Source organism: Micropterus salmoides, unplaced genomic scaffold (genome assembly GCF_014851395.1).
Source record: "Micropterus salmoides isolate LMB-PRFRI ecotype aquatic unplaced genomic scaffold, ASM1485139v1 Ms_hic_scaffold_7, whole genome shotgun sequence".
Classification (NCBI taxonomy): Eukaryota; Metazoa; Chordata; class Actinopteri; order Centrarchiformes; family Centrarchidae; genus Micropterus; species Micropterus salmoides.
In genome coordinates, this window is record NW_024044459.1 from 33,201,750 (window position 1) to 33,345,928 (window position 144,179).

General features: G+C 40.5%; 3 protein-coding genes across 3 annotated transcripts; 1 reads left to right on the forward strand and 2 right to left on the reverse strand.

Moving 5' to 3' along the window:
* Positions 1-297: 297 nt before the first annotated feature.
* On the reverse strand, positions 298-39,196 carry piwil2 (piwi-like RNA-mediated gene silencing 2). Its single transcript, XM_038703948.1, has 24 exons — positions 39,099-39,196; positions 24,854-25,296; positions 24,640-24,745; positions 23,786-23,897; positions 19,894-20,060; positions 18,717-18,789; positions 17,123-17,233; positions 16,807-16,924; positions 15,803-15,927; positions 15,477-15,557; positions 15,276-15,389; positions 14,247-14,435; positions 13,963-14,047; positions 13,248-13,340; positions 12,781-12,921; positions 12,142-12,255; positions 11,673-11,861; positions 8,809-8,910; positions 6,650-6,766; positions 5,970-6,058; positions 5,687-5,792; positions 4,779-5,032; positions 2,080-2,187; positions 298-1,130 (listed from the first exon to the last, which is right to left on the reverse strand). Exons 2-24 carry the CDS (start codon positions 25,250-25,252, stop codon positions 974-976), a joined length of 3,150 nt encoding a protein of 1,049 aa, XP_038559876.1. The 5' UTR covers positions 25,253-25,296; positions 39,099-39,196; the 3' UTR covers positions 298-973.
* A 5,899-nt stretch (positions 39,197-45,095) lies between these two features.
* On the forward strand, positions 45,096-70,459 carry htr7c (5-hydroxytryptamine (serotonin) receptor 7c). Its single transcript, XM_038704718.1, has 2 exons — positions 45,096-46,079; positions 68,293-70,459. The coding sequence occupies exons 1-2, from the start codon at positions 45,613-45,615 to the stop codon at positions 69,029-69,031; spliced, it is 1,206 nt and encodes a 401-aa protein (XP_038560646.1). The 5' UTR covers positions 45,096-45,612; the 3' UTR covers positions 69,032-70,459.
* Positions 70,460-116,638: 46,179 nt separating this feature from the next.
* atad1a (ATPase family AAA domain containing 1a) lies at positions 116,639-125,815 on the reverse strand. Its single transcript, XM_038704173.1, has 10 exons — positions 125,734-125,815; positions 124,811-125,011; positions 124,568-124,666; positions 124,345-124,465; positions 122,747-122,947; positions 122,014-122,120; positions 121,703-121,792; positions 120,961-121,011; positions 120,574-120,746; positions 116,639-119,555 (listed from the first exon to the last, which is right to left on the reverse strand). Exons 2-10 carry the CDS (start codon positions 124,982-124,984, stop codon positions 119,426-119,428), a joined length of 1,146 nt encoding a protein of 381 aa, XP_038560101.1. The 5' UTR covers positions 124,985-125,011; positions 125,734-125,815; the 3' UTR covers positions 116,639-119,425.
* Positions 125,816-144,179: the final 18,364 nt, after the last annotated feature.

Consider the following 144,179-nt stretch of genomic DNA (forward strand, 5'->3'; position numbering starts at 1 on the left):
AAAAAGTGGTCTATATGCCCCTTGGTTAAATTTTTTTTTTTGTGTTAATGTTATAAAGACCTCCATGTATAATAGCCTTTTGTAATAACCATTTCATTTATTTCAAGTAAAATATTTAGAGGCCAGGAATGTTTTCCAAAATAATTCATGGTTTTGAAATGAGATGTCACAAATGGGTGTTTTGTCCACATCATAAACATGTATGAAAGGTTGAGTGTTGTATGCCTTATGAGATTACAGGCTGTTTATAAATGGAAACATTGGTCCATGCTATTAATTCCAACAGACGACAACAAGCTGCATCACCTTCCTTTATTAGAAATCTTCACTTTGCTGTAGTTCAGTTTACATCACTCTGGCCTCAAATAGGCCTTTGTCGCAGAAGACATATTTCTGAAGTCACAAGTAGGAAGTGGTGTACATAATACAATGAATGATGGCTAAATTCAATTAAACTGCTGTAAAATAAGGCATTTGGACTGGTGTCAACAAAAAACGGCTTCAAACAGAAAAAGTGGGCCCACACAGATGATGAGTGCGCCGAACATACTGAAACTCAGTACAGCACAACAAAGCTGGGCAGGATTGATGAGATACTTGTGTATGGAAATCTCCTCTCTCAATCTCTTTCACTGTGGTCTAACTTTGCATCTTTGAACAACAAACAAACCAAACCCAACCTAAGCAGAAATGTATAGTGCATATTATTAGTTCTGAAATAAATGTCAAGACAGTGTCTGAACTTTAAACCAACACTTGACCGATAATTATGCCACAGACACAAGGTCTAAAGAGAAGAACTTTGCAAACATTCATTTTAAACTGAACTTTTCTCTATATGGGAATCCTAGGTGGAAGTCGACAGTGTTTTTCAGTATTCCAGTATACTTTAAAGTCTGAAGTGGGAAGCTGTCAGCATTTCAAATGAGTTTTGTCTTTTTGCACAGTTGCTCGTGGTAGTAACTGGCGCAGCTCAAAGGAAGAAGAGCTTGTCCCATAGTTGGACGGCCGGCTCTAAGTGCAGGTACTGGCCCGACAGGAAAGCCAGTTTGTGGGCATACTTGCATGGTGCTGGAACACGAATAGTGCCCGGCCAGTTCCAGTACAAATGGCACATCTTGAAAGTTAGCCTGGTGAGGAACCAAAGCAACATTGTTAAATATTGGATCTGAACTGAAAACATACCACAATAGCAACACGTGACCAAACAGCAAGGTCGAGCTCAGAAATGTATACTTAGATTTCTTTGCAAATCACGATCGAATGAGCAGAAAAGACATTTTCCTCTGTGTTTAATACAGTGCAACCCAATCTTTTCATTCAGAAGCTGCAACCTGACTTTAAAATCCACAAGACAAGCTGGTGAGGCAAATTAAACTTGCTCGAAGGCAGAGGGTCTTTGTGAACAATCATTTCTCAGACCCTCTACGTCTGCAGGCTAACCACAGGGATGTCTTCTCTCTCCCCTCCTTTTCATTATGTATACTGACAGATGAGACAGAACATTTACAGTACTTTTTCTGTCAATCATTTTATCATCATTTCAGCAACCTCTGCCCGTACACAGATTGCGCATGGAAATGTGTTTGGTGGGTGGGGCTTTGGTAAGACCCTTTGAAATCAGTTTATTTTTGTCCAGATTCTGTGTTTTCTGTTTTCAGAAACAACAACACAAAGCTAAGGACAGAGGCAGTGTACCTGTATATGACATCTAAACAGAGCAGCAGTTTTTTTCCCTGTTAATTTGGCTAAGTGCGGGGGAGGGGCAATGTATTGCGTGATATTGTCCAGAAATCATAGGGCCCTACTTTAGAGGGACGCCTGAAGGGAGGAGGTGGGATTTTATTATTGGATACTTTCAAAATGTCTCACTAGTTCTCCAACGTTGCCTACCCTAGCTTTAATATCGTCTTTGTGTTACAGTTGCCACTAATAATGCTTTTCTTTAATAAACGTCAATGACGACTGGCCTAGAGAATATTTTTGCCAGCTGGCTAAAAAAGGTTGCTCTCCCATTACGACAGCATATAAACAGAATGCTGATTAATGTAAAAGAAATAAAAAAGGGGTTATCAATACCTTTGCAAATGGTCTGGTGTGAGGTTTGCCGTGTTGTACAAGCAGATGTAGTGTGTAGGAAGTCCACAGCCCTGGCGTATGTGATGTGCCATCAGATAGAAATCCACCCTGAATGAGAAAACAGGCAAGAAAAATAATAAAATAAACTGACAGAAACTTTAAAAAGCCTTCTGCCGACACATTGAAGTTTCACAAAGAATGGATTGCGGCCGCTGATACAACCATAAATCAACCGCTTTCTGCCCCGTCTCAAGGTCCGAATCGCAACAAGTATTGGCCGTTCATAAGGTTCTCCAGAGTGCAATGTGTTCCGGGTTCACCAAGTCTGACCAGCGTGTTATTGAAGATGACGGATCACCTATTCAAAAACTTGCCGTTAAAAGGATCCTGCTAAAGGAGCGAATAACTACATTAAACTTGATGCAGCACCTGCGGGATCACCACCCAGCTTACGCGTAAAGGTAGGCCTAATACATTATATTAAATAACGTAGCAAGTTGGTACGGAATTATACATATAACCGTATCACTTACAATCGATGCCGTATCGGTGAGAGTCGAGCTTTCAGTGTAACGTAAACAAGCAAAGCAGGTGTAAACGTTCAGACATACCGCAACAAGAGTGGTTTGTTGCTGCGTCAAGCAACGTGCCCCGCACGGCGAGCTAGCGCGCATGCCGCGGTCAAAGCAGTAGTACTTTTGCGCTGAGCAGCTTCCACGCAGTGCAAATCGCTTCTTTTCTTAAAAGGGCCTTACAGGGTAGTCCTCTCAAGACCTTCAGTCACTTTACCTTTAACGTTACATCCTGTTGCCTTCTCCTGTCTGTGGTGAGAAAATGTTGCCAGGTGTAAAACACTAACACAACATCAGGAGCTTGTAGACTTTCAGGACTACAGGCTACCAATTCACTGCATTTCAGTTAACACTGCACTCAATTTCTCGCTCTCATTTTCACAAAAACATGTATGGATGAGTGTTGATGACTGTAACAGTACCAGTTCAGTTTATTCCCCTCCTTTAAAACAATTTCCCCTGGGGGATAAAAGTTAATATTCCTCTTATATTAATAATACTTACATATTATAGAAATATAATTGTTAATGTAATTAAATATTAAAAATCACCTTAAGTCATTACTAGTGTTGTGAAATTAAATGAATAATAATCATGAAACCGTGATTATTTCTCTGACAATAATCGTACCAACAAAATCTGTTATCGCTGCATCTCTAGTAATCTCTGTTCTTAAGATGTACTGAGGTAGAACATCACACAATATGGTTAAGCATTGTTGAGTCAAAAAAATGTAAGTTATGAAGTTTGTTGGGACCACAGGAACTCCACAGGTGAATTTGTTCATTTGTGTGATTTAAACTGTGTGATTTTAAAGGTCCAGTGTGTAATATTTAGGAGGATCTATTGACAGAAATGCCATATCAATAACTACGTTTTCAGTGGTGTACAAGGCCTTAGATAATGAACTATGTTTTTATTACCATTTCTATCTACATAACAGCAGGTCTTCTTCCATGGAAGTTGCCATGTTGGTTGCAATTGGCGAGCGTGACCTACGACCCATGACGTCGCCTTGTTTTAGATGGCTAAAATACATTTTGCTGATACTTCTCTAGAGTGGGATGCACAGACTAACATCTGCTGCAGGTAATACACCAACTCAGTAAGTACCTCATATAATAATGGACAAGCCCACACATGAAAGGCACATGCTAGGTAGAGTAAAGCTGTGTTCACACCGAAAGCGAATTTCATATTTGCCTCGCTTTACTCGCGCAAGTTTGACCGCTGGACATTTTGAGTGTTCACACACACACGCACACACACACACACACTATATACAATAAATGGATCAAACTGATGCCAAAATAACTACAATATGATGCCGTTTTGTTAGACATATGAATTCATGCTTTGTCAGGTCTGTCAGCAAGTCAGCAGGACGACAACTTTTAAAATGTTTGTTTTCTGAATGGAGTTTGGATTGATCAGAGCTATGCTATGCTAACCTGTTCACAGTAAAGTACAACGATAGCGGGAATAAAGTTACAGACACATTTCCTGAACTCACCAGGTAGTTCAACTTCCTCGCTTTCTTTTTTCCAAGTAATGTCCAGTTTTTATATAAATATGAAGTAGTAGTCCAGCAGACCTCTGGTGCCATCCGACGCCAACAACAGCAGTGGAACCGGATGTGCACGGAAGCTAGCTGCCGAGAAACGCGAGGGAAGATAAATCAAGTTGTAATCCCAAAAACTAAAGTAAAAAGCTAATTAATTTAATAAAAGCAGTTAACTCTGATCTCCTCACGCAGGTATACGGCGTAGTTGTCAGAGCAGAATCCAGACAGACTATGGGGGTTTATTTCTCCGAAAGTTGCAGCGCTGCTCTCTGTACACTTCCCCATTCTTTGGCAGCTCCCTGTCGGCCTGCAGAGTGAATTTGCGTCTTTCCATCGACTTTGTATGTAATCAAGCCGCCCAAAATTGCTGGATTCGCTTTTGGTGAGAACGCACCTTAACTCGCACCCTCTTTTTTCCTAACTAAGGGAGGCTGCTACTACTGTGATCATTTTCAAAAACATCAGAGTAACATCTTGACATCTGTAAGGCTTCAAATTGGAAATAAAATTAAGAGCTTAAAAGAGGCTTTAACAACAACTCATTCACTTAGACTAAAACTGACCAGTCTCGCTGAGTGAGCGTGTGATCCAGAATGGTTCCAGGTGGAGGTGTGCCAAAGTTGTTTGACGCCGAGGAGTAGAGGGTGGTGCTGATGCGCTTTTGGACCACAATGAAGACCAGCTTGGGCTCATAGTTGGGGAAAGTCTCAAAGGATTTGATCAACTGAGGGATCTCGTACTGCTCCACCATCTTCAGCTGACCATCTGACACGCCGTCCCGATATACCACAATCTTGTCTGGCAAGTTGTGGTTCACCTGTACAAATAAATAGACACGAGTGTTATGTCAGGCGTGCGTTATCCAAAAATTGTAGTTTCGCTCCCACTGCAATGCATTCTGAGTGCGTTTACACATTTTTATTATCCAAAGAACATCCACACAGAGATCACCTCTGTAAAATCCACTGTAAATAGGGCACCAATATCAGAAGGTCTATATTGATCAGTAACTCTGGTTAGAAGTTTTTTTTAAAAAGGGCCTTGCACTTGATATTCTACTGAGACACCTTGAGAGGAAAAGAGACGACAGGTCATCGACAACAACAGTTACCTCATAGCACTTTTCATAAAAGAGCAGGTCCAGACTGTACTCTGTGATGCTATTTACAGAAACCCAAAAATTCCCACCAAGAGCAGCACTAGGCGACCATAAATTGGTCCTTTTAAGAGGCAGAAATCTTGAGCAGAACCACGGCTCAAGGTGGGCGGCCATCTGCCTCGACGGGTTGGGGTGAGAGAGAGGGAGAAAGAGAAAGAATATACACAGACGTACAGACAGTAAATGTAATGTTGCTATGACTGAATAATTGTACAGATCTGTGACTCTTGGCTGAAAAAAAGATTGTGTGGTTCAGAGAGGAGGGGAGCTGAATGTCAAGACATGTATGTAAAGCATGTTGGCAATATTTACCTCAAAATATTTCTGCAGTGCGGCCAGTAAGCAAACTCTGAAGCCATTGATCAGCTCCTCAGTGGGTGTCTGGAAAGTTACTCTGGAGTACCAGCGGGTCATTGAGCTGGAGAAGAAAAAGACAAATGCATTTCTATTGAGACATTACAATTTTAACCAATGTTTCAAGAGAAGAAGTCTCTTAAACACAAGAAGTTTTAGCACTAATCTGCAGATTGAACATGTTTAGTTTACGGATGTTCCAATAGACTGTAAGAAATGGGGTGGCGGGTGGGGAGGTTACCTGTTCACACTTGCAACAAAGCCCATGACTGACCGATGCGACTTGCTGGTGTCATGGTGGACATCCACTCCAACCACCATCAAGTTTTTCTATTCAAATGAGACAGAGGTTCACTATTTCTCCACTGACAGCGGTAATTTTTATTATTTTAATGCTGTTCCAATGATAGTGTGTGTGTGTGTGGAGGTGGGCTTGGTTTGCATTCAGCTGCAGTGGGAGGTGGCTCAGGTGAGCAGAGCCAGGGAGAGCAAACTGCTGCTGTTCATTGACTAATTATGCTCTCCCTCTAAATGCAGTAGTGTGCTGGACCTCAGATGTCTACTGCCAACCTACACAACACACAGAGACACAGTAGAGACGGCCGTGTTGGGAGCTTTTGTTAGTTTGAGTTGAACCTCGTCAGCTGGATCAGAGGGACCAGCAGGAGCGGGTCGGGTCGGGAGGACTTTGAAGAATCATGTTGAGTGAATGTCTGAATGTAAAGTGTATAACAATTTCTCCGTGTCAGCGTTTGTGCTGGGGCATCCTCAAGCAGTTGCTTGCTACAGTGTAGTACAAATTTTCTCCTGCCAATATGATGCATCGTTTTCACAAGTAGCATTATGCATATTTAACAGCGGCTACCACTTTACTGGTCAAAAGCCACTCATCTTCTTGCTCTTGTGAGACCCGATACTCACCAAAGGAACACTGACAGTCCACAGCTCTCCTCCTAACTTGCTGTTTATCTGCAGGAGTATCTTTTGGGCAACACCCCTCAACTTCTGCTGCTGGGAAATTGTCCGGACATTGATGGCCTGATAACAAATAAGTGGTAAAATAGTTTCAAAAGAAACAAACAATTTTATTAACAGATTAGGGCTGGATAATAGAGGGTATGCGCATGATGTCACAGAACGCAGTTACGCTCACTGAGTGGCAGAAAGACGAGCAGCAGTGTTAGCTTGAATCAGCTAAAACAAACACATCTAAAATGGGAAAGAGCTGGAAATTCAATAAATGTTTCATTTTATTCACTTGAATCATACATGAAATAGGACTTAATTATTATTATTTTTTATTAAAAGGAGACCTATTATGCTTCCATATTTTGACTTATCTACAATGTTCATGATATTCATGTTAAACATGGTCAAATAATTCAAATAATGAAGTAAAAGTATTTAAAAGAAATCCCTGTGTGCAAAAACCTCAGATTTCCTCCTGTTCTGAACGCTCTGTTTTGAATTGCTTTTTCTACCAACGCCTCAGTTTGATGACATACGGCGCAGGTATTCCATATACGGTCATTTGCTCTGCACAGCAACGCTCAGTCTGTCTGTACCGCTCAGCAACGACAGCCTGGTAACATGGTTCAGGTCTTGGCCAATCAGAAGACAGTGGGCTTTGAGAGGGGGGGCTTAAAGAGAAGGAAGCATCTACAGCTTGTTTCAGACAGAGGCTGAAATGAAGTCCTACATGAAGGGCCAGTATAAGACAGATATTTATTTTTTTTTTACTTTGAATCATGCAAAGCTGCCATACAGGAGTCACAGAACAATAATAAAGGACTGGAAATGCAGTATAATAGGTCTCCTTTAAGATGTTGATTTTGTTGAGGAAAAAGGACCAGAAAAAGGTAAGTTCTTGTATTTTCGCATTCTGTTACCACAACTCGGAACGGCACAAACGCGAACCATTTCTTCTTCACTTGTGAGCAACTCCGCTCTTCACTCTTCACACACTACACTCCTCCCACCTGCACACTGCTATTTACCTTTTCCCGGCAACAACTGAGTTCCCACGGGCCGTCTAAAACACTAATTAGGTGAATTTAAACAATGGCTAAGTTGCTACACGCATCATGTTGTCATGTAAGGGCCCTGTTCATGTTGGACAGACATATTAATTGCATTTTGTGTCTGTTAAGAGGCACAAAGACACTATGTATATGCCCCCATAACTGCCGTTTTAGCTGAGTGGGAGCTCTGGGCATTAGCTGTAGCAGCTCCATGCAGGCACCAATCAGGTTTGTTTTTTTTCTATAGACAGTACTCACCAAAAGGTATAACGATCAAGATCAACTTAAAAATTGCCAGGAGTTCTCCTCTAATTTTACTCACGCATATTTGCTGACAAAGATTTTATGATTGTTTTGAATAATGATTTGATACTTATCGTGATGATTATTGATATTGAAAGATATGAAATGTTTTATCGTTATTGACCTAACTGGTTTACTTCAAATCTTATGAGTCATCTTCATACCTCCAAAAAGTGCATGATGTAAACGGAAGCTGTCAGTGTTACCTTCTCTTGTACAAACACTGCATGCTGTTCTGTGTTCAATGTGTTGTGTCTACAGACTATTCGCTCACTGCACATGATAACAAGTTACCGTAGTTTTATAACCCAACAAACATATTTTGTGCCTTTAAAATCCGGCAGTTGTCAAACTGGATGTAAAAGTGTTTCAACAGGAGAAATGTTGTAGACTCCCGCAAGACTCATTGAAGTTACCATCACTGTCTTGTTAGAACTCATTTGTATTCATGTACATTGTGCATGGGGTCATAGTTTATACTTTTTAATGTTTAATGCAAACGCACATTTGATTTAGTTTTCATATGTTTACATTAGCTATTGGCTGTTATTTTATTGTTGCATGACAAATTGATGCTAATTTTATTTGTAGTTTTCAATATAAAACTAGCTGAAATGGTTTCAGTGCGTGTATCAGTACCTTTTGAACATTTAACACATTTTAACAATACTGTGATAATACTGATAGCCGCGATCATTCTGGTCTATTTAATCGTGATGTGAAATTTTCATACCGTTTCATCTCTCAATTACAAACCTGAGACGGGATGGGACTGTTGATGCAGCAGAGCTTCTTGATGGCGCTGTAGAGGTCGTCTCTGTTGCCGACCATGATGCACACTACGAGCTGCATATTGGGCTGTAAACAGACATGAAAACTCACAATGGACTTTCATTGCATTGCAGGCTTAGTTCAGCTGTACCAGATACTCTAAAATGTGTCATTATGGTCAAACTTGAATTTCTTATTTGCTAAACATCACAGCTTTCAAAAGTAATAAAGAAAGATGGATCATGCAAAACAGATACTGGGAATTTAGTTATATTGTGCATGGTTTTCCAGGGAGCTGCCTGGAATTATAAGTTATAATTTACTAGTGTTAATGTCTTTGCAGTTGGTAGCTAATGGGATAAAACATGCAACATTTTTAAAAAGGGCTTTACAATAACACTCATGTTTCCCAAGGCAACCAGACTTGAACCACTTCCCCTGCTTTTACTGATCTACAAAGAGACAGAACTTTTTTAGATGGCCTAAAATTAACTAATTGAACATTTTACTTTGATTACGATTAATGAATGATTATTTTTCTTTTGGTATTCTTGTTTTTTTTTTTTTTCCCCACTGACAAGTTATATACTGTAAATATGCTCAACATTTGTTTTTAGTGTCTTTTATGTATTCATTTATGTTTTACTGTAGAGCACTTTGTGTCCGCATGGATTATAAAGTGCTCTATAAATAAATTTTGATTGAACAATTAAAGGTGGGATATTTTTTTCAATTTATAAATGTCAAAAATTGATCTAAATCTTAATTGAGAACATAACGCAAAAGGCAGACCTCGGAAGTGCAGTGCCAGGCAGTCTATGGCGTGCACATAATAGATGTGTGCATGAAGAGTGCTGCTACTAAAATTTCACACATAATATTAATACAGCTACTTGCAGATATATCCGCTTCGGCGTTTATAACAGCCGATATGACTATTAGAAAATAAGCACTCTGATCCTTCCCTCATGTCATAAGTGTTGCGTAGTTTTCCCACCGGAAGGCGCTCAGCAGCTCCTCTGTTCAAAATACTGCACGCCAGAGAACAAAACATCAGCTGACCAAAGTCTGCCGGAGCTATGGTGAGTAGCTCCTGGTGGCTCTCACACTTCGTGTTCCCGGTGTGTTGGTCTTTTGTCAATAACATGGACTTAAATAATAAAAATAGCCCTCGTCACTTCTCTTCCACGGAGACCAGACTTGCTAACCCTCGCGTTTTTCAGGTTCAGCAGTGTGTTTAATGTTACTGTAGTAGATTTATTTCTGAAACCGTGTGGCAGTTCTAGCAACAAAGCTAACGCCATGTTTATCAGTGGAGGAGCGCCAACATTCACGAGCGATTTAAATTATAATGTTTGACGTATTCTAAATATATCTGCGAGTTTCTTGTCTCTAGTTACAGTCAGTGTGCCAGAAATGATTAAATCAGAGCAGACTTGTGAATAAACATGAGCTGAATAAGTATCCAACACGGCTTCCTGCCTAACAAAGTTCTAGTAGTATTAGATTAATTCAACAGCAGTTTCCTCTGCGTCACTGTGACATCATAGACGGCATTTTTAGAGCCAGATGGTGGTTAGGAAATGGTTTCTGTAGCACTGGATAGAATTAACAGAGTGCTGGTGATAAACTAGATGTAGAAATTTACGTTCATTAGCAGTAATACTGTATAATTTATAACATTAGATTTTTGAAAAATGTTATTTGTAGTTTTATACATTTGACTAATATATTTTGCTGCACTTTTGTTCAAAGTACCATTTCTCACAGTAACGGTTTATTTTTAAACTGCATTATGTGGTGTACCATGGTATCTTGGTATAGTCTCAGCATAAATGTCAGGGATTGTTTTTGTTTATGTTATGCGTTTCTTAAAGGGGCGGCTGTGGCTCAGGAGATAGAGCGGGTTGCCCGTTAATTGGAAGGTCTGTTCAATCCCCGGCTCCTCCAGGCTGCATGTCGACGTGTCCTTGGGCAAGATACTGAACCCCCGAATGGCCCCTGGTGTATGAATGTGTGTGAATGTTAGTTTCTGTTTGAGCACTTAGGCTCAGTGAATGAATGTGCGTGACTGGTGAATGCAGATGTAGTGTAAAAGCGCTTTGAGTGGTCAAAAAGACTAGAAAGGCGCTATACAAATATGGAGCATTTACATTTAAAATAAAGGGGGAAAAAAGAATATCGGTCAATATATCGGCATGTCTGTTTTAAAATTGGCATTGGACTTAAAAATCTCATTCTCGTAATTATACATGTTTTTTCTGTCAGTGTACACAGATTCTGTGATTCTGAATGAGCAGAAAACCTGCAGAAACACAGAAGCTAGTAAAGACTATGAGTTTAGTAACGGAATTAAAATGAGATTACTGAGGTTAAAAGGTTCCACGTGCACATTTAAAAAGAGGTTACTTAATATTAAATGAGATAAGTTGATCTACAGGAGAAATATATCTGAAAACAATTCAGAATGCCCGAGAGCTGCACTCACTTATATTCTGTTATATTTTGAACCTGCCACCTGAATTTTATTTCCCTTCCATAAATTAAAACATTTCTCCACCATAAATTGGTGCAGACAAATTCACCAAAATGCATTAAATTAATGGTTTAATACTCAACATTTTCATATAATTTAGCGTTGAAGATTTCTTTAAAGAATCCTGGGTCTTGTCTCGTGAGCCAAGTGTCTCCTCACACCCTTAATATTTAGTCAATATGCCTTAATGTGGCTCAGAGTAGCTTGTCTTTAAATATGTTGGCATGTACTGAAGTCAACATCAAATAGCAGAAACACGGATGCTCATTAAAAGTGTTAACCTACTATTTAATCTGTTTGTTTTATGTCATACCTCACTGGAAATCTGAGTGTGGATACTCTTGACGTAAGTCTCAGTGCGATCGTCCCTCAGCTCCACACTAATGGGTCGATGCAGTCGCATCCCAATGGGCCCGGCCACTTTGTTAAAGGTGGAAACCAGCTCTTCAGCCTGCTCTGCACAGCGGCGAGGGTAGAAGATTGACCAGGTGGTCAATGGGATCTAAGAGTAAGATGGGTCAATTGGTTAAGAAACAAAGTAAATATAGCAGCCATTCCTGAGGCCGAGACAAAATTACACACTGATGCTTAAGGAGGGCAGGTAGAAAGTGTGGCCACCGTCACTGCAGACAGTTTGGGAATTTGAGCTACACAGATGATCAGCACAGCACATCAAAGATGGAAAAATACCACCCTCTGAAGGTTTTGGTTGTTGTGTTACAGCTAAAACTATATTGATCAAAATGAGGGGGCATCAAAAGAGATTTCTCTTCAACACTCACAGAGCTGATCGAAGCATCCCTGCAAATCTCTCTGGACCAGGATGCATCAGCACCAGTGCCAAAGGATGTGGACTGCAGACTGATGGTTTCAACAGGCAGAGTTCTAGCTTTAAGCTGCAAGACGGGACACAATACACAGCCAAAATAAAAAGGAAGTGTGGTAACAAGGCCACCACAGACAAGGAACACAAAGTATAAAAGCTAGAGCAAAACAATACCAAAGTACATTAGATTTTACTGTCCTACCAACCTGCTTCACCACTGCGCACCTGTCGGACAGTCAACCAGCATTTAAAATATTTTATTCAGATATGGTTGTACTTCATGCTTTTAAACGGTGTTCCTCAGGACCAGACTTTCTTTGAGTCAGTCCCCAGTTCACATTTTAATGGGCTCTGGGACCCTGATTGTTAAACACGGCAATCCTCATTTTACAGTAGACCGATATGAAAAAGTGGAATGTGGCTTAACAATACAGTTATTAATACAAATATTGCATTTATCAGTATTATACAAAAAAGCCCACAGACGCGCTGTATCACTGTCTTCACATGTTTCATTCTTTGCATTTATATGGACATAAAATGAGTTTCTTTTAATAACAAGAATATATGTACAGTATTAACAGCTGAACCTCACCACCAGGATTTCTGAGCAAATCTCGAGTCCCCATCGGCTGAGCTCCTTCTGACTCTCAGCGTTGGTGCTGATGTTCTTCAGAAGCTGTTTTATTGATTGGGTGTGCTGCTCACTGCTCACATTGATGTGCATGGTCATGTCCTGCAATATGTGAAAGAGTTGGTCTCCACAACTTCCTTCACTACCAATTTTATGCAAATTCTTTTAGGCCTTTATCTCCTGAGATGATGGATATCATTGATTTACACTTTCTAATCTTAGGCACTACTTACACTTTGTATTTAAATTCATGAGTTTGTGTGTCTGCTGCGTTTTTAGAGTAGAGTATTACTTACTTACAATAGATATCATCTTCCACGTTATAAGAACGTCTCGTCTTTACAGCTACTTCATTCAGGTGTTATGCCTAAAGTTTGAGAAGACCAGCCTCTGTGAGGAAGGACATTGTGCTGATCCATGACATTTACCTTCATCGCTCTGAAGTCCTTCCTCATTTTCTCAGGTATTCCTGTCATAAAGGACAACTCCGGCACCAAAAGGATCTCTCCAGTAATGATTTGCTGCAATAAAGCAATATTATAACATTATCTACACAGTAAAGTGTGTTATACTCACATAGACAATTTCCTATGCTTTTTCATGCTTCTGATGGACTAATGAACCTTAAGTATTCATTTGTATAACAAATGTTAATGTACTGATGCCTGTGACATGGGGAAATTGGGACAGTTTACATGACAAGCCAAATTTTTAGTTGTACAGCAAATTTGTGATGTTTTTTTTTTGTTTTTTTTTAGGTGCGTTCAATGTTCTTGTCTTAAAAATTCTGCAGACTGCAAGACTTATTGCAGCCACAAGGTGGCAGTCTGATTAAAGAATTCAGTTCATGTCAGCTGTGTGGTCTACTACTGTAAAGAGATTTATAGCTGATATCATGTCTTGAGAAATGATATGATAATTAATCCATCTCATATTTTGTTTTTTTACATTCATTAATTGTATTTCTTTTACTACTATTATAATCATTGTTTTATTTCTGTTTTATTATTAAGACTGTTAATAAGGCAGAGGGGAAAACTTCCCCAGTCCTGATGCAAGTCTTGTAATATATACTGCGTTACCAAAATAAAGAATTACAAAAACAAAATAAATAAATAAACTGATCCCGAAGAGAGGTTTTACCTTCCCTCCTGGTTTGGACCTCTCCTTCGGCCGATGCAAGAGCAGAGGTTGGTCCATCTCTTTGATTGTAATCCCGTAGTTCTTGCTGTTAAAATGTGGAAGTGTAAGCAAGTTTTTAAATGAAAGAAAAACACCAAAAAAAAAAACACCAACAGGGAGATAAATTTAAGATTTTCACCACTCTCACCATTTTACTATCACCACTTTCCATGCAAGATTACACAAAAACGCCCGCTTTGCTCCCCTGCTCAGATTTGATCAATTCACGGACAGAGCCGTCTCACCTGTAATATTCCACAAAGGTGGTTTTTGTGCCATTCATCAAAGTGAAGGTGTCTTTGGGTGACTTGTCCCACTCAACGGCATCAATGCGGTAGGTGCAGTTGTTGTAGCGGGTGATGACGATGCTGCCGATGAGTTCTTTGGCACACTCGTCTCGGAAGTTCTCTCTGCTCTGTTGGTACAACGTGTTCCTGGCAGACACCAAGAGCCAAAGGTCAGATCTATTGTTGTGTTTTAATCTACAGACTCAACAACCCTGTTGCATTAGTGTAGTTGCTGCCCTTCAACTTACCTCTTAATACAACCACATTCCCAGAGTGGTGGGTTGTAGTGGTTGGGGGTATTCATAGTTCTGTCTCAGAGGACAGATGCACTAAGAACGTCACAAACTGGTACTGAAATATGTATGACTATATCACAGAATATAGTATTTATATAGCTCTCTGTGGCTTGGTCATGGCATACTCCATGTATGAGCACTTAAAGTTGTATGAGCATGTTACAGTACCCATACAGAAGACACGCACAAGAAAGAATAAATGAAAGATGCACTCTTGATTTTATTAGTGTCCAAAAGCCCCACCCAAAACCGACAGATTTCCTCCCAGCTCATTGTTTTTGGAGCACAATTGAGCCCTAGAGCTGAAATGATTCATCGATTAATTTGATTACTAAAAGGCACCGCGATGAATGTATGAAATAATCTGTAGAATACTCTATTACTAAAATCATCGTTAGCTGCAGCCCAATTGGGCCCTATTACAAAATCAGGAAGTGTAAAAAAGAAAAAAACGATTACTTCCAAGAAAAAGACAAGAGACAAGAAAAAGCGATTCCTTCCCTGTAGCATTGACAACTGAGTGAGTACTTATGCAAATAAAGTATGTGGTCCCAAATAAGTTACAATGAAAAATGCTCCAGTTTTTACAGAAAATATAGTTTACCAAAACTAAACGCTTGCCTTATCAATCCTAACTTATCTGTGAAGGTGCTCCTGTTTGTATGCTACTGCTGATTCGCTGTGAACTCACATGACATCCAGCACAGAGTCATTCCGCAAGACTTTGTGAGATATATCCACACACAGGAACAGGCCTCCATCTGTGCGCTTGATACTGGTCGAATATCCTGGCCACACTTGCAGCCTATAAAAACAGACAAAAAGGACGACGAATGGACTGGAGTTGCTATGTTAGATCGCATCCGATGTCAAAATACGACACAGTACTAACCGATGTTTTCCAAGTATGACTGCGCTTTCTGGATCGTAATGATTTCGACCCACCAGCTTCAGTCCAATCGTTTTCATCACCCTTGACAAACAAGAACACTAAGAAAAACATCCTCAAACTTGGCCAAAATTTCTAAACCTGAATTGAATTTTGTTTTTAATTACATAAATACTTTTCATGTTAAATGTTTTACCTGCCGTAGAAGATTATTGCCATCTGTCTCCATACTAACAACTAAAAAGTTTCAATTTGATCATTTATGTGTAATCTAAAAGTAACGTGGTTCATCTCTGATGAAACAGTGTAGGCGCTTTTATTAAAAATACCTCCTGAGCACCACATTGTAGAAGGGGATGCATAGGTCTGAGCTGGGTGGCAAAATCTTTGTCATTTGGATTTTGATCTGTATTTCCTCATTATCAGTCCGTCTCAAACTCTTGAGAAGCACCACCTGCAGGTCATAAAGATATAAAAAAAAAAAAAAAAAACGAAGATGGAATCAGTGTTAAGTTCAGCAAAGTGACAGATTTGCACTATATCGTTCTGCACAATAAAAATGCAATACATTTAAACTGTCCCCCATCCACACTACTCCGTTTTAGTTTACAAACGGAGAATTAAAACAAATACGATCTCCGTCCACACCAGTGTTTTAGCTGCGTATCAGAGTTGATCTCCATCTACATGAAAACGACTGAAAACGCACATCTATTGGCAGTTCAGGTACACTGGGCATGCGCGTGCCGGTGTAAACATGTAGCAGATGGTCTATTCCGTAGTTACAGAAGATTTGGCGAAAGAATAAAGAAATGCAGATAAAGAATTTTTTTTTCTTCATGCCCCAATAACGAGCTGGGACTGGTGCGGCGGAAAACAGACTGGGAGTCGTTGCAAAGTGTCATTTGCACGTACAGAATATTTTAATAAAAATACCAACTCAAAAACTGTCAGTAGCATCGTGTTTCTGCTTTGCATGACTTTTAAGACACTAAAGATTTTTAAGACACTCTTCACTAAAACGCCCTCTGGAGTTTCAAAACGCAAAATGGAGACGGCAGCGTCTCCAAACTTCTCCGTTTTCACCGTTTTAGTTTGGACGGGAGGTGCAAACGTAGCAAATGGTCTCCGTTTTAATTCGAAAACGCAGTAGTGTGGATGGGGCCTAAAAACTCCTTTTGTAGGAACTCATTGACATACACAAGTTATTAAAAACTCTCAAAGATTTACCTGTAAGACAACAATGCAGTTGCTTTCCAAGCTAAGCTTCAACCAGGAACTGTCCTTCTACAATAAGACAATTAGCTACACAACTAATAAGGGTGATACTTACATCATTCATTTTCACAGGCAAGTAGAGTATGGAGCCATCAAAAGCTACTACTTCCCCTGTGGTCGGGCGGTGATCTTTCATCATGCCAAAACGCATTCCCATCGATTCAACATTTGGACTGAAAGATGATAATGAAAATACACTTCCAAGATCACGTACAGTGTTTAGTAGCTTAGGAATAGCCTTGTGGCACAAAGCATGGAAAGGGTGGCTAAAACTTCACACATTCAATTTTATTTATTTGCACCAGTATATTTTTTTTGTTGAATGGTTGCTAAATACAAGAAGCACAGATTAAAAATGACATGATACTTACGTGAACGTTACATGGTACTGATAAACTGCTTCATTCTTGCAATGAATCGGGATGTGATTTGAGCCGATCGTTATAGGAGGTCCTTTTGTTCCAGCCTTATTAGTTGGCTCACTGACCAGGAGAAGATACACGCACAAAGATCATTTCAGCACCAAGTCACAGAAACAGTCACCTACTTTGTGTTAATTAAAAGCGAATAGTGGTTCTGACACAGCGAGCCAAAGAACTAGCACTAATAAAAGGCTGACTGATCAAATGTATTGTGCCGCCTCGCATCTGTAAAATGTTACATACACCACAAAGACTACAGTCAAAGGCCTGCTGACAGCCAATGTGCACATACTGTTCGCCCTGTGCATCTGTATATTTATGATCAATAAAATAATGCATCATATGCTCACAATAGAAATGGTCTACTTTATCATGTATGAAGAATAGGAGGATGAGTTAAGCATCTGATATGCTAGAATTTACATTTCATTTATTTAGCTGATGCTTTTTTTTTTTTTTTTCCTCTCCTCATCAAATCAAAAGTGACAGCTATGTGAATACAACCCAAGAGATGCAAGAATCTAGGGCTGGCCCCAATGTCACTGAGCTTCGAAGCTTTGACAGCAATTTACAGCGAGTAATCCAAGCTTCGACGGCTGCTACTGGCGGTTACGTTACGCCAGCTGTAAGTGGGCTGTAATTTTTGACGAGATACAGCTATGCATTTCATAGATTAAAGCAGAACACAAGGATGAATGCCCAAAAGGTTCTGGCAATGACATGAGTGAGGGAGAAACTTGACGGGGGAGAATTAATGAACGGCGGTCACTGACTGCTTGTGAGAGAGAGCACATTGTTTCTTTATTTACCTGTAGGCTATATAATAACAGCACATTATTACCAAAAGGTTGTGTTAAATAACTTCTCTCGTGGCTAGGCTAGTAGACCCAAGTGCAGGACTAAGAGGGAGGAGACTGGAGTTAGATGAAAAGAGGAATATTTATTGGATTGTTGGAAGTGATCAGAAATTGAGCCACGGAAGAGCGAGACTGACTGAAAGACTCGATGCTGTAGAACCAGTTTGGAGGCTGTTGTGCAGAGCAGGTCCAGAACAGATCACAGGAATATATTATTCCTGGCGGGGGTCCAGGGAGAGCAGACGGGATGAGCATCGTTTCCGGTAGAGGAAAGTAACAACGCCTTATATAAAGTTTGTAACTTATCTTTATAGCCTACTAAATGTTCCTGAACTCCATAACTGCCATTTTTACCACTCAGTTTAAAGTGCTCCCACAGAACTGAGGGCTTCGTTTTGTTTTCCTTTGATGTGAACTGGAGCATGTGAAGAGGTCAATCAATATTCGAATCCCAAAAATGAAAATCGAATGTGTACGCAGGGATCGAATATTTGGGTCCAACCCTACAAGAATCATGTAACTTCACAAATAACAAATATCCTGAACTGCTTCAAGAGCCACATTTAGAAACAATATGCGTTAACAATAGACTCACAGCCAGTTACAGTAACGGGGAGCTGGGGTACAGCTTGGTGATGTCAAGGCCCTAAGAGGTAAATGCAAAGTAGATAGTAGAGTATGCTTACCGCACTGCCTCCATTTTCAGCTCCATCTTTCCTGGAGCAGCGGGAAGCTCCAGCAACTCTTCAGTGGCGGGCACTGGAAACAAAGGTCCTTCAAATTATTTACATTTTAAAATCTTGTATTTTTTCAGAAGTCCTTGTCATATTATAAATATGACTACAATTTATAATAAACTGGGTTTACATATACTGTAAAACTTCAATTAATAGCCGAGTCCCAAATAGCAGACAAGCCGTTTACTGGCCTGTTGTGGGAACATAGGTCTCAATCAGACGCCCGGTCTGGTTTTTATAAAACGTTTTTTTGATGTATAAAACCTCTTACAGCCCACCGGGTCACAGCTAGTTCTAAGCTGCTTGGATCATGAATACAAATATAAATGTTTAAACTTTTGTCAGGACAGACATGCAACACATTGTTAGCCAGCTAATTTTGGGGAAACAACAACCCCCAAAGTCTAATTCACTCAGATTTACCAGCATGGTAAACACGAGTGACGAATAAGTTGACCAAACCTCTGAAGCGCTTGTAAACCCCGAACATGTCCATTCCTCGACTATTTACATTCCTTTAGTCTGTAAGGTCCACCAATCAAAACGGCTTTACATAAAAAATGAATTTATGCTTTGAATACGGTTATGTGAGGTCGATTGCTCACCGTCTGCTAACTTCTGCCACACTTTTCTCTGCTACCTGCACCGTGTTGTTTGGTACGTTTGTTTTCATTGCCGGCCTTGTTGCTACCTTGCTGCCTGCAAAATAAAAGTGCCTAAGCGGTCTGTCGGAGCTCGATCAAATGAATGATTGGTAATTTATGTTATTTGATATCACCCCCCCCCCCAACATTCATACTGGTGGAAACAAACAGTTTGATGGCTTATTTTACATCTTTGCTAAGCAAGAGTTTTGTGCGAAAGGAATTAAAAACCCAAATATAGGCAGGGTTCGTTCAGTGATTTTAGTAAATAAAACCCTAGGATATTAACTGAAGTTTTACAGTAAGCACCTTTATGTAAAATCATGTACTGCATTAGAAAGGCTGAACAAAAAAAGCACACTGCATTGAAACATTTGTCATACATTTATTTGGTTAACATTGCATTCATGAAGGCTAAATATTCACTTGAACGAGGCTGAAGGAAACATTTTATGTTTGGCAAATTGTCAGTCGTTCCCTACCTGTACAGGAAGTCTGAGATGGTCGGGCCGCTTGCTGCTCAGAGGCAGGAGAAACAGGCTTGATATGACCCGGAGGAAATGGAGGTAGAGGGTGTCTTCCATGCTCCGGCATCGCTGCTCTTGTAAGTCCCACCATCGTCAGAGGGGCCAAACCACGGCTATGGAAACTGTAACAGGTCAGAGCTGAACGTCAGCTTTCCCAGTATTGATAATGGTTGCAATAGGTGCTGACCCCGAATAGTCGAAGATTCGATAGAATGAGCCTGATTCAACTACCTCAACTATAATCTCACAGTTGAATCGTTGCAAAGGTGTTATGAAACAAGGATCATACCATTTCGGTTGTATGGGGGTGTTCAACGTCTGATTTTACTTTCCTTTTTTTCAAATACTTTAATGTACAGCCTGTTATGATATAACATAGATTTTACAACTAACTTATCCCATATCTGTCTATCCTGAATCAATTATAGTTAAGGCAATCGGGTCGGTGCTTATATTGCACAGGCTACATGCCTTTGAAGACGGATCACGTTTTATTGATTTTATTGCAAATATTTCCAACAACAAACCTATGCTACCCTCAAATGGAAGTTACAAATGTTTCAGTGTTTCCGACAGGATTGTGTGAGACTTTGATGGGTGGACATTGAACCTCTAGGGGGGTCTGGGGAAATGTTTCAATGGTTACAGGGATGAAGAAGGGGGTGAATAATCACCGAGTGTTTTTGGGACTAGTAATTATCTTCAGTTTCATTGTGTTGTTATTACTTTAATTTTTTCTGAGCTGCTGAAAATTGTAATTTATTCTTTCCTATTCTTTTTTTAAATTTAATTGTGATGATTAGAACTGACAACTAATGAAAACCCCAAATTCAGTATTTCCGAAAATTAGAATATTAGTTGGGGCTCCTTTTGCCTGAATTACTGCAGCAATGTGGCGTGGCATGGAGTCGATCAGTCTGTGGCACTGCTCAGGTGTTATGAGAGCCCAGGTTGCTCTGATAGTGGCCTTCAGCTCTTCTGCATTGTTGGGTCTGGCGTATCGCATCTTCCTCTTCACAATACCCCATAGATTTTCTATAGGGTTAAGGTCAGGCGAGTTTGCTGGCCAATTAAGAACAGGGATACCATGGTCCTTAAACCAGGTACCGATAGCTTTGGCACTGTGTGCAGGTGCCAAGTCCTGTTGGAAAATGAAAGGTGCATCTCCATAAAGTCGGTCACCAGCAGGAAGCATGAAGCGCTCAATTCAAAACCCACAGTTCAACCACCAATTAATGAGCCCTTATCTCAGTTCAAATCTTTCTATTTCCCGGTAAGCAAAGAAAAAATACTCAGTTTGAGGTTCAATACAAAAGTTGGCCAATGAAAATAAAACGAAGTGACGCCTCTCGTGTTTAATAGACAGGCTTAGTAATTCTCTGACAATACCGGAGTCCCCCTCCTCCCCCACAGCCTCCGATGCTGGTAAGCAGCGCACTGGCTGTAACTCGGGACAGACTTGGCCTCTATCGGACTTGTGCGTTTGGTATGAAACGCCGTTTCACAGATATTTCCTGAGCTGACTGATGGCTGTGTGTGAGACACTGGCGCTGATCGGCACAATACGCTTAACTTACTACACGTGTCTTTCTGTTGTGCATTTTTCCTGTCCGTCAAAGTGAAGGATGGCCCGACGATTTCAACCACCAATCTACCTGCGGGTCATTCCGTCTGTGACACTTCTGTAGTGTCAGCTTCTGTCAAGCTTAAGGCCATTATACAACAGCGTAGTGTAATCGCAGTCTTTGCAATTAGAAAATCTAGTTTTATCATATCGCGATAATATTGCAAAAGCTGTTAATTACTTATTCGATTAGTCAACTAATCACGATTATTTTTGTCACCCCCTAACCCTAATAAAACCACTTAATTAAATATCTTTCAAGTGAGTAACTGGTCTCCAACAAACTAGCTAACGTTAACCATTAAGTGAAGTTTACTACCAGGGAAGACGACAAGACAGCGTAGGCTACTCCTATAAGTCATGATTTACTACTGCACTTAACGTGTTTGCTAACTAAAAGAGCATTCCCTTAGGCAGCATAATCTATGAGACATCAAAACCAAGAAAACAGATAACTATGGAGACGTTGCTCCAAGATAACCCAGGCTTTATCCCTCAAAACAATAAGCTCATAATCTGATTTATTGCCAAGCAGGTTTTAACTTTAAAACTTAACTTTTTAAGAGAGATTTTTGCTTTGGAACTATATAAAAGTAAATTAAAAGCAGGTACAACTGTACACTAACAACGTAATGTCTATTTATTATAATAAAGCAACCGTCCCTTTTCATACTACTTCTGTAGTCTATTTTTTCCTTTAGTGCTTCTAAGTTTTATAAGGGGAGAACGTTCTGTAGGCTACATCATGAACATTTAAACTATCTTACATTTGTGGCCTTCCCTTCTTGCTCTGTTGTTGCTGCTACTGCAGTGGTCTGAGTAACTGGGACCAGAAGGCTCTGTGGATGAGACTGGCTGGCCGGCTGGCACCGCTAACCTCGCGGGCGCTTGTGGAGCTTCAACCTCGAAAACGTTTGAGCACATTATTTTATTCAAGTTCCACACAGTTGATTTCTTGGCTCAAAACTTCTCAAAAGTGTTTTTAGTGATGAAATAGCGTACAAAACTTGTAAAAACAAAAAAAGTTTCCGTTACTTTCCAGTACTTCTCTTACTTTCTGCTTCTCGCATGAATGCTGCTTCTTCAGGAGTTGTCTTACAGTCAAGCAGTCATGGCAGACAGTGGAAGCGATACTGCCCCCAGCATTCCATGTAGTGCATTGCAGTTAGAAATGAACAACCAATGAAATCTCACGTCGACGGATTTTCATAATTGATGTCGTCGATTATGTCGACTAATCGTTGCAGCCCTACCGTGTAGTGCGTGTAGTGGCATGTCTGTTCATCTTCTGTTCTGTGCTTCACGGAGACGTGGCTGTGTGAGCTGATACCGGACTCCGCGCTGCAGCTGGCAGGCTTCCAACTGTACAGAGCGGACCGCGACACAGAACTCTCCGGCAAAACAAAAGGTGGAGGTGTCTGTTTTTATATTAACAATGGCTGGTGTATAGACTTTAACAGGGGAAATCTCAACCAAGAACTCCCCAAATACAGACAGTTTATAAAGTGTCCAACCCGAGAGGGGGACACTTTGGATCACTGCTACACCACAGTTAGCAGTGCTCATCACGGTGTCACACGCGCTCCACTGGGACTCGGATCACGTGATGTTCCATCTGATTCCTGCTTACAGGCAAAACTAAAAGCTCTGTAAACCTGTAGTGAGGACATCAAAGAAGTGGACTAGTGAAGCTGTTGAGGACCTCCAGGCTGTACTGACTGGGATGTTTTCAAGAAGGCTACCAACAACCTGGATGAGTTTACAGAGGCTGTGACGTCCTACATCATCTTCTGTGAGGACAGCTGCATTCCAACACGGACCAGGGTGAGTTATAACAATGACAAACCCTGGTTCACAGCTAAACTCAGACAGCTAAGATTGAAAAAGGAGGAGGCATTTAGGAGTGGTGACAGGGCCGGGTGCAGGGCGTTAAAGTACAGGTTTGTTCTTCAATTCCATGTTTATAAATTTCCACATTTATTTATGTTGACTGTATGTTTGTCTACGTGTAGCACCTTATCACCGCAGCAAATTCCTTGTATGTGTAAAACACTACTTGGCAATAAAGCCTAAAAACCTTCTGATTCTGATTCAGAGGTGTTCAATGAAGTTTATTTATATATTATCATTTTTGGGGGGATATTCCATCATATTGACAGATGTTTCTGATATTTAGTGTATGTTAGTCAAGCCACTGGATCTTTCTACTCCTCCCCCACCTACCTGCTGCCTCTGCCCATAACCTCTTCAGGTTGGCTGATGCTTTCTGGGCTGCCGATGACACCTGTTGGACCCTGCGGCTTCATGTCTCCCATTTCTCCAGCTGCTCCTCTTCCTGCAACAACAACAACAACAAAATAAAAATAACTCCGTTCTTATGGATGGTGTTTGAGTTTTGCCAATATCCTCCTTACCTTGGTTAAACAGGGGTTGCTAACTACCTGCCTTTGTAAACAAATTTCTATTTTTGGGAGAAACTTAATTTAATGATATTGATTTTTAACGTATTTTCAGCAACTCCCCAAACAGAGAGAGGAAAGGAGGAAACAAAGAATAAATGTTGACGAGCAAGGGGTCAAAGAACGATTTGAAGATTGGCTTTGCAATGTTAAAAGCAACTAGGACCATCTTATTCTCTTTAAATTTATATTTTTCCCTTTATTTTTCTATAAAAAAAAACAACACCACCACACAAATTGTTTTTACTGGAGCAAAATTGTACTTCTTATTTTCACTCTGTTAATAAGTCATTTTCAGAAATACAGATGCTGTTTTACAGCAGTGAAAATAGTATAATCAATGAGTATAACAATATATAATTATAGGAATTAATGTTTTCTGTGTTTTAGGTCAATTTCACCCCATGCAGTTTCTTTCTGCCACGAGAGGGTGCCAAAGCTTTATGCACTGCACCTAAAGCTCCCCTCCATTTAAGGAAGATACTGATTACTAAGGAAAATCATCACAACTCATTATAGTTAGACAGAGTTCAGCAACTAACTGTAACTATAAAACCAATAACTGGTCCCAGTCCCATTTAATTGTTTCCATTAAAATCTAAATCTTTTAATACAGACCCATTGGTTGTGTTCCTCTTCCCCATGAAGTCAATGAGGGCTCAATGCCCATTCCTCTAAACATTGAGACCAATGCTGATGTTTGCCCAAAGGTAGGCATGTCACCCTGTAAGCAGACAAAAACCACAGCAGCTCTTAAAGTCGGGCAAAACAATATTTAGAAAATGAAAACATGCCAATTGTATCTGCGTATAGACACATTTCTGGTTCAGACCTCTTTTGGTAGGTCTCGTGGCGTGGTTTCACACAGGGGTGTCTGTCTGTTCTGTGGCTCCAGACTAGGCAGGACTGCACCTCTTGCCGCCTCTACCTTTGGTTCAGCCGCTGGGAAGACCAGCCCTCTGGCTCGGCCAACTCCTCCATCAGGCTGTACCAGCAGCCATCTAGCTCGTCCAAACACAGGTTCAGTTCCGGGCAGAGTTACTCCTCGTCCTTGTGGGGTATCGCCAGGAGTAGGAAAATCTCTGGCTCGTCTTCTACCAGACTCTTCTGTAGAGAGTGGCAGCCCTCTACTACGTCCTGCAGATGGCGCCTCTGGCTGTAGTCCTCTTCCACGTCCCAGCCAAGAAACGCCCGTCATACTACTGTGGTCAGGAGGCTTGTTTGGATCCATTTGATGAACTTCTGGTATTGCCAGTTGACACAACAATGGGATAACTGCAGGGAGCAACCCACAGAAGGAAAGTTAGCAGTAAGTCTCATTTATCATATACAGTAGCTACTACTAGGCCTGTCATGAAAATGACATTACTGACTTATCATACGATACATGGACCGCGATCATTTTTGCAGACCTCGATATTGCCCATTGCGTTTACACACGTTTGTTTACACAAAAAAGAAGATCGCAACATTTCAGGCTGTCCCGCTGTCCTCTCATCTGCTCACTGTGTTAGAGGCAGGGCTCAGGCAGCTCCTCCATATTCACAGAGCAGACAGCGGCAGGCGAAGATGACGTGAGGCTATTAGGGGTTTTATTTTTTTCCCATAAGACTGTTAACTCCAGCCACACAGTTTCCACAGGGCGCGGCTGCAGGAGCTGATTGTGGCCATTCTAGACAATGCTTGCGATTCCACCAGATGCGCCGCAGCACATTTCAGAAGCATAGAAGCGGTTCTCTGCTCCGTGGAGAATACACACAGGAAGTCAAGCAGGATAATTATAATTAGCAGGATTGTATATCAACAAAAAACTGAACAAGTCCACTACATCAGACAGGTAAATCTCTCCAGACGGTTCCAGTGGGATTTGAAGCTGCACAGAGGTGCAGGTTCTTTTGGATGTTTTTTGACATTTCAATTCTAATGTCTAGATTAATCTAATTCCCAAGAATAAAAAAATCAGTTACTCTTTGAAAGGGTGTACTTTCTCTATTATGCTATTATGTTATCATTAGAAATAGAAGTGGTTTTAAAATAACTATCATATTGCACTGGGCTTCTCATTAGGAAAGCCAAGGTCTCCACCAGAGGTCCAGGACCCCCTATTACACTGATGTAGGGCTGCAACTAGGGCTGAGCGATTAATCGTTTTCAAATCAAAATTACAATTTGAAAGAACGGACAATGAAACATCGGGATGGACAATGTCATCGTGTTGTCTTATGTGCATGTGTTGTGGCACAGAAAAAAAATTGGTAGATTATTAAGTTACGTTACAAGTCGCGGTGGATATTTTACACACGGGCCAGGTAAAGCAACGGTGAACACACAGTGCAGATGTTGGTTTCAGTTGTTTGATAGGCTACGTCATTAATAAGCTGACGTGTGGCTCACCTGCTGCCATGATAATAGATCGCGGGTGCAAATATACAGAAAAAAAGACATTCTCAGGCTTTTAGGCGACTTTATAAAATACACTGCTGGTGGAGAAAACGGAGCAGACGGGTGGAGAGAGACAGAGAGAGGCGGGGCAAGCCTAAGGTAAAGGTGTGTGTGGGTGTGGGGAGAAGAGAATTCTGAGGCACGTGCAAAGCATACTTACAATCAGCATGGACGATGGCATTGTCTATCTGCCCAACCCTACAGGACGTGTAACGAAACTGGAGGAAAACGTCGGATAATGGCGGCAGCCGAACAGACACAGGCAGTATTGTCCGGCGTCAACTCACACTGAAGTGTTTCAGCAGCAGGGCGTTTAGCTTACACGTTGTTAATTTGTCATTTTGTGTACTTCAACTATGGATAAGAGCTCTCTGTTAGCCTATTCCTCTCTGTCCAGGCTATCGTTACATATCCACATGAAGCATTTTAGAATAAGAGTCTGATTTTGCTTATTTGTGCTTCTACTATGATTAAATAGGCTACGTAGTTAAATTGTTTCTTTTTTTGGTCTGTTTTAATTGTTGATGTACGGTCAGGAGTCTGCAAACTGTTTTATTTAGAAAATTGCCTCTATGCCATTCTGTGTCTGACTTCCTGCTCGATTCATCTGCTCAGTCCTGCTTTACACAGCTTCGATTAAAATCGATTCGTTCATGACGTCATTGGGCCGTAACGACACTGTCAGCTTAACGGACTAAAGTGATGTGAACAATAAAGTTACTAAAACAACATCAGCGCTGAAACCTAAAACCTCCAGAGTGTGGCAGCACTTCACTCTTCACTCAGCCAAAAAGATTGTTAACTGCAGTGTCTGCAAAGCTGAGCTTTCCTGGAAACACCGGAGCATCTGAAGAGGAGGCGCGTAACGTTGTTGCTCTGTGGATGATGGAGACTCGTCTCGGTAAGCTAGTTAGCGAGCTAGCTTCCCATTAAAGCCGTGTTACTTCACGAGATGAGCTGTAACGTTTTCTATAGTTTGCTTTGGACAATTTGATAGAATTTTAAATGGCGCTGAGAATAGCGCATTTATGACACACAACGGCCGCGTTCACATTCCAGATGTGCCCTGAATTTACAATCATAAACGATGCATCGCTCTTGGCGACGTTCCCAGCTGGAGAACGTGTTGCTGCCGAGTGCACGAGATTAGACAACACCGGACTATTTCATACTTTCTAAAGAGAAGACGGTTCTCCTGTCAATGCGTGAGGCGGTGGGTAATCCGCCCCAAACTCCCTTAAAAAAATCTGTGTTTTGTGAGATGTTGAGTTAGGGGAAAATATATAAACGTTGTGAAACGCTGGACTACTATAAAATAGTTAATTAATAATTATAATAATGATTGAGGCCCCTGTAAATTTGGCAAATGTAATGCATGACGTTATTCCTTTCTTTGTATATGGTGTCAGTTTGTCCCGGTGTGTTGCAGTACTGGTGTGCAAACTGCTCAGTCACTAAACAGCAGATCAGCTGCTGAGATCAGGACTTGATTTCAGAGGAACTTTCTGTTGCTGCAGCAGAAACTTCATTAAAAGATGCATTTTTGAAAGCAGTATTTATTTTATTGTTGTTAGTTAGAGCCCGGTGAATAGAGAGAAACGGGTCATTAATAAGGCTTGTTCAGCAGTAAATGTACAGTAGAAGTTACAGAGGCTCAGGACTAAAGAGGAGCTCCCATGTGTTGCTGCCAACTGTTGAATAAAGTGAAGGTTGGCCCCAAAGTTACCACTGACTTCGGCCCTGGAGATAAACTGTCGCTCCTGTGCTTCCTAAATCTTGTCATTGTATTTTTGTAAAAACTATTTCAAATAACAAAAGAAGTTTTTTACACTTGTGTTTTAGATGCTGCGTTTTTGTGCTTACATGTCGTTTGTTTGATGATGTTTGTTCAGTAATTATAACTATTGAAGTTCCTCTTGATAATCCTACCGATAAATAAACTAGACTCCGTAGGGCTGAATGATTAATTGCATTTGCGATATTATCACGATGTAATAAAACAAGATTTTCTATTCGCAAAGGCTGCACTTACACTCTGGTCACATGACACCCAAGAGGAAAGCAGATGCACGTTACGCTGTACCTTGCCTTCTTGTTGTACAACAGCCTTAAACTTGACAGAAACTGACACTACATAAACTTTAGTGTCACACAGGGAATCAAAGTAGCACCCGCGGATGACTTGGTGGTGGTGGGTGAAATCATTGGGCCACCCGCGGCTTTGATGGACAGGAAAAATGCACAACAGAAAGACACATGCAGTAAGGTAAGTGTAGTGGCTATTTGTCCATAAACTTAAACAAAAACAAATAATAACAAACTTCTCAAATGGCCACTTGAGGCTACGTCATGGTTAGGCTTTACGCAGGTTCAGAGGTACCAAAGCAAGGTAATGTCCATAACAAGACTGAGTTTGAGGAGGTTTATTCACACACATAAGCAAGCTTACAGACATTTCTGCTGCCTCTCTCACGCTGGTAAAAAACCATATGCCCTCGTGCCTGCGGCACCTCTCACCTTGACCTACTTATGCAAATGAACATAACACCATGTGACCAACAAACGACAATGCAAGTAAAGCATAACTACAAAATAAACCAAATTAACTTTAACAAGAAAAGAAAAGAAATAAATTGGGCTATAAATTAACTTAAGCCAAAAATAAACACAAATAAGAATATAGCTCCAACAACCCAGCCCCTAATTGTAACGGTACTTTACCCACAATTAACCTTAGCTTTAACACAAAGGAGCTATTTTCTAATTGTAGCTTAAACATTAAACTGGAATCTTCACATCTTCAGATTCTCCATATCTGAAAGAAACAAACAGATGGAAGACAGAGATAGGAGAAAGAATGAGTCGTCTAGTCAATTATTAGCCTCCAAGAGAAGACAGAGCTTGGTTATTGGTCTGTCCAGGATGCTGATCTTCGTTTGGACCTTCACAGAGCGAACCAGTCCTCTAGAGTCAGCTGTGGTGCTTAGAACTCTGCCCATCATCCATGAGCCTCTTGGAGCTGCGGCATCAGCGATTACGACAATATCTCCTGGAATAAAGTTTCTCTTTTGCTTCGTCCATTTTTGCCTTTCTTGCATTACAAGCAAATACTCTGCTGTCCACCTTTTCCAGAAAAGCTCCGCAACGTACTGCACTTGCCTCCATCTCCTCTTAATGTACAGATCAGATTTCTCGAACAGACCTAATGGCAGAATGGGCTTGCCTTTTAACAGGAGAATGTGATTTGGAGTAAGCGCTTCTAAATCATTTGGATCTTCTGAAGCCTTAGTTATTGGCCGGTCATTGAGTATCGCTTCCACCTCGCAAAACAGCGTTTGCAGACCTTCCTCGTCCAGCAGTTGATGTCCAACAACAGAGGTAAGTACACTGCGCACAGAGCGAATCAGACGCTCCCAAACGCCACCTTGGTGAGATGCAGCTGGGGTGTTAAAACTCCATCTCATTCCTTCCTGCACAAAAGTCCTTTCAATTTTAGAGTGATTTAAAGCGGCCAATGCTTGCCTCAGTTCCTTCTTCGCACCAACAAAATTTGTGCCGTTATCTGACCTTACACTTGTCACAGGTCCTCTTCTGCAGATAAATCTTCGCACAGCATTGATGCAGGAGTCCGTGTCGAGGGAATGCGCCACCTCAAGGTGTACTGCGCGGCTACTCATACAGGTAAATATCACTCCATATCGCTTCAGCACAGTTCTACCTCTCCTCACCTCCAATGGTCCAAAATAGTCCACTCCCGCATTTGTAAAGGGTGCGTTATCAGGCACAACTCTTTCCTCCGGTAAGTTGGACATCTTCTGTTCTCCAAGCTTTCCTCTGTACCTTCTGCACACTGTACATTGTGAGAGAATCTTCCTGGCCGCAGAGTTGGCATTTATGATCCAATACTTCTGTCTCAATCTGTGCAGCATGTGATTGCGTCCAGCATGTCCAAGTTGGCAATGGATGTAACGCAATATGAGCTGGGAAACATGCAAATCCTTTGACAGAATCACAGGATGCTTTACCTCCCACGGCAGTGCAGATTTAAACAGACGTCCACCAACTCTGAGGATGCCATCTTCGATGAAGGGGTCGAGGCGATACAGAGGACTGTCTTTAAAAACAGTCTTTGGGTCATGTTCTAGTGAGGAAATTTCAGTACTGAATCTTTGATTTTGTGCAAACTGAATTATTGCCTTTTCAGCTTCCTCCAAGCGCTCTGGTGTCAAGCTGGATTTTCCAAGTGCGGCTTTGAATTTTTTAATCTCCTTTTCCACATTCTCATTCTGGTTGACCACATATTCTTTTCTCTTTCGGCTCAAAAGTAAAAGTCTTACTTTCAGCTCCAACATGTTGTTAAGGAAATCAACGTATTGAGCCTTGAATGAAATGTCTCTATTAAATCTCCTCTTCAGGCCTTGGAGTCTTTGTAGTGCAATGCAGCGATTATTTGGCAAAACAGGATCATCAACTCTGAAAGGTAAGTCAATGTGATAATGTTCATTGTTAAGCACTGTCGTACTCAATTTTCATGAATTTAATGTCTTCTCTTGACATCTCAAGTTGTTCATCACTTGTTCTTTCAGTAAAGTCATGATTATACTGTTGTATCAACATACTTTCCAAGTGTTCCACAGATATGTGATTAGCAGTTACAACAATGCATCCTGATTTGACACCAGTACCTTCAGAGTCTCCAGCACGAAGAGGCCCATTTATGACCCAGCCAACTCTGGTCCTCACTGCATACGGTCCACCACATTGACTGTTTATCAGTTCCCATGGCTCCAAAACTTTAGGAGAGTCGGTTCCAATGAGCAAGTCTACATCTGCATCTACTTCATGTAGCCTAATGCTGCTCAAATACGCCCATTTGGCAACATCATCCTGACATGGCACATTGACTTTAGATACAGGCATTTTTGTTTGTGTTAGAACAGACGGTAGCTCAATAAAGTCATCGGTGTCAAATCCAGACACCTCCAGACCGGTTACTACAGTAGTGTTGATGGTTTTAGTCTGCCCCATTGTCCTTAACACTACATTACAGTTTTTTCCTGATACTCCCAGCCTTTCAGCCATACTTGTAGTACAGAAGGTACCAGAGCTCCCAGGATCCAGGAAAGCATAAGTATGCACAACTTTATTACTTTTCTGACTTTTCACCTGCACAGCCACAATGGAAAAAACAGCAGTATCCTCTTCACCAGCCCCAATATGACCACACGTCTGCTGCTTCCCGGATACAGTGCTCACAGTTTCTTTGGAGGTTATCCTTGTAGTATCCTCCTTCTCCACATGCAGGACAGATGGGTGCTTCCTGTGACACACTTCACAATCCAAACGACTCCTGCAGTCTTTGCTTGTGTGTCCATGTTTCAAGCACCCAAAACAAACGCCTTTCTCCTTTAGAAACTGAATCTTGTCCTGTTGTGTCTTTCTTCTAAACTGAAAGCATTTTTCCAGAGTGTGATTGGTAAGATAGCAGAATATACATTTGAGCTGGTTACTGTGAGCTGTCATGTTTTCCATTTCTTTATGTCCATCCTTTGGTGCATTAATGCTGGTGGCAAATGTACCACTTTTCCTTTTCTGCTTAACTTGCATGGATAGCTTTGTATAGCTGGCTGGAGAAACATCATTAATATTTCCAAACAGAGGATCTGAAACAATTTTGACTTGTTTTTCAATGAAATTCACAAAATCAACAAACACTGCTCTGCTTCCAGTTTGTTCCAGTATGTCACATGCCACATTTCTCCACTTTTCCCTCAGCTTGTATGGGAGTTTCATTAAGATCGTCCTGAGGTTAGCTGGCATGTCCAACTCCTTCATATACTTTACATGATGTACTATATTGGAGCAACCTCGAAGGAACAAAGCAAATGACTGCAAAGCATTAACATCCTCAGGTTTTATTGAGGGCCAGTTGTTGATTTTGTCCATGTAAGCCGAAGAGATTTTATGTTCACTGCCAAAATGTTCAATCAAAAGCGTTTTTGCTCTTTGATAACCTGGTTCAGAGGGCATATGCTGACAACTTCTCACAATGTCTCTTGGTTGCCCTCTAGTGTACTGTTCTAGGAAGTACAGACAATCACTGAAATTTTGAGTTTTATCCTCAATGCAATTTTCAAAGGCTCTGAGAAAAGATTTGAAATACAGGGGATCTCCATCAAATACAGGTATATTTCTCATAGGCAGAGCAGAGGCTGTGTTTTGTTGGACCAACAGCGCGGTTATTTCATTTTGACGCTGCATGATGTTCAAAATGTCCGGAGAATTGATGGATGGATTATCGTCACAAACATCTTGCAAACCCGGTGATTGTGTATCTTGCCTTTGAAACACAGGAATGACATTAGGTATGGGTAGTTGTTTTACAACATGTTTGGGTTGAACACCAACAGGGACAGAATTTAACAAGCGACTGGAGGTAGGTTCAGAGCTTTTATTGGTGGGCACATAGCGTTCAGCATTCGGATTTAGTTCATATGTCCTTTGAGTTTCTGACCTTTTCAAGTAAGAATTCATGCCATCTGATGTTTGAGATGCACATCTTGACACTTTAGAGCCACAGTTTGAGCTTACTTCCAGAACCTCCAATTTCGCATTTGTCACCTTTAATTCTGCCTCCAGAGCAAGTTGTTCCTTTTCTCTCCTTAAATGTTCCCGTTTCTTCCGTAAGTCCTCTTGTTCAAGTCGTATTTGTTCCTCCTGATCCTCCAAAATATGCCTTTGTTTTAGAGCAGCCATGCGTTCCTGTAACGCTGCTCTTTCTGCTTGCACTAATATTTTTGCAGATGCACTGGATGAAGTCTTTGACAGTTTAGAACCAGCCTTTGAACGCGTTTCAGAACCTTTATTGGATACACTGTCCTCAGGCCCAATATCAGTTGGATTATCAGGTGGTTTAATTGGAAGTTCATATGAATGGCCTGTGTTTGATAACCAACCTTTGACGTCATCAATAAAGCTTGAAAAACACTTTTCCTTTTGTTCAAAATATTTATCTTGTCTCTCCTTCTCGTCCTGAGGTATGTCCAGTGACACAAATGACAAATGATGTTGTTTTGCCTCATCAACACATATTATTATTTGATCCAAAAGAGACTTGACTGCATCAATATTGTCTGCAGAATGCATCAACTTATCCATCTGATTCATGTACGATTTGGCTCGTCTGCATTGCACCGATCTCTTTTCCTGACACGTTTGCATAAAAAACATCATTCCTTTAGCAGTAAAACTTGCGCGTCTTCTTGTAGGAAGCGCCGTGTCGCTTGTGGCTTTAGATGCAACGTCAGACATTTTACCCTTTGTTGATGTTGGTCATGTACACACAGTTGCTTGCAAAGAGTGTGTAAAGCACATACCTTGTGGAACTTCATTTGTTGCGGTGGTTGCCTTTGTGCACGGAATTGAATGAACGCAGTAGCTGTTGTTGCGCGCGGCTGTGCGCATCACCTGTGAAGGCTTTGGGCCTTTGCGAATTCAAATTGCAGCAAATAATATCCTCCACTCCGTAGTGCAGCTCCAGCGCTCCAGTAGCTTCACCGTTATCCAGTACGGTGTCCAGGGAAATTTTACACTGTCGGATGGGTCGTATTATTCGATGTTTGCACTGCATCCAGCCCCCTGGCTCCGTCACTCCTAGGCCCTTTCCTTTGTCTCCCACATCCAGGTGAATAATCCACTTTCGAAACGGCAATTCAGCAAACGACAAGTCCAGTATCCACGCAAACCAACAATATATCCAGGGCAGGTTTTTTACTTAATGTAGTGGCTATTTGTCCATAAACTTAAACAAAAACAAATAATAACAAACTTCTCAAATGGCCACTTGAGGCTACGTCATGGTTAGGCTTTACGCAGGTTCAGAGGTACCAAAGCAAGGTAATGTCCATAACAAGACTGAGTTTGAGGAGGTTTATTCACACACATAAGCAAGCTTACAGACATTTCTGCTGCCTCTCTCACGCTGGTAAAAAACCATATGCCCTCGTGCCTGCGGCACCTCTCACCTTGACCTACTTATGCAAATGAACATAACACCATGTGACCAACAAACGACAATGCAAGTAAAGCATAACTACAAAATAAACCAAATTAACTTTAACAAGAAAAGAAAAGAAATAAATTGGGCTATAAATTAACTTAAGCCAAAAATAAACACAAATAAGAATATAGCTCCAACAGTAAGCATATTGCGGCGATCGACACAGCCACCAGTCAGCTCAGGAAATATCTGTGAAAGGGCGTTTCAAACCAAACTCACAAGTCCGAAAGAGGCCAAGTCTGTCCCGAGTTACAGCCAGTGCGCTGCTTACCAGCATCGCAGGCTGCGGGGGAGGAGGGGGACTCGGTATTGTCAGAGAATTACTGTCTATTAAACACAAGAGGTGTCACTTGGTTTTATTTTCGTTGCCAAACTTTTGAATAGAACCTCAAACTGAGTATTTTTTCTTTGCTTACTGGGAAATATTTGATTTGAACTGAGATAAGGACTCATTAATTGGCGGTTGAACTGTGGGTTTTGTATTGTATTGTGCGCTTCCTGTATAATACACTGTGGTGAGTTAGTTTTTCTTGTAGTCTGTAGGAAGGCCGACCTGATGATATATTTTTAATGCCATGGCTTGACTCTCAAATTATCTTTCTCATATAATTTGATATATCCAGTGTTTCCACTATATGCATTCAGGAGCGGCGGGCGGTGCGCCACTGCTCAATCACGACCGCTGCTACTAAAATTTCCCACGATCATTAAACTATGCGCTACAAATGTTTTCACTCGCACACTGAGAGAACGGCAGCACTCAATGCTCGGCTCGCTTCCTCTCCTCGTTCTATGCAGAACATAGTTGACAGATGATGCTATAAGAGCAGCGTAACTCTGAATCAGGGGGTGCGTTGCGAGTGTTTGATTGTCTAAGTGGCAGAAAGTGACTATGTAACTTAACATTAGCTCAATTTATAGAAAGTAACTGGAAGCTGTATTTTATTACTGCCTACTTGTCCAATGTTGAGAACATCAGGTACAAACTGAGACTAAACTGACGTAGCCTGCAGCTCTGTCCTGTATAGATTAAATAATTTTTCAGTTTTCAGTCTGAAAAAGTGGTTTTGGAAAAGAAAGGACTGTGGTGACTGGAGGAGCTGAGGTTAGTAAAGCTAAATAGTGATGCAAACTAGTCCTTTTAAGCTAATGAGAAGACGTTTCTTTTTGGATTTTAACGTGCAAATAAAATGCACCTCAAAAGGGAGGAGGTTTATATTAATGTCTACAGATAAATGTCAGAAGCTGTAAGATGAAGACACAAAAGGCAAACATGACAAACAGTCGTATCTATAATGATTCTGAGGTCGCAGAAGAAGAGGAAAAACAGAGTTTTCCTGCCATTAAGGCCTTGGGGTGATGCCCAAAACATGCTGTGCAACTGTAAAAATCACTGTGGAGCAACAGAACCAACCAAATTAGTTTCTCCAGATCTAAAGGTTGTAGTTCCTCCCCAGTAGACTGATCTTTGGGTGTTGCTCTAGCTTTTCCAACTATTTGTTCAGTGATATGGTGAAAGAAATGTCCCAATATGACGTAAAATTACATATTTTTCATTGGAAAACACACCAAAACATTCATCTAAAGCTCACATTAAACTGGGAAAACACTGCAGTTTTAAGCTATTCTAAAAAAGGTGCATTGCATGCTCATGGACACAAGAACAATGTTGCTGAGACGTGTTGTGTTGGGGATTTATATTCAGACAAAAATGTAGCTTCTATCTAATATTGTGTTGGTCATACGAAACACTTATTTATTGCTTGTCCATTTTTAATAATACAGAAGGTAAAGAGCTTAAAAATTAATTGCATATTAAATCGCAATATTGGTAAAAAAACAAACAAACAAAAAATTTGATTATTTTCCAAAATCATTCAGCTGTAAGACTCAGTGTCTTAGATTTAGGCCTAGAAAAGTATTTTGCTTCACTACATATTTAAATTTTGTCAGGCTTGTTGTCACACCTTCTACAGTAGGCTACTGCTAAAACTTGCCCTCTTATAACGTGCTAACGTGCTCTCGGACAGCAGACGCTGTGGATTCTACTATATTTCAGCAGAATAGGACTGGTGACCATGGCAAAGACGCGTTCATGAGTTTGTTTATCAACAAACTCTCTGCAGAATGGCATAGTATCCCTTTAAGGATCAACACTTTTCCTGTGAACCTGGGTAGGCATCATTAGAAAGCAGAACAGCAGGGCTTTATCACGTTACATACAGTAGGAAGTTAGCTAGCGTTAGCTAACTAACATTAGGAATAATCCACAGCCGACATTTTTCTGGATTTATTTTAGGTTTTGTTAAGAGAATAAATTGTACTTCTATCAACCTCTCTGGGTAGCGACTGTAACTATTACAAGTGCCCCAGGAACAGCGTTTGACCAGATCTTAGAAATCTACAGCCAAAAAAAAAAAAAAAAAAAAAAAAAAAAAAAAAAAAAAAAAGGTAGAAAAGGACTCTTTTTGTATTAGTCAATGGAGCGCAGCCATGAAAGTGTCGCACCTCAGAGCGAGTCCTATATTGCGCTCTGATTGGCCAGCTGAGTTTTCAGGGCGTGGCTTAGCGAAGGGTCAATTCACAGAGTGCTCATGGAGCAGCATGTCTGTCAAAAATACTCCCAGACGGTCACAGCTGCAGTCTTGTAGCTGGAGCTTGTCAATCCCTGCTAACCATAGACCGTATATAAGAAATGGACGTAGTCATCGTGACGTCACCCGTTGGTTTGTGGACTGCCGTTTTGAAGCCTCGAGTTTGGCCAATAGGGCGCCGCCATGTCGAGTTTTTGCAAGCAGGAAGTGCCCGGAAGTGACGATACGCCGGAGCTAACTAGCTTGCTAAGCTAGGTGCAACTGTAAGTCTCGTTAACTGTCATTTTAACAGGGCTGATAATTTTGTCTAGCGAACAGTCTTAAAACTGAATGTACTCACCAGAGAAAGTGAACAGCCAACTCCTAATAAGCTTTTTCAACGGCACTGATTAAATTTACACAGTGCCGAGGGTACGAGTCGGCTCTAGCCTGATTGACAGGTCGTTACCATGGTGACCTGTCAATCAGAGATAATCCCGCCTTGAAACATACTCTGCTTTGTGGTCCATTTTAAAATAAATGAGACCATAATTTACTAGATTAAACAACATTTTGTATTGAAGAAGACTTGAAACTAGCGACTGAGACCATAAACTCCTCAGGAAAGTGTTTACTGGGTTAATTATTCAGCTGAGAAGGATCATTTTCACATTACTTCTAATGGAGCCGGACTTTTTGCAACCAGAAGAATCGCCCCCTGCTGGATTTTTAATAGAATGCAGGTTTCAGGGACTTCCACATCGGCTTCATATTGTAGACCGGAAGCTTCCCGCTTGCTGCTACCACCAGATGCAGCCACCCTTCAATGCGAGCTGATGTATTTATGTAATCGATTACGGCGAGGAATCGCCCCAGCCCTAGTGTATAGTATGACCAACACAATATCAGATAGATATAACATACACCGTTCTTTCCTGTAGGCAAGGGCTGTGCTAAGATGAAATTAGGTGATGCATGAATTATTATTTTGAGCAATGGTGGAGAAGTAATATCAAGTTATAACGTTAATCATATATTTAATCATAGAAAGATAATTTTAGAGTCAAGTCATGGCATTAAATAATATGATATCATCATCAGCAGGTAGACCTACCTACAGACAAGAAAAACTAAGTTCACCACAGTGTGTTATACAGTAAGCTCAATACAAAACCCACAGTTCAACCACCAATTAATGAGTCCTCAGTTCAAATCTCCTAGGAGTCCATCTCTCATCAAAACCTCCGTTTCTATATCCCAGTAAGCAAAAAAACTCAGTTTGAGGTTCAATTCAAAAGTTTGTCAACAAAAATAAAAGTGAGGCCTCTTGTGTAACAACAAGCTTAATTCTCCGACATCACAGGAGCTCTCCCCCTCTGCAATATCGCCAATGCAATTAATCATTCAGCCCTATGTGCCAAAACTAATTAACCCCACGTGAGAACTTTATGTAGAGATAAGTTACATAACTCAAGTCTACCTAATATAAAATACACAGACTGTGTTAAAGGTAATTTTTAATCAAGAGGTTGCACAGTAATTTTTGTCTTAATGGTTAATATTAACAATATTAACTTTGACTAAGATGTTTGACAGTTTGACAAATGTTTAACTACGGTATTAAAAGCGTTGATGAGACCACGTGGCAATAAGCTAGCTACTTTATGAGGTAACCTTAACTTTAGGCATTTAATTATCGGCCACTTTAACGATAATTAACGTTTGATATACACAACGTCGTTTTCCCCTCAACAGCTTCCCTTCATAAAGTTAATTTAAGTTAATTATGTATCAATTAATAAACCAACTAGCTGACTTAGCCAGTTTACACTAGACATAAAACTTTATTAGCAGTGTCAGTTAAGCTAGTTAACAGAAACACGTGTTGAGGAAAATTTTCAGTGACAACTGCTAGAAACGAAATACTTCCAAACAATTCAGCAATGCTTTTCAAGTTTCAAGAGCACACTATTAGTTATTAACATTTCAGCATTATAACTCACATAATATCCGACGAGATGCCTCCAACCTGGCGCAAAGTGCCCAATCAGTAGCTGCCTGTGGCGTCAATATCCAAGGTAGGAATTCAAAGGGCTGATGGATGGTATCTTCCCTCCGACACCCTTATTGGATAATCAGTAGATTCTGCGGCAAGGCATTGGTTTACTCTACCTGTCAATCGTTTATTGTAAATTTATGATACTGGGGAATATGTTTCGTCGCCCTCTGGTGGGAGCACAGGTGGTGTGACACCTGATCAATCTGCTTCACCAGTTGTATCACGTGGGCAATGTTGGGAAAATCACTGTCACTTCATGACTACAGCATCAGTCTATTAATTAATGTCAGTGACCTGCATGTCCTGTAATTGACTTTTAATGCAGACTCATGACGTGGAGTCCGGGTGAATTTATATAGCTAATTTCTTTTAGATGGAATTAACGTTAAAATAGCATTTGGCCTTTTTTTCTTTAAACAAGGGAGTTTTTCTGGGACCCAACATGGCCTCCTGAAGCTGCCAGCTAAACACTGCAACAGTATGTTAGTGGCCAACTGCAGCCCTTTAAATGTGGTGTCAATGTGGTTCATAAATATTGTTGTGCAGCTTGTTGGTGGTGAGTAATTTGTTTGACAAGCTTAACCATATCATGGTTATTCACAAATCATAAATTTATCGTCACACATTAAGCCAACGATCCACAGTATTTGGGATAAAACTCCTAAATGTTTACCTTCACCACACTGACTAATCAGATTATATGAGTGCGCAAAACTTACACAGCTTTTCCAGTCAATGCGCTTGACCAAGTAACTGGTCCTCGAGTGCTGCACACTGGCTGCCCACAACTTTTGCATACATATTCTGCCAGTATATGTGACAATAAAGTTAATTTCATTTAACATATTTAAAATGCTTGAGACAAAGCTAAAAATGGTTACTGTGATTAAACACGGGGTCTCTGTTGTCTTTTGGGAAATTACCAAAATTCTGTAGTTGCTGTGCATATATCACAGCCATTTATGGCGTTCAAGAGGAATTTTGTTTTACAGATCTTGGCTTTCACTAATTGTCTCACTTCACAACAAAGAACATTTATTTTGGATATAAAAAGGCACAACTAAAAAAGCCAATCGCGATGAAAAGACACTTCACCTCCTACTCAAGGTCAGCTGCTGACAAGTGCGTAGATAGGTGGTGGACTGACATTCTTAAAAGTCCAAAGTCCCACAGAGCTTTGGTTTTTGGGTCACCGGTCAGGCATAGTGGCAATTAGTCTTAGACTCTTTTGAAATAATCACCAACATGCTCCCAGAGGTATTGAGGTGATGACTTTGTGCACACACCTGGTCTCTGCAGGAATACATTAATCACTGTTCTAGAAAGTAACCATTGCTTTGGTCCTTTTCTTTTTTTTTTGGGAGTGACCAGATGGTATAGTGTGTTTCACTGCTGTCAAGTCTCCTCTCTCCTCAAGTCAACTTTTAATGGAACTTTTAACAGTTATAGTTATTTTTAGATTGATGAACATGCCAAGGCAGTCCTCGACAGAATCCATTTCATCATTAGTGCTTACAAGACAACATCACATAAATAGCAACAACTAAAAGGGAGCCTGGTGAGGCTTGTAAATGATTTTTATCATCAACAGATAGAGGTGACTGCCACAGATAAGAGAATCAAACTGACCTTCGATAATGAATCTGCTCCGAAAAACCTTCTCTATCAGACCAAACAACATCAGAATCTGTCACATGTATGTGTATATTTAAATTATGCGTCATATTACAGTAATTGCAACATGTATGTTGTTGGTGACTCACTACTCACTGTATGTGTCTCTGAATAAGTGCCTCAGCAAAATGTAAATGTAAAACAGTGCAGCTAATAGCTTGTCAGTGTGAAGGATTTATTTTAATTCTAATTAGAGCGAGCCTTGTTTCAGATTCGTGGGTGGCAATCAAGCAATCAGTAATTGTTTACCTGTTGAGAAAAAACAGAGGAGCCTAAAACGTTTGTGACCTTGCATTTAGACTCCCTGCAGCAGGAACGAAGTTCCTTTGAGCAAGGCACTTTCATCCTTACTGTTTCAGCGCAGCAGCTCTGCAGCGGTTTGTAGGTATGAGGTGAAGCTCGCAAACCCAACTCCATTGAAAGAATTAAGCTTGAGAATGTGTTACATCTCTTTTTTTTGTCACAGTTTCTCTTTCTTTGCTGCATTTTTCTGACAAGACTGAAATCACATTTAGTACACACTTTTGTCCAAAAGCAACTTAAATTGACCCAAAAGCACTGGGAGCAATTTCAGTTCAGCGTCTGTCCACATTAAGGGCCTTTTGATATGTGGACAAGAAACGCTGGGGATCGAATAACAAACCTTAATTATAAATGGCAAATTTCCACCCACAGATGCTACTAACTTTGCCTAAATCTGTTAAAAAGAAACTTAAAATGAAAACGATAAATCATATATGCATTAAGAGCTCATCCAGTTAATAATTGTTTATCTCTCCACTAATTGCATCAGCAATTAAATCACCCAAGAGGTCAGTTAAACAATTATGAATGCTTAGGGATGCATTTACAAGCCCATATAATTTAATTTGGATTTTACTGTTTAATTAACAGGGACGATGCCTAATACATTTATTGCCCCAGATAAAACTAAAAGCTGAAGCGTCCGTGGCAGAGGCCTCCATGGCCAACATGGGGAGGAGAACTTTGAGACCTGTAAGACGACACTGGAGACCTTTCATGTCAAAATGAAGCCAAAACATTTAAAGCTTTAGGTAAATCATTAAAGTTTTTGTTTTCATCTGCCAGCATATGACCAATAGACTCATAACAACATTGGCAGTTACGCTACAGTGATGAGTAACATGTGACTGGCTCTGACTCAATTTTAAAAGCTCAGGGCAGAAGATCAGGGCACGACCATTGCTGTGACTATTTTTAAAAAAATCAATCACAGTGGAAGCTGCCAATAGCAGCTGAGAGTAATGCCTGTGTTAAGATGTTAAGAGAAACATTTATACTGTAGATACAAAATCTAAAGCCCTTTAGTTTCTGTGGCTGTGACTTAGCAAATAGGGTTTTAACTTTTGTTCGTCCACATGAATATGTGTTACCTGATGTGTTTGCTAATGGACTTATTAGGATGTTTTTGTTTGTTTACAAAATGACACGACTTCTGTCTTTGTTGCACTACAACATGTGTTTTAAATACTAAATCTTACTTTTTAAGACAGGACCTCTTTTCAAATGAGTTTTTCTATACTTAAAAAATAAAACATGCAAGCTGTGAGTGGACGTGTTTACTTTTAGACTCTCAGATAATTGTTTTCCTCAAGATCACTGACAATTGGCTTCAATACTTCAGCTACATTTGATGCAGATGAGCTCGACCATGTCACAAAAGTGTTTACCTAGTTATCATGTGATCAATTCTCTATGATTCGATACGGAAATGATTCATCTGTGGCTCTGAGTAAACAAATCTTGATACATATATGCTTTGAGATAATGTGTTATTGAGATAGAGGGGTTTAAGACAACATGAACAACTGCTTGGCTTCTGTAATGAGCTAGCAAAAAGCTCAAACTCATTTAAGTTACATGAATGCAGTGTAAGAAAGCATTGATGTTATTGTTTGTTAGTCATTTGAAAGTGATTGTCCCTTTGAGTTCAGCGCAGACAAACACTCTTCTGTGTTGTTCATCTGTCATTTCTCTGGTCAGGTACTTCTAAAACAAATGTGTTTCTCTAGTACGCCTCTCCAACATTTTGTTGTCATGATGGAATTACCTGTTCGTTGCCCAGCTCCTGCTCTGTGCCTGATTGTGTCCCTTTATTAAGGCCACGTTTGCAAATACTCAATTTGCTGCCAAGAAAACCAGATAAACAATGTTTATCTCCCCCCCTGGCCTATGAAGAGGTACAATCTCCACCTGTCTGCCTTCAGCTGTAATCTACATCTAAAGAACAGACATTTCACTTCAACTGACTGACTGATAACATTATGCCAGTTCATGTCAGAGGCACAGATGGGCTCCAGACTGACATAGTCAGTAGCAATGCTTGTCATGTCAAATGCAGGATGTTTGGATAAGACCTGCGGGCTTGCTTTTGGCTGCATGCTCTGACATTTAAACATCAGAAAATGACTGACATGTTGGAATTACAGGTCAAAATGTAAAACTTGATGTTTACTTAATATTTTCGTTTCTTTAAGGCCAAATAAAGCCAAATTAGAAGGGATCCAGGGCTTGTGAACAAATGTCACATGGACTCACATGGGGCTTGTTTATTGGACAGAGTCTTTGGAGCCTGACGTTCAAAGAGGCCACCTGGGATTGTGGCAGGCACCAAGGGGGATCAAAGGTTTTGCATTTTGAGGTCATTTCCTGTAATTGGTTCAAATTATGCTTCCACTTCTAACAAACTACACCAAACTATGTAAAGGATGTGCATTTTCGGCTGTCTCAGCGCGGTAGCCTGGTTGCACCAAAGTTCAACTGTCAACAAACGAAATGCTCAAGAGTTAGAACAGACGTGATGCCTGGGAGCTCCACATGAATATATGGATGGAGTACTGAACAGAGGTTATGAACAGGCCTTCTGAGCACTGGCGCGGGGCCCCACCTACCTCTTGGACCTCTGGGCCACTGCTCAGTAGGCAGCTGTTCAGACACAAAACTAACAGACAGAGATGAAAAACAATGAATGAACACAAAGAGAGACAAAAAACTATTGAAAGAGACACACACAAACCACTACAAACACCACAAACTGAACATGACTGAATGTTTATGTTGTTGCTTCCACAAAGACACAGCACCATTAATTGTTAACAATTTGCAGCAGTTTAATTTGAATTTCTCTTGTCATGCTTTCTCCTAACCATCTGTAATTATTGCTCCCACAGAAGGTATAATCCATACATGTTTAACCCCTTTCATTACAAGACCCTCAGAGGGGCTGAAAGAGACACTGTCATGCTGACATGTTGCTTTGCATAAGCTCCGAGAACTCACCTCAGGAGCTCTCCACCCTGGAAACGTGACCCATCTACTCTGACATCCACACGTGTAATATCCTCAACATAAACGGCCCAAATTTTCCTGACAGCAGGAGGACTAGCAGAAACTGCCAATGGTCACTTGCATTAATCTGATGTGACAATCATTACTGACTGTGTGTCAGACCGAGTGGTAGCTAATGGTGAGTAAAAGGCCGTGGCTGTGGTGGCTTGCATCTAAGGGGGTTGGGAGCAGTGATGCCACGCTATACGGGAACTGTGGGAAACAGAATTTGCTCCTCCAGAGCCAAAGGGGGAAAACACACCAGCTGTTGCTGTCTGGACAACGATGCAAGTAGCTGAAGTCCTGGGAAGCTTTCCCATATGTCCTCACTGTCTTCCAGCATCATCATCAGCGCTGGTCTTTCTCTTTTGATTTATCTTCAGTGCTTAAATATGAAGAGCCAAGGCCACCAAGAAAATCATCAGTAGAAAAGAAAAGCACATACAAGAGAAACTTCACTTTTTGTTGAATGATTTTTACTTTTGAGGGTTATCTTGAGATGTTCTATTTATAAAACATATGATTTATGCTTGTTGGGAGGCAGTGGAAAAATGCCATGAGGTTCATTTTCAGTCTCTTCATCAATTCAAGAGGCATGCGAGGAAAGCAGAATTGTTTTAAAAACCAAAATTTGCTGCATTATTCCCACAAACTCAACCCCTACCACAACTCACCCAAAAAAAGGGTCAGCTGTGTTTGAGGCGCCAGCCAGCTCCTCCTGACCATTATAACAACGCATGCAGAGTGTACTGAGGAGGAGATATTATATGTGACATCAAATGGGATTTTTTTTATATTAACTCACAGGCAGTCATAAAATAGGCAAACATTAAGTTCTATTAATAAAACTGAATCTTTATTTTATGACCAGTAACTAGGCCTACATACTCTGTTAACTCTCAGTGTGGTAAGAGCTGTAAGGGGAGGGAACCCCGTGCCCAAATGCACAAATAGCAACAAAAGTAATTATGGTTTTGCACGCAGAATGAATCCACTTTGAAACCGCTACCGTGTTCGTCATGCCCCGTATTCAGTTGGTTGTCTGCGGGTCCTAAGTGATACGTCACGTGAAGGTGCGGTTTACGTAGCGCAACTCCCCAAATAGCCCATATTTGTCAGGTTAGTGCACTGAAACACAAATATTTCGGGAGCAGCTATGTTTAGATACTGTAACTTTTTTAATTTGTTTTTCATAGTTTTGGAGTAGAAGTCATTTTTCCACCTAGAGATGGAGCACGCACTTCTTCAGGCGGATCATTCTGCGGTCAAAAACCCTAGTGAGTTGTTGGCAGCTCTGATGTGGTGCAGCTGCAACAGCCTCGATCTAAAACCGCTGGACAGGAGCCGAGAGCAGGTTACACATATCCAAATATGCGCGTAATTGGAGTGCAGTGGCGAGGCGTCCCTTGCATCCCTGCCGAGATAACGTTGTCGTGATGTTCAATACTTCGGGAATTGAGCTCACTTTTAATAAGAAAGAGGATATTTCCGAAGTTAGCAATGGCACTCTGCAGCTTATGTACAACGTCCTCGTCACCATCAGCCCCACAACCATGTGGAACGAGTCGTGCGGAGAGCAGCTGCTGGATTTCGGGCGCCCGGAGAAGATCATCATCGGGGTGATGTTGGCGATCATCACGGCGGTTACCGTTATGGGAAACACGCTGGTGGTGATCGCAGTGTGTGTGGTGAAGAAACTAAGGCAACCTTCAAACTACCTTCTTGTATCCCTAGCAGTGGCGGACCTGTCAGTGGCCATAGTAGTGATGCCTTTTGTAATAGTGACAGACCTCACCGGGGGCAAGTGGCTTTTTGGGGAAGTGTTCTGCAACATCTTCATCGGCATGGATGTCATGTGCTGCACCGCCTCCATCATGACCCTGTGTGTTATCAGCGTCGATAGGTAAGTTTCCAAAGTTAGAAACTGAAGCTGCTTTGATATGGAAGAATTTGTAGTGGCACCAAAATTACGCATACAGTGCGTCCATGCGTTTAAAATGACACGGAGAAGACAAATATACAGACTCCTATAAGCTGCTCTGAATCACTTAAGCGCACTGAAGGCAGGCAATAGTTCAAGTGCCAAGTAATGAGACGCATGAAATAACTGGGCGTTTTTGCGCAACAGAATGGCATTTAAATGAAATGATTATCTGTACGGTTGAAACAACTGAACCAGAAAATTAATACGCTGACTATAATTAATTTACAGCCCGCTAAATTAATTTGCTTGACCGGACCATGGGCAGCGTTTCCTGTAATTATGTATTTAGGATCAGCGACCATTGACATCACAGCTGCTGTGACTCTGACACATGATTTACATCGTCCTTCCTTTCTGTTAAGGGCGCACAGGTTGCGCCTGTTCTCTGAACAGTGCATTGGGTAAAGTTCCCCTCTGAAATACATACACTACAATAGCCTATGAGGTTTACCACCCCGGTGTTTTGCGTCAACACATTGTTCATAAATTATTCATGAAAGTTGGATCCCAAATGTGAGTTGCTTTAAATTCCACATTAAATTTGAGTAAAGTGAAGCCTGAGCACCCATCTGCGTCTCAGGTAAGCTACAGGTCTTTGGAGTCGCTGCACATCATGCCAAGGCTGAGCCTCATAGCTTGTGACAAATGAGAGGTGTCCATTGCTCCCACTATAATCTGCAATGAAATAAAAATCAACTGATCGGTGTCACTGTTCTGCCTCAGTAACCATAATGAAGATGTAACCCACATCTGGTAAATTCACCTCTACATAAGCTAATTGTAGTATTGATGATCAGATTATTCCCTCCTGCTTGCCTATCAGACGTTATTACCTCAGTGCATTTCACCCAGAATCATACACATTATTCATGTGGATGCCACTGAGCACAGGGGACTTAAGGATACCTGAAGAGCTAGCGATATCACGGGAGAAACTGGATCACAGATATCATGCTGTGATACAGCTGACAGATGTGTGAATGCGTTTTGGGCTGGTTGCATAGAGGGTGACAAGATTAGTTGGGTAATGGTTGACAAGCCATTCAGGGGCTTAGTTTAGAGGTCACAGAGGTCACAATGATTACTGAAGATGGAAGGACAGTTTTTGATTATTAGGTCATCTGTGGCCACTCACTCCCCAGTCAGGTCATGAGCTGGCCTCTTCAGTCAGTATGTGACCAATTACACATCGTTCGGCTACATTCTCCTATTGCAACTCTACAAGGAGGAAATCATCTACATTTAATAGATCTTACCTGAGTAGAAATAAACAATGTCAATGTGTTAAAACCAGGCTTCTCTCAGTGGCTCAGTGGAGTAGAAGTGGGAGGGTGAAAAAACCTGCACTGTCGGTTCTCATGGCCATTGTCTGTGATTAGAGAGGGGAATTGCTCACAGTATATACTCAGAAAGGACACCCACCTGTGAGCGAGGATGTCTGAAAAGGCAGAGTAGGTGATAGAATCTGTTACTGTGAAATCAAAGCGTGCACACCCACCAAACCACACCATTCTAGAGGATCTTTTCCATGTCTTCCTGCGTTTTATCGACCACAAGACTAACTAAGAATATAAAAGAATGGGATGTTAGTTTGGGATTATTTTCATCCCCACACAGGCTGTATGGCGTTTCTGTAAACTGTTTGTGCTGATCTCCATGAAAACAGTTTTAATGAAACAATGCAGAATGTGATTGGCATGTCATTCACAATGGGAATCAAATTCATTAGGATGGGAATTGCCAATTAGACACACGATTAGCTGTAATTAGGGTTCACTCACTTGCATTTAGGATTTCCAAGGACGTGTAGGGAGTGGTGCAAGAAAGGATCAGGATAAAACAGGTTTGTTTATGCAGGTTCAGTGCTACAGCACAAGGGGATATTGATTGTCTCTCAGAGCCTCTTTAGGTTTACAGGTGGGATGCTACACTGTATATGCCAGTATGCACAATGTGCTGCCAGAGGAGTGGTCCCTAGTGTATGGGGCCAGTGAATTTACGATCCTGCAAGGACGTGACAGACTTAAATGGATGCTCTCAGAGAGAAAACTGTCGTCCTTGTGGAATACAGTATCAGATATTCACCATCTGCTCAACACGAGTCTAATCAACCACATAGGGTTCAAGAGGGAAAATTAGTTGGTGACCTCCACTATATAAAATAAAATAGAGATTTAAAAAACTCCTGATTCAAATTGATGCAGAAAAGCGTGAGAGATCGTTAGGTCCGATAGCTTGCTATTGAGCAAAATAAGCCTTTTTTCTAAGACTAAGTAAGTAAGTCCTCACTGTGACAAGTAAACTGAACATGATGTGTGAGAGTAGTGCGCCTTGAATATTGCAGAACCTGCTTAAAGGCATTTGTCATTTTGATTTTTGTTGATATTCCAATTTAGTGGTGCATGTTTATAGAGACATGTGAAATTAACCAAATTACTACAAATCATACTCATAGGTCTGGTCACTTGGCCCACTTGATAATCCAGCTTTGGTCTAATTCTACAGTCTCATTGCGTTGTGCCTGGATTTGCACATACATTCATTTTGAGGTAAAATTGTGCCTTTTATAGACATTTTAAATCTAGTTTAGGTAACACAGGAACTAGCAAGAGACAGCAAGTATCCATCTGAAAAAATCCCTCCCCTCACTTCAGGCCTCCCTCCAAAACACATTTTCATTAACAATGAGTGCACACAAGTAGGCAGGTAATTTTTTTCATGTTTTTGAATCAGAGCATTTGATGTATTGATGGCTGTCGGGATGTTAAGGCAATTTCACCAAATATAATAATAAATGCTTCTGAAATAAAATGCCTATACCCTACCTTTAAATATTTAAACAAATGTTTAAAGACATTTTAAAAGACTGTTAATACTTTCTGAACGGTAAGTCTAAACAGGTGACGGAGGTTCAGCAAGAAATTATGTGTTTCCTGTCTTGGCAAACTATGTGGGAAAATAATAAATCACTGTGGTTAAGGGGCTTGAAGCAGTTTTAATCTTCTCACACTGGCATACAGTATCATCTGGATTAGGGGAGGGAAAACAATCTGCAATGGCCCAATACACCCCAAAGTATTAAAGAGAAAGATATCATGGCAAAATCTCCCTTGGTTGACAAATGCAGATCGTCTTTGCACCCAGCCCTACTTAATATGTATTAAGTTTGTATTATTAATTATGTATTATCCATTACTCTTAATAATAAACCAAATAATGTCCAACTATTGCCTCTTTCTTCCCCCCTGCTTAAAAAATCATCTTCTCTAGCAATAACCTCCCGTATAAAATTTTGTTTAGTAACTGTTGTCACCCAATAACAGCAAGACTTGAAGAAAAGGTCACTTGTCCTGCAGTCTGTGTCACATCAAAATAACTGCAGAATACTCTTCAGTGATATTGATTTTCTACTGTATGTGCAAATACTGATATATGGCTGTGAAGGCCATGCTTATGGATGAGTACCCATTCATCCAGCTTCTTTAAGTGGCAGTTCAACTCTGTTAGGTTCATTGAACGTAGCATACACAGCAGAAGAGTCCAGTCTGAGTGTTGGGAAGTGAATAAAGGAGAAGTTATAAACCCAAGGCCATCTGTCTAAATGAATAGAGGTCCGCTCTTTATGGGATAAGATATCCCAGCATGCACTTTCAGCAGAGGCTTAGCTGCTTTCATGCACATTTCCCTAAAAAGTTAGTATCTCTTTTGGCTACAGTCAGTTTTTACCTTCACTGAGAGTAATATGTTGTATGTTCAATAATTCAAACGTGAAATATGAATGATTTATTCACAACAGTGGGTGGAGAGGGTAGTCCTTTTCTGGAGTTCCTCAGACATCTAAGAAAAGACAGTGCTAAAGAAAAGGAGGAGGAATCATATAGCAAGAGACAGACGCTAGTTAAATTTGCAGCAAATCAAACATTGCCTGGCTTAACTATCGGTGAACTTGTGGAAGATGTGTTGGGATGTAGGTCAAGAAAAAATCTCACATAACTGCAGTTAAGTAAACTTTTCCACCAAGGTTCAGACTAAAGAAAATACAGTGTGGGTGTCATCACAGCCGTAAGCGTCTGCAGGGGATTTGAGGGTGGAAATCATGCTAGCTAGGCCCTTAGATGGCAGCAGGATTAGCTACAGTCTTCACATCCTTTCTGCCAACTCGTGTGTCAATGACGAGCCGAGTTAACACACAGCTCCCACATCGACCCGCCCTCCATATCTGATAATGTTTCTGTGAGGCTGGCACGTAAATTTGTCCCAGGAGAGACAGCGCTTGCTTAGTGCAAACATCAACCTGCAGCAGCAGACACAGATGACTTGACCTAGCTGACGCATCCTCAGGTAATGTGATGTGACGCCTAAGCTCCACTCTCTCAGGCGCTATTCACTTCCCACTTGTCGGCCACCTCGCCGAAATGTGGAGGATTGGACATCTCCTGCTAGGCCAGTGCGATCAGATCAAAGGCTGTTCATGCTTATAAAGGAATGCTAAATCGGGACAGAAAGTGTGTTGCGGTACTAAATAGGATGTTACGCCGAATTTTAAAATCCTGTGATCACATCCAGTTTACAGAGGGTGCTACATTTCTGAGGTTTCAAAAGACGCATTTAATATTACAAGCTACTACAGCTGTTTCATACAGAGAAGACAAACCACTCATCTTTAAAGAGGAAACATTATTTAAATTTAAAACCCATCACTGCCCCATATCCTGTAAACAAGCACTTCTCCTAAAGCAAAACTGCTGTCAATGAAAATATTTCAGAACACCATTAAATAAAAATGCTGGGAGAAGGCATTTGGCAAGTTAATCATTGATAAGTGCTGCTTGTACTATCAACTGCAGCTCAGCTTCCGTACTGTTAGGTTGTCTGTTTGACTTTTATTACAGGAGCACATGGAGTGAGAGAGGAATTATTTGCTGATCATGTGATGAAATGGAGGGGGGGGGGGGGGGTGTTAGAGTTGCCACAGAGAGTCATGAGTTGCAAAGATTTTTAAATTTGAGATTTGGAGCAATTTATCTTGTATAACATAAGCAACCGTTATTTGATGACTTCTCGTTGCTTCATTAGAAAAACAACTATATTTAGCTCTGGCTTGTTGACAAATCTACAGCAGGTCCAGCAGGTCCAGCATGGGCTCAGCGTGGTATGCTGCATTGGAGCCATATGGAAATTACCATATTTAGCGGATTTCATCTTGTTTAGGTTTCAAGATTGTTATTATGGTATATGCAGTGGGAAGCAGGGTGTTGCAATGGATGAGAGGCATGTGCTCTTTCTACCTCCTGATGATACTTGAAATGAAAAGTTAAAGAAAATAACATTACCAACAACATACACAATGTTTCTGCATCCAAGTGTTCTTTTTTTAAATCAATGATATATACACAATTAGATAAGCCATAGTTATGGTTATAGCAATAGCTGTTGGAGATATTCTGCCTGGATGTCTGGACTAACATTGCCATCCTTACAGCCACACCAGCATGTCTGAAGCTTGCTCTGCAGTTGACTTCAAGTTATGTGAAATACACAGAATAGTTTATATTTTTTAACCTCTCGTAGCTCGTGGAGAGCTTTGTAGGACACTATGAGGGCACTCCAAAGTGAATTGAAGGTTAAGGGGGAGAAGTCAAAGTACTATGAGAGGCATAAAGGCTGGCGCTTGCCCTTACGACGCACTAGGTTAGAATTTATGGTAGAGAAAAATAATATTTGAAACTACCACGTGTTTAAACTGCACAGAGATTCATGCTTGACTGAGACACGGTGTGTGATTTTGATTTAGTGTGTTGATTTATTCTGTAGGGAGCCACTTAAATCAGATTTGAAAACATAACTAATCAGTGAGCCCTTGAACCAGATCCAGCTCTACATCATATTTGAATAGTAGTAGTGGTATTGATGGATCCAAAAAATATACAGCCAAAGTGCTTTCACAAAAGGATAATTAGGTTATGAAGGGGGTTATTTTGGGCTGCTGTGTTATTTTGAATAATTTGCATGTTCCTTCTTTTGGGTACAAAAAACATCTGCCTCCAATTTGATATTTTTGTTTAACTTACTTGAAGTGAAATTATGCACAGAGAGTTTTTTTTTATCCTAGAGTTGACAAAAACAAAAAGCCTGGGTTGCCCAACTTTCATACGTCAGCAGCAGTACTGTTACGCAACGCTTTCATGTACAATTTGACACGATGGGTTAGTAACCAGTCCACAGATAGAGATCTGATTTTTATTTTGCTATTCCTGGCTTGTCACCATAAATTTAAAAGCAATCTCCCAGGAAGAAAAGGGCAAAGTGCTGAGTGACTTTAGTGTGGCATAAATCATGCTTTGTGTTTGGCATAACAAAGGTGGAGTCCATTATTCATCAAGATTGAACAAAGGGCCAACAAGCATTTACCAAGCAGTTAGATAATGGGTTTCCTGTTGATGAAGCTGAGAGACCGCAAACATATACACACGCTCACGCTCACATCATGTTGTGGATTGCAAATAATGTGGTTTGAACATAGCATTTTGCTGCTGTTGCAGAATATCTAGGTTTGGCATTTGCTTCATCTGTGCACATGAACTGAATATGTATACGGTCCATTAAATAACAGGGTAGTATGAATCATCCTATAAATGATTACTAAGAAGTTAGCTTTTGTAAACCAGCAACAAATCGTGCATCCATTTTTATTTATGGTTAAAGGCAGCATAAACTCTAAGTGTCTCTTTATTTGCGCTTATTCTGTTATGCTGCCAAAGGCAACAGCTTTTAAAAGCAATCCCTCTCGATATGAAGACGTTCATCTCATTGCCTCATATTTCTTTCTGTCACTCTTCATATATGTACTATCAATCTACTGTAGTTGTCAGTTAATTCTAAACTCATTATCCAAAAGTATTGCATGATGGAAAATGTTTGTTGGATGTAGTTCAATGTGACTTTATTGCTGAAATTCCTCTTCTTACACAGGTCAGGTAGATGCTAAGAAGTTGATTGCCGATTTAACCCCCAGCACTGAACAGAGTTTGTATTCCAGCTGTGAAATAGAAAGTTATGGCAACCCATCACTGCCAAACTGCCCTTGAGCAAGACACTGAACCATAGGACTGACCACTAACTAGGTCACTGCACTGTAGGCAGCCCTGCACTCTTTGAAATGCCTGAGGGTGCATGCGGCAGACTGTGAATATGGAATTTCCAGTCAAAATCAACATCAAACATAATCCAGCACATTAACATTTGAGATTGAAGTTTCATTCTTGATCTGCGTAAAACAGCTGTTTGTCTATTTGTGGGCTGTTTTTGAGCTTTCGATTATAATCACACTTGAAGTCAGAAAATTAGAAAACTGAGCAGACAGTAGCTCAGTCCGTAAGGACTTTGCTCGGGAACCGGAGGGTCGCCAGATCGAGTTCCAGCTTGGATCACAGTGTGCACTGGTGGCTGGAGAGGTGTCAGTTCACCTCCTGAGTACTGCCGAAGGGGGCCTTGAGCAAGCCCCTGAACCCCCAACTGCTCCGGGCAGCCACGCTGCCACTCTCTCCGTGCGTTGTTGTTTGTACGTGTATTTCAGACTGTGTGTATGCTAATATCAATAATAACACCAGATTAATTTGGGTGGATTAATAAAGTGTATCTAAATCTACAATTCAACTGGTCAAACTCCAGCTGACTAGGAAGCACACTACTCAGTCCATTAATACTTACATTTTCTCGGACAGTTCACTCCTCACAAATTTGCCGGTACTCTTTTCTGTATCAGGTTCTTGGGGCAATTCATAACGGCCCTAAATAAAGTGCATTATCCATGGGGCGCTACGTTACGCTCACCTGTTCAGGGATTTAAGGAAAGAACAAAATGTACCAAGTGTTAGGAGGACTATGTGTGTGGATGTTGGGGGGGGCGGTGGTACTGGCACTTTTTTCCCCACTTCAAGCACTGACACTACCAAGGGACCTTGCGATTAGAAATTTTTGTTAGTTGTAGCAGCACCTACGTTGTAGCAGGAATGACAGACGTCGCCATCCCTAGAGCGTATGCGACTAGCGTGGGTAAAAGATATTAGCTTCCTAGCTCGGAACATTTTGACAGATTTGTTGATGTACTCAAGGAGCGGCCCCAGTGGGGCAAGAGAGTGTGTTCTATATTTACTGTACTATTGCTCTATGCCACACGTTCGAAACTGTGAATCTTCTTTTCTTCAGCCCAATTGATAAAACATATTGTAGTGTATGTGAATGTGGAGCCAATGATCTGGCAGGCACAGATGGTTGATTTTAGTGTCCCTTAATCTCCCCAAAATCTGGTGTAGAGACTCTCAGTGCTATTTAGATAAAATATACTGTAGCTGTTCAGAATAATACACCTTCATTTATTTTGTAAGCTCATTGCATTGTTTAGCATTCTTACTAGATTGACAGTTTCTTACCTATCATTACGTGCACTGCCCTGGCAACACAACATTGACCTTTATTTCACTGAATCAGTATTATCAGTATTATTACCCTGTTGTCCCAGCTGTGTTTGCTCACCTATAATGGCATTTTGTTTGTCTATCTTTCAAATTTGCCTGCGTGAAGATGAATCCTGGAAATGTTCATATGTGATACGATGCATTTAAATGTGCTTTGCCAGTAGAAAGAGGCTGATAACGGAAGAATTATTTTCTCCCTCCCGCTGCTCATAAGCAAGATAAACAGCAGTAAAATTGCTCTTCTAATGAATATTCCTGTCATCCGTTATACTTTTGTCTGGTTAGTGCATATTGTGCTCAGACAGGAACACAGATTCCATCTTCATATCTAATGTTCTCTAATGTATGTCCTCTGGTGCAAAATCAAATTATTTTCAATTTATTTTATTTTCCTGCAAAACATTAATATCAGTCCAGCTGATGTAAGCAGTAAAGCTGCTCTCATCCTCTTTGGTTTATATTATTATGTGTGGCCCAGCAGAACATACAGTATTATTAAAATACTACTTAATTAATTGATTTATAGGTTGCTTATTTTACCTATATTAAAATGACACATCTTGCTGAAGACTGAAGGCATACTGTAGATGCAATTAATCATTTTAGAAGATCACAAAAGTCCTCAAATCACCTGGAGAGCACTCAATATGCTTATAATTATTTACACTTCTACATGTGAAAGAACCCCTGTACATATCTGCTTCTTGAATGATGTTAGATTTCTTTGTCAGTGTCATACAAGCTAATATTTAAACATAGTAATGATGCAACTCTTGCCCAATAAAGGTAAATCTATAGGGAGAGACCTTAGACACACACTTCAACAACATGGCAACTCAAAGGCCTTTACATTAGAGATAAAAATGCTGAAAAGATATGACTGTAGAAGTATGTTAAAGATCTATGACATTATTCAGGCAGATGAATGCCATTTTGCTCTATGGAAATGAAAACTGAGTCAATCATTGGTTCATTATTTCTTGTAGTGTTATGTTGTATCTGCCTTTTGACGAGAGGTTCAAAAGATGCGCTTTGTAATGATACTCAGGGATACAGAAGCAAACTCGTATCATCAGCAATATCATTAAATCTTGTTACATTAATGAGGAAAAAACCTGACAATGATTTTAGGGCGTTCCTTAGTCTATTTCTGGACAGATAAATTGCAATCAGGAATAATGACACTAGAAACATTTTGAAAGCTGGAAGAGGTTTATTTTAATTGAAGTATGCATTTAATTATTGTGGAATTTTGTGTACTATGCATGAATTTTACAGATTGGATTTAGGGATTTTGGGCTGTTTTTCCATGATTGTCGTTATGTTTTGACTCTCAATCAAAATGGATATGGGACATATGAAACTGAAGAGATAAACAACGTGTTTCAACCTTGTAATCTATCAGAGTTACATCACGGAGGCTCATATTTTCTATGTGTGTGCACAGGATGAATTCTGGGCATAAAACGCCACAGTGGAACAGGTATCAGTGGCGTTCTCTCGCTCTATTCTTTTTTAAATATCTGTGATATTTTCATGTCCCAAAAATAAAAGGTCAGTAATAGAAGTAATAGTCCTCAACATTTGCCTTTATGCTACATGGTGGTGTCTAGTGACTCAGGAACAAGTTGGATACAGCTCCTCCTCACTGTCCTTTTCCATTTGCCAAGACACGAAATGATGACATATAATGGGCCACGCAGCTACTTCAGCTATACTAACTGCTGGCGATATGCCAAATTAGAAGAAAGTGAGTCTGCTGAAAAGAGGAGCTGCCTCTGGTATCCTTGGTAACTAAAATGTTTTTTTCTTAAAGGTCAGAAGTAAAACGGGAGGAAGTGGAGAATTAGATTCCTCCCCCACATCTGAGAGTTCCTCTATCGCTTATTTAGTTTTCGAGGTGTCCTCTGAGAGAGCCAGTGCACTCTGTGACAGAACCAAAGGGAAGGTGACAAAGATGGAGGGGCTCTTCACACTCGCTCTTTCACATCATCATGACAGGAAAAAGAGAGAAAGATGGACTTACTGCAACATACTTATTCACCTTCCACTAACAGACTTTAGTCATTGTATAATAATGAAGAGAGAGTGTTAGCACGCTCATTAATATTTGATTGAGCATTTTGGGATCTCACTAAATGAGTTTGCAGATTTGAGGCTGTTAGTGGGGTGTTGATCGCAGTGAATGTACATTTTACTGGGCAGTAATAGCACTTCCCATGCCACATTACACGCAAATGAAAGACTGACTGTGGCAGTGGCATGCATGCACATATTTAATTTTCTTGGTAGAAAGAGAGGTCTGCAGAGGCTTTGTAGCTGCATGACAAATCTGGTCACCATGGTTTTTATCATAATGAAAGTCCATTAAAGAATTGACAAGCAGCAAAAAATGACTAAATGCATAACTAGCAGGCACAGATCCACTCTGAATGGTGTGAAAAGGTACACCGACAAGAGTGGCGACACAGGAAAGTGTCTTGTTCAGTTTAGCTTGTCTCATTGCTACTGAAAAACATTCTGGCCCACATTCAGGAAATAGTGCACACCACATGCAACACCACCCAAAAGAATCACTCTTACTCTCCCAAGTGGTTAGGAGTTGCCAGTAGGGGCTTGTGATGGCGCTGGGGAGACAGAGACATTGAATTATTTGACGACGCGCAGTTAATAAGACGGGGTGGGACAGCACAGGCATAAGTTTTGTGAGTTGGTGAGGGACGTCATCTCACCACAGACTTCACGCAGCAATACGTTTTAAGCTAAATTTAAGGTGGTGATGACGCTTTGTTTATTTTGCACAGGAAAAACGCAGCAATGCTGATGATTTTGGCCCGTCACAACCATCAATAAGCTGAACTGTCACGGTGACGTGGATGTCGAGTTGGCCGACTTCTCCAGATATTTGGCATGCTAAATATCTGGCAGACGTCGACGATGTGATAGTGATGTGTCAGGGAGCCGTTTTGATGCGTCGCTGAGTAGTTCACACGTAACGACTGCCGACCGCCAATCAACCGCTGATTTACCGCCGATTTACCGCCGATTTACCGCCAATCACAGTCTGACGGTCGTCGAGCGGGAAATCGTGCTAAAAATCGTGTAGTGCGAACTAGGCTTAAGGCTATGCTGGCGCTGTCCGACCCCGTCTAATTAAGTGTGTGTCGTCTGATAATTCAGAAACATTCTTCCTCTCCTGAAATATTTATGCATGTCTCCACAGCGCCATCACAAGCCCCTACTGGCAACTCCTAACCACTTGAGAGACCTCTCGAGCTGTCTTAAATAACTAGGAGAGTAAGAGTGATTCTTAGCTTTAAGAAATTTCATAACTTGCTAGTTTAAAAGTCGGAGTAAATTTCATGAATTCTCAGCACTTAAGACTATAATGGCACTTTGAGAAGCTTGATAAATTCCAGCCCTGCACATTTAAGGAAAAGAGACTAAGAATGAATGGCAATATGGGCTCTCTGAAAGAAACTGGTGGCTCAACCAGGAGCGCCCAACTGAAGAATGAGTGACAGTAACAATTTATTGTAGCTACCAGAGAAATCGGAATAAACCCATGTAGATCAACTGGCTGAATTTTTCAGTTAATAATTTTAACCATCGATGCTTACTATGATAGGGTCCTGGCTGTTTCCATCACTTTGACTTGTTTAGAGCAACCCTGTCTCCTAAGTATTATGTATTTATATTCTATTAATATGCAACAGTAAATCACAAGCCGACAAAATTTTGACGCTGAACATATCAGTAAAACATTCCCAACATATTTCATTTGTTTCCCATCAAAATACCGGATACTTTGCTGCAACATACAATATCTTTGCATACTGATTAAAGCATTAGGCCTATACTAAACTATATTAAATATTAAAGGATTTTTTAGGCTGTCACTGCTCTTGGTTTAGGTTAGGGAGAGATGGTGGTCTTGGTTTAATACAGAAGAACTCTGCAGTGACTTTAAAACAGGAGACACAACATGTTAAATGACACTTAAATCAGTACCTTTCCTTAATTTTTTTGTTACCTAACTCAGGTCTCTGTGGTCAAAGTCCTGCACTGTGAACGCCCCACATCTGGTGTGGGAAATAAATGTTGTGCTTCATTCACTCAAAAAAACAATCCAGGCAGCAATTACATTTGTCACCACAAGGTAATTAGGAGAACAATTTAGTGATATATAAACATAATTACAGAGAGACAGTTTAGGAGTATCATGCACACTTAAAGGGGATGAGAAAATGATTAGCATATACTGTATAATGTGATACTATGGTGATATTATAAAGGAAAATATTTTGACTAGTGTGGACAAACATTTGGCCTTCTTGCACACCAAAGCCTAGGCCTAGTTGCCTTACCTTAAATCAAACATTATACCCTCAGCATAAGCGCGAAACATTCTTATCATGATGCACTGTGTATTACAGAAAATATATCATTGGGTTTGACTAAGTCCAGCAGCATCCCCACCCAATCACAGATCCATCTCGTGCCGGCTGGGGAAGAAAAAACACTTAAAACTAGTAATTGAATAAATGGAGCCACACACAGCACTATTGCACGAAGTAGGATAGAGTGACAGATCAAGAGATATGTGTGAGTGCTTTGGAAGTAGGCTCTCTTGAGGACAGGATGAGCTGAGAGAAGCTCTCCGAGGCTGCCATCATCAGCACGAAGAGGTCAGAACAGCAGGGAAAGATCAGGGCTAGATGTGGTGGTGAGAGTCCGGTGGGACGGGGAGTCAGAAAAGAGAAGAGAACAACGTTAAATAATGTGTGTGATGGGACTTGCAAGTGTATTTCACTTTATTTTACGGTAATTTAAAAAGATGTAATAAGCCATACTTTGTATCAAATTAGATAAAAACTAGAATGAATGAGTTCTTTATTAAAAAGTAAACAGTTATGCCAGAATCAGACAACATACACATAAATTATGCTCTAGAAACCGCATATAATGCTGTATACCGCTAAAAATACACTATATTTAGACACTCTTATACCAAATTATACTTAAATTAGAAACCAAATTGGAGATTCTAATACACTATTAGACAGCATTATACAAGATCACAGTCTAATTAGAAACCAAATAGGCCACAATGCAACATCAGATACAAAATATGCCAGTTAGATGCTATTCAACCCTTCCTACCACATTATGCTGTAATTAGACACCACATTTAATGCCAACAACATGGGCCTGTGAAGGCTTAATTAGACAACACAGTGTGTATTTAGACAAATGCAATGCCATATTATATCGGGCATAGCTTTTATAGTAGTCAAAAGTTTGCGCCCATCATTGCCACTTGATTGATTATTGTGTCTCGCCTTTCGCCATCATGGCAGGCTGTTCAAAACTCCCTCGAGTGTGGCCAGCTATAAACTCTTTTGCCTTCAGACGTGTTTGGACAACATGTCAAATGAACTCTTTTATTTCGAGTGTATCCCGCTATTAAGTCACCTTGCTGTGTTTTATCTGCTCAACAAAGCAGAAGGAATCGTTAACTGTTGTACATTTTTTTTTAGTTGCCATAAATCTTCTATTCATCTACCCTATTCTCGACTACTCTACTCTATTCTGTAGGGCCTGTAGGGTATTTTCTTTGTTATCCAAGGACACCCAGCTCTGACAGGGGTGGACACACTGACTGTTGGAAGGGGAATCCATTTATCACCGTGGCACTAATAGCTGCCCATCATCTCTATTGCTGTGAAAGCCTCTAAACCACTGATATGGACAGGTGGTGTACTGTGCGGCGGAGGCCATAAAATATCCTTTACATCAATTAGGAGGAAGTGAAACAGACATCATAAAAAGGTGTAAGGACTTACAGTCAGAGTAGTGGAAGGGTTTTTTCCAGGTGCGTTTTTCACACAATGATTATGTAGCTCACCAAGCACATGTCTGTAACACTATTAACAGTATCAAGCAAAGCATTATAGTTTTTAAAGGGTAGTCAGGGTTACCATCCGTGGGGGATTGAAAACCACAATAATTTAGGGAGACCACAGCTATGATTCATTAGATAATTTCTGTGTTAGACTTGCCCCTCATGGTAGTCACTGTCAATATGGTCAAACAGTAACCATCAAATCCACCATGTTTTTTAGAGATGAAGAAGAATAAATACATTTAATAATGCTTTGTAAATGGACTGTTTGTGGAAGAAACACCATGTTTCTCAGTCTGACTGTGTATACTGTACCATTGCCTTCTGTTTGTTGTATTGTGTTTCTGATTCTTAATCTGTAGGTGTAAGAAAGTTCTGCAAGGCTGCACACAAAAAGAACATTTGATTGATTTATTTCTCTATAGCTCCATTTCTCCTGGAGACAGAAACCATGTATATATAATCTTTCTCTCAAGATGAATAGTGGAAGTAGAATGATTTTTAGCTTGCAGTATTTAATTTAAATACGATCTTACACTTATATATAACTTGAATATGTGACTGGACAACAAAGCTGCCATATAACAAGACTACAGCCATGCTAGAAGCTCCGTGAGGCTGCTCTTAGGCATTTGAGCTAAATGCTAATACGCGCAAGCTTAAATGCTCATAATGACTTTGCTAACATGCTGATGTTAATCAGGTATAATGTTAACCGTGTTTGCCAGCTTAGTTTAATGTGATAGCATGCAAACATTTGGTTATTGGCATTCAACACAAAGTGCAGCTGAGACTGATGGGAACGAATTAAGGTTAAGATATACTTAATTGTCCCGAAGTGAAATTTGTTTCGGACTCTGGACCGTTCTGCAGCTTTGCAAAAACAACACAAAAATACAGTAGATGTAGACAATAGATGTCTCTCAATACATACTCTAATTCAAAACAACACATGCTCTCATATGCATTAGACAGTATATTGTCTAAAAGTACATTGTATTTAGGAATACCAATAGTTTGGTCATTTATCAAACTTAAGATTTTAATCTACTGGAGGCACTATATGAAAAGTTAAGTGATTGCTGAGAGGACGTAAATGTCTGTCGGCAATCCAACAAATAGTTGCTGCGATATTTCAGTGTGGTCCAAAGTACTGGACAGGTTGACTGATGCCATCCCTAGAGCCACGCAGCCAGTGTGGCTAAAAATACTTTGGTTGAGTGCTTACATTTCGCCCAGATCAAAAATGAATGATGTACGTGTGTGTGTGTGTGTATATATATATAAAATCTCAAGCTGTAAGCTAGTAAGTACATAAACATTGCATGTGTCTACCCATCACCCTGGTACTAAAGTAATTAAAAAGTACGTAATTAGCAGCGGTCCCCATGGCTACATATCACGGGGTGGTAAGTGGGAACATTATAATAAGGAAGGAAAATAAGTGTATTTGTAATTTGGGAGGACGAGCCAGATTAGAATCCCTGATAAGCATTGGCTTTATTTCTATCAAAAAGAGTGTATAAGTCTGTAGTCATCATTAACTATACACAATTTAGACCTATAAACTTTCTGGTAAACATTTACCTCTTCTTGGGGGGCAATTCCCAAGCATCTTCTTCTACATGGGTGCAGGCTAAAATGAGTGCAAACAGATATGCCAACAGTTACTCACAGGCTATTTGACACTGTCTGATCTAAGCTGGCAGGCCTGTGGCTGGAGGTAACAGACAAATCTGAGGGAAGATGTCTGTCCACAGATGACTCAGTTTGGCTTATTGAAGAATCTAAATGAGATTTAAAAAAACCTGCTGCTGCTGTATTACTCACTCACTCATTCTATCCTGAACCTGAAGTCAGAAAGCAAAACAGAACCTGACCTAAAGCTCAATTTCTACCTTACAGAGGTTCCTCAAATAGAATAGGTGAGCTGAAAGATTCCTTGAGGACTGAGGTTGTTGTCTGATGTTGGAGAAATCTCTCAACTCTTAGGGCAGCTCAGAATAAATATGATATACTTTTTTTTACCTCAAAAATACGGTTTATATTTTGCACTAATTACATTTTCCTTCAACAGCAAGAGTTTGCACTGAAGAAGTGAACAATGGAATCGGCATTTATTAAATTTTGCCCTTTTACAGCACTCTCATTCATTTTATGTAAAACAAACCAAGCATGAAAGCGGTGAATACACACTAGTGACTGCTGGATAAAAAGCAGCACTTCTCAGATCTTGGAGAGACAGATCTTCATCAAAAATGCTTTGATTTTAGGCGACGTCTAAACGTCTGTGCCCTGTCACGCGCACAGACTATATATAACAAAAAAAAAAGATTCTCCCTAAACTTCAACACTTCACTTTTTCACAGGCTCTTTTTGAATTGCCCCCAATGATTGCAATGATATAGGCCTTATCATTGCCTCATTGAGATGAAAGAGTGAGGATTCTCCAGTGGAAAGTTTCTGTGGGAAAAATGTCATTTGACAAGAGTTCTCTCTTGTCCTGCTCTTTTAAGGAAAACCTTTTCTAAATTTACCACTCCTCCATTCAAACCAGCTAAATATTTCACTCTGTATCCGACATAAAAGGTTTCTCCTGGAGATGACCGACGGCTGTTCCACACCAGGGCCAGTTACAGTGTTTCAGTGCAGAAAATACAGTAGTTCACTTTACTGTGATCTAGCTGGTAGCCTAGTGGAAGTAGTGGAATTCTCCATTAGCTTGGGCACACTGTTTGTCTGTGGCTGGGTAATCCCAGAGTGCTGCTGTGGCTGTTGATATGTCCCAAATCCAGAAAAATGAAAAAAATACCCTGCTCTAAACTCTGGGAGGTAATTATAATCCATTGCCACTGGTGTTTAAGCATGATTATCTGCTTCCTCTGAGGTGTGAAGTAACCCCCTTAAATTTGTTGCATACTGCAGATAGCATACTGAAAAATAATGGTCCTTAAAGCTGCTATATTAAGTAATTTTATATTAACAATGGATCAAATGTGAGAGGTGGTGGTTAGGTAGTGATGAACCCCGGAGAATTATCACCTGATTTTGCAGTTGCTATTAGCTTTTAGCTGAGACACATTTAGTATCTTAAAGCTAACTGTTTTGTTTTTATTTTAACTTTGCTATAACTTTGCTGTTTTGATTCACTCTCACGGCTCTCATTAGCGTAGCTTTTAGCCTCAGCAGGCTGCTTTTTTCAGCCAAAGAGCTATAAATCATATCTGGCTGACAGAAGTTTCTCTGTTCACCTCTGTAAATTTTCTTCATCTGCTGCCCCTCTTTCTTGTGGGGTCCCCCAAGGGTCCATATTGGGCCCTGTGCTTTTTTTTCCCTGTACATGCTGCCATTCGAGTCCATTTTCAAAAAATCTCCTTTCATTGCTTTGCAGACGATATACAAATCTATTTACCTGTAAAATCTAATGATAAAGCTGCAACTCAGTCCTTGCTCAACTGCCTGAGAGATCTTAAAAGATGGTTGAATCAGAACTTTGTCTGAATGAAAGTAAGACTGAGGCTGTTGTGTTCAGTCGACCTGGGGATTTAAGTGCTTCTGTAGATGCTCTTGGTACTTTAGGAACATATAGTCGTCCATTTACCAAGAATCTAGGTGTGATCTTGACAGTGCTTTTAAATTTGAAAAACAGATTAGTTCTGTAGTAAAAGCCAATTTCTTTCATCTGAGACTGTTGGCCAAAGTCAAGCCCTACCTGCCACGCAAAGACTTTGAAAGAGTAATCCATGCATTTATAACATCTCGACTAGACTACTGTAATTCTTTGTGTGTTGGAGTGGATCAGTCGTCTCTCCATCGGTTACAGTTAGTCCAGAATGCGTGAGCGCATTACCCCTGTTTTAGACTCACACCACTGGCTTCCTGTCTGTTTTAGGATTGATTTTAAGATTTTATTGCTTGTCTTTAAAATTTTAAATGGGTTGGCACCTTCTTATTTATCAGAACTTTTACATGTACACACTCTGGTCATCCAATCAGATGCTCCTCAATGTCCCTAGATCCAGGCTAAAAACTAAAGGTGACCGAGCCTTCTCAGTAGCTGCTCCTAATCTTTGGAACACTTTACCTGTTGAAATAAGAAATGCCCCGACTCCTGACACTTTCAAATCCTTGCTAAAGGCATATCTTTATTCACTGGCCTTCAAACAGAGTTGAGTAGTGACATTTATATTTTTTACTTTTTCTACTGTTGTTGTCATGTATATTTGTTGTCTATTGTGGAAAGCACTTTGGTCAACTACTGTTACATTCTCAGCACCAAACAGCAGGGAGACAAAGTTAGTGACTACCACAAGGGTGTCAATTTGTGTTGAAAAGTGGTGGGGACATAGGAGCTCAGATTAAGGGTGTGAAGAGACACTTAGCTCACCAGACATCACGAGACACGATATTAGGTTCACGAGAACGAGACCAAAAGATCCTTAAACAGTGTTTTAAAAGATATCCTCAATGCCGAGAGATATGAGCGGGGTTGTTTGGGGGGACCCCCTCCAGGAAATTTTGATCATTAAACACTGAATTTCCTGCCTCCAGTTGTAAAAAAGAAACACAAAATTCAGGTGGCAGGCGATATTTCAAATTATATAAATGCAGTGCAGCTCTCAGATACTGTGTTCAAATCTATTTCTCCTGTAGATCAATTTTTTCATATAATATCATCCCTGCTCAGGCAACACATATATAGGCCTGATTTAGTCTTCCATCCTCTTTTGTCATGTTCAAAATAACTGTCAAGAAGTTGTTAAAGTTACTGATTGGTGCATGAACATTTTTGGGTCATTTGATAATCTGTAGTTTGTTTTTTGGACTATGCACATTTGTTTCTTCTATATTTTAATTGCATTGCATGTTTTCTTAATGTGCAAATAAACCTTTCTAAATGCATTTTCATTTGTTATCTAACTACAAGCTGTATTTCTGAACATTTTTTAAAAACAAATTTTGCTTTAAAAAAGTGATGGGGACAAAATCAGCCATTTCAAAAAGTGGTGGGGACATGTCCCCAGCGTCCCCAGAGTAAATGACACCTATGGACTACTAGGTGAAAATAGTTTAAGTGGAGAGTAACGAAGGGGTAAAAGCAGAGTGAATATTGGACTTAAATTCATCAGGTGGACAGGAACATGACTCCGAATAATTTATCATGTTGCTCTGTGTTGGCTGGATATGTAAATAAGCAACTGTTTGCTAACAGCCATGTCAACTTTAAAGGTGATAATATGCCAATGTTGCGTTTGCAGCACATTTCTCATGTCCCCAAGTGGCCCGAAAAATCAGTAATTCATTTTCAGGTTACATTTTTACATTTTCAGGTGCTCGTTACATTTTACATGATTTAAATTTTTTTTTGTTCTCATTATTGATTGTGAATGTCTATACACACACCTCTTTTTGCGATGCTCCTTATTGTGTCCTGTTACAGGGGCCAGTAAAGTTTAATCTCTTTATGTCAAAACATAATAAACTAAACTACCCAGAGGTGCATCAGCTCATCCTGCCAAAATTACTTGCAGGAAGCTGTGTAATTAAGTCTTGAATTCAGTGCTATCTTATCAGAACTGGCAGTCGTTTGTGTCCAAAAGGATGGTGAGAAGATTTTGTTTTGTATGAGAGTGCGTCTGAAAACAGCTCTGCCTTCTAAAGGGCCAAGGATGAGTCATAGGTTTGTGGAGGACTGCTCTCCACCCCCCACAGACACACAAATATCCCCCCAAATTAGCACAACAACCTCCTTCCTCATTATTAAATAATGCATTCAGAGAGGAGTGTTGATTTACTGGGTTTCCATTATGTATTCCTGAGAATTCCCACAGCATGGATTGTACCCATCAGGATCTGTCTTGCATCTATTTGACATTGCTCGCCTGGATGTGTTCAGGCCCCCTTGGAAAGCTTAAGTACATTTTAAGTGAGGGTTGTAAGCTAGGCAAAGCAGGTTGGAGGGATTGGGGGTTGAGTAAACAGTAGTTGTTATGTAATATTCAGTGAGCACAACTAACCCAAGCCACGGGATCTTTAAGGACACTGTAATAGTGTTGAGTCTGAGTTTAAATGGTAACCACAAAGTTACTGTATAGGCTGATGTGTGATTTCCCAGGAATGGTATTTATTCTACATTGAGAGTTTATTTTTGACTGAAATAGAGAATTATTTGGCTTTCTTGCAGTTCTGGTGTCTCATGGTCGTCTATGCCACCACCTGTCCACCCGATCTGCCAAGGGCGACAAAATAATGACACCTGTCTCAGATGAATGATGGATGTTTTCACTTATTGTCATGGCAACGGTGGCATATACTGATATGAGTTGCATGTAGGTCACTTGCCTTAGGTACCCGTCAAATGTGGTCCAGATAGGAACAGAAAAAAAAACAAACAAAAAAGTAGTTTAAAGCGGTTTAAAAACACAAGATCGTCAGATCTGTGTCTGGTGGGTGCGTGTGTGTGTGTGTGGGGGTGCTTTCATTTGTAGCCTTATTATCCTTTCCAGGTGATTAGACTGTGTGTTGTCAGGTGTTAACAGGCTCCAGTGTGCAGACTATAGTACCATATTTTCTAATCTAAAACCAGTTAGCTTGTGGCTAGCTAAAAAAAACCAACTTGTACTACTGTAATTTGCAATTAATGTTTTGTTTTTGTACTGTGTGCCAGTAAAGCTTTAAAAAGCACTGGAATGGATTTCAGAGTATTTTTGACAAACATGTTTGACAACCAAGTTGCTTAATTAACACCTACCCACCTAATTGTATGGATTCCTCACAGTCCCATGGTGTTTGTAACACACACACAAAATTGTGCAAACATTAAGACTAATGCGTAAAGATAAAGCAACATGAACGAAGTAGAATGAACCTGACTACACTCAACATCTAAAAGCCGTTTATTAAGGGGCCTAGCTGAGCTGAATTTCATGTCCACGGTGCTGATAGCATCGCTGGTAGACAATGAGTCCAATTGGCCAGTGCTCCCTAAAGCATTTTTTATCTTGATTGACAATAGAGCAGAAACCAGAAAAAACAGCCGGCAGTGTCAAATACACAGCTTTTCATCAATGACGCACTTGATGCTAAATTAGGCTGTGGGCATATAGCCAAACAACACAGAGGTGTACACATGGATTTATCATTTTGTGAGAGTAGTGGCTATTTTCCCAGTTTTGTACAAAGTCAAGGCTTTTGCACCTCACTTTATCTTTATTTTTCTGACACCTCCAGCTGCTATTTCAAACCACTGAGCTGTCCGTTTGCTTGATAACTCCCTCTCTACCTCGCTAAGCTCCTCCAAACTCCTAAGCCAAAGAAAAGCAGTTAATGGCCCTCCAGGCAATGACGGAGCTTATGACCTCTCAGTGAAATGTCTGTCTTTGAAATGAGTGGACATGTATTTGATGCTACACTGCAGTTTCTTCTCAATGAATACAGGCACTCTGTGTGATTCTGTACTGTGGTGGTGATAGTGCAATGGATAAGACGCCTGCCTTTGGTGTGAGAGATCTGGGTTCAATCCCCCACTGTGACCCACCCACCACTGTGTCCCTGAGCAAGACTCTTAACCCCTCGTTGCTCCAAAGGCGTGCGACCTCTGACATATGCAATTGTAAGTCGCTTTGGATAAAAGCGTCAGCTAAATGAATAAATATAATGTAAAGGGCTTTAGAGCAAATATCAAGGTAGGTTTGTTGAAAAGCTGCCTGGAAGTTAGCACTGATACTTCTTTTGTCTCCTTTCCTTGTAGATATCTGGGGATCACGCGGCCCCTTACCTACCCAGCCCGGCAGAACGGTCAGCTGATGGCGAAGATGATCCTGGGAGTGTGGCTGGTATCAGCATCCATCACCCTGCCACCTTTCTGCGGCTGGGCCAAAAACGTCCACACAGCCGGTGTGTGCCTCATTAGCCAAGACTTTGGCTACACCATCTATTCCACAGCTGTAGCCTTCTACATCCCTATGCTGGTCATGCTGGTTATGTACTATAAGATCTTTAAGGCAGCGCGCAAGAGTGGCGCCAAGCATCGCTTCACTGACCTTTCGCGACGCGAGCGGCTTGAAACTGTGGCTAATGAGGCACTGCGAATGCAGGGACTGAAGCCACCTGGTGTGGCGGAGGAGTGTGCCGCCCTGTCCCGCCTGCTGAACCGAGAACGCAGAAACATCTCCATCTTCAAACGGGAGCAGAAAGCAGCTACAACACTGGGGGTGATCGTGGGGGTCTTTGCTGTGTGCTGGCTGCCGTTCTTCATCCTGTCCACTGCCAGGCCCTTTATCTGTGGAGTGGAGTGTAGCTGTGTGCCCATCTGGCTGGAGCGCACGCTGCTCTGGTTAGGCTACGCCAACTCCCTAATGAACCCCTTCATTTACGCCTTCTTCAACCGAGACCTGCGATCCACTTACCGTGACCTTCTCCGCTGCCGTTATCGCAACATCAACCGTCGGCTGTCTGCTGTGGGCGTGCATGAGGCTCTCAAGGTTTAAAGCAGGGTACTTTAAAGATTATATTGGCTCTCAAAAAGTTGGGTATGGTGGCCCCTGTGCTTGTACACTTGGTGCTTAAAGGGCGACGTGCACACAGCAGGACTGTAGATAAGACAAAGACTGACAGAATGGGAGTCACTGTTGGTGGCTCTCTGGCCCCCGCGCAAAGGCAGAGAGACAGCACAATCACTTCAGTGTGTGTGTGACTCAGTGATTCTATTTTGGGAAAGAAAATCATTGAGCGTACTTGATGGGCTATTCAAGTCGACATGCTTTTGTGCATATGCCACAATTCCGTCCTAGCTCCGGATTTATGGTAGGATAATGCAGTGACAAAGGAAATGACATGTAAACACATCAATCATCCCAGAGCTTTCAAAGGGAACAGAAAGAAGCAGATTTCTGTATATTAACAAAATTGATGTTTGATAAGGAAAAAAAAACATTTGTTTTGTGGCAGAATGCCTGCTGAACATCTTCACTGAAACATGCATTTCAGCACATCCCATATTAATTTCAAACAGAAAATGAACACTTTGAGATGCATTGTGCTTTGTGCCAGGATTGGATTTACTTAAATTAATCACTAGTCATAGCGTGCAATTTGGTCCTCTCACTAAGTTTAATGGGAGCACCTTAAATGTTTCACAAGCGTTGGAAATGTGGAGATGCCAAGGGAATGAAGGTGGGTGGTGTTAAAATGCAACATGAAGGGAACATTTTCCATTCATGAAATCTCAGTGTTTGTTGCTATAAAAGAAACTGAAAGTAGTTTGGTTTAGTTTTTGCATGAAACACACTTGTCTTACATGCCACTGTATACATGAAACAAGAGATTTTGAATAATGAATGACGATTTGACAGACGTGTTTCCATGTTTCACCCCAAACACTATCTCACACTTGAATTTAAAATGAGCTCAATGCTGTATGTGTAGGAAACCATGATACTGTGGACTTTTATTCATAAGTTTCATTCCACATTTGGCTGCTGAACTTATTGGTTTTCTACAGTTACCTAAACCTGTTGAACTCTGCAGTTTCACTTTAAGAATTTACATGTTCTTGAGACTATTTTGCTCCACTGGTTGTCATCAGCGTCCCTTTTAAATCATGATGTGGTCACTTCTGACTCCCATTTAAACTCTTTGGTGACCTGTATGATCCCATGTCAAATATCATTTGAGCAGTGTGTGCTTTTTCTACCTCGATTTTTGGGAATACTGTACATTTCCTCTAAACAGATGTACCGCTGTCTTGCATCATTTTGTAATTAACTGCTATTTTATATTGTGTAAGATCGATCTGTGTACAACTGCTCTGTTATGGCTCTGTTTGACCGCGTTGTCATTGCCTTCAGAAACAAGCTGGGGAAGTGGCGATGCATTTCATCACTTTGTAAATAAAGAAACACTTGGTTAAAATGTCACTGTGGCCTACATTGGTAACCTCAGATGATTTACACTCATGCAAACCGGTTCGACGATACAGTTCTAGTCCTTTAGACTGAGAATCAAAAAGGTCTTTTTCTCTCATTTTCAAACAGGAGTCAATCCACACAGGCCTCCTTGCTTTCTAGCCCCACACAGCATCTGCTTATCAAAAGCCTGATGCACACAGTTTGTTGTACAAAATTCATTATCCTCTCTGACTTTGATTGATAGGTCTATCATGAGGAATAAAGACACCTTAAGACATGCGGGGGACTTTGAAACATCCATGGCATTTCTGAAGAATTAGCACCAAGGCCGTCATGCTACTGCGAGGACTCTGGAGACGTGTTTGAGGATGGTGACCCATATTCTCTGTCTGCTTGGAGCAAAATATTTTATTCAGAGTCTGGGTGACAGCTGTCTGCTTGCTTTCATGACTGAAACTGTCCTGTAGAGAGAGACAAGGATGAGGTAGTCTGACATGTGTGCTGTGTCGCGTCTTGTGGTCAGAAGGTACGTAGTTCAAATACACCAAACCACTAGGAAACAAGTTAATTGGTCAGTTAATTATATGACCATCTCAGAACAGCCTTATTATGACTGTGTTTGTATATATGAGGATAATGTGCATGCAAATCACCAGTTTAAGTAATTAGGAAAATAAAAACAAAAAGTCCAATGAGTTTGTTACAACTTGACTAACATCGAGCAAGTGTGATAACACAGTACTAGTCCAGGTTTTTCGCTTCCTCACTTCCTCCATCTATGTCTTCTTCGGTCTCTTCGCCCCTAATTATGATAACATTATGTCAATCAGTGATGGGAATTACAGCTCTTTGAAGGGAGCCGGATCTTATGGCTCTGTCCCTTTCCGGGAGCCAGCTCTTTCCGCTCCCAAACTGCTCTTCATTTAGGACCACTTCTGCTTAGGTTTCAACTTTATTGTCATTATGCAGAGTACGGGTACAGAGCTAATGAAATGCAGTAAGGATGTAACCAGAAGGGCAGAAATTTAGTGTTTTTACAGATGAGTGCAGTTATGCTATCTTACAATATGTACAGTGGAGAAAAACAGATATTGTACAGTAGCCTTTATGTGAATATAATAAAAATGTTTAGGAGAAAAGTGGACCCAGACAGAGAATGGAGAGTGCATATGTAAGGATGTATGTACAGCAATGTTTACACATACTGTTGGTTAATGTACAGTAATTTTATTAAACAGTGCATGAATTTGGTCTGTGCAGAAATATGGTCACATTTTTATTTGTTGCAAGAAATAAGTGTCCAAGATTCTTTATCTGCAATACATAATACTAGAATATCCTAGTTGTATAACAACCTAAATAACACCATACTAATGAAAATTAAATAGTATTAGTTAATAATAACATAACTCCATACAGACACATACTGTATATTTCAATGAATAAAAGTAATTTAATTAAGAGTTTAAGCGTAAGCAATTTTTGTTTTGGTGGACTGAGTTGATTTCTCTCTCTTAAGCATATACACAGGTCATGGGATTTTACTGTGAAGCTTGGAAAAACGGTAGTTTTTGGTTACAAAATTGGTTCCGGTAGACAAAAATAAAGTGTCTTCCTTCTCAGTTCAGACAACGTAGCCTCCGTGTTTTTATTTTCTAACATGTATAAAGCATACATAAGTGTGATTTGTCATTTTCATGCTGTCCTTTTCTGGAGGGGTATCAAGCTAGCTAACAAATCTAGACAGCAACCGACCCAAGCCAATGTCAGAGTGCGTTATCCAGTGAGTTTGCTTACATGAACTGAACATGAACTCAACCTCTGTCAATCCTCTTGCTGATGTTGCCTTGAGTCGACAGCTTTGCTAGCACAGGCAAACATCAAGCAAGCGCAACACCACAAGACATAGCAAGCCAGATAATAAGTTGTTACTTTGTCTAACAGCAAGAAGGCCAGCTCGGCGTTTGTCCTGCATCCTTTCAGCTCTTTTAGCTCACGACAATGAGAAAAAGCCAATCTGATATTGTCTCTTGTCCGTTCTCTTCCTCGCCTTTTGCTTCTTCTTATAGCTTGCTTGCTGACGACATTGTGCTGGTGCCGTGATAAATGTCCTGCCCAGATGTCCAGTAGCAGGCACAGTAAGCCCAGAATGGTAATGATAGATGCCACTCACCCTATTACAAGTCAGTGTACCATCAAAATAATTTTGAATGTGTTGTTTTGATAAAACAAATGACTACATGACGTTGCTTTAAACACAGCAGTTGACTTAAAACTTTCACATGCACAAGGGTAATACTAAACTTGCAATAACATTTTTTCTTGTTAACTTGGGGCCGTTAAGACAAGCTGTGAACACAACTCAACACTGACATATTATCACCTTTTAAGTTTACATGGCGAACTCTACTAAACAGTTGCCTGACTCTTTACTGACTAAATGCTCCACTATGTTTTCCGCTAACTGTGTCTGTCTGCCGTTTGGTGCTGAGCAGGTTGTGTTCAGTGGGTTTATCAGCGCTTTTTCACTGAAAACAGCTGCCTGCTGCTGCTGGAAGATACTGTAGTCTAATGAGAGCTGTACCAAAACAGTAAAGTAGCAGGCTGTGTGGGTTAATCAGGACAGATCTCTTTCACACTGACACAAACCAAAGTAAAATTTTGACCGATAATGGCAGCAGATGAAAAATTGAGGCATTGCCAAAGTTAGTAGGACTCATCCTTTGGGGCCCATGCATGTCTGTACAAAATTTAATGGGAATCAAACAGTTGTAGAGATATTTCAGCCTGGACCAGGTGGACTGCACCTGCCGACTGACATTGCCATCGCTTGAGCCGGGTGCATGTAGAAAGAAAACATCAAAACATCGACGGTCATTGCAGGTGTTCTAGGTTTTCCCAAGCAAAATTAGGTACATTTTATTTGCAATACATAAAAGTAGAAATCTGTCAGGCATTATTGTGGAATAAAAGTGGATCTGATTGATTGCCTCATTAAACACCTTTGTATGTATAATGCCACCAAAAAAAAAAGTTACATTTCTGTACTTTCTGTTGTTTGTAGCCACTACCTGCATTAGCCTGCTAAATCAGGGCCAAAATATCTGATTCGGATCAGATTTCCAAAGCTGTTTTAATTTGTTGTTTGTAATTTGTTTGGGTTGGCGGTACATTTGGACAATTCCTGCAAGCTGCTGTCTGTGAAATGATTTGGTGGGACTGTTCCGAATTAGTGCAGAAAGACTTTTCTAATTATACTTGCCACCATGAGCATCTCTCAGAGTCTGCTAACACCGTTACATAATTCAGCGCTAATTCAACAATAACAAAAACCCATATCAGAGTCCAAGGGACAAAATCTATTTATATGGGGCTTTGTGGCCTAACTCTCTAAAGTAAAGAGCAAGAACGTGGCCTCAACCAGCATGTTGACATTTTGTTTTAGCACATAAAATAGCAGGCAGCCCTTGTGGACTTAGTGTGTCTCCCCTAAGTTGTCCAGTCTCCCAGCAGCCATGTCAACAGGCGTTACTCTCGGGGAATGAGCACAATTGTGCCTGATCTCTCAGCATGCGTAGCCCGCCTCCTGCGCTGGCTCCCGATGTGTGTCACCCCTATCAGTGAACGGGAGGAGAGGGTGAAATATTCACGTGTCATGTAGTATATTCATTAAAAGGGGCAAAGGATAGTAGCAGATGAGTCTCACATATGCTGCCCACAGGCTCAGTTGCCAGCTTTGACAGGCTGTGGGGGCTGACGGGGGAACAGACACTCTGGCTTTGCTATTTTTAATCTGCCCCAGAAATTAAGTGGGTAAGTTTTGACTAAGCATGGAGAAAGAGATTGGAGGTGCTACAATTTTACTATGTTGAAATGTGTCCCCCTCATATGTAAACACTGCAGCTTGATTATGGTGAACTACGGGGATAAGGTAATAATCTGCCACATCTATTTTACCATCTATACTGACGACTTATATAGAGTAGCACAGCAGTGAAACTCTCTGCCCACAGGGACAAGTTATATATGCTGTAACGTGTATATGTATATAGTTGGCTTATGAACACAATATTTTTCTATCTTGTCACACAGGATACAAATTTTAATCAAGCTTATACTTGTTTATTAAGTAAAAGTTTAACATCTTGTGTGTTGCATAGGACACAAACATGTTTTATATTTGACGACATGTCACATGTCAGGTTTTAGAAAAGAACAAAATATGAGATTTTACATAGTGTTAGTATTATCTTATATTAAATCTGTATAAAAAAGTGTGTGCATTAACATTTACAGTGTTTTTGTACAAACCTTGGAGTATCTCATTTATTTTGTATTATACAGCTGTTGGTTTCCAACATGGGTGTTAGATAAATTGCAAGATGATTAGCCTGGAAGAAATGAGAAATAAACAAAATTATAATTATTTCGTAGTGGTTAGCACTATAGTCTCACAGCAAGAAGGTCCTGGATTTAAACCGTCCCAGGCGTTTCTGTGGGGGTTCTCTCCGGGTGCAGCTTTCTACCACTGTCCAAACACATGCAGGTTAATGGCTGACTCTAAATTGCTCGTGGGTGTACCTCGCCTCCCATCTAATGGATAGATAAATACTTTAACTTCTCTCTAACATTTGGATTTTTTCCTTGTGTAATATTGTAGTTTTACCATTTCAAACCTCTAAAAATGATTAAAATGAAAACAGTATGAGAGAAAATCACTGTGGCATATGATGTAATCACAATGTAAAGACATGCAACCCATGATGAGGGGTTGTAACCACATGTTGGCATACCACTTGTATACATTATACACATTGAGTGGAGTTTTATAATAAATTAAAGATTTTTACATTCATTGTTTCTCACCAAGATGCTTTGTATGTATCCTTGTTCATTTGGAATGAACACCAAATGTGTTCTTTCCTTTGAAAAAACACATTTTAAAAATATTTTCTATATTGTTTACATCCATCTTTATGAGCCAGCCTTCACGCCACCAACTGTCGATTAGTGCAATAGAATGAAACCAGTAACAGGAATGTGAATTGCTTTACCTGCATGAGAGCGTGTGTGCATGATACAGACAAAATTGGTACCCACTTGTAACAACATTGGCTCCATAGCAGTGTTACTATGGTTATGAAAAACTATACACAAACAATAGAAACAAGCTTTTCTTTGCTGTGTACAACAGGAAGGGAGTTTTTGTGCAGGTAGGGGTAGAAGAAAAGAACTGGCACAAGCAGTGTTGGAGAAAGACAGCAGTGCCACATACAGCAAGACACACTTCAGACGATTAATCGTTTTCAAATCGAAATTGCATTTGAAAGAACGCGATTAGCTAATCGTGAGGACGGGAATTAAAATGTAGGTTAATTATACAGCGCATCTGACCCGTTTTAAACAGTTATGCAGTTAGATTCATTCCGTTGTTGTGAGGCAGATCTGCTCGCCAATCACAAGTGTCGTGTGTCTCCTTTTACGGCCCTACTCACCAATCAGAACAGGCAAAGGTCATGTACATTTTACAACAACAAACGAAACTGGAAGAAAACATGGGACAATGGTTGTGCCACGTGGTGGTGATGGCGCATAGATAAGATGCTTGCCTTTGGTGTGGGAGACCTGGGTTTGGTTCCCACTGTAAGACATCCACCATTGTGTCCCTGAGCAAGACACTTAACCCCTCGTTGCTCCAGAGGCGTGTGACCTCTGACATGTATAGCAATTGTAAGTTGTTTTGGATAAAAGCGTCAGCTGAATGTTTTGTCGGGCGACAATTCAAACTTAAGTGTTTCAGCAGCGGAGAGTTTAGCCGAGACGTAGTTAATGTGTTTTTAATTTGTCATTTTGTGTGCTATGGACAACAGCTCTCTGCAGTCTAACGTTACATGTCCACATGGAGCACTTCAGAAGAGCGTTTTGCCTGTTTGATTTTGCTGACTTGTTCTTGACTTGAAAATTTATATCATGTAGCATGCTCATATTTACCACAAGTGTGACACTTCAAACCAAAGCATGAAGACTTGTAGAAAAAGAAAAGAGGTTACTGTTTAAGTTTGTAACTTCCTGTGGGCACTGACCCAAACAAAATTTATTTAAGCAAATATGACACACTGACAGAGTGTCATTTGCATTAAAAGCTCTTCTCTTGTAGCCCCAGTAAGAGACGTCAGCTGTAACATGGTTTGTATATTTTCATAATAATTTGTATTATATAATAACATACATCAACATAAAAGTGGTTATTCATTTAACCGCAGTGGCAAGAAATATTTAAAATTACCTACGCCTTATCAAGGTCACCCTTGAATAATTTGAAGCACAGAGCGATGTAAATCAGATTTGTAAGGGACTGTGGGTACATGTGCACCCAGCAGTTATAACCTCAAATGTAATTGGACCGTGAATTTAGCCTTGTTCCCTACTTTCCAATCAAATGGAAGCTATAAATACCCCAGTAAACATGTCAATTATGTGTTAATCCGATTTATGCGGTGTGTCCTGAAATATCAACTTCCTCCCACGGCCACCACCAGCGGCCTATCACAGCACGGGACCCTGCTATTAGTCTATTCCACTTCCTGCGGTAATGGGCCTGTAGCTAATTAACATGCAGAGAAGTTAACTGCGAAGTGTCAAAGCGACAGCCAAAACAGTTGTTTCCCCTCATTTTATTTTCTGGAGGCAGCTTTCCCTAATTAGGTTCTGTCATACTCCTGGAAGGTAAATGCATGCTTTTTAAGGTTGTCAGCATCAAAGGAACTGTACATGAGGTCACCCGCCCCTGTACACTTCAAAGTGCACACAGTAGATATCTCCCTGCTTACGTTTTATTGATTTCACAGCCATGTATGATGTGTTTTACTCTAACAGTGGAGTATCTGAGTGTTGACTCATTGCCTTGTATTTTCACACATGTTCACAATGCAGACTGCCAAGAATCAGCGCCCTCCTACATGACGAGTATGGGATGAGTCTGTCCATTGTTTTGCATTGCATCTGTGATACTGATCTGTAAGTGTGTGTTTGTGTGTGGTAGAAATACACACATGTGTTCTAATACTGCTGCCTCTGTATTCACTTAATATGTTTAGTATATCTAAGTAGTTGCACTTAAAATCATTGCCTGTTTTGAGGGAAGACCATAAGACCATATGCACATCAATGTTACTGTCACAGTTCTGGCCCCCCCCCGATATTTCCATTAAAATGTGACTGTTTCATTAACTGGGAACAGAAACATATCTCTTGCTTTGCTGCAGTCAGGAAATGAGAAGTGGAAAGCATCTTGCAAACCATATTTTCAGACATACCTATAATGAGCTTCCAGAAATTACAACTCCCACTTGATGAAACTGCCTGGCTCAAAAAAATGGTACACATATTGCTATATTATATATACACACACACACACAAAACGCATGTTACTAAAAATACTGTGTACTAAAACCTACATTAGATACACAACCTATGTAAATATCTAACACATGGGTGGACCTAAAGACAAAGTCAACTCAGTCAATCTCAGCCATTATTTTAAGATGAGAGAGATGTTTATGTCAAGACTATTCTCCTTTTTGAGTAATCTTACAAATCTAAATAGTGTTTCCTGACTTAAAGGGGCACTCAAGCATTTAAGTATGGCACTCACAAGAGACAGATTTTTTTTTAAAAACTGGTCAAAATGGAAGCAATCGTGTAGATATTTCTGAATTTTCATTCCCTAATTTGGGTCAAAAACACTGGATCCTACAATTTACATAATGCAACTCTAACATTTTTGGTTAGAACCCTGCAGCATCAGGGTTATTTTTTTCAAAGCTCAGAAAGCTTCCTCCAGAGCCACAGAGGATATTATACAACAGTTTTCACAGTCTGAGTAGTACTCCTTGTGATGGGTGAGCTGAACTTCATGTGTAAAATTGGTGTCGTGCCCTTTTAAACCTTTTGTAAAAGTACCAGGTGCCAGTACCCGGGCAGGTGAGCTACTTGTTGTTTACTGAACTACTTTGCCTTTTCTCTGTCTTCTGAGAGCAGTGAAAGACAACAGCAGTTTGGTGAGACTGAGCATAATGGACTGCCTTCTGCACGCGGTACACTGCTTATGAAATGACAGTAAATTGACCTGATAAAGAACATTATTCCATGTGATTTAATTTTGTCAGTAATTTTCTGCTAGACCACGATTTAAAATGCAATACCATTTATCATGCTGAGAGACGTAAAGAAGCAGGCGTTTTTATGCAGGCGATAACAATGAACAAAACAGTACTTGGTATTAAACCCGCTGTGTGTAGAATTGTGATTGTTGGGTCAGACTAATTTAAAATTCCACATTTTACATCACAGTGCTTTGGAGATTCACTTAACTTGATGGTTAGTTTACTAAATTTAGAGTATAATGTAGTCAGTTTAAAGCTGCAGTAGACAACTTCACAAAGAAGGGTAATGGGAATTATTTGAACTTCAATACCCAAAACTCCTCACAGTAAAGCAACTTTCACCTCCTCTTGCATAATATGCTTACTGAAATGCAAAACAAATTTTCACAGATCACTCTCTGCAGGCTTCAGTACACAGTATATCGTGCACTGATCCACATTATATAAACCCTTTTTGTCACTCAGCTACTCAGGTCACTAATTTCTATATGGCTCAGCAGTATAGAAATATGCTGAGTGATCTAATGAAAATCTTTAACTGCCACTAATTGTAGAAAAATTGTACAATTGTACTGTGTGAGCGTGTGTGTGTCTAAAGGCAGCCTGAGACTTGAGGGAAGTCGTGAAGTGTGGGTGAGGTGGGAACTGAATCGCACAGACTGCCTATGTCAGTTTGTTAAGGCTCAGGCGGTTCAGCAGGGTGCCAAGTGAGGACTGACAGCAGCTGGTCTGTGAGTGAGACTCAGGAACACTCAGGTGTTCCTGTGCTGTCTAAGCCACTTACATCAGCAGTCAATCTGCACCTGCCTCTTGTCACTACACATTGTTGCTGATCTGCAGGGACGAGCCAGTGCAAGGATTTCTCATCCTGACTCCTTGTTGGACTGCTCTCAAATCTCAGCTCTGTTTGCTCCTGTCAACTCCCACAGTGCACTGCCCCCTGGTCACTCAGGTTTGCTGTCAGTGAGGAGGGGCAAGAACAAGACAAGATGAAGGTCTTTCTCAAAGGACTTTCTCTCCATCTAATTTCCTATTATGTGCTGGCCAGTAAAAACAGAGCTTGAAGAAACTATCTCGTACCTCTTGTACCAAATATCATGGCAATCCGTGCAAAAGTTGCAGAGGAAGACAAAAGTGTCAACCCTATGGTGGTGCAAAAGGAAAAGTCAGGGGAATGTCTGTACAAAAATGTCACGGCAGTCCATCCAGTTGTTGTACAGACGTTGCCATCCCTAAAGCCATCCCAGAAGCCACCACAGCTGAAATGATGCAAAATATCCAACACCCAAAACTGAAATAAAGTAATAAAATAAAAAAAAATTGTGCTGTTTAAAGTGTCTCTTCCTAACCAGATATTTCTCCCCAGTCTGATTTCCTTAACACTATGTGGTTCTTCTCCATGCTTAGATGCTGACGATGACGACACACACATGGCCTTGTGACATTCATATACCATTTATGACCTTTGCGTGGGCAGTGGTGCTTTGCAGAGGCAACTCATGCAGTCCAAGTGACCTTCAGGACACAAGCTTCAAAAGGACAGCATTGGTTCCAGCTTCCATCTTGAGATTTCAATGCTCACTGACAAGACGCTGGTCCTCCTGGCTTCAGCCTTCATGTGGCATCACACACACACACACACACACACACACACACACACACACACACACACACACACACACACACACCAGCTGGTCTATAATTATTGATTTGAAAGCAGGGAGGAGAAGATCCAATCATAGTAATGGACAGGATTTACGGTTTTAGAATAGTTTTGTTTGTCTGAAAAAAAAATAAAAAAAATAAATAAAATAAAAATCATAACATTGTCAACCTGCAGTAGGTTTTTTTTTTGTAAAATGACTTAGAGGCACACAGCCATGACCAAAAATAACTGACCGCCTCCTCATTTAAAGTGCATCACCCAACCTGCAAGGTGACAGCCGTTTTTTAACAGAGGGCTTAGTCGTTCTTAAAATCAATAGAGCTGTAGTCTATTATTAGCAATACAGATTGAATGGTTCTTTTCCACAGTGAAGCCTTTTGTCTCTGCAGTTTTATCTACAGTATATATATAAATCATAATCCGTTACAGTAATCCAGACACATTTTTTTTATTTTATTTGATACCACAGCAGCACATAAACACATTTATTGTCCTGAAGCAAGACAAGCAAATTATATTACTCTGAATGCAGAAAGATCCGCACTAAACACATCATATACTTCAACTGTACTTGTTATTTTCCATATACCAGATAGTAACTTATTACAGAGGTACATTTAAGTGCACAGACCCACTATTGCATATTGCTACATTTTATTCGACTATACACAAACCTTGAACACAAATAAGACACATGTGAGGAGGACCGTAAATGCACCATGCTTTCAAATGCACTAAAAGAAAACCGTATTTGCTAATGAATCACATACTCCGTCTGGGCCGACCACTTGTAGTCTATTCATTCAGTGAGGCGCCACTTCCTTTTCATTGTCCCAAACCTGGTCAATGTGAGATGGAATTGTCCACATCTATTACAGATGATATCATCAGAAGTGAGGGGTAGCTGGCTCGGTCAGCGGTGGCGACTCTTATTCCGGTCAAGGTTATTGGGCATACTAGGAAGGTCAGAAAGCCTGGGTGAGCCGCGCACTGTGTGCTTTGCAGAAAGGATTTATTTAGGTGGGAGTTGTTTCCATTTGTGACCGTCTGCATCCAAGAGGCGATGGCAGGAGAGTAGATTTAGTAGTTCAGATTTCTTCTGCTGATAGCCAAGCTTGTATTACTCACCCACCCCCAAAGACAGCTGAATTGTGCCTAATGCACATTAGATAGACATCAGTACTCTAAACCTGGGGATGGATACCGAGCGCCTGTGTTAAACGTGGCCCCAGGGCTAAATTATTTTTAAAAAGTGTTATTGATAAGCTCCAATGCACTTGCTCGACTAATTGTTACAAACAAGCTAAAACAAAAGCTGTCTGTAGTGTTGTGTTCTGTGTAACTTTGGTTGCCATGTATTTTAAAATTTTGCAGATTCTTGTAAACTTAGCTTCTTGCTGGGACAAAATCAGCCCTTGACCATTCAACGTACACTAGAAGTACCACAAAAAAAAAGGTCGGGACTGATTCACCCAGCTCAGATGACATTTCAATCTCCAATGCCTGTTTAGCCCAAGTGATAAACTGCTGATTGCTCCTGTCCCTCCTCTACATCTGACCTACTGTGAGGTCCTGCTTTTACTTGTAGTCGGATACTGTTAGAAAATGTGCAGTGCTTAAGTATTTTAAACTGTTGCAAGCCTGCCTTAAACAGGAAATGCTTAATACTTTCCTTGAACTTATAAAACAGGGACTTGTATACAGACACAGACAGAAAAAGGCCTACGGGTAAGAGACATGGTGCGCCTTAAATAACAATTGTTTCCTAGAGCTGTGTGACATGGATGCACCTAGAAAATGGTTATCAACCACTCTTTATGACATGAAACTATTGGTTTACCCAACTGCTTAAAAACAGACTGATGAGAAGATCTCAGTGAATTCTATACTCATTGTAGTGCATGTATTGACTCCTTGCAAGTAAACTTTCATTGAAGAAAACTCCAGTGACTGTCATTCTTTCATAATGATTCTAACAGATACTATTAGTGTAATATAGATTCTGAAAGCCTCTGCTGGACTTGCAGACGAAGCACTATATTTGCCTGTCCAAGTGAAATCAAGAAAAGGACTCCAGATAATGAGATGCGTCCCAATTCAGTAATCGCAATTGTCCAAGGACTGCTACAGTAAAGCTGATGCTACACATCCAGCTGTGTCACGGGACTATAGAGCATCTGGAGCTGTTTCAGATGAGTGTGTTTGTAACAAATTACACCCAAGAATAAATAGATGAACACAGAAATAAACTCTAAATTAACTACTTTCAGTTTCAATGATCTCATGTTTCGGCAGCCGACAGTACTACTGCATGCTGTTAGATTTTAAAATGATTAGGGAAATATGTCTGTTTTACATATTTACAATCTGTAATAAGTGATAAGAGAGTTCCTGGTAAGTTTGGAAGCCACTCAGTCACAGCAGACGTCAGTTGGGGAACTCGCTTACTGATTGCTTGTGCCAAAAAAAAGGTGAGAACCTCAAAAGAACAAAAAATAAATAAATAAAAAACCCCACCCCACTACAATTTCAAAGTGAGATGCAAATTCACTTTTTACATGAAAGGTGACTTTGCTTGTTGTTATCTTGAAGTAAAATAATCCAGATAAAGCCAGTCCACGGTGCTCCACTCTTCCTGATGATAAGATTCACCCTAAATGACAATTGCTGTCATGGTTTGCAAATATCATTCCATTATATTCTGTTACGCCACTACTAAACAGTGTAGGAATCTTAACCTTTTGCATACATAGTTCCCCAATGCAGCAGTGCATTGATCCACAAATATAGCCAAAGCAAACAGTTGACATGAAGCCAAGTCAGTCCCATGAATTGCAGTTGCTCAGTACAATGCAAGTGTTCAACATGCTGAAGACCAGACAAAAAGCAAGTTATGATTCCTGCACCATTTACTTGCAACATGCATATGAAAACATTTTGAATCCAACCTATACAGAGCCAACACAACAAAAAAGAAAAAGTGTCACAATTACTTGTGGACTGGACTGCACAGTAAGAATAAATGCATGATGTAAGTTGACTATATGATTCAAAATGAGACACAATGTGCATCAGTGCATTCATGGTGTTGTTCTTTGTTTTCAACTCTCCACAGAGACACTTGACTACAGGTCAGAAATAAAAGCAGCAGCAACTCAGTAAGAGACCCTCATCTTATGATGGAATGACACAATAGAGCTGAAATGTTTGGGTTACATCATGAAGAGAATAAGCCCCTGTTTTCAGCAAGACATAGGTATTCTGTATTCTCTATGACTTGCATTGTAAAGAAGACCTTCGTTGCATTTGTCACGGTTTGTCAAGCAGGGTATAGAGGAGTTCAAGCATTGAATAGAAATGCAGACTCTAAGGCTGAGCTGGTGCAGTTCAGATGACTTAAAATGCCAAAATCAACATACAAGAGAGGCTTAGAGGTAGTTAGGCATGCACAGGCAAAACCAGATAATATTCCAGAGGGTAAACAAATCCAATGGGGGCAGGCAGAAAATCTGGAGTTCAACAATGGCAGGCAAAAGTCTAAGAAACACTGGGAGACACTTGGAAAGGGCTGGAATGCTCGACTGGCCACAAAGAAACACACATACTAAATACGCTTGTGATGGAAGTATAACTAGATACAGGTAACAACTAATCAGGGCGGGGCAGAAAATCTGGGGTGAAACCACACAAAAGCAGGAAGTACAGTAACCCAAGACACATGAGGAAGGACTCTTACAAAATAAAACATGGAATAACTAAACTAAAACCATGACAGTATTGTGATGACTGGAGAGTTTGGATGTTGCTTCAAATTTAGATTATTTAGTGTTATTGACTCACATGTCCTGTGAGCCACCCATGCTGCCAGTTCACTTTAGTGCATTCAAGTGAGGCAAATCTACAGTCCTTGTACACCGGAGTTACATGGAGTAGCACTAAAAGTGGCATTTTCTGCTTCTTGTGTTGTCATTGCAGACAATACCAACAACATATTTAACAACCACTTAATTTAAACTGTGCCTGTTTAACACAGAAAGCAAAATAACTTCACAATCATCTCACTAAACTGTTAAGAGTGAGTTCCTCCATTCAAGCTGCTACAGTATTGCTGTACTGAGGTTAAATCAGCATTGCATCCTATCAGTGTGCAAATGCACTGCACATCTCTTACAGCAATTCAATCATTTGTTTTCACCCCCCGTCCACTCATGTTCTGGGAAGGTTCCAGACTGCCATGTGTATCCTTACATCTTCAAGACCCCTGTTTAAACTTTCATTTCATGTGTCTCAAATCCAGATTTTATTTACAAATAGCCATGCGTCTCATTTGGCACAAATCACCCAGCAATCTATTGTGGTTTTCCCAGGCTACACGCAAACCAGGATGAGCAACACTTCAGTCCAGGAGACTGTAGTAATGCATCTGACTGAAGCCGGTCTGTACAAGTATCCATTTACCAACGCAAACACTTCTGATGAAGCTTCAACCTACCCCTCTTCATGCAGGTGCACTGTAGGATTAACTAGTGCAGAGACAAAAAGATCATCCCTCACCAGTTCTGCACATAAATAATGCTGTACCTTCAGCTTTGCACCAATATGCATAGAGAGGCAAATATAAAATATGAGTTTTGCTCTTAGTTTATGCATTGCCCCAACATACTTCATCAAGACAGTCAGGGTAGACCGTGTCCTACATTTCCTGTGGCTTCTTCTACATATTCCAAACCCATGATGTTGCTGACTTTGTGGTGTAAAATGCATCATTCCCTATTCAGCAGAGGATTCTGTATTGCTTTCAAATATGTATTCCCCTGTAGATCAACTTTTCTCATTTAATATCAACTCTACTGAGTCACACATGTGGGCATGATTCCTTCCTTCTACTTTTGTCTCTTTTGTTTGGGGAAGTAACCTGTTTCAACGTGCATGTGGCACCTACGCATGTCAATGATAAAAGAATCCATTTTAATTCATTTACAGATGGGCTTTAATAGCTCCTGTGTTTCAGCAAGTTTTCTACTCATGTTTAAACTTTCAGAACATTCAGAATTTATCACATATGTTCTGAGACTGTATTGTGAGATAAAGTCGTAATTTCATACGAATAAAGTCATACTTTTAACAAAATATACCTGCCCTTTACTCTGCTGTGCATTAACCTACATTATTGCTCTGCCGATATGGTAGTATCCCCATACCACGGCAGACACAGAGCCCCATTTTTGACTGTACTGGATGAGACAGGTATGTTGCTCTTCATTGGATAAACACTTTTGATCAGGCATGAATCTTACCACAAATCCACACAGATGTTAACTTGCAGCCTGTTCTCATTCCCAGAGCGTCAAATACCTTTCAAACATCCAAAAAACACCAAAAACCTGGACTGACAGGAAATAGTAAAACATGCACATGACTCAAAACATCAAATTCAATTTCTTTATTCTGGAAATCTCAGATTACAATTTTTTCTACCAGTGGCCATTATACTTGTAGTTGACAGACTACAATTCCCCTTTTAGTTTGTTATTCTCTCGCTAATTTGCAACTGATGGTTACAGTTTCTGTGCCAAATACATTGACTAAACACTGATGGACAACAATGATTATATTTACATTTTTTGATTAAAATTATTGCAAGGGACAATTCCTAATTCTACGCCTTGTCTTGACACATTCCTCGTAGGTTATTTGGATTACAATTATCTTGTAAGGCTGGGGTTGGACTCAAGTGCAGAACTCAGACGGGGGTTGGTACAGTGAAACAAGGTTTTATTTACAAGATACTAAATGTGCAAGGCTGGGTTCAGTGAAGAAGAGGGGGGGGGGGTCTAGGTCAGCACTAGGCTGGGTGTCCAGGCAGGGGCTGCGGGGAATGGGCCCACTGTCCTGGGCAGGAGTGGGCAGGAGTGGTGCAGTACCAGTAGACAGCCCAGGTGGGGAGATTGGAAACGAGAGTCTATGATCTGACACTGAGTGGAGGTAAGGTTCCGGTATATGAAGCAGAGCATAATGAGGCTGATGGCTGGCAGCTGGTAACTGGCTCCTGCACACCTGACTCTACTCAAAAAAAGGACACAAGGGAAGTGGGGGGGAGAAACACACCCGCACACACCGAATCCCCTACCTAGGAACAGGGGACCTGACAGATCTTTCCCCATCCCTTCGCCAATCTGTGTTGAGCATGCAAAGATATTGTGGAAAGCAAAATTAGAAAATGTTGGCATTGGATATAAGAGAATATTTTGAACATCAAACTTGTGGATTATGGTTTGGCAATAGGATAGGGATATAGAGCTCCCCTTATACTGTTTAAACTGCAAATAAAAAGTCATTTATTGACTAATAAACTGAATCACTATTAAATGATATCAGTAGGTGAAACCGAGAAGCAAAACTGCCATTTATTAATAAGAAAAAACATATCACTTTAAAGAAAGGTGCTACAAACCTTGATTTCTCACTACCAGCTGATTGATGCTACTTCCACAAGTGTAGAAATGAGCTGAAATGCTTAAAAGGATGAATCACACAATTGCATAAAAACACCTCTGTGTTTGACACCCCCAGTTTTCACACTTTGCTGTGACAAGATTTGAAAGTACCACAAAATCCTCACAGTTTGCTGGTATGTGCACGTTGCTCCCTTTCAGGTCCAACGGTTCTGTGCAAGGAAATTAGACAAAGAATCTCGAGGCAGATGAGAAAATCATAAGCAGAGAAAGCAACTGCAATTACAACAGAGGGTGAATGTAGAGGACAAAACTGAATGGCAGCCAATGACTTTTCCTTAAGATTAGAAAATGTACATGGACAATTAAATGAAGCGAGAAAGAATACGGGAAACAAGACTTTTAGAACTAAACACGACTTAGTGCTATATGATAAATAAAAAGAAGGAATATTATACAAGCTTGAAATGACAGAGTAGGTGATGCATTACGTGTTTACATCCTGAAAGGAACTGTATAGTAGAAGGTTGGCTATTAAGGTTTAATGTTCACTGATTGAAATTGTTTTTTTCAGTCCTGGCACATTACAGAAAGCCTCTCCAGCATAACAAAGAAAGAGATGTTGTGCACTGAGATCACTTTTAAAGTATTGTCATCGTTGTTAAGGAGCAGAAGATTAGTTAGCGTGAGCAACTACAACATGTTCTTGTTAAAGTTAGCTGGCAGACTAACTAAGTAACTTAGTGCAGAGTGGCTAACTCTGTGAGGAGAACAAAGAACGGTGAAAGTGGCTTTCTTCGATGTCCATAATCGGACACTGCAGAGCAAAAGACCCTTTGACAGCAGGAACAACAATTCTTCCCCGCCCGGACCCTCAAGCTAAGCTAGCCACAACAACTAGTGTGCCAAAGCAACTTCTCTTCCTCTAAAGTAAACTGGGCATAGAATAGCTTAACAATGTACTTGGCAGAGCACATGACTCTTTAGCTTTTATCAGTGTACATGTATTGATTTGATTCGTTACTGTTTCATTGTTATGATCTTTTTCATGCTTAACGTGAAGTCAGTATTGCAACAGCAGTTCTCAGCCACTGCTAAAATTACTGTTATATGACACAGATCACACACATACACCAGTAATTTGGCCATAAATACAACCACATACGAGTAGAGGAAATGCACACTTTGTTGATGAGTATATAGCATTTTCGTTTTTAGCTTTTGTCTGTCTTATGCATAGATACTTGTGGTACATGTTGTGTAAGATTGAATATATCTCCAAGCTGTTCTATGCAGAAATACAAATCATTCTGCTACCTACTAGCTATTGATGGTAATATTTGTCATAGTTACTAATTTAATTAATAATCATAGTTCCCTCCACAGAGTCTGCTGGCAGACTCAGAGGACAACAGCCTCACCACTTCATCTCTGCCAGGAACCCAGTCTCTGCTTTGGAAGTTCCAGCACGTCCTGCAGCATTCGACTGATTCTGGATGAGGTCTTCCTCTTCTTGACGATCTCTCCAGCTCATGAAAATATCAATGCGCCACTTGTCACCAACTCCTCAAGTTGAAGAGACTGATAAAGCACTCCTGGTCACCTTTCCTTAAAAGCCGACTGATGCATCCTTCAGCAGCCCTATTTTAAACAGCTCCCTGATGAATTTGATATTTGCAGCATTGCTTAATTTGCCTGCATCTGTACGTGTTCATCCTCCTGTAGCCAGATACAAATAATTATGAATATTTAACTGTGCACTTTATCAGAATCTACATGAATTATTAGGTTATTTTAATCAAAAAAAGATTAAGCAGAAACCTTTGACCCCAAACTTTCTATAAATGGAACTGAACCTTTTATTATTATTTTTTTTTTACTAACTTCCAGAACAAACTAGAACTAGACTAAACCCGAGCATATACATTGCCGTTACCATGGATACACATACAAGGTACGGTTCGGCTCAGGACAGGACAATAACTTTGCCAAATGATTTACAAAAATCTAATCAAAAGGGTGTTTAAATGAAGAGGAGGACAATATAATTTTGCTACATCATTATCGAGAGGTACGCATTAGGACTGCATTAGGATTGGGATCCTGCGGGTCCTGTGAGACCAAATGCAAATCTCGCTGGAGCTAGCTTTCCTGCTGGTGGGAGTGGGCGCTCCGGAACACACACATTGCGGGAGCGGGATTAAGAAAACAGTCCCACGCAGGGCTTTACTCCCTGCAAGGGAAAATTTGTTCGATCATGCTGAATCCTGTACAGTGTAACCTTTGACTGAATCAACCTTGGCCTGATTGCCTAAACCAAGGCATTGTTGCCCAGCTGAATGTCATCACAAGAACCTGACCTTTGACTTCAGGCTCTTTGTCTTGAGAACAAAGGCGTGTAAAATGCCCAGCGGGCGAGTAAGAGGTATCAAGAGAACAGCTTTCCATCTGGGTGCATATTACAAACTAACCTTTGTCTTGTGAGCTGTTAAAGTGTGACAATACTGTGAGAGATTTTTGTCCCCTTCCTCGTTGTTAGTGTTACAAAATTGTCATCCTCATGTACCACATCCCCAACACCTGCAAAAAGACTTCGATGTGTAAAATCAAAGTGCTCCTTTAAGATGATGCTGAAGCCATTGTTTTACTCCACATTATGCTGTACACTTATGTAAATGTGATTTCTTTTGTCCAGGGGGCTTCGGGTTTTCAAGGATGAAAAGAAATTTTAATAATCATATAAGATGTTAAACTGTGATAACGCTCATGATATCAGAGGCTTATAAGGTTCATACACAGACCCTGCAGCTTAATTTTTAATTAGCCCAAACCTTTTACCATCTTACCGCTGTTTTTGACAATAATGCTGCTGTCTGTCAGAGAGGTAAGAGGCCTACAATTTAAAAAGCCTCCTAGCTGTCCATCGAGGCTACGACATGAACATGTGAACGTTCACACATTTTGATGAATATTGACAGCAATTTTAATGGCTTTCTGTCCATTGTTGGGTACAAAGTGGATGATTCTGCCTCAACAGTGGTACTGAGGGCGCTTTCACACTTTTAGTTCAGTTAATTTGATCCGAATCAAGGAAACAAATAGTCATTGTTGCCTTTTAGCTCTGGTTGAGTTCATGTTCACACTGGTTGTGAACCAGGAGGAGTAACCATGAACTTATACTGACTGACTGTTGTGGATGTCATCCTGCATCATCAGCGCTACACAAATCCACGTGGGGAATTCAAATGCTGGTGACCACAGCAAGTCACGCAGAGTTTAAAGCTGCTTATGTGTATATTTATGTTCTCTGGTGTCACAAAGAAATCAAGAAATAACCACATTGTTGACCGCATGCTATGAACAGGCTGGACTGGTAATCTGGCATACCGGGAAAATGCCCGGTGGGCCGACGCACCTTTGGGGCCTGTGTAATGTAAATTATGTATTTATATAACTTTTTATTTTAAACAAATGGGCCAATGATTGGCATATAACGCATGGACAACGGCCCATTGGGTAGTTTTCTATACTGACACTGGGCCGGTCCAATCACATCTCTTACTAGCTCCCACCCCCTCTGCTCTCTGTTTCCTCTGTGGCCACTGTCAGGCAGAGAAGGAGGCGTCTGTTAGCGGAGCAGGGTGACCGTGATGGGCCGAGGAAGAGAGAGCAGGAGGAGAATGAAAGTGAAGTGGTAAGCATGGAGTAGCTAAGCCTGTAGGGAGGGAGGGTCATTTACAGTGGGGATGCTGGGGACACTTTTTGAAAGCATTTGTTAAAAATGTTCTGAAAAAAAAACTTGCACCAAGAAATATTAATTAACAAATAAAAATGCTATGAAAAAGGTTTATTTGCTGAATTTTGTTCTTTCCTGGTGCAGAAAATGACTCCAGAAAATGTCCCTAGGATGCAGGAAATTAAGTGTTTAATGCTTAAAATCTTCTGGGGGAGGACCAGTAGTAGGCCAATTAAAATATATTCTTGACTTGTTGTCATGGCCCCAGTTTTGTGCAATGTTACGTCTCATGGCTAAGTGTTTCGCCACACCCCTAATCAGAGCCCTTAAATTGAAGGATGGTATTAGTGAGGTGTCTGACAGATTTTGGTGGGCCGCCTGGGCCAAAAATGCCAGGGCCGATTTTTTTGTCCCAGTCTAGCCCTGGTTATGAATTATGACAAGCAGGTGAGACAGGATGAGAAAGAAGTGTCATGTAAGCAATATTACAGCAATGCAATATGTCACACATTATTTATGGACTGAATGAAATGTCAAAGTACATGGAGTAGGATACAAGCACAACACATTGTTGTTTTAACTGCTTCTGACTGTCTGATTTTTTTGCATACATCACTTATACAGACCTGTTATAAGATCACCTCCTGAAGAGTTCACAAACAGCAGTTAGATGTAAGAGAATTTCATAAGCTCAACGTTTTGAAATCTTGCTAAAATCGCATATATTCCATGGTTAGTCTGTTTGCTTCTGACCACAAACAAAACAAAGTGAAAATTTTGGCCTCAAATAGAGGAAAGGTCATTAGGTTACCACAGTTGGTAGGTTTCCGCCACTGATAACGCTGAGTAACTACATCAAATTAATGTCCACAGCAATTTTAATGGATAACCCATCCCATTAGTTCTCAGATGGCCTTACTGATTAAACAGCCAACAATTCTATCTTTAGACCCTGCAGACTGGAAATAAATACATAAACAATTAGGTATTGTTTGTTCTTATACTGACACCGAAGAGGCGTTTGTCAGCTGACCCTCTCCAGGTATATAAAGCTTAAAAAAGCCATCACTTGTATTGTTGACACTGTGTTGACAAAAAGTGTGGGATTCAGACACTTGTTGTGGGCTGATGCTGAGAGAGTGAGCGGTCAATTTGATCCACTTCACATTGGGACATGTTTAATTCTGTATACACAGCAGTGAGCAGGTGAAGAGTTTTGTTCTAAAATGAAGCATTCCTCTATTGGACATGAAAAGGTGACACCTACGCTTTTAAATTTAGAGCACAGGATTACGACAGTTTACTGTGCTCCTGGAGAGAAAGACTGGAGATTTTTTTACAGGGTATTTCCTGCTTCTTCAGAAACAACGAACATTGAACATCAGGTGCCAAAATAGATATGCAATAAAATGTTTCGGAAATGAAGCTGTCAGTTCAATTTCCAAAGAGAAGCTCTCTCAGTTGCTTTGGCCTTCTTGTCTGACGCTAATTCACATTTACATCTTTTCCAAGGCTCTTATGCAAAGCGACTTATAATCAGTGCTACTCAACTCGGAGAGCAGCTGTAATCACTGTAAGCCTTCATTAAAAGATGGGGCCAGAAAAATAATAATATAACAGCATGGTTAGTGGTTATGACACTCCAATAGCAGCAACAGCTGATAGAGCACCATGTCAAAATGCAAAGCAGGATCACTTCTTAAACCGATTCTGTGGTGCTGAATCCCTTTTGGGTCCATGTGTCTTTGTTGAAATAGTTCATGTTATTTCCTGACTTGATAAGGGTTAACATCCGAGCGGCAAGATATGCAAATCCTTCTCCCAATTGTCCTATTCATTTCCCACGCACGATTATATTCAACGTACACATGAATATTCCACTGAAGTCCCAAAGCCAAGTAGGAAAACATGACTGAGGTGCCCAGGCAAGGTGGCACGAGTGATTAGATGTTCTGTCACCAGTTCCATCCTCTAATCACCGCTGCATTTCAATACTTCAGGTATCAGCTGATGTAGACAGAGAATGTAGAAAGGTTTGTGCCCAGTCTGGTCCTGGATTAAGTTTAATTTCCTGAAATACAAATATTAATGCACTATATCTCTGTATGTTTTAGAAACTCAGCAGGTTTGTATTCAGTCTAACTAACTCGTGTCAAAAAAGCTGTTTTACATTTGATTTTCCTATCAAATCCCATCCCCCACCACCACCCCTACATTAAGATGAAAAAAAAAAAAGGAAATTAAAAATCCTACAAATCAGCTCTTCACTGATGTGTGAGAGTGGATGCCACCACAGCCCCAGGTCTATGTTGTTTTTGTTTTGCCTAATAACTTTGGAGGAAATGTATCTGCTGCATCGATTTTGTTCAAGGCAACATTGTTTTTTCCAGTTTATGAAGTACTACATTCTTGCAGTTGCAGGGAGGTGGTCGGAGGACAAAGTGCAGAACATTGACATCAGAAACTGGGGTTCACGTACTGAATCTTGCTGGGGTACTACATCAGAAGGCAAAGGTGTATATATAGTTGTTTTGAACGGCCACACTGGAAGATTGGGTGATAAGCTGGCCATCAAAGAAAGGGAGGGGATGCGATTATTGTTTAAATATAGGGACAACAGTGTACATTTTCTCCTGGAAGGCCATCATAGTAGAGCACTTCTTTTGTAGACATGAAAGGTGATGGGAATTGTTTTGTAAAGAATGACAAGAGAGTTCAAATCCTTCTTACTTTCTCATCTCCACACACCTGGTCAATCAGTGTGACAAAAGTGTTTTTTTTGGACTCACCCACCTAATCGCTGTTTGACCACACGCGAGGAAGAATATTTTCAGTAGAACAGGATATGTATATGTGTGCGACATGAGTATAATAGTATCACATCAAATTTCCTGTAGGAAACTTGTTGCAAATGTTGCATTATGTTTTGGCAAAAGTTGAGCCAGATTTAACATTTTCGCCTGACAACCCTGTACTTTTTTGCTTGTGCCCCCTGTATTGGCACTCCAACTGATGCTGTTTGTGAATGCTATGTTCTGTGTGTGTGACCAGGGACTGGGCTGCACATGTCAAGATGACGGTAGCTGCAACAGCACATTAATAATAGTGCAGCTCACCAAGAAATGAAAGAATGAACTGAGCTCCCCTTTAAAAGCGAAATGAACAGGCTAGACATCCATCTCCATGCCACGTCTCCAGCTCATCCTCCGGGATTCTGAAGGCCAGGTAGTAAATGTTATCCCAGGAGTGTGCTCGGGATCTGCCCCAGGGTCTCCTTCCTGTTGGTCGTGACCAGAATGCCTTTACAGAAAAGCGTCTGGCAGGCATCCAGATCTGGCTCATTGTGAGATTGTCAACAAATTTGCCTGCCAATCTTCCGCTCCATCTTGTCTTCACTTGCATGACTCTGAGTTGCTTGAACTCTGGGGTGAACCTAACAGGGGCCATATACACCATTTTCCAGCACAGTACCACGGCCTCAGACATGAAGCTATAAATCCTATTGTGACATTGTAGACACTAGTAAACTCAGCCTCAGGCTAGATGCTGCTGGGTAGTTAGCTCATCAAGATGAGTGACAAGTGTGGAGACATTGGGACATAATGTAGCTTGAAAAAGGAAAGAAATATTCCTCTGGGCTGTTAAGACAACGCTGCAGAGCTCAGCGGTTCATAGGATCCACTGCTACATGTTCACTGATTTGTGCAGCGTGACACATTGTACAACATTTAATACCTCGGGGTTTACCTTCACTGTCAACTATCTGTTGTAGAAGCAGCAGACATTATGATACAGACACGTATAAATGTCCAGCTTATTCATCTCATCATAGGCCTTAACTCTGCTCACTGCACATTGTTTATGATGCAGATCTACTGAGGCATAGATGATATATACAATTAACATCTGGGTATTCCCCAAAGGTGAAGCTTAAACACACTCCATAAGCGTGTGAAATCATACAGTTCACACTGCACATTAATTATCAAATATGCATGAGTAATCACAGTCGCAGACAGCACGGAGGATCCTCTGAATATAGCTGTAAATGTAGTAGTAAGCAAAGCTGGAAGAACGGATTAAAAAGCCTCCTTGCTGGAGTATTGTGCCACCCTTGAGACCCTGCGTGAACAAATGTCTTGGAGGCGTGTGAATGTTTGATTTGGATACTGCTGCTCCCCCTTCCCCAACCTCCTCGCTATCCTCAAGTAGGATCGAGTGGAGGAGTGTTGCAGGAGAGCAGAGAGAGTCAGGATGCAGGGAGGAGAAGGATTTATAGCTGCGTGCAGGCCACTTGCTTGCTCTGTCTGATCAGAAAATAAATCTCATGCTGAAAGAAAGCAAGAAGCAGTGGAAATAAAAATCCAAGCTCTTATGTTATGTTAAGGTATTGGGATGTCTTAAATGTGCTAAATATGAGTTCCTAAATTACACTTTGTATTCAGTGGAAATACTACTTGCATTTCACTATCGCTTTACTGTTATACATTTTATTAATCACACAATGTGTTCCCAGCTGCTGCTTGTGTTGCAAGTTTTCTCTGTCTAGACTCGGAGTTTACCATCTGTTGTATCATATCGTCTAATACTCACGGCCACTGAACAGCTGCACTGGAGAGGTTGGCGGTGGCCTGCTTTGTATTAGGAGGTGTTTAAGAAGGGGAGAGTGTTACTCATGTCCTTTTCCCACGCAGATTTTCTCAGCTGGTCTGAGAATTCAAACTTGGACTTTGCCTCATTAAAAAGTAGCAGAGATATAAAATCTCTCAGAGCGTTGATGAAGAACTTCCTTCACTCTTTTGTAAGAGTGGTTAGGGTTGAAATTACTTACTGGAGGGATTGTTAAACATTTTGGGAGGATTGTTACCAATGTCTGTCACTTATGAAGTATATAAAAAGTAGTAGGTGCACAACTGCAGGTGCACAAATCCCATGTTACAAATCACAAAGTAGAAACTCATACGCTCACAATTATGCGACAATTGCTGCAGTGGATATGCTGCTTTGGCGTGCTACCTGTAAACTGGCGAGTTCATTATGGATTAGCCAGGCAGGGAAGAATTGTGGTTCCGTTGTCCTGGGCAGTGTCCGCTTGTGCAGATAGAAGAATCGGTGGCTCCGTGTGTTCTCTTCAGAGTAAGCCGCTCAGCGCTTACCACCTTCATTGCTTCTGTTAGCGCGTGAAGTTAGCTGGCATTGTGTCGTATCCGCTGGCGCTGACTAAGCTTGTTTTCAGGGGTCTTAAGCCATACTTGCTTTTAACTACGTGTTTGCGTACGCAAGATGGCTGCCATGCGTATCCTGCGTTCCTTTGGAGCGTAGGTTGTGCACTTCCCCAGAAATTAACGGTACGCTTCCGCGAGATGCAATTCGTCACATGAACGTGGGGGCAGTATGTCGATCTGACCAGCAGGTCAGCAGCAATCTCCTGTTCACACTCCACACTCCAGCCCAGGTGGGGTCGGTGTGCATTTGGTTTGCCGCAAAAGAAGAAGGTCAGCAGCAGACTTAAAAAAAGATTTATGGCAGGATGTTTTCAATAAAACTCCTGGAGCTAGTCCGTAATTACCGAGATCGCTATGATGTCTCATTAAAATCATAACCTCCTCGTGTCGCTACGTTTGGTTTGTTTACGCTGTGCAAATTCGGAGGTTGTCAAGAAAGATCATCTGGTGTCGGCGAGAGATTATCCGGCCCTGATCTGCCCCCTAGTGGATTCACATTTAATTCTTCAGGTACACGCAAATTACTAGGCAAGTATGTGAACTATGCTGTTTGCGTTGCCGACGCCTGTCTACGCCTACGCATTGTTAAAAAGAAAGTGTGTTGGGGGCTTTAGGCAGGCTCTCATGTCGCTGCTGCAATAAGGAGAGTTTGCTTCTGCTGCATGCCTACTCTGAGCACGACATGCTGGGTCGGCGGCAGCAGTGAAGTCCTGAGAAAAGAAAGCGAGAAGGGCAGCTGACCCTTTTATTGAGTTGATGACATCATGAGTCATGGATAAAACTGACCAATGTAGCTGAAAACTGGGTCCATGGGCGGAGTTCACACTTAGTTGTGCATTCCTTCAGGTTGTGGAAGACAAGTTCAATGGCTTAAAGGTTTAGAACGAATTCATCTGTGCCCATAAAGAATGGCTATGTACAGGGTCCAGAATTTTTTGTAGTTTGCATACAAGCACATGACTGGACTAGCATTAACTGTACACCTAGAAGCTATGAGTGAGCGTGAGCAGGAGACGGCAATTTACATCTGAAAGAAGAGCTGCAGTCTGCAGAAAGATAGTTATAAAAAGTAACATATGTCATCATTAGTTTAGCAGGACAATGAAGATAACATGCACTGATGGCAACTTTCCATTGTTGTTCATTGTCCACTGTTGTTTAGCCTCCAATAGGGATATTTTGATTCTGTGGTCCTGTGTACTATTGTCTGCATATTGGCTGTGATGAATCTTTTAAAACACAGATGAACATGAAATCTGAGAAAATGCAAAAACTCTTTAAAGCTCCTCTTTGTGCAGTCTGTCTACATTAAAATGAAGTCGGAATGTGAGGAATGCATTTGCATTTTTAGTTCCTTTTTATGAAAATGTAATTGTGTGCTCACCTGGACTCCTCACGGGGAAGTGGCTTTTATTCGAAAGGTCGTCTATGTGGTGGCACGACCCTCCACCCACACCTCTCTCCAAGGGGCCTCGCCTCAGGCTTTATCAGGGCTGCCAGCCCCACTCTCCACACACTTACTGTACAAACAAGCACAAGCGCATAGACACTCACACATTCACTATGTAATTACTGTCAAGGCAGACTGTGCAGAGAAAATGGGCTGAAGCCAAATTGTTCTTAAGTCCTTCCAGCTGGCTCAATGTAAATTCACTTTATTCTGACTATTCTGAGAACAACAGGAGTCTGACTGATCACAGAGTCTCAGGCACTGGATGGTAATTGCAGAGCAACTTGTTATGACATTTATTTGTGCCATTTTGTATTCTATTATTAACAGCTGTTGTTTTGCGACAACCATATTATTATCACATCTTCAACCTCTGCAGTAGTCAGACTCAGACATTAATTTTCACTGTATGCTGAATGACACAGTGATTGACGACAGTGGACTGAAACTGTTGCTAATAGCTGCTAGATGAAGTCTGGAAAAAGTACCATAACACAGAAGCTCAATTCAAATTCTGCTGACATGAAAGTAAGTGACAGCACAGTCAAAGCATTAAGACAGAGATTATACTTTGTATGTGTGTGTGTGTGTGTGTGTTTGTATCAATAACACAATGATGGTTTGACACATACTGTATGAACTGATCAGCTGTGTGTCCTTCACTTACAATGATTCCTAGTTTGAACTTGTCTAATGGGCACAGAAACTCTCTCTGTATCTTTTTCTGTCTGAGGGATTATTATTTAAAGGAGACTTATACTGGCTCTTCAAGTAGGGCTTCATTTCAGCCTCTGTTTGAAACAAGCTGTCTCTTTAAGGCCCCCATTCTCAAAGCCAACTGTCTTCTGATTGGCCAAGACCTGAATCATGTGTACCAGGCTGTTGTTGTTGCTGAGCGTTACAGATGGTGCGTCCCATTTAGTCGGAGGTCGGAGCTGGGAATGACGTCACACCCGAGTTGACGACGTTCCAGTTAACAAGTCAGAAAACCTCACTCGGCCAGCCATTGTTTACAACTAGCCTGGTTAGCCATTGTTACGCCGGTTGATAAAAATAAAAAAAATGCATTGTGCAGTATTTACTCAGGAGGAATTCTGAGGTGCTGAACATCCAACATTGTAATTTTGTAGATGTATAAGTCATAAAATATGGAAAATCACAATAGGTCTCCTTTAATTCAGTATGCAACTTAATCAGCTAAACACCAAAAACCTGAATATTTGGGCAACATAAAGTCACAAGTTACTGTGTGTTACTGTGACTATTGCTTCACAAGCTGTCAGTCAGCAAGCTCACTTAGGCCTGGTATCAATGTTTTTGCTTGTTGTCTTAAGTGGGGTGCAAGGACAGCTCATGAATACCGATATAACCCTCACTACGCACTTTTTGGATCTGACTGTACATTCATGAAATATCTTATAAAATAACTGGGGAGAATTTCACACTATATGTATATTTTTATTAGGGCTTTCCCTGAATAAGGATTTAAATAGCTCCACTTTCAAGTGACAAGCTGCAGAGCTGTAGTCTATTTGTTAGTCACTGTAACTTACTTACTTATTTTTGACCCTTTTCTCTCTGCTTGCCTGCCATTCACTGGTCTTGTGCAGAGTTTAGCATGCATGCCGTGTGACCGACCGCTGCATTCACATCACAGTTCCTCGCGTGGTTCTCGTGTAGTTCATCAATGGTGATAAATGATCCGAACGCCCCGCAAGGTGTGGACAACTCTGCACAACAACGGTGAAGTTAAGGCTCCGTCTCTACAGCAAGTTTCTCTGCTTTCACCACACACACACACACACGATACACCTACACATGTGCACTGATGCCCCCTACCTTGAGGGTTAGGTTACAATTTTAGATTTATTTACGCACTTTAAAAACATTTATTGAAAGTTTTATTCTTTTTACGTGTTTATTTACAGCATTAAATGTTGAAATGTATATTGTAATAAGCTGTTTAATAACTTATTGGGAGAAAACTGGTAGTTCTGTGTAAAATCAGACGTTGAGCACCCCCATATAGCCAAAATGGCGTGATCCTTGTTTCACTGCAAAGCTTCCACTGTGAGATTGACAGTCGAATCAGGCTCCGCCCATCGAAGCATTGCATCTTCGACTATTTGGGGTCAGCCCTAATTTTTTGTATATTACGTCTAAGGAATAAATAAGCAAATAAGCAGAGGCTAAGACGTCAGCTGGCAGTTGTCCTGTTGTCATAGTAACAACAACATCAAAGTGCAAAGCAGTTATAATAGTGACTGTCGGAGCAAGTGAAATATTTGTCACTTTAAACAGAGCTCAAAAAATGCTTCCCTCAACACAGACTGAGACAATTGAACATGAACCAACCAAAAGAAATCAAATCAGACCGTACACTGAAAGCAACTTGGCTTACAGCTTTTTATGGCGAGGTGAAGTTTGCCGTCCCACCGGAATGCCTCATCTAAACAGAAAAACTAGGGCTGTGTCTGAAATCATTCCCTTGTTTACTCATTCTCTTGTCCTTTTAAATAAGACATACTTCACCCTACAGTGAGCAGTAAATTGATATTTCTGACACCTCCTTGTCATTTTGGTCGTCACTGACGGGTGTAGCGTCGCATGGGCTGCTAATTTTGCATCTTTCTATAGAAAATAGAGTGATTGCAATGATGAAGCTCAATGGACATCTCAAGACAAAGTTCCTCTTATGATAACATGTGATGTGTGGGAGGCATCAGTCGTTTCAGCAGGTGCCCCAAAAAGACGAAGTAAGATGATGTTGTTATACTTGTAGTATAGATGATGTTTGACTAGTGCTGAACTTCACGCCTGTTAAGTAACTTTAAATTAAGAGCTTTTCCCTTTGTGTGACATACAGTAGCCATTGAAATGACAGTGACAGGAGTCTTTTGCATGAGTTACACACAATGGGTTTGAACTTTTTAATAGTATGTGTCTGGCTCCGCATTGTACAGTACGTTCTATCTGCACTATGCTGAACAACCTTCCTTTGACAGCCATGCGGCGCTGCAGGGTAGCAGACTAAACCAATCAAAGCAATAACAAGAAAGAAAGGGAGGATACAAGAGGGAGGGAGGAAAAGAGATGGATACAAACAGCTTTTGCTGATGAGGCTGAGCCAGTGGGCCGCTGGCTGTTTGTTCCACACCAGAATGTCAAACAGGGCAGCAGCCGCCTGTGCTGAGTCACAGAGTTGAATAATGTCAGGCGTTGGAAAAGACGAGTCACCAGACTCCCAAGACCCAAAAGTCACCCACAACTCAAAAGCTGTGCAGACAAGGCTGAATACTACCCACACTGCATAGTCACAGGCTTGAATTTCCTCCTCCAGGGGACGTGTGCTGAAATATATCTCTATAAACGTGACTTCTTTTTCCTTGATACATGCGTTTTCTGTTTTTCTGTGAGTGTAGCACATTAGGCTGTGAACAAGAAGCTGTGATAAGGCATTGATGTCTTCAAAACCACAAACCACAGGAGTAACCAGCGGCCAAATGTCATTTCGACAGGCAGAGACATATTTACTGTGACATTTGTCTTGATTCTGTGGTCTGCAGCGTGGGAAAGTTGCAAAAATTAACTTTCAGCTGAGCATCCAGCAACAGCAAATCATATCTGTGTCCTGGCTATCACTGCACCACAACTGGCAGTACAGCTGGCTCAAGTCAGCCATCCAACAGCATGCAGCGATGTGGCTGTGGGCGGTGTGAATGTTGTCACTCTTCAGCCTGGATATTTTTTATGCATCTCCGCGGTCATAAAAACAGACAGTCGATGGCAAGAGTGCTTCATCAATCAGTCTCAACTAAAATCGTCCAGCTTTTTTTCCACTGTATACAATTTCTACAAAAACAGTGAGTGGAAAGAGGGGAGAAAGCCTGAAATTGTTGACATTGCTGTTGACATCTGATTGCAGTGTCAAGATCCTGCTGCTGGCTCCCACAGTGTCTGTGGCTAAATCTGGATCTGTACCCTGAAACTGGCCCACAAGGATGGTTAAGATGGTTGAAGATATGGGGGAATAGCAGGATTTTACATGTTTAGCTTTGTATAGGTCACTTATGTTTAACAATGATAAAAAATATGCTTGGCTGGCAAGACAGAAAAAATAGATGTAGCTTAAACCAGAAAAGAAACCAAACTAGCCTACAGCCATGCTAGCAGCACTAATATTCTGTAGGCCTACATAAAGCTAGGATTTGCTGAATTCAACATGCTCACATGTTCACAATAACAATGCTTAACATGTTGATGTTAAGCAGATTTGGTTACCATGCTCACCATCTTAGTGTTGTGTGGTAGCATGCTAACGTCAGTACGGCAGAAACTGTTATAGTAATCACTCTGTCCAGGTCAAATTGATCACTGTAACTAAAAGACATTTTTACACAGAAATATAAAGTAATGCAATTGACAGCTTTGCTATACTCATTTGAACTTGCCCTCCCATGCTCCAAGCCCTGTCTGAATGGTCAGGATGAAAACATTACACTCCACTCATGGAGCATACCTGCTGCTGTGAGAGCAGGGACGATAATTATGTACTGTAAAAACGCCAGCAGAGCACGAACAGGAGTGCAAAATAACTCACTGATTCTATTTTGTACATGCTTGGCCTTCGAAAAGGGCTTTGCTATTGGTTTACCCCCTCAAGACTCTGCCTTGGCACCTGAGAAAAAAGATATTTGAATTCACCGCCAAGTCAGGGAGTAGCAACCTCCCCCTATAAAATCCCAGTACATGCTTTACTCTTCACCCTTTTTTTAACCACCTTTTTCAGACATCGGTGAGTAAGGATCATCACTGCAATTCTTGTCACTCACAAGCACTCCTGTTCCTACTCTGCTGGTGTAATTAGGGTCCCTGCTCTCTAACAGCAGCAGGCATGTTACATGAGTGGAGTGTAATGCATTTACTAACCCTAACCCTTTCCTGACTATTCAGATGGGGCTTGGAGCATGAAAGGGCCATGATTAAATCATTACATCGTTACGCTCTTTGGCAATCCCCAAACCTCGTACAAATAAATTAGAAGAGAGCCTAAGCATATGACAGCTTGCAGTGGTAGGCTACAACAGTTTAAATGTCCCATAACGTTGTCTTGTATGAAAATATCCAAAATGAACACTGTAAGCGGACTACTTGATTACTATCAGCGAATTACCGGTAACACTTTACAGTATTGCTGGTTCAGAGATAATCAGGAATCACTCATTAAGAAAGCTGTCAGTATGATCAGTTCACAGATATTCATAAACTTATTATTACCTTGTGATTTATTAATAGAGGATCTCCCTGTCTGTTCTCTAGTAACTCATCACTATCTACTATATTCCTCCATTAGGAATTATTAGGGAAGTACTCATTAATGATTCATCAACAGTCAAGTCATTCCTGATTCGTTCCTCACTTGTTACAAGTTTTACTGAATTATTTAAATAACATTTGTATAGGATGCTGTTCTTATCTTTTTGATCCACATAAGCGTTTTATCACTGTAACTGTGATCACTATGAGCGGTTTCCACTTTAGTTTTGCAGGTGTTTAGTTAAAAATTAAAGTAATGGACAAATGAACATTTTGACTAGAGATATGCTGCCAGCATGCCCCAAAAATAACAACAAAATGGGGACAAGAAAATAACTGAACAGCTATTAACAATTAAAAAAGAATTCAGACATAATTCAGGAAACGAGATCACAGAGACATACTCTGTGGGCGATCAGCCATAGCTATCCATTAACTTTACTCCAAAATGTATTACTGCTTAGCTTCCTTAATCCTCAAATAGGGGTTTGAAAGGAAGGCGTGTGATTATTTCACAGGCAGGAAATTAATTGTGAGGGTCTTATGCTCACTGCTTGTCACATACATGGCATCTAAAATGTGAGTGCTTGCCCCAAATCTTCTGGTGGAAAGGTTTTGGTTTTCATTTGCTTTCCAGCCCTGAGCTTACCATTTGACAAACTGCCACCTCAGCAAAGGGCATGATTAATTCTAATAAGACTTGAAGAAATGTTACTGCTATGTGATTACATTACTTCAAAGGACAGGTTTCCATTAGTAAGGCAAAACAGACAACTGTGCATGTTTCTCCTTTCAATGCATCTTTGTAACTTATATGTGCCTAAAAATATATAACTATGAATGCGCACTCAGGTTTTCATGATATAAACTAATAAAAATCTGCTGGATGGTAAAAATAGTACAGCAGCACCAGGGTTGCATTCTGATGATATGGTGGAGAATTGTACGGGCCTCCATAACCTAGTTTTGGAGTATTTTGATCTTTGTCAGCAGATCTTACAGTACTGAAGAGCTTGTGCCAAAGCAGAACCTTCAATGATTTAAAGGGGCTATATTTAGTTTTTCAATGAAATTACTTATTAATAAATAAAATTTTCATTGCCTTATTATCAATGGGCTCAAAAATCACTTATAAATGAAGTGCGTGCCTGTTTTCTCTGCTTGCATCAGCCACTATTCTGCTATAAAGGTGAGGACACCGGGTCGGATTCAGCCCTGTGTGTGCCCCCGAGGCTGTCAGACTTCAGCGACAACACGGCAGCTAACGACATGCAGTCCACTAACACCATAAAACTACCGTCTCACAGCAAAACACAGACTCCACGTAAGGATACAAAACATGGTTTATGTGCTGAAGCCCATATGACCAAATAGATTCAGATGAACACAGTGAACATTAGTAAAGCTGGAGAAACACAGAGAAAGTCACGTTAGCTCGCAGAGCAGTTGCTAACGTTATCCGGTGCAAAGTTGTATCGCTTTCCACATTACTTCACCAACTAACGCGACCCATATTACTATCCTGTGTGCCACCGGTATTATGTCAAACTGTTGATTTAGCCTTCGAGAAATGATGTAACTGTAAAAAGCAAACGTGACAGGGCCTGAACATGTCTGTGTGAAAAGCCACAGCCTGCATGCCGTTGTTTTAGACGCTTATTGCAGGATTTCTGTATGAAAGCGGTTGTGTTTTGGATTATGCTCGCTCATGAGTTCAAGCGAGCACGCGTACGAGCACACACCTGGTTGCAATCTTAAAACCGCACCACTAGTGGTCGCTGAAAACTACAGGTTTAAACACTGTTAATAATGAATAACAATAATGCATGTGATACAGCTGTGCTTCAAGTTGATTCCGCTCATGAAAGCTTTATCTTTTGCTGTTTTAAACTGGGTCTCCTCTGGACTGCAGGATGAATTTTATGTTTCTTTTAGAGCTGAGATTAATAATAGAAGAACTGGGTTGTTTTAGAGTGACCATGGTGGAACAGACAGAATTAATTGATTAATAATTCCTTCCTGGATATACAGCAGTTTCCAATAATCACAACAAAAATATCATATTTAATGGCTTTATATATATATATGATAGCGTAACACTATACAGTATATGGCTATAGATGGCACTGTCATTCTGTCAGTCCGCCCACAATTGAAATATCTTAACAACAAAGGATGAACTGCCATGAAATGTGGTACATATATCCACAATGCCCAAAGGATAAATTTTGATGAATCTGGTGGTCCCTTGAGTTTTCCTCTAGCGCTACCATGACATTTGTGGGTTTCAACAAGTTTATCTTGTCCATCTGCATGCTGTCATTGTAAGCTTATTAGCATGTTTATATTAGTAATTAGCTCAAAGCACTGCTGTGTGTAAGTGCAGCCCAACAGAGCTGCTAGCGTGGCTAACTTTTAACAAACCCGCTCTAGCTGCTGTTTGCGACTTTACACCTCAAGTCTCCTGTTAGTCTTGGAAAAGATTTGCATATATTTATATTGTTCAAGAAAGGTTAAAATGAAGGTACCTGAAGACGTTTCGCCTTTCATCCAAGGGGCTGAAACATCTGTAAGTATCTTCAACCTAGTCCAAGTATTTTAACCTTCTTCATTTGTGGTGCTTATTCAGTTGAAGCTCCTCAGATGAGAGAATTTTAACGTTCCTTGGATAACTATGACCTGGCTGACTGAGAATCTTCACAGATATATTCATAATGATTACTGAGCCAATAGTTTAGGCTGCATGTGTCACAAGGGGGATGAAGGCTACTGTTTAGGTATAATTTCAAGGAATAGGGGAGAAAAAGTGAAAAACAAAAGTAAGTCAGCGTTGAGTGTTTTCATTCATATAAATCATTCGTATGACCTCTGAGGCAGGCATAGTTTGTTCCATTTATAATCATAAATAAAAGCTAATGAAGCATAGGTATTGTGCTTTTAACCTCAAACAAAAGCCCTTACCTTAGTAACCGACAAAACGCAGACTTTTATACGCTCATTACCAATAATCTCTTTCTGTAACTCCACATATCAAAAGACAAATTAAAGATCTTCTTTAAAACCACGAACATGTTTCAATATTTACTTCATAGCTGTATAAAAGCAAACATTTGCTAATGATGGAGAATACATATTCAGCAACCAGTGTCATAAACAACTGGGGCCATGTTTATAGCCTCTTCCTCTAAAATCCCTTTCAAGTGCCAATCTGAATATTCATTAGTAAACCTTTCCACTTGAAATTTTATTCTAGAAACCCCCTTCTTATTGAGCACAGTCGCACTCATCCGGTAAATAACTGCATTAATGTGTATTCAACTGCACCTTTGAATGTTCATGTTCAAGATAGGAGACATTGCAAAACAGCTTTGATATGCATGATGGGATACAGTGCTTCTCCTGACAGCTCATTGTTATGCTCTGGACGCAAGTCCTTGTTTATTAAAAGCTGCCGAGGATCCAAACTCAGCTTGTTGTCATTACGAAAAGCTTTTCATCATTTATCTTTGAGTGCAGTGCCGTAAAGTCAAAACGTTGTGATATGCATAGCCAACCAGTCCTGTCAAGTCTATTTCGGTCGTACTATTGTCTATTTCATTCCTGCTATTTTACTGGTGAAGGTGTAGACCAGTCAGCCAACCACAGAGCCTGTCAAACTGCCAGTAGTTATGAAAGCACTTCACAGCAATCAAATGTCAAGCTACCAGTCAGATAAGAGAGAGGGAGGAGACAAGAAAAAGGGAAAAGAAAAGGTAATTACAGTGCTGAGAAATACAATATAAAAAGTTTTCTAATTTATTATGTAAAAATCTAACCTTTTTAGCTGTGCTATTCTGTGCAGCACAATATTCATAACAACAACAGAATACATAACACCTCATACCTCAGGAATATTTGTCATGTGATCGGCGGGACCTCACAGACAACAAGCCTGCACACTAACTAGACCAGACATTTAGTTTTTGCACTGGTTTTCAAGTTTGCACAAAATGGAAGTACAGAGAGTGCAATAATATCCTACCCCAGTACCGAAAACATACATTTATATTTTACTGCTCATGTAAAACTCTTTTAGAATAAAAATTGTGCATTTAAGAGTCCCAGTGAAAACTGACTTCAAATACAAATCGAATTCTAACTTTCTCTCATGTGAGACAAAAGGAGACAGAGAGTCTGTACTATCTGACTTTATATCAGTCACATTCTAATAATAACGTAGATGGGAAGCCAGTTAAGGTGCATCTGTTAGGTGCCTCAGGTACAAAATCAGAAAAAACAACATAATACTCTTTCCCATTTAGCAGTAAATACATTTCTACACATTGACATTTCATGCACATTTCAAAATGAAAATATCCATTTCCATTATTAAGAAAACAAAGTCTTGGAATTGTGGTCATTTTTTGTAACTATTTCTGAAGCCTGCTGCAAGCACACCTGTTGGCGTACATAAAGAGCGCATCCACAGTGTTGTGTAGCTACTCTCAATGCCAGAAGGGAAAGACAAAGATTGCAGGAGGAAGCAGGTTTAACCTAATGTTTCTGTATTCTGACCTCCATGCTAATGCTATTGTGCAAAGTTATTGCAAAGAGCTTTAAGGACCAATATTGTTGCCAAATCCTCAAATTTCCCCCCAGCTCAGTTTTGATGTTTTGAAATTTAGAACATTCATAGCTGATTTTCAACTAGTCTATGGTTTCAAAACATCTATGGGAGAAAATTTTGAGATTTGGGCGCTGTATGAAAAACAGGGAATAGATGTCTGAGCAAATATACTGAGCAAGTATTGTAAACATATATTTAGAAGCATTCAACTCACAGTAACTTTCCCCCACTTTTTAGAGTCGGTGGCTTTATGCTTGACTTCTGTGAGAGATAAGCACATAATGCAAGAACAGTCATTGTGCTGAACATACAAGTGTGTTAATTAATAAAAGATTGGACATGCATAATAACCCTTTTATTCCACAGCAGCTCACACGTTTGCATCACTGGCTGAGACTAACAAAAGGCGCCTTGCTGAGATACCCATGTTTCACTTCATTCAGCTGCCTCCGATGTGGAGCCTTCAGCGGGAAGTGAGTCATTCCCTTCTGCTCCTGTGTTGGTGGTGAAGAGATGAGCCGCATGACCCCAGTGCATGATTAATTAGCGATCATTATCCCATCTCCGCTCTCCTCAATGGGTGCTGTGCTTTTGTCCTCGCCTTTATTAGCATAGCTAGCTGCAATATCAGCCGCCTTTTGACGTGACTCTGGAACATGGGAATGTGTGCGTTGCAGAGGCCTGGCAGAGGCTGTCCGATATGCTGATCAGATGTTTTGGTGTTATTCCAACATTTCTTTCTTCTTGGTGAGATGAAAACGAAGAAGGGAAGCGAGCAAGGAAGGAAGGAAATGTTCAATGGGTGACAGCAAGGGTGTCATTAGAGCTCTTTCAGAGGACGAGTTATTGTACCCCAGTTAGAAAGAAGTTTTTTTATGGACAAAAAAAACACAAAAGTTTTAAATTAACATTCATTCATCAAAAAACATGCAAAATGCCTATTTGCATTGACTAGTAGCGTATCTGTGGCTGGCTTGGACATTTAGAGGAAATATTGCCTTCATTAGTGACCTAGATATGCTAATACAGAATGTTTTCAGCAGCAGATATCTGATGAGTCAGTAAATCTACCAGATACATTGTGGGGGACAATAAACCTAACATTTCTCAAGAGCAATTTTTGAAGGGGACACAAATAATACAGCCACAATTGTACTTGTATACAGGGCTGTAAATTAACACCCACCAAGCACCAAATGTAGATTTTCCATTTTGCGACTAAATTTTGGAAAACGATCCACCACATAATACACAAATAATAACTATTTGATGGTAGCTGTCAGCCGACTGGCATCCGCGTATCACGCTTAAATTGGTCCACACTGCACCAAGGGATCTAAAATTGAGTAACACACAGATTAGAGGGGTTTATTGATTGTTAATGTTCATTTCATAGGGGATAGTAGTCGGCAGAGAAAGAGGGGAAAGTGAGAGTGTATTAGGAGATATGAAAGTTGTGCTTGGAGTACTTGTAATGTTTAGCATTTAGCTAGCTAGCTACCAACGTAATGTGATGACATTTACCAGGTTTAGTAACCAAGTAGATTTCCACCCATGCTTGGATAGCATAGGTATGTGGACACATAGGAAAGCCTTACTACTATTATTAGTGTAGCACGGACAACGTGATGTTACCACATCGCCTTAATATGGGGACTTTTTGTACTTACTTGATGTTTTGGTGCACTGAAAATGAAAACTTATGTCCGTTTTTCTTTTCTCTGTCATTTTATTTGGCCTCCAACAAAAATCGATATTTATTAAAATATGAGTTAGGTTCACTGGTTCACTACACAGTCATAATTTTTTAATTGTCTTTTGTCCTCTACATAGTATTTTAGGTTTTGTCTGGGACAGAGGACGTCTCTTACTTAGATATTCAACTGCAGCAAGAACACTGATCTAACACTTAACATATTGAGCAAAATACAACACAACGGTAGATTTACAATGCTAGCCAAATATCAGTTCACACATGGGCTTACCTCTGTGTTAGTTGTAGTGGGTGACTTACAACAAGCTAGAAACCTTGCCAGCCTACTCAGGTGTGTGTGTGTGGACTCAAGATGTTTTTTAAACTTGCCCCGTTTGCATTTGTATTGTTTTACTACTTACACAAATTTTTTAAGTATCATTATATAATATGATATTTATGTCAGTTATGAAGAGATAGCGACTTGGACCCTGTTCTTTGTGTGTTGATTTGGCTTAAGATTTTGGAAAAAATATCCAATTATTTTGATTGATATTGCAGTTGTGATCATTTTTACATCATTATTCTCATATTCATTGAAAAACATATTGAAATGAATTAAAGTGTGATTTTGCAAGGATCTGTACCAAACAAAGATGATTTCTTAAGTCTGTAGAATATATTGTGTAGGCCTAGAATCTTTGCAGCATGACAAAATTTAAAATTAAAATGGTATTTTGACACACAGTTTGCCTTCAACAAAATTTCTCCTCCTGTAATTTAAAAATTGCAGTAGACCATATTATGATTAATTGTTCAGCCCTATGCTGATTATACATATAATCCAGGTTGATGTCATTATAGCCAGTTCAAATGATCATTGATTATTATTATTTGGCTGGTATTTCACCCTATTTGCCGAGTTGAATGCAGGACTAATATTGGACGATATTGGATAGTCTCAGATACCTGTGCAGCCTTATTTTGAATTTAGGGAATATTTTATGGAAAGTTGAACCCGCAATCAACATTAAAATAATTGTCTGAGCAGGACTTATACTAAAACTATTAAGGGCATAATTTAAAAACATAATCTGGAAATGAGATGCAACCCCTGACAGCCTGTAATGAAACAAGAGATCAAAGAGTGAGACTAACTCTGATTACATCTGTAGCACTTGAGGCGTCTTTCTAATGGCTTACATTACACTTAAAAAAATATATATTTTATGTGCTTACAAGATTTAAATGTTTCAATTTTATGACAAATTTCAAAATATCTTAAGCAATTATGAATTTTTATTTACAACTCATAATTGAATGTCTCACGTTTAGACATCCATACAGTGAGCAGCTGGGTTTTGATTCGATTTTAAACAGTTTCTGAGATTTCAACACAGAAACATGATTGTGTTTTGCTACTAATCGGGACAATAAACTTGTTGTACTTACAAATTAAACTTATATCAGCTATGAAATACCCGATATACCATATCAGCTATGGACAGTTGACCTGATGTTTTTCAATGATTGGAAAAAAATTTACATTACATTTAGCTGACGCTTTTATCCAAAGCGACTTACAATTGCTATACATGTCAGAGGTCGCACGCCCCTGGAGTAACTAGGGATTAAGTGTCTTGCTCAGGGACACAATGGTAGATGTCTCACAGTGGGAATCAAACCTAGTCTCCCACAACAAAGGCAAGCATCTTATCTATGCGCCATCACCACCATTTAATTTGCATTTCTGTCATTTACTGACTGACAGGAAAACATGTTGGCATGCATTCTAACATATGCCACAACTTATGATATGAGATGGGCATTATTGCATACATAGATACGTACATCTGAGGCTGTAACTGCAGTGTCAGAATTCATCCCACAGTGAAACTCATTCTCTCACTCACTCACTCACACACACACACACACTTCCTTTAAAATGTCTCTCTACTCACTCGCGGAAAAGATTTTTGAGTGCTCTCAGCCCAAGGAGAGTTGCTTAATAACAGCAGCAGTAAGCCCTAAGAGCTGACCCTTCTCTTAACACCTGCTCTGACAGCCACACACCTTCTGATTACCTTTCATCTGGTGTGCTGCGGCCATCAAAAACTCCAATTACCTCTGCTAATGGAGCAGCCTCTTCTCCAACCTGGCCTTCCATCTAGTTAGGTGTGCCAGATTGTTACAAGTCATGAGAGTGGTACTTGTTGATTTACAACTCCTGTATGCCAAAAAGAAAGTTGAAAAAAAGAGAGAGCGCAAATATTCAGCCAAGTCTGTACCATTAGTGGCTTTACTTGTGCACACCCACAGTTCAGTTCCTAGAAGCCAAAAAGTTTATTAAAGGCTAAATCTGCTGCTCCACTCCCAAATCATTGAAGGGTGTGGCTACAAATCCAATATGCTGGAAAGTTTCAGCACATAGTCCAACAGTAGTTGGCAGGATGCCATGACATGCAACTTACAACTCAAAGAGTGACCAAACACACCAGTTTATTTTCCTGATTTAACCTTCAGTCCAGCGTAGCCTAGTTACATTCACAACCCGAGTACTTGTATTTAATTTCAGTGTAGTCTAGTTTCATTGACAAGCACAGATTTAATGGTTAACTTCACTTAAACTTCACTTAGTTTCCTGATTGTTGTATTTGAAGAATAAAGTTACCCATCCAATAGTTTCAAACATCAGCATGAAACATATTGCGCCCTAAGTCTCGGTGTGAACCAAGACCCCATTGTATCCGATTTTTTAAAAATATCACTTTTGGGTAAACATTATGTCTTGGTTTCATTTAAAAGGGATGGAGGACTCTTTATCCTTTAATGTTGTCATGTAGCAAATGCAATTACAACATGAGAAATCCTTTTACTGAACAGTTCTTCAGTAACAGGCTACAACACTCGCTGCAGTAGCCACCTTCAAGTTTTTACATTTGCATTATGGCTTATGACACAGTCTAGGTTGTTGTGGTTGTTGATTCTGAGCACGGACAGTGGGTAACTCAACTCAAGATCTCTGCAGTTAGCCAGACAACTAACTGAGGGGGGGCTGGCCACACATGTCTATCTCACTGGCTCATCATGCATCATTCTGCCTGGGAGCCTATCACGCTGTCTGCAGCCTGAGTAAACATTAAGTTAGGGCCATTATAATAATGTCAATTTAAACTCCACGGCTGTAATACCATGAAGCATGATGATGGAGCATGAAGCAAGACCTGCGGAAACTTACAGATGCAGTCATGATAATGCAATCCAAATAAATACTTACACAACATACACTGTAAATCTCACATGTGCCAAACCTATAATTTATGGCCTCCTATTCCATACGCGTGTCTTTTAAGGATACAGTTATAAATGTTTAATTTTGTAACGATCACCACATGGCGTCTATCTCCTAGACTAGAACGAACACAGGGTGAGTAATCACCACTGGGGCTTTTTCTTGAAACTTCAGAAAAACCCTGTGGCTCACAAAGTCTACACCGATTACACAATGCTCAGTTGATTTGTAAAGACACTTGTCAACACATGAATCGCTGCCACTGCTTTACAGCATCCCGGTAAAGGGTGAGTGAGGCTCCTCTGGATTATGTCAGAGGCTTTTACTGTGATACTGTGGCAGTACTCAGACAAATGATAACACACAAGCATCATCAAAGTGTCCCCCCTGAGACCCCGCTCCTGCAGAAATCGGTTTGGGGGGGTAAATGTAGGGCAAGACTTCTTGACCCACCAGAGACAGGCGACATGCAGCCAAAGTCCTCTTCCTACTGAGTCTGCCCCAAAGACCCTGTGGCTGCAGGATGTCTACTTGGGTTGGGAAACAGCATTCGGACAAACGAATGGATGATTTTTTTTTAACCTTTTTATTTGTTGTTTGTTTTTTTACAAAATAACAGGCAAGACTGTCATTACATTTATCACAATTGTCATTAAAAAACAAAAACTACAGATTCAAAATGTTTCACATTCTCAATGTCCATCACCAGCCTAATAGAAACTCAGTGAAAACATTTTTGGATAGCTGCCAAAACGCACAGTGGTTAAAGTGGAGTTAAAACAAAGCTGCTTTGCTGCTGAATAGCTGCTGTTATTTTGGAGATTGAAAATTTTCATGTGACTAATGATTTATCCCTACAGCTGCAACCACACTCAGACAGGCCATGCTACCATATAAATAACATAACAGTATTGTCCAACGCAGATTTGTTGAGGCAGCCACCTAGTAATTCTCTATGCAGGAAAAAACTGGTGTCTCCTTAAATCAGGCATCTTCCATTTAAAGGAATAGCTTGATATGTTGGGAAATACACTTATTTGCTTCGTTTGATTGTTGAGAGTTAGATTATGAAGACTGATAATACTCTTGTGCCAGTAGGATCAATACAAATCTACAGCCAGCAGACTGTTAATTTAGCTTAGCATCAAGACAGCTAGCCTGTCCAGATCCACCAGTGTAATAATCTGTCTACCAGCATCTCAAGTTCTCAAAAAAAAACAGATAATGTTTGTTTTTTGCAGTCACAGCCAGTGGAGACTCCAGGTTGTTCTGTCACCAGTGGACCAGGTACTATTTGGCAGATTTTGTTAGCTTTGGACTGAGTCAGGCAAGCTATTTCCCCGTTTCAGGTTTTTATGCTAAGCTAAGCTTACCGGCTGCTGGCTGTAACTTCATAGTTCGATACTGACTTACTCATCTGTTGGAAAGAAACTGAATATATGTATTTCCCAAAATGTTAAAACACTTCTTTAAAAGACACACAAAGTACTTTGCTTTTAACACATATAGACACCAAGAAATGAATTCATAGTGCTCTACATGGCACTCATTTCCACTGTGTGTACAATATATATGTGCAGCATTTAAGGCCTAAAGCATCTGAATGATTGATGGGGAAGATGCACAATAAAACATCGTTAGAGTAAAATGTGCACTTAAAAGCTAAAGTAATTGCTTGTTTAAAATTTCAGTCAGCTTAGAGCTATTCAATGATGCAAAGAAAGCACAAAAAGATCACAAAACCCGATAAATCATCACTTCCCTCTCAACCAACTGCTTGACTCTTTGTATCCTATTTGCTCAGCGCTTCATATGCGGATGCAATATGGCTTTGTGAGTTTTTCCAGCTATAAAACCCTGAGCATCAGCAGGCAGCAGGATATCCTGCTGAGAAATGTGGCAGGGATAACAGCTGCCGCTGATATCGCAGGACTCGCTCGATCATGTCCGATGGCACAGAAGCTTTCAGAGGACCGTCACAGAGCAGAGTGGGGCCCATTACATACTCTTGAAAAAAGCTTGAGACCATCAGCCCAGCTCTGAGAGCTGCTGTACCAGACAAAAGTGAATCTATCTGTGCCTGAGCTCACCTCTCAATGGGAAGTCATTGACATCTCCAGCCAGCTGTGCTGTGGGGGAAAGTTGTCTTCCATCATGTTTGTCGACTGGGACCTGTCCTCTAATAGAAAAGAGCTGGAATGGAGACTTTCACTTTGACTCCCTCTTCATGAATAACTCATCAATAGCTTCATGAAAAACTAATCAATGATTCTGAGTCAAAGACCAGACACGCATCCTTGCAGAACTTAGTTGGAGGAAAACACTCCAGACTTCGCCTCATTAAAGACTGAATTGTAAATATCACCTTACCATCTGAACAAATGATGGGCAACAACATATCTGCACTTAAGGAAGAGCAAACAAGTGTCTGTTGTTAAAATACACCAGATCACCTGCGGGGAAAAAATCCCAAACCACGCTTAGGCTTTGGGACTAAGATGAAAACAATGGGCTTGGTGTGACCTTGTGCTAAATAGCTTTGTCGTCATGATGCTAGTAAATGAATACTTCATGCCCCACCAACTCTTCACACACACACACACACACACACACACACAGACACACGCGCACGCACAGGTTGATAGCATAACAAAAAGAGTTGTACAGAGAATTTCCCTGGTGTGAATGTGTGTCATGAATGCAAATGTTTCAATATTTAATAATACTGTCTTTTATGCTAGCCCATTGTCATCAGGCCCAATATTAAAGGTTGCCCATGTAAATGCTTTCATCAGTATGCTAACATGACCACAATGACAATGTTAACAGGCAGATTCTTAGGGATGTTGGCCATCTTCGTCATTATAGCTTAGCCTGTTAGCATGCTAACATTTGCTAATTAACAGTAAGCGTATTGTGCTGCAGAGACTGATGGGACTGTTATTTGTTTTGTGGGTATTTTGAATAAAACAAAGTATTGGACAAGTTTCAATTCTGACCTGATGGTGATCACCAAAGTCTTCAGTCTGGAACCAAATTATAAAAATTATGAAGACTTTTACAAACCCTTTATAAATGCCTTGTTAGAAACAAATTAAAAATGTTTACAAAATAAATAATTTAAAAACTTTCAGATAAGTCGTGAATGGGGCCACAGCAGTCAAACCTGGATGTGGTCTAGACTTTAAATAGCTAATACAGCAGAGGTTAGGTGTTGGTGTGCAATGTAGTCTGAGGTTGGATGTCAGCCAGCTTAAACTAAAGGATGAGCCATCATCAAATAGCTGGTGTAATATAAACCTTGTAAATCCTGTGATTTGTTGTTTCTGACATGTTTTGCATTGCCCCTATGTGCGGGTAATTCATATTTCATGATCTTCTAGCACTTGGCCAGACATACATTAAAAACTCAGACCGCAATTTTAAAATTTTTTGGCCTACAGCAAGTCCTGAAAAGTGGGACTTGTGCACGGCTTTTGTTGAAGGTTCAGTGTGTAAGTTTTAGTGGCATCTAGTGCTGAGGGTTGTGAATTGCAACTAGGGGTTCACAGTGCATTCACGTGCTCCTTGGAAGGTCCCATTTCCCGAGCTGTGATTACGTTCTTCCGACTTGTGTGTGTGTTCATGTGCTCTTAAGTCGGAACGTGAAATCCACATGGATGCTACTACAAAGATGTGTTGGATTAGCATTATCAGATCTAATTCACTCAACATGGACAGCAAACTAACAGTTATAACCATATTAAAAATTATGTTTGCAAAATATTTATATGCAATTTTGCATGAATGAAAGTTCTGTATACTCCCATGAACACCTTTATTTCTCTTTTGCAATAAAAATTTGAGGGAAAAAAAAAGATTCTGATTATTCCGACACCCCAGAATGCACCTATTCCCCCTCCCTTTCCAAGCGTGTAGGAGAAGCTATGGTGGCCGACACGCTCTCTCATCTCTTGTGCTAAATAATACTTGTGAGTCTCCATTTGTCCACTGGTTTGTCTTTTCTTATTTCTAATAAACCAGTCGTTGAGTACTACTACTAACTTTACTTGTTCTTCTTCGTACTTTTTTAATGTAGAGACGAAACGCGCTCTGAAGAGCCGTTTCTCCATTTGGGTTACTGTAGAAACATGGCGGTGTAACATGGCGACGTCCATGTAAGAGGACCCGCGGTGTATGTAGATAGAAATTATTCATTATAAAGGTAATAAAAACATAATGGTTCATTATGTAAGGTCTTTATACACCACTGAAAAAGTAGTTATTATATCGCATTTCTGTCAATAGATGCTCCTAAATATTACACACTGAACCTTTAAATACCAGCAGTAGAGCCAACAGTGACAGGGTGGAAAGTTAGAGCTTGATTATGGCCAACAATGACAAAAGGATCTGACCGCAGAAACGGCAGAATTTACAGTTTATGATTGATATGGAGGTCCAAAAAACACAATCAACATGTTCCTCAGTTGGGAAGAAAGTTATACATATAGGGATACAAATGCCAATACAAAAAATTGATTTGAGTACTTACCAGGTTTGGTATTAATTAATATATTGTTTTAACATCTTCATGGGTTGGACTTTAGAGGATGATGAGGTTTATTATATTTATACACTTCAACAAGGACAGCATAAAGACAGGTTGAAATCCATGCTGAAATAAATGAGGTTAACATTTTCGCGGCTGAAAAAAAAAAAGAAAAAGCTAAATATTTTCTCAATCATTTAATAAATACACTTTACAGTACGTGGTTATCATATAGTCAACATATACACATAAATGACAGTGTACTTAAAAGTAACTGCATATGAGCACTCTATCTACAGAAATAATCTCTGCCACATAACCGATGGATGCCCTCATAAGTGATATTGCACTGAGGGGAAGTGTTACATAAGTGTTACCTTTCTCTAAGAGAGGGAACTAAGACCTGTGAGCTGCAGTGACACGATTATTGGTTTACATGGCATTTTGACCTTTAAGTGTCACCTGAGGTACTCTAATGAGGAGCAACCATGAATAAACCAATAAGGAGGAGGCAATCCAGTTAGCAGGGGATCTGTATTTCATTGTCTCCCTATAACAGAACATAATTCAGGCTGCCTCAGTAACAGGATAATGAAGCTACAGTGCCTCCATGTGGTCAAGGTCGAAAGAAAAATATGTCCTGTCTTGCCAAGACTGCGTGGGAGAAAGTTCTGTAGGAGACCCACAAACAGATCCACCTGACCATATGGCAAATAATGAGGGTTTTTATACAGCGGGGAAGGCAGAAAAGCATGTCACAACAACTTCTGACTGACAGCTGATGGAGAGTGTTCAAAATTTAAAGCCGTGCTCTCCTTAAAATGAGAATAAAAGTAACTGACACAGAAAACTCTGATGAGGGACAGATGTCACTGTCAGTCGTTGATTGACGCACGTACCGTGGCATGAAAAGATTATAAAAACATCTGAAGTAAAACAATGGAGACACACTAATAATGGTAATGACACAATACATGACACTAAAAAAAAAAAAAAAATACACTGGGAAGAGCACAGAACATACTGCGTTACAAAGCAGCACTAAATGCACTGAAGACCATTCACTGGAGTGAGTAACTGTAACTAAGTCTTTGCCTTAAGCAATCATTTTGCGTCCACATTTACAAAACATGCACACAGCACCATTCCTATGATACACCTGCTGACAGATGAGGACTGAGCAGCGATACCACAGGTATGTATATTTATATAATCATTATTAAGATGATGGGTTTACTTACTGTGTCTTTTATTGCTTCCCCTGGCTCAGATCATTAAAGCTGTGGTTCCTATTGTGGGGTTTAAGTGGTGACCCTGTCTCTACTTGACACTCTGCATCTGTGTACATGCATTCACTAACAGCTCTGGGTAATGCCGACTTGCTATAGGAACTTGAAGAGCCATTTCCTTATTGTGCTAAAATGATTTGAGAGGAATGACACTCAAGGATAGCCAAAGGAAAGTACCCCCCCCCACACACTTGTGGCTGACTTCGCTCTGCTCTTCCTCTTCAATGTTATTACAGCATCTACAGCAGTGCTCACTGCATAACTAACAACATGCATTTAACTGTTGCACATTATTGTCATTTCAAAAGAAATATTCAGAATTTGTACTCCATAAAGGAGCAGTCACTCATTACATGATGACTATCTCATCACGGCAGTTTCCTGTTACAACATCATGCTGACTAAACGCATCCTCTCTTGCTTTTAAAAGCAAAGATGCAATCAAACAAACTTTAAAAAACACTGTGAAAGACTGTCGAAAGCAACTAGTGAAGACGTCCAATATTCTTGTTATCTCTAGAGGTTTTTAAAATAATTAAACTTAAATTGGCCATTTTTAAAAAAAGAACACCACATTCATAAGAACTCATTCTTTGATTGGACACTGATAATCCTGAACACCTTGTTTTTTGGAAGTGATATTACTGAAATGCATTAATCAGTAATTTGCTATCACACAACATTTACAGAGAACATATTACTATATAATATTACTTTAAAATGATTTAAGTCTCTGTTATTCATACATGTGTTTGTATGTATTAGAAAAACTGGAGTGATTTAATAAATCAGCCAGCAAACCTCAAAATGATTCAACTGGTCTGGCGGTCCAGACTTTGAATGACCAATGAAAGTTCATGATGTGCAAATCTGTGGTGGGACAGTATATGAAGCCTTAGAGCGGTGTGGTTTATGTTACCAGCAAATGCTTTCTCCTCTTCAAAACAAACTTTCAACATGACCTTGGGCGAGACATAAGCTACGGTTACATGGACATTATTTCTTCAACCCGACTGAATTCATTCCGATTACAGATTTATAGACGCTAAATAAAGTGAGCTGCTAAGATGCATGTTTACATGCCACAAAGCACCCAGTGGTTCAGCCCACTGTGAAGCTTATCTACTGGAAATATAACATAAGAACTAGTGGTTCTACCTGTTAATACAATATTCAAGATGGACATCGTGTCCTGGGAACAATATTTGTGTTTCTGTAGAAACTTGTTGTTTCAAGCATTTTGACCAATCTTTAAAACTTTTGAAGTCTCCAAAAAAAAAAAAAAAAGTTGTAGCAGCCACAAAGCAGTTTTGTTCTGCTACCTCATTTCTGATGTTACATTTCTGAATGTATAAACTTAACAGAGCAGGATAGTGCAGAAAATCAGCATGCTCAGAACAACCCCTGCCTGGATAAATAAACTGAGAAAGAAATGTATGGCTGCTTGGTGGCTTTTCCAACTGCACCTCTGGCATGTTGGATGAGCCTCTGCTTGGCAAGGTGAAACACACTGGACAAAAGAGAAAAGGAAACGCTTCACGCCGGTGGCGTTTAGTCCAGAGGCACCTCCGACACACTTGGTAACATGGAAGCTGTGGCCCGCTTAGATTCCTTCATCTTGTCCAGGCCGAAGAGGAGGTCCAGCTGGGTCACCGGCCGCAACCGCTCCTCATCCACTGGTCTGGAGCAAAGAACACAAGCGGTGAGAGTTCAAGACACAAATGCCTGCAAAAACAACAGCTGTGTCCCAATTCACTCACATTTGTGACTTTAGAAAGCCACTGTTTTCTGAGGTGTTCCTGAGCTGCTCCACCAGTAACTTTGACTATTCCTACTTTGCACAGCCTCAGTGTTGATGTCATATTGCTTTAAATTTCTTCATGATCTTGACGTGGTGATGAAGTTGGTTGCGGTGTATCCGATACACATTCCTGTTTACTTCTGTTTATTTTAATAATTCTGCTGCTGGGACAAACACACATCTCAATGACCACAGGATCAACTCAGTGCATTGATTAGGAGAGAACTACAGTAAGGCTGCATATCTGCAGAGAGCATTCAGCAGTGTTTTCTGCTCCCTCATTCATTTGAAACATGCTGATGCCTGGTATAATTGCTGGGCGCTCAGCTCAGGGTGGCGAAAACTAAGTTACTAGTATTTCTTCTTTGTCAATAATGCCTTGAGGACTGGGTTTCAAAAGTTGCTTAGCAACAGCTGAAGCATGGGTTGCACAGAGCAGATATTTAAAAAAAATCAATCAGATCCATCTCTGATATCATCCAATTTAATGACAGTACTTTAAGTTAAAAACACTCCAACAGTTGTGTAAGTGAGGACCAAAATTATTTTAATATGTATCATTGTAGAATTAATTAATTAATTCATTCATTCCAAGTAGTGTTTTTGAATGTATTCATGCATTTAGGCAATGAAGCTCCTTCTGATTCTTGTTTTATTATAAACCATTAGTTATTACTTTTAATGTATCATGGTCAAAATATTGCTTCAAAAGAGTGAGTTTTGAAAAGAATTTAAGAGTACAAGTATATACATCACTTAAAATAATACTGCCACCGGCTTTCAAAAACCCACACTGGTCTAACCTCAAACTGTTTAGGGCAGGCACTGCGTTAAACAAAGAGATGCTCAGTGGACACATGGTCTATGAAATCTTGTGGGTGTTTAACATGACTCATACCTTTCCTCCTCCTGGCAGTCCTGAAGCTGCTGAGCGATCTGCCTCATCTGCTCCTTGCGGACATAGTCCCGGACTCGGTACATGGCAGCGTCGCGGCAAAGCTCCCGGAGGTCACTGCCGGAGTAACCATCTGTCTTCTCAGAAATCTCCCTCAGATTAATGGCATTGCTCAGCTGAGCAGAAAAACAGAACATCAATATGAGACAATTGCATAGATTGAATCAGTTAGTCATCATGGGTCTTTGACTGCATTTGTTACTGCCAATCAAGCGCCAACTGTTCATGGGTGATCAGCTTTACAGTGAAAATACAGGCATGGAGTGATGTCAAAAGAGAGCATTGAATAGACTCCACAGCTGACTAGGATGAAAAGAAATCACAGCTTACGTTTTCGCCTGCTAAAATCAACCTCAGGATGTCCTGTCTTTGTCTTGTGCTCTGTAAAGACAGAAGTACTTCTTATTTAGAAAATGAAGCATTGATGTACAACCTATGAATAAAAAGAAGAATGTACCTTTCAATTAGCAACAAATCACCAATTAGTGGAATTTCTAATGATCAGACGCTGTCTAAATACCATTTCAACTGTCTGAACACATTATACATAAACAATATGTGAAAATACATTTACTGCTAAATGATTTAGGGACACTTCAGCGTTTTGGGAGTGTTTAATTCTTGTACTCATTTACTGTTTTCTTCTATTAAGCCTCAACAGCTCACACACATTTATATCTGACATGATAAGGGACTGTTGATTGTGCTGGATATTGCCCAGGCTTGGTGGTTTGGACAGCAGCCATTAAACAACCTGAGCCACACAGTCCAGCATGTCTAAGCTGTGCTCTTTTACTCATTCAAATACACCATTTCAAATCACTAAATAGTAGCTGATGTTGACAAAGAAATTGTGGTGCAGTAGGGCCTAGATTTGAATTTCTGGAAATAGATTATTCTACTGTTTTTCATTGGAATTTACTTAAATTGCAGCATACATTTAAAAAAAAAAAAGGTACATAAAGATATATTCCATATTATGGTATATTCCTACATTTTATTTGATGTGTTTTATTAATTTAGATTACATTGATGAAAACTGTTTGTGGTGATGTATGTGTACACATCTTACTGGCAAGCCAACGTGAAAAGTGGCGGGCATCCTGCGCAGGATGGCTGGATCCACGTCCTGTGGCCTGTTGGTAGCTCCCATCACCATCACCTACAGTCGTAAGAATCACAATGTGAATACGTTCATTAACTGCTCAAACACAGAACAAGCAACAAGTGGAACAGGTGCAAAGTCCTGCATGTGACAATGTATATGTGTATCTTTTCAAATACTTCCACTGACACATCTTAAGAGACACGAGAGATCCCACCCAGGGTTATTTAGCCTGGTAGTGTGTTTTGCAGTATAGGAGAGAGCTCTGGTTATGTTACCTGGGTGGTTGAGGAAGTATCCAGGCCGTCCCACAGGCTCATGAACTGAGCCTTCATCATGGCTGTGGCCTCGTGGTCCAGGCTGGAGCGGTTCCTCAGAAATGACTCTAACACACAAGGAGCAAAAACAATACTGACGACAGCATACATACAAAACTCATCTGCAAAACAGACCGAGGTTGAACAGGTTTAAATCAGTTTGGGCAATTTCATGGAGATGAAATTGAATTACACTGATTTGATTGTTTATTAGCTTGATATTGCCACTTTAATAAAACATGTATCACACACCAGAGGTTTTTTAACTGTGGTGCTGGTGTACTTAAAACAAGAGGAAGTTAGTTAATGTAGATTGGCGCGTTCATTTGGCCGCTTATCAACAGCCGGCAGTTGGAGCAGCAGCAGTTGCTGTGACACACAGCTCTTGGAGCCAGTTAAGGTACTTTAAAGCCATTAACACCTGTTTACCGCTCTTTGCACCTCCTAGCTCAGTAAAATCTGTACACACAGACATAATACACATATTTTTAGATTCAGTGTGACTTCCCGAGGATATCGTTATCTCTGTTAATCCAGTCCATCCCATATAAATCCACTTTATCGTAGAAAAAAAAAAGGAAAGGATGCTCCATATCATTGTTTTATGTTTTCTTCAGTATTAAAGTAATCTAACAGTGAAATTAACATTTTGAAAGTAATCACGCTTGACATGCATCCTGTTAGAGAAGCTCACCCATCTCATCAATGAAGATGATGCAAGGCTGGATTTTGACAGCCAGTGAGAAGACGGCAGCAGTCAGCTTCTGTGATTCGCCGTACCACATGTCTGTCAGCGTGGAGGCCTGAAGGTTGATAAACTTGCAGCCCGAGGCTTTGGCTGTTGCCTTGGCGATCATGGTCTTCCCACATCCTGGTGGTCCAAACAATAAAACACCTGGCAAGGATAAAAGATGTAAAACACATCGAAAAATTAAAATTAATTTCAAATGAATTATTCTGAATGTCTATAAAATATACCCTGTTTGAGCAAAATAATAAAATGAGATTTTGCGTATGATTTTATAGACATTATTTAAAAAATTATGACTCAACCATTACTGGCTACTGTGGGGAGATTTGTTTTCCTAAACTGGTCTTCTCTAATACACATACAAACAGAACATTTGGCCCAATGTGCTGCATACTTTTTAAAGGTTACATGACATAAACAACTGCTGGAAACTAGGAAGGGAACCAGATTCCCAAAGCAGCTAATTTTGGAGGCTGACTCATCCTGAAGCTCTCTGCGAAACAGTAAAAACTCTTTAAAGAGAGTAAAGTGTTCCTCTGACCATCTGCTCTCAAACTGCCAAATACACAAATCTTGTCAGATGCTTTTTGGCACAGATGGCTCTAAATGGGGGCATAATGCACCGGATGGCTTTCTAACAATAATGAGAAGACAAACTGATATATTGTAACAACTTCGGATATCTGTAGTTTGTCACGAATCTTAAAACCTAGTTTTATGTTTTTCCCTTCAACTGAAATTATTAGCATTCATGACAGTCAATTGTTACAGTGACTTAGTTCTCATTGTTTTGGTTCTATAATATGGTAATGCATTGGATTTAAAAGTGCATATTGTCCATGATGTTAAAAGAATGACTTTCTTCAGCACTTTTAGGGGCTTCAAGTCCATACTGGGTTAACACTATAGCTTTTACACGTAGTCCCACAATTTTAGGACTAAAGTAGGACAATGATCCTGAACATACAGACAAAGGAAATTTATTTTTGGTAGTCTTGACTGGCCAATTAAGTCCCATGACTCAAATCCAACTAAACATGTGTTTTACTAAATAAAAACAGACTGATGGCAAAAATCTCCTTGAAATTAGCGAGAAATGAAAATGGCTCCAGTACAGGCCTGGCAGATCATCACCAGATAAGAAACCAAGTATCTGTTGATGGTATTAGCAGACCATCTATGGCAGACTAGTTAAGTTATTTATTGTTATACAGAAATACCTTCCTTCTAATGATATAAAATTTAACTTTTGCTTCCCTAAAATATGTGTAAAAAGAGCTACAATTCCTACACAGTTCACCTAAAGCTGATGGAAACACCTAAAATTAAAGTTGAAAGTCTGCGATTTAAACTTGTTGTGCCATTTCACTTTTTTGAAGCACTTACGATTAAATAATGCCAGATATCAATGAGTATGTTCCAATCTGGTAGTTCATCACTCACAATTACTATTAATAACTAAGTCTTATTAGTCCTATATTTACAGTAAACATTACGTAACATATGACCATTATAGTTCTGTTTCGACGATGCTGTGGTACCTTTAGGAGGCTGAAAGAGTTTGGATCCAGCTAAAAGGTGTCTTTTCTGAAAGGGCAGGATGACTGTGTCTTGCAGCTCATTGATAACCTCATCCAAACCTGCTATGTCTCTCCAGGACACCTGTAGGAAGTAGAGTACTGTAAAAATTTGTCGTGCGACACTTAATAAATGTCATGACGCTTGATCATCTCAACTTCATGGGCTGAGGATCACTACTGTTACCTTCATAGTTTGCGGATCAACTAGGTGAGCTGCAATGTTCATCTCATACTCTGTTAGTTTGACCCCCTCGATGCCAATCTTCTTCATCAACTGTTCTGCCTGGAGAGATAAGACACACACCTCAGCCGAAGACACAAGATGATAACAGAGCAATAGAGAGCATTGACAAATACCTACGTCCACCTTTAGCTTAGATAATATAACAATGAGGACATGCTTGTTATGTGCTTATGTTCTATATACCCTTTTCTTGGCTTGGTTTTTCTGTTTGCATGTAGGGTCCATAGCTTCTACAACCCACTTGATGCCGTAGTAGGTCACTGCGCCAAAGATGGTTAGCCTCAACAGCATGCCCACCACTTCATTCCTGGATAACGGCCGCATCAGGGCCTCTCTGGGAATATCTTTAAGCAGCATCTCTGCTGGCTGGTGTCAGTCCATTGGCTGGATAAGGATGTAGGGAAAAGAGGGATTAAACAGACAGAAAGCAGGCCACTACACTACACTTAATTGAGGTCACCAGAACCATTAAGTAGCCTAATCAATTTAATTCTGTCTGGTGCAAGCATAGAAATTGCTCCTGGCTTACCCCCAAACTAACGTTGCTTTGTGAATGGCAGTAAATAGGGTGAAGCAAATCATAAAGTTGAAACGTTATTAACATAACATACACGTTGGATGAGACGTATGCCGAATTAAAGAGTGGCACGGTGTGATTAGTAATAGATCGTAAAAAATGATTTTGAGGTATAAAAAACACGTGCAGAGTAGAGCATTACTTTGTTTTTATCATTTCTGAATGAGAGTTAGGCAAAAGCAAACAGATCTTCCACCCAAAAGGCTAACGCGTCTGTCACTTTTCCAAAAGACTTGCTACTAACATTATTTGAGCACGAAATGTACATACCAACACAAGGTCGCTATTTTACGGTAACAGTTAGATCCATGGTTTAATACCAAGTATGAAATCCTATTTGATCGCAAGTTAGCATCTCCAGGAAAGCTACAGCTAACACAGCTGCAACTAGCAAGCACCAAACTGTCCCTTTACCAAGTGGAAATTTAATAAACGTACAACATTTTACCCTCAGTCTGTATATTAGCGACCATAAATGTAACGCCCGTCGACAGATACAGCACACAGAAAAAAAAAAAATCATACTTACAACGGTAAGCTACAGGATCTTAACGAAACTAGCACCATGGACTGTGTACCACGTTTTGTAACTCGGGTAGGAACAATCACCATGGTTTCGGGATAGTTCCGGTTCATCTAGTCACTGAGCTGACATGCAGTCGTCCACTGGATGGCAGAGCTAACACACAGATAACACACAGTGGACTCACAAATCTCAAAATAGCCTACTATTAAGAGGATAGATGGTTTGATTAGATAAAACTCTGCCACCGAAAATGTTAGGAGGATTACATTTATTTTACAACAAAGAGGAATGAAAAGAAATGTGTGATGTTTAACGTTGTAACATTGCATAGGGATGTATTTTAAAATGTGTAGTGTGTATCCAAAACATGCTAAAAGCATATTTAAATGTATGTAAACGTTTGCCTGTCATGCCACAAAGTGTACGACACTACTAAAATCTTTTGGAGTAGAATATTTTGCTGGGGATGGCCCTGGAGCTGTCGATTAGACTGTGATTGGTCCCAGGGTAAACCAAATGGTAATGTACTCCAGTCTGATAGATGGCTCAAATCTGAAGCCCTAATCTGTGTTTGGTTTCCACTCATTTCCAGTGGTGTCTGAAAATAGATACTCCAGTCTTCTTAACAGCAGCCTCAAAGATAAGGCTGTAACAAATGGGCTTCTCCTACAAGCAATTTATCGCACACGGTCCAAAGGGATTGTTAATTGTCAGAGATTGTGAGCTAAATTTGAAAATGCTATTACAGCTTGTATCCAGACTGGTATCTGCTTCAGGATTTCACCAGTGAAATACAGAGCAACATTTCTGAAAATGATGTATAGGAATATATAATTTGCAGCCTTTTACATAAGATGATGTAATGAATACACAGGTGCCTTTTGGTATTTTCCCCACGACTCATAACTCTTGAATAAACATGAATGCTGAACCTAAAGCAAAATAAACAAAGACAGATTTCACTGTGACTTTAACTGGTAGTCCAAATTGTCCCAGTTTACCACACTTATCTGTGAGCATAATTAACTCTGTTATGAACAATGTGCTAGAAAAGGGGGATTGTCTTTTCCATTGTTGCTGTGCTGTGTGTGTTGGTTAAAATCCTCCAAAGCACCCACCCCCCTCTTTTTGTAGTCCAATTATTTGTCCAAATTGGATGCAAAATTCCATCCTGCACAGTTCCAGCTTTAAGCGTCCAGCAAAGTTAAGTCCATGCTTGTTGAGGGAAATGGCACACAGGCTGCTATTGCGCACACCTTTGGCTGTGAAAACGCTTCATAAAAAGCTTTAATCCCACTGTACTGCAGCAGCGAGTCCCAGGAGATAGCAGCCTGACAGGGCCATTTGATGGGTCTGGGCATGAAAGCGCAGGCTTGTGTATCTGCAAAGTACAGCTGGGGCTCCCACAACGCCTTGCACCTCGCCCAAACAACCACTCTGAAGCGTGTGGGACTGAAAATAACACATTCTGCTCCCATGGCTGTCAACCTCCACCATCCACCACGCCATAGCTGGAAAAAAACTTGAAGCTATCTGCTCGTTCACATGCCAAAGCAGTAAAAAGGTTGCCAGCTGATTGTTTTGCAACAAGAGACACAAATCCCTGTTGATGCGTAATGTTTGTGCCAATAAGTGTTATTGTATGTATGTATGTACTAGCCACTTTTATTTTGCCATTTTTTGGTGAGTGTACTACTGTACTGGACATTGAATGTACTGTATATCTACCATGATATCTACCTTTTAACTGCACGAGTTAAACTGTTTAAAGCTTCAGTACATGTTGGTCACACACAGCAGTTAATTACCCTTTCTATCTCCCTGGAGATAAATTTTCTTTCACAGGATAAAGAACCAATCGGGAGTCGATTGTTTATTTGCCTGTTACCCAGAAGAACCAAAGGGATTTATTTTTGAAAACACTGAGTGTTGGAAGTTGACCGCTCACCTGAGTTTATTCACTTATGAACATAAGTGGATGTATTTTGGTCCATTCTGAAGCGTCAAGAGTTTTATCTTATGTAAGGAAGGAGGTTTTTAAAAAATGGTCCCACCTTCTAATAAGGCAGCCACTATAACTAACATTAAATAACTAAATAACATTAACTAATAGATTTACTGATGATCTTTTTTTTTTTACTCTTAAATGTATCAATGAGAAATTCCAATGTAACACTTACCTGATGGAAAAACATGCACAGAATGAGAAACTACATTTATTTATGAAGACAATGTAATAGAAAGTATTTATAAATGGATTACTTGCATTTATAACTGTATTATTTCCAAATATAATGATAAACAGCAGCCAAAGAGCGATCTTTCACAACCAGGCAACTCAAAAGTTGATTGTAGCTGTTCTATAAAGCATTTGTAAGCGCTTCATAAAAAGGTATAAGTTGCAGCTTATAAACCATCAGAAAGAATCAGAAAGTGCATCATGTCAGGCAGTTAAATTCATAAAGGTATGCGTTACAACTTGTCCAGTGTATTTCAACTGAATGTGATGTACTTATTATACTAGCTACAACACATATGAACCAAGATTGACCATGTCTTTTCTTTTGTAGCAAGTTTATTGAAACCTTCTTGTCGGTCTGGGGTGTGGGTGCAAGCTGCTAAGTGAGCCAACTGTTTTTATGTATTTGTTCTGTGTATTTATGTTTTTGTGTATTAGTTATGTTGTGTTTTTGTTTTTGCATCATGTATGCGTGTGTCTGGACCCCATTGAAAATGAGAAGCTGCATCTCAAGGGGCTATCCACTAATAAATTGAAACTGAAATTGAAATCATAAACCATCAGAAAGTGGTCCCGAAATTCATCATGTTATGCAGTTACATTCACAAAGAAGCAATAGTAGCAGAAGGCATAAAAAAGACAATGTACTGCATTCAACCATTATCCTTCCTCTATCACTAGTGTGCCACTGTGGATCCTGGTTGCGCTTTCTGGCACCTATCAGCTCCTGTTAGCTCCAGCTCCAGTGACATAATATACTGTAAATGATTCATGTCAATAATGTGACAAATAAACCTTTCATTGTCATTTGGCATAGATGAAAAGACAATGAAAAGAGGTATGAGCGGAGATGCATGACAGAAGCGATGTCTGGGTGAGACTCGATACCTCTCGACAAAGGGATTTCACATTGTGCTGAGGCTTCCTCGGGCATCCCGCGCTCTTTGTTCATTCTGCCAGGGTAGCTCACGCAAGACGACAACCCACAGACAGCGCCAGAGGAAGATGATTACAGCTGTAGTTCCTGACTGGCAGATTTCTCCAGTTTCCTTGACTCTGCGGGCCTCACCATGGTTACAGAGCGACTGACATGTGAAAAAAACTGCTTAAATAAAAAACAGCAATAATTAGTTTCTCCTCCTTCTGCCCCATCACCCGAGACAGGTGAGAAGACCATGTGTCTCCAATGGCACATCTATCCATGCATATACATTACGCTACGTTGTTCTGAAGAGAAGTTTGGTGAATCAGTGAGCTGGAAATTTGTAGTGAATAAAAAAGTAATATCATGCCATTACAACAACAGAAGATAGTACATTATAGATAGTATACTGTTTAACACATTAAAACAATGCCGTGAAGTAAGGGTTTGGGGATAATGATGTCAGCTGTATTTGTATTAGTCTGTATCTGCAAGGTCAACAATGGGATCCCAATTATCCACTGAAACTAAGGATTACATTGTTAAACACACAGTGGCAAGAGGAAGAAGACATAGCGCAATAGTGTAGCATATTCAAACATATAATTAAATAAAGAGTTGTGTGAAATCCTATCAAAATTGTTGGATTAAGAGCAGTTCCAGTTGTGCAGAGACAACCAGTGTAACAAGTTACTGTCATGGTGTAAACGTTTCTAAAGGGTACACATCATCTAAGACTAAAAGTGTTCATTTCCACAGCCTGGAGACACTGATGGTGATAGCAGCTAGGAAGCTTGTCACATCGGATGGATTGTAAATACTTCTTTCTTCCCTATGTGTTGCATGGACATCTGTTATCACCTGTCATCAGCGACAGGCTGCTGGCTCTCCTTTTAAAATGACATGTTTGCCTAGTGTGTTTGGACTTCAGCTTGTATCCACAAGTGCAAATATCTGGTTGAATGACATAATCACTAAGAAATTAAAAGGGTAATGCTCATGCGACATGCTTTTTGACAATTAATTGGCTCAGTTTACATGTTGGGTTGACTGAGCAATCATAGTCTTACTAAAAAAGGTCAAAGGTCAATGGTTCCATGTATGGCTCCTTTCCGTGCATTAATAATATCCACAACGATCATCATTAAATGCAACAGCAGTAGTGACTTGACATCTTGGGGTGATCTGCATTCTTGCTGAAATCAAATCTGACATTCATGAAGTTAACTTCCATTTCCACTCACTCTTTAAATGTCTGATCACTGCTCCTTGTTTCCTATCTGACAAGTGTGATGTATTTATTTAAATGACTTTAGATGTAGTGAAAGAGATGAAATGCTACAAATACAAGCACTGTGAGAGATTAGATATTAAATGTTTTGTGTATGTCTATTTCAGAATATTTTGTATGCTGTTTGTTATTCTACTGTTGTTGGAATTTTCACTCTGATTTACAATGTGTACAAGATGGTCACAGTTTTAGTTTGAAACATTCAAAGAAGGGCTTGTCAACCAATGCTGCTGCACAAGCTGCTCTCGCTTTCCCTTGCACTCTCCAACCTCTGATTCCTCCACGAACTCAACTTTTTTGTTTCCTGCCACCACTTTAACTGGCAAGAAAACAGACTAATAATCCACTATAAACAATACAAATTATATTTTTTAGAATATACAAATGATGTGATTCTGATAAATGAAGAAACACTTATCCCATGCTTGCCAATCCTTTCGATTTCTCTGTTCCTCTCCCTTCTGTTCTCCTGGAGTTTCAATTCCCCCGACACTCCCACCCCCGACCCCATACACACAATGAAATATCAAAATCTGCCCATCCACTATAATTATTAGAAATAGTATCACTGCTGTGTTTCTTAAATTACATACTTATTCCAAATATTTGTTAGTTGTGTCTAAACTGAGTGACAGAGCACGGCAGACACACACCGGCAGGAGAGAAGCAGATCATCATACAAGACAGTGGTGCAAAAGAAGCAACGCCTGCTAATCAAACAAGCCATTAAAAGCTTAATTTATGAGATCATCATAAAGATAAGCTCTACATGTGATTAAAAAGGTCCAGACAAGCAGAAGGGCTTAGAAAGTAGCCTGGCTGAGGGGGAGGAGGGGGTGAAATGCTGCCTGGTATTTGTTTGTAGTGAGTGGCCAGGAATGACACATTTAAAGGATTGTCCTGGCTCTGCCCAAAGTTAAAAATATCCCTCTACCAGCTACCCTCAAACTCAGCAATTAACATGTTATGTCTTTTCTGTTTAACCCACTCAAAAACAAAAACGCAAATAAACACGTATTTTTTGTGCTAAGCTAATCGATTCCAGAGCTCTTTCTTCATACTTCTAGCTGTCAAAAGGGCAACCAAGACAGCTGCAACAGTGCCGAGGCCTGACCAAACCACCTCCACACATCCACCATGGTTACGTCGTCACCACTCACCTGAAAAGCTGGAGCCGACTCCACCTGGCATGAAGCATTCTGAGCCTGTGGAGATTAAATTGAAGCGAACAGACCCAATTCCTCAGGTAGATTCTAATAAGAAAAGCCCCAGGGATGTCAGGCGGGGGGCCTGGCGTCCGCGTACGTGTGAGAACAATGGCAGCGGTATGTGGGCCTCTAAAAAGCACAGGAATGGCAGAGCTCCTCTGACAAGGAGGACGTTTAAGTTCAGAGCGTGTGAGACTTGTCCCGTCGAGTGAAAACAATTGGCCAGTTCCAGCTCCCATTCATCAAAGTGACAGCACTTGGCCACGTGGAAATGAATGAATAAATAAAGGAGAACGCGTTCAGTGTGCAGATGAAGTGGAGCCTGCTGGGTAGACGCTGTCAGAGAGCACTGTCAGTACGTATACTATCAGCCCTTGTTGGCTAAATGACGTGACTGAAACGCTCCACACTATGCACCACATAAAAATGATTTCTGACAGTGAAAGTAAAATTTCATATTTTCAATCTCCCCCTTCACCTCTCGTCTACTGATATTGTAGCCCCCGCTGGGCTGCTGTCATGGCTGGCCTGTTGTCCGCGCACTGAAGAAACAGGAGCAGTTGACCTCAGAGAACTCAAGCATATCAACATCCTTTTCTTGACTTTGACTGTGAAAATAGGCGTATTTGTATGCACCCGTGTGGATACAGATATGTATGCTTCACCTTTCACTACACTGCTCTTGAGCTATAACCTGTCACCTATTCATTATTGATCATCACTTTCTGTTGCCTGGGTCACCTATGCACATACATGCTGGCCCACAAGCCTCCTTCCATGTGCAATTCACAAGAAATAAGAACATCTTTGGTAAAGAGGCCGTCTGTGCTGCTAAGGTTGTACCGTAGACACTTTGAGGTCATCTCACTTCCTCCTTTGTCTCTTTTATCTTTAGAGTGAAAGAAGTTGAGGAAATCACTAGCAATGCTTTCTGCAATCCATTTTAGCAATTTAGTTTGCAGTTAATGCAAGCAAATGCAATGGGATGTTCTATTTGAATACTTACGGTGCATGCGTTATATTTCAATACCTATGTATGCATGGTAAAGATATTAACTGAATCAATTACATCAGAAGTAATACAGATGTAATGAGCTGTGTTCTGAAGTTAAAGCAACCTGTAATTGTGCTGTGAGGAGATCAATAACACAGTCATGTCTGCACGCCACATGTGAAGCTATAACCAGCCAACATGTTCTCACTTTTTAACAAAGCCTGTCAAAGTGTTGTTATTTGATGCACACGGCCCTCTTCTGTATGAGCGTCTGTATGAGACGCCTTTTTAATATGTGGTGTATATGCAGTTTGGTTAGGTTTAGGCACAAAAAGTACTTAGGCAGGGCTGGCCCTGACAGTGTTGGAGCCCTAGGTGAGATTTTCTATTGGCGCCCACCCCCATCCTATGTGCCCAACCCTAAACCGTCTGTGACATTACCCACCCCAGTGTGTGAAACGTTCTGCAGCCAAACTCAGGAAAAGTCACTAATCATGATCAATAATGAGTAATTGTGATCAGCATACTTGCCAGACATCATAGCCTAAATTGGGAGACTGAACCTAACCTGGTTTTTGGGAATGTTCCCCCTAAAACTTTGTGTCAAACCGAGACTTTAGTCATTCTAGTGAATTTATGGAGTAATTTTTTTTGTAGAAATGCAAGAGCATACATTTTATTGAAACATCAGAGGGGACAATTATTAAGTGGGAGGTGAGCATTGAGCATTAAACACTTCATTTCCTGCATTCTGGTGAAAACTTCTGCACCAATTTATGATGGAAATGTCTTTATTTATATGAAGGGAAAGATAAAATTCAGGTGGAAGGGGAAAATTCAAAATACAGTTTAATGCAGTAGGGCTCTGAGGCATTCTGTAGCAATTGCTTTTAAATGTCTTCTGTAGATCAACGTTTCTCATTTAATGTAAAATCCCTGCTGAGTCAACACAAATTATTTAGTCTTCCCTCCTCTTTTGTGTCTTTGTTTGGGAAGTAACCTCTTTAACTTTTCATGTGGCACTTTTTCACCTCACTGATAAATTTATTCATTTTAATTCATTTATGAACTCCTGGGCTTTAATAGCTTTAATGGGAATTTATAATAATTCTACTACCTGCCAGATACTCTGCTGTGCATTAGCCTGCATTATTGGCCGATACAGTCAGACCGTCTTGCAGACACAGAACTGGATGAGACAAGCAGGTGGAAATCAAAAAACTAACTGAAAACATTTATCATCAGGCAGAAATCTCACCACATATTTAAACTACCAGCTATGTTGCTACTTTGTCATAATCTGGCTGTGACTCACAGCCGCTCACAGTGCGAGATGGGCACACTCGGTCACCACCACGGCGCACACTCGTTTCACATCAGCTGGGCGTAGTTGATTTGAGTCCAAAACTCTCTCTTGCAACCGCCTATGTCACCAGTGCCACGGGTCGTCCCTGTGGTTGGTTAGGTTTAGGCACCAAAACTGCTTTACTTCTACTTTGTTTAGGAAAACATTGTGTTTTGTGTTTTGAAATAAGTACATTATGTCTTGGCAGTCATCTCGTCTTTTATCTTGTGCGCACAAGATAAAAAAATATAACCTTATGGGACCTTAGGGGCTCAATAGATGGGTAAGATTGGAGTTACTTGAAAGCAAAGGGTGTCTTATACGGATGCTGAAGGTTACCTTGTGCATTATCTACTGACCCTTTGACAAGCTTTCTCACAACGTTGGTATTTTACACCCTGGGCTGAGATCGGGCTCAGCTTGCAGGCAATAGTTGCTTAGCTTAGAGAATGGAAATGGGGGGAAACAGCTAGCCTGGCTTTGTTCCAAACAAAAATTAGAGTAAAGTAAAAGCCGCAAGTGGTAGTTTTACAGGGTGTGTGCTGGGCTTTTTCCGGCTTGCTGTGATTCCAGTCTTGAAAGTTAAGTTAAGCTTGATGTTGATTTCAATCTTCTAATCTAATTAAGCAATTAAGAGTATTTTTTTTTTAAATATTCAAAATGTAAGTTATGTAAGTTTGCAAATAAACTATTTTGCAATAGAGGCCTGAGAACATTTCATCTGGATTATTTGTCATTCAAAGCTACTTTAAATGCATCACTCGGCTTTAACTTTTTATGGGATACCTCGGATCAATCCATCATCACATGAACATAACAGAATTGAACAAGCAACTTCTTTTTTCCTTTGTGAGGACATAAAGCTCTTATTTTCCTTATGAGCCGGGCTCCCTCAGTTGTAGCGTATCATTCTGAGTGTGACACCTTCATCATAAATTACATACAGGCAGCACAATGACACCCAACTTTAGCCTGGGGTAAGCAGTGGGTGGTGCGGGGAGTCTTATGTTGCTTGGCTGCACAGGGAACCATATTGATTACCACTCATGTTTCTTTTGAATCAATCTCCATCACCCATTGGCCATTTTCTCCATTATATTTCATCTGGAAAGACGGATGATGGAGATGGCTGGCTCTGTGTATGGAGCCAATCTCTGGCACTGCGGAGATTCCATCAGGAGATTTAGCATTGTCTCCTTCACACCAGGATTTGCTAATGGAAGGAGGCACATCACTGTCACTGTCTGCACCCTCCAACCTCCACCATCCTCCCTCACTGCACCCCCTGGGGATCCAGAGACAACATTTACTTTGGCTGATTAAAACCCACGCCAAATAACACCTCGGGTTCAGGCAAGACACCCTCAGTGACAGACTGGACGTGTTACGCTGTACAGAACAATTTCTAGTTTGATGTTCCTGTCTTTGTGAAGCATGAATAAAATGCCTGGTAGTGATGCTTCACTGTGCATTTTTTATTTGATGCATCAAGTCCTTCCTGAGGCAAAAATTTCAATGTCAATCAATCAAAAACAATGAATATCCTCCCATATTTCTTTATTTATGCTCTGACAGGAAATTAACTCAGAAGCCGTATTAAACCTCCCTGATCGGAGACATTCCTCACTATGACAGCAACAGCACATGGCATATTTATCCTCAAGCACAATCTAACTTTTGATTGTTCCTCGATAAGCCGGGGTTGTTGGATGGAGGCTCTGTGTGGAGCGGATCTCACTCAGCTGGTGTCATCCAGATTTATTTTTCCTCCCAGAATTGAGCTCGGTCAGTGCTAAGCTCAGCCCAACCCCCCCGGTGTTCTCAGCAATCTATCAAGTCCATCGGTGTTTCATATAGCCTGAGGGACACTTGCTGGCAGCCCAAATGAGCTTGCTCCGTCTCCTCCACTTCTTCTACCTGAGATTGCCTCCCCTGTGCAACATGTCTGAGACATAGAGGCCTGCCTATGTTTGTTGGATGTTTGGATTTCTCTCCTCTTGTAGACTGCAGGATATTTTTGCATTGAAATATTCGATACCCAGAGATCTTTATTGGTAAACAAGTAAACTGCGCTACCTGAATCACAGCCTTTTAAAAAAGCAATAGATATGGTAAAGAGGGGGCATCCTGGTGGTCCAGTAGTTAAAACATGTACCATTTAACTGCAATGTCCCCTAGTTCATTTTGAGTCATGGATCTTTGATGCATGTTATATCCGTCTCTCTTTCTCTCCCCATGTTTCCCGTCCATGTCCACACACACACACACACACTAATAAACTTTCCAACTAAAAAGACAAAAATGCCAAGAAGAGGCAAATGAAGTGGAGTAAAAACACCTGTTTACACTGATGCATTTGTTAATAATTAATTTTTAAAATTCTCTAGAAGACACCAGAAACCACTGCCCATTGTTGGCTGCTGCAAACACAACTCTGACTTATTATTATAAGTTGATGAGGCATAGCAAGCATTCATTTAGAGTCATGTTTGTGGTCATGTGTGATGTTGCTATTTTACACTTCAACAACTCCTGAGGGAAATGTCTGGCTCTTTAGCTGCTAAATGCTCCACTATGTTCACAGCTAGTTGCTAACTTTCTTTGTCTACCATATAGGAGTGTGCAGTGTTTTTTATAACCCTTTTGCAGTGGAAAATGACACTGATGAGAGCGGTGAGAGTGAACCAAAACCGTAAAGTTGCAGCTGTAAAACCAAAACATTGAGCTAAAGCGCCACCCAGCTGAGGGGAAACTGCAGTAGGGTGATAATTATTTAACAGTGAACTAAATGTATAATAGTTAAAAATTGTCAATTGTCCTTCTTCTACATTAGAAATCATACATAATAGTTGGCGAACATCATGCTGGTGGGGAGTGTTCACATCAAAAATAAAAAAAATCAATCATTTACTGTGGAAAAAAGTAAAATATAAGGAATAAGCAATGAACTTGAAATATGTATGAAGTAGTCCAGTTTCCATTCTGTTTAAACCAAATAAACCAAGCTGTTTTATAATGTTTATCAAAATAATTGAGTTACAAAAAAAGTTGACAGCAGTCCAGTAAAGTTTTTATTTTATAAATCATACTTCCTTGAGCTTCAGTTTATTGGGCTGTAAAGAGCATTGGAGAGATCTGTGACACAACTGCAGCTTCAAATTCTGTCAAGATCAATCTCAAGAAGAGCTAAATATGTCTAATGTCTTATCATAGCATGACATAATGCAGCTTTTTCATGATTGAGCTTTACAATGTGTGGTACAATGGCAGGAGCCCACACATTCATATGCCGTCTTTAGCCTCGGCAGATAAATCTTTAATGCTAGAACTGTCGGTCCCATATTGTACCCCTTGAAGAAAAAGAAGAGAGTGTAAACCTCCAGGTGCAGGCGCTGGGCCGCATGATCAGTTACTAACTTAGAAGATATGGTTGCAGATACCTATGATATAATCTTCTGTTAGAACATCTTGTACCAACTTTCTGTAGTATGGGATTTTTCAAAGAAACTTGTGTGTCTGGGTTGATGCCCTTTTCTGCAGACTGGAAGGGAGGCCCCTTTTAACAGTGATTTATTGTTTAATGCTCACGATCTTTGGCCAGCTGCTGAGCTCTAAAGAAACACATTTACACAGACTGTGATTATGCTCTCAAAAGGTCACCACAGTGAAAAGTGCTTGTAATCATGTATCTAGTCTAAAATCAGTGAGAAGTGGATTAGGACTATTTTATGAGGTCTCTCGCATTTTCTTGTTGCTTAGTGACAGGGTTCATGTGGGCTTTTTTAAGAAATGTGGACCTCTCACAAGGTCATGCCAAACAACTCATGCATTCATTTTTCTATGTGACCCTACAAGGGCATTAAAGAAATTGTTTTTGAGACTAGAGGGCTTAAGGATTAAAGTGCTTTGTATTGTGCCTTAGAAGTAAAAGCATGTTTTATATGCCCTTAGTTTAAGTGATGATACAGACAAGATTAATGCAGTTTGTTCATTTCCACAAACCCACAAGCTTCTAAGTCCCTGAGGGTGCATAGCTGTTAGATACATGACTAACAAGTTTGAAGTAGCTTAGTGGAATTTAGCGGAGAAAAAAAAAAAAAAAAGAACGAATTGAACAGGAGGCCAGCTGAATAATTTCACACAAACAGATGCCATTTGGGATCAGCACTAGAATCACAAGGATGCCCAAGGCTACTTCACTACTCTGCTGTCTGGAGCACATCTTCCAACCAAAACCACCAAGGACCTTATTTAACAACATTTCATTTTGAGTAGAATTGTAAGAGAGATGATGAGATCTTTAGCCAGAACTTATGTGATAAAGAAATATTAACCTTGGTAGTACTTTAAATGACATTTTTTCTGATAAAGCTACTGTCCGAATTAGCTCTCTACTTTCATCCTGTCTGAAATCTTGGCATTACTGTTCATGCTTAATGTATTTATTTTGCACTATTATGGGAATCAGTCTTTACTTTAAATCATAGTGGTTGCTACCGGTTTCAAGCATGAATTTATGGCTTCCTTTTTTTCTCTCTGTATTGGCAAACTTCATAGCACAGTCAACACTTGAAAACATGCTTTAAACCACCAAACTCATTTTTCACAAAAATAGTGATCATTGTGGAATTGTAATTTAGAAATTCTGGAAAAAAATGCATATTCACCATCTTGCCAAAAGTTAGATAATAGGATTGATACACTCTCTTTGTTTTGGTAAATACTTTGCTAACACTCTTTAGTCAGTATAAAAACACTAATGGGCCACTGCATCATTAAATTCTTACCATCATGAAACATATCAAAACTCCATAAGTAAGGAACTAAATCTTTCTCCTCTGGGCTGTTTTTGATAATACTCAACCCTCCCTCGGGCTCAAATTAAGCAAAAGCTATTAATCTTTCATAAATATGAGCTGCACGCTGTGCCTTGAAAGTTGAGGGTCGAAGCTGTGGTGCGCAACTCTTAACTTTCCCCCCCTCAACTGCAAATCTAGTACTTCAGAGGAAAAATAGGAGGAAGTCGTCAGCTTTATCGTTTATTTAAGAGGTTAGTGGTCTTAAAGATTGTAAAAAAGGCCAATTTGTTTTAGCTGGAAGGTGAACAGAATTATAATGTGTGCTGCAAATATTATATTCTTTTGTAAGGGGTGGTTGAAATTACTTTTCTTTTGACTGGCACATGTGTTTTTGAAGGCTCATGTAAACAAGTTAACCTGTTGGTTCTGTTGCACTGTATGCTTTGAAAAATAAAGAAAATACAAATTGAGATTTACATTGGGGCACACTTGGGGCCATCAGAAACACAAAATTGACGTAAATAAATCACATTTTGAGGTACAGTAATATATGTACATACACATAGATATGGCAGTAGTTATCCAAACCTCCAGAGAGATACAGAGAAAAATTTTGAGTCATGTTTATCCCCACCTGATGAGTCCAACATTCACAACACTCTCTTTCTAGCACAGTTTTTGGTCTTTCAACAAAGCTAAGTTGCCCTTTATTTTAACTCTCCTTGCATAACTATGATCTGAATGACAGAAATTATACACAGACATCAGGCTCTTTTGTCAATAAATGCTAAATGTTCACCAGCTAGTTGCTAACTGTGTGTGTCTGTTGTTTGGTGCTGGGAAGGTAGCGTAGAGTGGGATTATTGCAGCTTTTTCACTGAACAGTTGCTTGCAAATATCTGACTCATCTATAATACATGTAAGAAAAGCACTGTACCCACATTTATGTCTGAAGATGATCCAAGTTTAATGGATCTGAGAGCTGGTCTTTCGAACTGAAAAAATCCACAGGTAGGCAGACATGTAGGCTCGACAATCATTTTACTTCGACAGAGCATTTGATTTATTGATTGTTGTCATGATGTAAAGAGGATTTCAACAACAAAAAATGCTTTTGAAATAAATTGCAGACCCTTTAAATGACACTAGCATCCCTCTTCATAATATATATATATTTTGTTTGTTTTGAAGTCTATGAGCTGCACATTAACACATAAAGTGAACACTTCTGTGGAATCGTGCTGATATTTCTGTCTGATCACAAGTGTTTTCAGTTCCGGTTTTCTTTCTCTGGTGAAGAGCAGTGCACTTGTCTCATTGAATAGGCTGCAAGTCAAATAATTTATTTATATTAAAAATGGGCAACGATCGTTCCCATAAAGCATGAGCCAATACTGACATTGGGTTGGCCTAATCACATCTCTTACTAGCCTCCACTCCCTCCCCCTCTGCTCAAGCTGTTTCTTGTGTTGTGGGTCAAAAAAATGTCCAAAATTTCAACTGAAAGGTTGATCTACAGGAGGAACAACTGTACTGACAGCAATACAGAATGCCTGAAACATGGGCTAGCTCAAATATCCTAACTTCCTGGGCCGCTTGTTGCATAAAATCAACATGGTGGCGCCCTATCGCCTAATCTGGACGCTTCAAAACGGCAGTCCACAAACCAGCGGGTGATATCATGATGACTACGTCCACTTTTTATTTACAGTCTATGGGTGATCCATATCCAAGTGTGATCTGAATTGCCAGGCGTAGCAATGTGTATCCCCCCAGCTCCACCCTTTCGTCCAAATATGGTCACTTCCAGTTCCAAAAAACAAGATGTCGATGGCTAGTATGCCAAACTCAAGGCTTTAAATTGGTAGTCCACAAACCAATGGGTGACGTCACGGTGGCTATGTCCAGTTCTTTTATACAGTCTATGACCACTACACCAAGTTTTACAGTTTTACACTAAAATCATTCATGTTTTCTTCCAGGTGAGTTTTTATATCTCCATGCTCTCTAAACACAAGGTACATAATATTACATATAAAAATGTTATTCAATTTAATTTGAACTTAATTTGAATTTTAATTCTAATGCCCAGGAGTTGTTCAGGGGCAAGTTTGCTTCTTCCTCTTCTTCAACCAAGTCCAGTTGCCCTTGATTTTGACCTTCCTTGGCTACCAGGGAATACTTTGGGACTTTAAAAACATGTCTAATTAACATGCTGAATATGTTAATTTCCCAAATCGATTATCTATACCCGCTTAATCTGTGCAAGGTCGCTGGGGGCTGGAGCCAATCTCAGCTGGGTGAGAGGCAGGGTACACCCAGGATAGGTCGCCAGTCCATCACAGGGCACATAGAAACAAAAAACCAAAAAACTTTGGACGGTGGGAAGAAGCCGGAGCACCCAGAGAGAACCCACGCAGACACGGGAAGAACATGCAAACGGCAAACAGAAAGGCCTGGGATGACCAAGGTTACAGAAATTCCATCCATCCATACTTTGTCAACCGCTGAAGACAATCCCAGCTGACATCGGGTGAAACACGGGGTACACCCAGGCCAGGTCGCCAGTCCATCGCATGGCCACACAGACACAAACAACCACTCACAGCTAATGACAATTTAGAGTCACCAATTTACCTAGCCTCATGTCTTTGGATGGTGGGAGGAAGCCGGAGCACTTGCAGAGAACCCACACAGTCACGGGGAGAACATGCAGACTTCAAGTCCAAGGTTTGAACCCATTTTTTAAATGCCTTTTAATTTCTTATAAGTCATGTCATGTTACATCTTTAAGTTTTTAAATAAGTATAGTTTTTGCTGTCAAATTTATTCCAAGATTTATTCAAGATGGCGCCGCAGACGGCAGCCTCTGGATTATGCTCCGTAGTGCTTTGTGTTTTTGTTTATTAACGCTGTTTTCTGCCGTCCCTCTCTCGTAACATTTACCAGAGAAGAGCTCTATATATATATATATATATATATATATATATATATATATATATATATATATATATGACTTTCAACTGTTCATACTATTCCACTGCTCTTTATTGACCCTGGAACTTCCCGGAGTTATTACTTGGAGGAGCAGCAGCTCTGTTTGGGATCCTTCGGAAACGACGCAGGGGAAAACGAGCAGGCGTGCTGGTTAAACTGAGACGGCGGGGTTTTCGCACTGCGCTCCCTTCAAGTCACCTGGTTAATGTGCGCTGTCTAGCCAACAAAATGGATTAACTGCTTCTCCTCAACAGAACTAACTTGGACTTCTGCAGATCTGCCGTCCTCTGTTTCACCGAATCCTGTCTCTCCGAGCACATCCCGGACAGCGCACTTCACCTACCGGGATTTAATCTCATCCGCGCGGATCGTGAAAGGAATATATAAACGATAATAAAAGGATCTATATAAACGAAGTATGGTGCACAGATGTCACAGTGTTGGAAAAATCATGCAGCCCTCACCTAGAGACATTGTTTATAAACTGTAAACCGTTTTATTTCCCGCGGGAGTTTTCCTCGTTTGTCCTGGTCGCTGTTTACATTCCACCTCAGGCCTGTGTTAGTGAGGCGTTACTACACCTGGCCGACCACATAACTAACGTGGAGAAAATACGTCCAGACTACCTGCTCATTGATCTTGGGGACTTCAACAGAGCAAACCTCAGCCTCGAACTCTCAAAGTAAAGACAGCATATTAAGTGTCCCACCAGGGATCCTAACTGGACCACTGCTACACAACATTAAAGGACGCTTATCGCTCTGTTCCCCGTGCAGCCGTGGGACTCTCTAATCACTGTCTGGTTCATCTTCTCCCGACATACAGGCAAAAACTGAAATCTGCTAAATCTGTTGTAAAGACTGTGAAAAGATGGACCAACAAGTCAAAGCTGGAGTTACAGGTCTGCTTTGACTGCACTGACTGGAGTTGTTTTGAGGCTGCAGCCACTGATCAGTTTTTGTGAGGACATGTATGTGCCAACTAAATCCTTCCACACATACAACAACCAAAAACCCTTGTTCACAGCAAAACTCTGGCAGCTTTGTCAGACCAAGGAGGAGGCCTTCAGAGGTGGTAACAGAGTCTTGTACAACCAGGCCAGGAACACTGACTAAGGAGATCAAAGCTGCAAAGAAGAGCTACGCCGAAAAGCTAAATAACAGCTTTGCAGCCAACGATCCTGCGTCAGTGTGGAGAGGACACTCACTAACTACAGGAAACCATCCCCCAACACTTCTGGTACTCAAGGACTGGCTGACGAGCTGAATGGCTTTTATTGTAGGTTTGAAAAGCCTACAGTCACACCTCTCCCCCGCTCCAACACCATCTTCAAACAGTCACCTTCCCTCTCTGACACAGTGCCACCCCCCCTCTCTGACCCCTCATCTCAACTCAAGATCTGTGTAGAGGACGTGAGCCACCTCTTCCAAAGGCAGAAGATCAGGAAGGCTCCTGGCCCTGACAGTGTCTCACCATCGTGCCTGAATATCTGTGCGGACCAGCTGGCCTCCATTTTCACTCAGATCTTCAACAGACCACTGGAGCTATGTGAAGTTCCCTCTTGCTTCAAACGCTCCACAATCATCCCGGTCCCCCCAAAACCCTCCATCTCTGGACTAAATGACAACAGGCCTGTCGCCCTGACATCTGTAGTCATGAAGTGTTTGAAAGACTGGTGTTGGCCCACCTGAAGGACATTACAGGCCCCTTGTTGGACCCACTGCAGTTTGCCTACAGGGCAAACAGGTCAGTGGATGATGCCGTCAACTTGGGACTGCATCACATACTGCAACACCTCGACTCTCCAGGGACATATGCAAGGATCCTGTTTGTGGACACAGTCATCCCGGACATCATCAGCACCAAACTCACCCAGCTCACTGTGCCAGCCTCCACCTGTCAGTGGATCGCAAACTTCCTGACTGACAGGAGTCAGCAGGTGAGGCTGGGGAACATCAGATCCACTTCTACACAGCCATCGTCCAGTCTGTCCTCTGCACCTCCATCACTCTCTGGTTTGGATCTGCCACCAAAAAGGGACAGGGACAGACTACAATGGACAGTCAGGACTGCAGAAAAGATCACTGGTGCCAACCTGCCCTCCATTCAGGACTTATACATTTCCAGAGTCAGGAAATGGGCAGGAAACATCACTGCAGATCCATCTCACCCCAGACACAATCTGTTCCAGCTTCCCCCCTCTGGTAGGCGCTAAAGAGGACTGTATGCCAAAACCAACAGACTTAGGAACAGTTTCTTCCCACAAGCCATCACTCTGATTTCACATCACAGCTGATTTCTGACTCACGGTGTCAGGAACAATTCTTGTGCAATAACCCAGTAACTCTGCCTCTAATCAGCCACCTGTTTACTGGCTAACACTTATTATTTATTCACCACTCTATTTTAGTGTTATTCATACTGTTATATTGTCATATTGTAGATACTGTATACCAATCCACCTACCTCAAGTTATAACTTATGCACAAAATACGTATACTCATTTATTCCAGCGTCCTTTGCACTATGCTTCATTGCACTGTGTACACGTGTACATGTATGCATGTATATCACATCCACCTCCGACATGTACATGCCCCTATATACACACACACTCTATTTGTCAATATCTATATTGTTTTTGTTCATAGTGT

Coding starts and splice junctions, on each gene's coding strand:
- piwil2 (XM_038703948.1), bottom strand. CDS start 25,252: ATGGATCCAAACAAGCCTCCTGACCACAGTAGTATGACGGGCGTTTCT. Junction 17,234..18,716: donor CTGAAAATGGAGGCAGTGCG/GTAAGCATACTC, acceptor TCTCCTGGTCAG/TGAGCCAACTAATAAGGCTG. Junction 16,925..17,122: donor CAGTACCATGTAACGTTCAC/GTAAGTATCATG, acceptor ATCATCTTTCAG/TCCAAATGTTGAATCGATGG.
- htr7c (XM_038704718.1), top strand. CDS start 45,613: ATGTTCAATACTTCGGGAATTGAGCTCACTTTTAATAAGAAAGAGGAT. Junction 46,080..68,292: donor TGTGTTATCAGCGTCGATAG/GTAAGTTTCCAA, acceptor CTTTCCTTGTAG/ATATCTGGGGATCACGCGGC.
- atad1a (XM_038704173.1), bottom strand. CDS start 124,984: ATGCTGCTTAAAGATATTCCCAGAGAGGCCCTGATGCGGCCGTTATCC. Junction 124,667..124,810: donor AAAACCAAGCCAAGAAAAGG/GTATATAGAACA, acceptor TTATCTCTCCAG/GCAGAACAGTTGATGAAGAA. Junction 121,793..122,013: donor ATACTTCCTCAACCACCCAG/GTAACATAACCA, acceptor TTACGACTGTAG/GTGATGGTGATGGGAGCTAC.